This window comes from Marmota flaviventris, chromosome 7, assembly GCF_047511675.1.
Source record: "Marmota flaviventris isolate mMarFla1 chromosome 7, mMarFla1.hap1, whole genome shotgun sequence".
NCBI lineage: Eukaryota > Metazoa > Chordata > Mammalia > Rodentia > Sciuridae > Marmota > Marmota flaviventris.
Genome location: NC_092504.1, coordinates 55835980 through 55980158, shown reverse-complemented (window position 1 = coordinate 55980158; position 144179 = coordinate 55835980). Strand labels below are relative to the sequence as shown.

Below are 144179 nucleotides of genomic sequence, written 5' to 3'. Positions count from 1 at the left end.
ATAAAGAAATTATGATGTATATATACACAATGGAATATTACTCAGCCATAAATAAGAATGACTTTATGACATTCAGTGGTAAATGGATAAAACTGGAGATTATCATACTAAGAGAAATAAGCCAATCTCAAAAAACCAAAGGTAAAATATTCTCTCTGAAATGTGAATGCTAACCTACTACAAGGGGGTGGGAAGGGAAAGAATAGAAGTTCAGTGGAGTAGACAAAAGGGAAAGGAGGGAAGTGAGGGGGCATAGGAGTAGAAAAGACAGTGAAATGAATCTGACATAATTTTCCTATGTATGTGTATGAAAACACCATAGTGAATCTCCCCATCATGTATATCCACAAGACTGGAATCCTAATTATAATAAGATATGCTCCAAACTTATAAATTACAGTAGAAGCCATTTTGATATATTTATATTACTAAAAAAATTTTTTAAGATTCTCACTTCTTACATTTTTACATTAAAATATGACTCTGCTTTCAATTTTCCCCTTTTTGAAGGATGATCCATGATACCTGCCATCTCAAAAAAAGTCTGAGAAATGATCACTATATATTTTTTCCTTAATGAAAAATATGGAAGGCTTTTCAAATAGCCTAGTTAAATGGTTCCTAGACATAATTTCATTGGCCAAATGCATCTAAATAGTCTTTGAAACTTATTAAAAATACATATTCCCCAGGTTCTAGCCCTGATCTACTGAATCAGAAATGAGCAAGTATAGGAGCCAGGTATTTGATGTTTCAACAAGCCCTCAAAGTTGGTCTGTTTTGGGGAACCAAGACTCTGACTTCCTCTGCAAGCAAAATTACAAAGCCCTATTGCAACAATTCTGAAAAGAAAGCCTTATCTATAAATCATATATAATACACCCAATATTTTCCTTCCTTTACTATGTTTATTTTCTTTCTTTCATGCAGAGTTTCTGTTTTAGATGCCATCATCCCAGTTATTAAGTTTAATTTCTTTTTTTCCCCAGGAAGCATGGTGTAAAATTACTTTGGGATCTTATTAAAATTGATGCTAATTAACCTGACCATATTTATTTTCACACTCAGATAATATGAGTAATCCATGAGAGACATTGAACTTTAGACACGAGGGAAGTTAAAATGCCTATGACGCAAATAGAGGCGTTAGAAAAAGATTATTGGACAATTTAAAACTAACTGACTGCTACTTTTTCCTGCTACTGTAGCTGATGTTCCAACATAATGGTTTGTTTTTAATTAGTGGGAAAGGAGATATTTGAAGACATTACAGAAATCTGGGACCACGGCAGCCAGAGTGGAACGAAGATGGCTTAATCTTGCCAATGCAATTGAGATTTTATTCATCTGTAAAATGAGATGTTGTAGTGCAAGATCTTTCAACTTCCTTCTTGCTCAAAACCCCAGCAGTCCATAAATGTTAAGAAATGTAGCAGTAATGAACATGCAAAATTAGCAAAGTTGCCTGCTATCTTCATACCTCGAAGAATCAGGTGGCTTTAATAAAGGAGAGCAGGAAATGTTTCTAGGCCAAATAGGGTGACTAGTTATCAAGGTTTTCTCAGTACTGACAAATTTTCCAGGACAGAGGATTTTTAGAGCTAAATCCTGGACAGTCTGAGTAAATCTAGGATGTCTGGTCATCCTAGGGCCTGAAGTTGAGTTTGTGAAATATAAATGATTTTTTTAACCCTGTAAATATAGTTAACTTTTTGACACTAAGAGGTAAAGCTGGAATTCCTAGATTTTGGACAGGTGGCTGGGACATGACAAGTCACTTCCAAACTTCTGAACTTTCCAACCATCTAAGAGGAAAAGGATCTGGCCTTTTTAATTCAGGTATAAGCTGAATCCAGGGCAATAGAGCACATAAAGAGAAATGTAGATAAACATTTTTATTAGATAGAGAGGAACCTGAGGGTTTTATTGTACATAGAATTAAATTATATATAGTACTTCAAATTTCCCATCAGGAAGCAAATTATTCAAAAAGAATCTAGTGCCTCCCTAAATACATACAAAGACCTGTGATCAAAACACCAACTGACTTCTTTCATGGATTTGCTTAGCAATCATACCTAGTTACCTGACTTTGTAGCCTATATTTCTGACCCTCATATATGACTGACCCATGAACTTAAGTAAGAACAAAGATCCACCCAGAGAACCTCTAAAAATAAATTCTTAAAATTAAGAAATTATTTCAATTTGCCTTAACATTAATATGAAAGGTGACATGAGGTTAAAAATATATATTTGGTGGGAGAGGATTCTGGGAAAATGGTTGATTACACTAGAATAATGTGTCTGATGTAATTATTTTGGAACTCTAGTCTACTGAAGGTCACAATATCCAAGGGAAGGCTTGGATAATAAATTACAATTTATTCTGGTCAATTTCAACTCCTCCTATTCTCCTCCTACCACTATCCTGGAGCAGAGAGCTGTACAGTGTATTTCTGGAGCAGCTTATGCACAGCTTGTGGGAACCAGGGTAGGCAAAGTGCCCTGTCCTCAAAATATCAGGGCTCTGTACTCTGATCACTGATTTCTGCTTCGGGTCTCAGGGGTGCAACTAAGAGACAGTAGCCATTGTTGTTGTATCTCCTCCCCTTGTTTTAAGCCTCTCCCCTTCTGGCTAGAGAGATTCCCAAGGAATATAAAGGACTGATGCATTTTTCCCCATTAATTTTTTCTCTTTTTCATTTTTTGGGAGCCAGACATTAGACTAGAACTGTATTGATAGAGAAAATTAGAATGTTATCATGCATTCCTGGAGAAAATGTAGGTTTAGAAAAGATCTTGAAAAACCTCAAGTTTACACCTCGGGCTGATTCTTAACAGCCTACAGCAATCCAAAACAAAATCAAGCAAAGAACAGGCCACTCTGAACACAGGGAGAATCATTATTAATTAAGATATCCAGATCTTGACCATATAAATTCAAGGCATACAAAGAAATAGAAAAGTATCGTCCACTAAAAGAAAAAAGGTAAACCAAGAAAAGTTGGCCCCAAGAAAGATCTGATGGTAGGTCTATTAGACAAAGATATTTTTTAAACTGTGTTGGAAAATATGGATATATCTCAGTGAGAAAACACTGGTGTAGCAGTTACCAGGCCCTGAACAGATCCCTACTGAGGCACAAAACCAACTTAATGATGCTTAAAGGAAGACATGGATAAAGTCAAGAAAATAATGTATGAACAAAATGGAAATATCAATAAAGAGATAGAAAACTTAAGATACCCAAAGGAAATCTTGGAACTGAAAGTAAAATAACTAAAATGAAAAATTTACACAAGGGATTTAAAGACAGATTTGAGCAGGAAGAAAAAAAATCAATAAAGATGAAAATAGGACAATTGAAATGATCAAGTCTAAGCAGAAATAAGGATGACTAAAGAAAAGTGAACAGAACCTAATGATCCTGTAGAACATCATCAAGCTGACCAACATCTACATTATAGGAGTTCCAAAAGGGGAAGAGAGAAAAGGGAACAGACATAACATGTGAAGAAATAATGGCTGAAAATTCCCAAATCTGATGAAATAATTGAATATAAACATTCAAATAGCTCAACAAATTTCAAGTACAATGAACTTCCAAGAGACTCACACTGAGACACATTATAATCAAAAGAAAAAGAAACAAAGTCTCTTGAGAGCAACAAAAGAGAAGCGACTCATCACATATAAGGAATCCTCAATAAGATTAGCATCATATTTCTCATCAGATATTTTGAAGACTAGAAGGCAGTAGAACAATATATTTTAAGTACTTAAAGAAAAAAACTGTTAACCAAGAATCCTACATGTGATAAAACTGTCTTCCAAAAATGAGGGAGAAATTAAAACATTTTGAAATTAAAACTAAGGTATTTGTTACCACTAGAACTTCCCTGCGAGAAATGTTTAAGGGAGACATTCAGGTTGAAAAAGACATTTGACAGTAACTCAAAGCCACTTGAAGAAATAGAGATCACCATAAAGGTTAAATGCTTGGCTGCTGTAAAAGCTAGTATTATTGTAACTTTAATTACAATACATTTTGTGTTCTACATAATTTAAGAAAGAAAAAAAATCATCTTTTAAAAACAGTCATCAGTTTGTGTTTTTGGACACATAGTTTAAAATATATAATTTTTGTGACATCAGTAAGTAGAAAGGGTAGAAATGAGCTATAAGGAATAGTATTTGTATGCTATTAAATTTAAGGCACTATAAATTCAAGTGTTATAGTTTTTATATGTTAAAAGTAATTCCTGTGATAACCATAAAGAAAGTAGCTATACAATATACACAAAAGGAAATGAGAAGAGAACTAAACGTTTTACTCCAAAATGGCAGTAAACAGAAATTAAGAACAAAAAAGCCATAGTATATGTAGAAAACAAATAGCAAAATTATTAGTAAGTCCTTTAAATATGACTGAATGGATAAAAACATATGATCCAGCCACGTGCTCTCTACCAAACACTCACTTCAGATCCGGTGAGCAAAGTTAAAGGATAAAAAAGAATTTTCCATGCAAACAGTAACCAAAAGACAGCAGAGTGGCTATAGTATTATAAAACAAAATAGATTTCGTATCAAAAATGACTCTTAAATACTTTCTATTTTCTAAGATGAAAAGAATTCTGAGATGGATGGTGGTGATCCCTGCACAATAATACAAAATCTAATCGGACAAACTTTCCTAAGTTCATACATGAATTCAAGACCAGTAAAACTCCACATCATGTACAACTGCAAGAATGGGATCCTAATCAGAAAAAAATCATACTTTATGTATGTATAACATGTCAAAATATTTTGTACTGTCATATATATCTAAAAAGAACAAATTAAAAATAATGCAAAATATATTTAATATAATTGAACTGTAGAGTTAAAAAAGGTAAATATGGCAAATTTTATGTTATGTGTATTTTGTCACAATTAAAATTTTGAAAAAATAAAAATGTTTTTATTCAGAACATTTAAATTATTTGTTTTTATTCAATCTTCTAAGTAAGAAAAAGACTTGTTTTTTTGGAAGTAATAATTATGTTTGCAGAATCAATAAGATAACTATTGATTTATTAAAATCAAGTAAAGAAAAGACCCAAAGAGAGTTGCTTATTCCTAAATCCAGTGGACTCATTTCAGCCCTCATCTTGAGTTGACTTCTCGGCCACATTATTTTTTTGTTTTTGTGATGCTTGGGATTAAACCCAGGGCTTTGCATATGCAAGCCAAACACTCTACCAGCTGAGCTATATCCCCAAACCTCTCAGCCACATTTAACACTATTATTTGTTTGTTTTCTATATGAACATTATTATCAAACTTCTAAATATACAGTGTGATAATGTCTTGTTGGCCATATTGGAGGTTTAGGCAAAAAAAATTTTCAAGAATTCCAATCCCATCTTCACTTAAAATTTTGATATTTTGTTCTTCATGGGTTTTGGGCATTAACTTTGGCTTTTTAAAATATTGCAGTAAGTGCTATTTATTACCGAGTTTTCGGCACTACCTTAAATTTTGTGTCAAAGCAAAAAGACCTGAAAGATTCTCTTCCTTTCATTTTTGTGATACCATAATTTACTGGTTTTTCTTCTCACTTCCTAGATTCTCCTCAGTCTTCTTGGCACCTCTTTCAGTGTTGGTCAACTGAATATCAGTTTTTCCAAGTTCTGTTTTAGGACTTCTCTCCTTTATTTACACATCCCACCTGGGTTATCTCACTTGCTTCTATATTCTATTGGTTTCCAAATTGCTTCCTCTTCACTTTACCCTCCAACCGCACTAGAAGGAGAACTTAACCCTCAGACCCCGACCCTCTACTTTTGTGCATCAGTCAATTCCTGTTCCTGTGATGCAATTTCAGAGAAATACTGCTCACTTCCAATGAAGTATTTTATCTTGCCAAAATTTATTTAAGTCTCTGCACTCACCCAAACCTCTCTCTCTCTCACACTCTCTCTCTCTCTCTCTCTCTCTCTCTCTCTCTCTCTCCTCCCCCCCCCCCACCCTTTACTCTCCAGTTGCAAAATATGCCAAAATCTCTCTCAATTGCACAACTCCTTATGCATTTTCCTGTCTGCATGGAATATTTCCATACTTTCCAGAAAACATCTACTCACCCTTCAGGTCTTAGTCCACATATTTGTCCCAGAGAGACCTTCTCTGACCTCTAGATGACATTAGGATCCCCTGCTATAGAATTCCATACCTTCTTCTCTTTTATATCCATGATTATTTGTATTATAACTATTTTTTCCATTCTTTATTTTCCTCACTAGATCATAAGCTCTATGAGAACAGGTACCAGGTCCATTTTGTTCACTATTCTATATCCAGGCTTACCACAGTGCCTAATATTTACCAGACACACTAAGTAAGTAATTATGTAAAAGAAGGGGCAGTCCATGAAGATCAAATACCATCCAAAGAGAACCTATACAGTCAATGAGCAACTGAACAAGTAAGTGAAAGGCAACAGATGCAGAGATCACAAAGTCCAACCACAGCTAGGAAGTAGCTACTTAGAAAGTCCCACCTTTTCTTAATCCTGGACTCACCTCTTTTGCTAAATAACCAGAACTCCCAACCTGGGGCTGTTCATATAACAGGCAGAGCACAGTCCATTTGCTGGCTTTATTATCCTGGGGCCTCTGAACTTCTTGGCAGACCCTGCAGGGCCATCTGGCCTTTAGCATCCCTCCTGAAACTCATTTCTTCTCTTCTGTTATCAAATTCTCTGCCCATTGATCTTTTCCAGGATGCAAGATTTTACTTGCTGTTTGCTGGCAACTACATCTCACCAAAGACAAGTATGGAATGGCTTTGCACAGCAGTAGGGAAGAAATTCAAGTTTCCCAGATCTCAAAATCCATCATAAAGAGCTTAGAGGGGCTGGGGTTGTAGCTCAGTGGTAGAGTGCTTGCCTAGCATGTGTGAGGCACCAGATTCGATCCTCAGCACCACATATAAATAAGCAAAATAAAGGTCCATTGACAAAAAAAAAATGTTAAAAGAGTTTAGAATCCATCCTCAACATAGGTTCATAGCACTCTCTGAAAAGTTTATGTTGAAAAAATGGAATGTTTTTATATATATATATATATATATAAATAAAACTAGCACATATGGATTTACTGGTCAATAATTTGAAACATGTCCAATTCCGTGAATTTAAAAAATTTGCCATTTAACCTGTCCGTGGAAAACTGGTGGGGAATATATAAAACAAAAGTCAACAGAATCAAGTTGATAAATATATAGCATGGCTCTGAAGGACTTTGTTGAAAACTTAGGAAAAGAAAGAAGCCTTTCCTGTCCTGAGAGAAGGTGGATTCTCACATGAACTGGACATATACTTTAGCACAAAACATCCAGCTTCTTGTAGTCCCCTAAAAGTGTGAAATAATAAACTAAAAACAAAATAGGGAATAGAGAACTTCATTAAACATAGTGTGTGTGTAGTTAATAATCTCTATTAACATATTGGAATTCATCAGAGAGCTTCCCCTGACCACATATCCTTACATGAACTAAGAGCTGAAACTTGCAAAGCTAATAAACCTCACTAGCAATTTAATATTGCCTATAAAAATATACTGCAGCCTTCAATGTTATAACATGCTAAAGATGAATGTAAATCTCTTTGAAAGTATTTTTTCTGTATCATAATAAGCCTGAGCCCTATTTATGATGTGATGCCAAAAACAGACACTGCTTAATGTTTGGAGAGGATCTGTATGTGCCACCCTACACTACACAGGCTCTTGCAATAAATGCAAATTCTTTTCCACTACATTTTTCCTAGAGTCTTTCCCTATATACATCAATACGTAAAGCACAAATGCTTAGATCCAGGCAGAATGAGATATCTTGATAATGCAAAACTTGATACTCCAACTGTCTTCCAAACTGCAAAGGGATAGACACTTACAGAGTGGCCACAGCATCTTATTACTGTGTGTCCCACTCTTGGCTCCCCTTACAATGCCATCTCCTCATCTATTTCTACCTGTCAGAAATTCATGAGGAATATCAATGTACCAAAAGATATGATGAACAGTGCATTTTAGAATTTTTCCCCACAGAGGACAGAGTCACCAGCCCTGAGATTTTTTTTTAACCAGTCTGGCTGATAATTTGGTGCCAATACCAACTGCTGGTTAAATCATCTAATAAGCCAGGATGAAGCTTTTTGTTCTCTTGCTTGTGTGATTTCGTTTTTTTGAACATTTCAAGTTGCCAGCAATCCCAAATGGTGTCTCATTACTTCTCTCTAATTTGTTTCTATTTGAAGATAAAAACAATTGTATTTGGACCAAATTACAATAAGATGCATAAATGACAAACCATTGTAAGACCAACAAGTAGATACCTCCCCATAATGATTTGAAAAGGGCATTTTTTATATCGAGCCACAGAGGAGAAAAATGCATCTCCACATTCTTTTATTACCTATATATATCAGCAGCAGCAATAGCAATGATTTATTGAGTACCCACCAGTATCACAAGAGGAACTCTGAGAATTTAAATTAGTAAAGCTAGACTTAGGCAGTTCATCAATTTAGAACAAGGTCAGAACATTTGCTTACAGAAACAAAAAGTCTTTTCTGTTCCTAACCATTTTATGATTTAAATCTTTTTTTAAAAAAGTAAAACAGAAAAGAGGTTAAAATACAGGACTGTTTCTTTTCCACACATGACTTTTTGACTTACAAAAGGTCAAGCATCGGTGCTCAGGTTTACAGGCAGAAGAGATTATAAAATAAGCGTTGGTATCTGTAAAAAGAAAATAACAATTATCTATTGAATCTCAATAACATTTTTTTAAAAGTGGTGATACTATGATACTTGTGATACTTGAATCCACATAAGAATCTTTCTTCTTGCCCCTCTTTCAGTTTCTACTCTCAGCATTCTGCTTTTAGATTTCCGCACTATTATCACTGATGCAACATAATGTTCAAATACCCATTAACTGATAAAATACTTATAATTGAAAATTTCTTTTTAGGAAATTTGTCTCAGTAAATGTCCCCTTAAGAAAGTCTAGTGGAGGCCAGCCTCAGCAACTTAGCTTACCTCAGCAACTTGGCTCAATGGTAAAGCACCCCTGGGTTCAATCCCAGTACCCCCCCAAATTTAAAATCCATAAAGGTTATCTATTAATCTATTTGGATTTGAAAAAACACAAATAACTATTTTATGTTTGTCAAAAGAAAAATTTTCCTATAAAATTGTAAAAAAAAATTAACTGATTGAAAAATAGAAATCCATTGAAATCTATCAACCATAAGGATTTTGATTCCTTAAGAAAAAAAATGTACTTAAAATGAGTCTTAGAATAGAAATTGTGTATTTCCCAATGCCTATATCTTTTTTTTTTTTTTTTTGGTGCTGGGGATTGAACTCAGGGGCACTCAACCATTGAGCCACATCCCCAGACCTTTTTTTGTATTTTATTTAGAGACAGGGTTTCACTAAGTTGCTTAGCTCCTCCCTGTTGCTGAAGGTGCTTTGAATTCGTGATCCTCCTGCCTCAGCCTCCCAAACTGCTGGGATTACAGGTGTGAGCCACCATGCCTGGCAATTTTTTTATTTTCTATTCCATAAAAGAAATGAAATTTTCAGAATGCCCATAGAATAGAGAAATAATGACCGACTGACTGGGAGCAGGCTGTGACCTACGGGACAATTTGGGACTTAACCAACACAGCCCTCTCCATTCATTCACAGGATTAGTGCCTTAGTATTTTAAAATATTCCTTCAACATGAACAGTCTTCTGTGTGAATTTTCCTGGTGTCCAACATCCATATTGGGCCCCACTTCCTTCTATATATCTCTGGCTATAATCCTCACAGTAACTGTTTTGTCTTAGCAGAGCCATTTAAAATACTCAATTGTTGACCAATAGTTACTAATTATTTCAAGACTGGAGGGGTCACTCTGAAGAGGTTCAATCTTTAGCCCTACCGCTCTGCCTTTAGCCCTAGAATTTTTCCCAGCAAACAACAAACCTTGTCTCTTTCAGGTTTGTTTACAAAGAGCAGAATGCAAAAACAGTTTTGTAAGAACAAAGGTGAAGTCACTAAAATCCCTCAGGTCACAAAGTCCCCCACCCTAACTGATGACCTCTCACCTTAATTTGCATATGTACATTTTATTTCCTAATAAAAAGTTTTATTTAGGTGTAGGCTTAAATAGATTCATAGAGGCCTCTGATAAGTTACATTGTACATATGAAAAGACCATTTTTTTAATATTTATTTTTTAGTTGTAGTTGGACACGATGCCTTTTTTTTTTTAATAACCTTTATTTTATTTTTACGTGGTACCAAGAATCGAACCCAGTGCCTCACATGTGCTGTGCAAATGCTCTACCACTGAGCCACAACTCCAGTCCACAATACCTTTATTTTATTTACTTATTTTTATGTGGTGCAGAGGATTGAACCCAGTGCCTCGCACGTGCTAGACAATCACTCTACCGCGGAGCCACAACCCCAGCACCCCACCCTCCAAAGACCACCCTTAGTTATATTTAATTCAGTGGAATTATTTAAGTTATTTTTATGTATTTCAAGGCAATCCTTATATTACTTAAGTTATTTTTGTGTATTTCAAGGCAATCCTTATATCCCATTATTAAAAATGCTTTTAGAAGTTGTTAGCTAATTCTACAATAATGTAGAATTCCCTTGAATTAATATAGAATTCTCAACACATCAAAAAGGGCAACTTGTCTTTGAAGCAGGAGCAAGGGGGTCTTGAGCCACTGCCTTCCCATTCCTTCTTGAACACACAAATACAGACGCACACACAGCTGAAACCAAGGGACAGAAGTGGGTCCCAACGTAGACCCTATTACCAAAATAGAGGTGTGCACCTTCAACTAAGCTATCCACCATTACTCAAAATGAAGATGAACAGAATAGTTCCCAGGTGCCAGGAACTGCGCTACAAGCTTGATATGAATTATTTTACTGAATACTCAAAACTCTGTAAGCTCTCCATTAGGAATTTTAGGCTTAGAGAAGTTTTAAGAAATTTAGAGAGAAATTCATACATCTATAAGGGATTGGACCTGGAATTCAAGTTCAGGTTGTCTTGTCCCTGAGCCCCATGCTCTTGCTGTCCCAGTCACAGCATTTTTTCCAATTTCATTTAATAAAAATCTCAGAAAATCTTCCATCGTCATTTCAGAGCTCATAGCTTTGTACTCCATTCTTGTCCTTAAGCTTCCATGCCTTTTAGTTCAGATACTAATTTATTTCCTTCAACATAGAAGTTAAATAAGGTAAGATTTCTAGAAACAAATGGATCATCAGAGTAAGGAACCAATAATGAAATCTTTCAGAGGTTATAAAGCAAAAGTTGGAAGAGTAGGAAAAAAAGAACTTAAAGTAGTTATTTATCCTATCAATGGAGCACTGGATATATCACTTGTAGTATTGTCTCAAATATAGTCTGATAGTATCTACAAAATGAATGAATTATATTTAATGAGTGAACATGGAAAAATCTGAAAAACCTTTGAGTGGAGAAATAAAGTTGTAATATATCATGTACTGAATAATATTGTGCATTTAATTTTTAAATCCATAAAATAATGTTATATAATGATGTAGATAAATATACACATGTAGACAAAATGCACAAAAACACTTGTGGGAAGGGGAAACCCCACCTAAGGAATGAATGTTACTTCTGTGGAACTTAGGGAGTTATGGGCTGGGTAGAAGTAAATTAGAAGGCTGATTATATAGGTAATATTATAGTAACTTAAAAATCTGAAGCAAAGTTAGCAAAATGTTAACCTTTGTTCAATGTAGGTGGTGACTACATAGTATTTGTTTTATTAGTCTATGGTTTTGCGAATGTTTGAAATAGTTTCCTTTAACATAATTTTCCAGATGCATTGTTGAAAGAGGAAGAGACAAACAGAGGGACTGTCAGAGGAAAAAGATTCTAAGAAGGCCATGGGAAAGAACTGATAGATGAGTTCCCCATGATAACCACTGTCCACTAAACATTATGAATGTTTGATGTTTGGTGGTTATTCTTAGCAGTCAGGTTAGGGAGGAGAAAGATGTCAAAGTAAGGATCACACAGAGTATCGGAGGAGAAAGGGAGAGGGTGAAAGGATATAGTGTCCTATGGGGGGGTGGGGGTTGCGTGCTTTTTGTAAAGAATTTTGAAACTTGAGTTATAACTGGCTGCAAATGCATAGTGTCATGGCTGGGTTGGGGTGGAGTTAAGACTCAGATATATCCAAGTTGGGGAGAATAAGCAAACCCTCATCCCTGCTATAGCCATAGAATTGGAATTACTTGAGACTTCAGATCCTCCTGGGGAAATAATTAAATCCTGACCCATATTAGGTTTCATATATATATAATTGGAGGAATCCCAAATAAGTAAGGTACAAGGAGAAACAACAGAAAATTTACCAAAAGGAGCAAAGTGTCTGGTATAATAAATTCAGCAAAAGGACCTACGGATTGGAGGCAACAGGGTTAGCAAATGATAGAAGAACCCCAAACCCGCATTCCAGCGGTGTGTTGGGAGTCCTGTGTACGAGAACCAAAAGCTGTCTCACAACTTAGAAGCTTTGGGACAGAAGCCTTCCCACCACTTCCAAAACAAAAACAAATAATTTTTGTTTTATTCAAAAACAAAAATTAGCCAAGATATTAGCAGAGATCCCAAATGAGAAGGCGCTGGTGGTAGCAAAGTCATGGTGTACTAAGCTCAAAAGCAGCTGCAACATCAGAGTTCCAACTAGATTAGTTCCAGCTGGTAGTTCTGGCTGCAGCTAGGAGCAATGCAGCTTAGGTCAAAAGAAAGCTTTCTGTAATCTAAGTCATGCTTTAAGCCTAACCATACCTGCTCTAGAGTCCTTTATTGTTATTGGAACATAGGGCAAGGAGGCATACTTTTTCTCACTTTGCAAAAGCATCACTGGTTGAGGTGCCAGAGGCAAGCACTACACCAAGGCAGCTATTTTTTAGAGTGCCTACACGGATGCAGCAGCAGTGGGGTTCAGTTTGGCAGCACTACCAAGCCTTTCTCTGGGATCAGCAGCTAGACTGCAGAATTCTCATTTTGGCAGCTGTGGCAACTTAGATTAGGAAGCACCAGTGGTGAGCTGTGGCCCAGGTTCTTTGTGGATAAATGAAAAGCAATCTGTTGGGGAAATTCCACAAAGACCATAATGAATAGGGGGGCAGAGCAACTGAAACCTGAGTCCTTTTGTGCTCCCAGGTGGGAAGGGCCAAGATGTGCAAGTCCCGTAACTTATTGCTGTGAAAGATGGCATTTTTATGAAAGACTTTGTTCTTCAGAGGAAAAAAAAAAAAAAAACAGAAGAAAATCAAGCAAGTTTGAATTAGATGATTCTCCCCAATATATTTGAATCATTTCAAGATATAGAATCTAACAGAACTTTCAATTAAGAAAGGGTTGAGGGGGTAGGGATGGGAGAAACTGCAAATAATCAAATATACCCATTTATCCATATGCTACAATGACAATATCTTCATTTGTAAATAATGATAAATGTGTAATACTTAAGCCTGTTGTAAGTGGAGCTTTGTGTAGTAACTAGAGCTTCGTTCTGCAAATTGAAAGTGCCAGAGAGAGGTGACCATATCTCCAAGGCAGGGACTACTGAACATATAAATTCAGGTGAAATGAGGAGGAGCAGAGCAAAAGCAGTTGATGAGAGAATTTGCCTCAAATCTCAAACTGCCACCAACTCACCCTTGAACACTTGCAAGCGGCCACCAGGAAAGAGAAAATACCCATCCTCTTACATGTGCCCTGCACTGAGCCACTCCTACTTACCCAGAACTTTGTCCTTATCAGGAATCATGCTGTCTTCCCTGAGATAACCCCTCTGGCTTAGGCGGTTTCATCAGTTCACATTTGGGAGAGCAGCAGAGGGAAAATGCACGCTGACCTCAGCAGGCCCAGCCCTGCCTCCTGAAGAGGACATGGGGACACGTGGGCTGTCTCTACCTTCCTGAGTCATGCACAGGTGTAAACACACAAGAGTCACAGTGAGGGATCACATGGGGACCAGGAAAGACGCACGCATGCTGCACTGTTGCTGTCAAGGTAACAATTACTTTCGATTCCTGGCAACAAGATCCTTCTGGGCCTGCCCTCAGAGAAACTAAGGGATTAACCAGATTTCTCCCACTGGGGGAGTCATGGCCCTCCAGAGGGCCAGTCAATGTATTAATCCCCCAGGAAGAGGGGTGTTGCTGGCAGCACACAGGCAGAACTCCTCATCAGCATTTGTTTCGTGTGGGGGATACACTCCATAGTCATACTTTACATCTTCTTACTGCTTCCAACAAACACTTCATTCTCACAGAGGAATCTGTATCCACATAGTGACATATGATAACTTGGTGACAGCCTGGCCTTCATGAAAAGTGATCCTAAAGCAAATTGCAGCACTTCCTTTTGGTGACTGAAATCCTATTATAGGACTTGAGAGTTTGATGACACTTGGAGATCATTCTGACTACAAAACTTTGAATGAAATATCATACCTGAGATTTGAAACAGAAAAGAGCATGTCCCTTCTACAGTCATAAGTGTCTTCAAACTATTGTGTATGGGTCCCATGTTTCCCCTGTCTCCAACAAATAGTAGGCTTGAGGTAGGAATGGCTGACCATGGCAAATCTTCAAATGCCTTATCTCCTCCCTAGGAGATGTCCCCGAGTAATGATGATCACAGCTCTCTGCTCACCATTTCCTGCTTTCCTAGCTCCCTGAGATGGCTGCCTATGCCTCAGAGATTCTCAGCCTTGCCATGACTATCAAAGAACAAATATCATGCCACAATTCCACCAAAGTGGCTCTTCATGACCTCAATGTTAAATTATTTATGGATCCTAAAAGCAGAAATGCTTTGGTGTCTTAAGGTGCCAGAGATTTTCATGAAAACATCTCCTTGAGACTTTACTCTCAAAGAATCCCTAGCACCCAAAGATTCATGGGAGCTAGAATGAGTATGAATTAAATGAAGAATGCCTCTGTGTGCCCCTCAAAACACAAACTTTTTAATTTTGATGATCTACAAAGAATATATATATATATATATATATATATATATATATATATATTATATATATATAATATATATTATATATATATATATAATATATATATATATATATATATATTATATATATATATATATATATATTCTAACCAGCTGGAATTGATAATTTCCTTCTCTCAGCCAAATCTATCACCTCCCACAACATCAGAGTAGGGACCTGCTATTGAACTTTGTATTCTTAAAAGCAATACAAAAAACTTCTGGCACATGATGGGCATGCAACTAAAGTCTGGTAAATAAATGAATGAGGCTTCCACAGTGAGCATGTAGCTAATGTCTGGTAATAAATGAATGAGTTAGAATATATGGTATTTGTCTTTGTATCTGGTTTATTTCACTTAACATAATGACCTCCCGTTCCATATGTGTTGCCACATATGGAAGAATTTCATTTTTTTAAGTAATGTTCTATTTTGTATACATGCCACATTTTCTTTACCCATTCAATTTTTGATGGTCACCTTATATATTGTGAGTATTGCTGCAATAAACATGGAAGTATAGATATCTTTTTAGTAAACTGATTTCATTTCCTTTGGATTTATGCCCAGTAGTGGAATAACTAGATTATGCAGTAGTTCTGTTTTTAGTTTTTTAAGGAAACTCTATATTGATTTCTACAAATACCATACTAATTTATATTCCCCCCAATAGGGTATGATGGTTTCCCTTTCTCTCCATCCTTACAAGCATTTGTTTATCTTTAATCTTTTTGGTTATAGCTATTCTAATTTGGGTAATATGATATCTCATTCTGGGTTTGATTTGCATTTCTATGATGATTAATAATGTTGAAAATTTTTTCATATACTTGTTGATCACTAGAAGGTAAGAAGGGTAAAAGGGCAGGGAGGGTAGAGAGAAGTCAGATAACAATGGGTACCAAAATACAGTTAGACAGTAACTTCTCATGTTCTATGGCACAGTAGGGTGAGTATCATTTAAAACAATTTATTATATATTTTATTTAAAGAACTAGAAAAAGGGAGTTTGAAGATTACCAATATAAAGAAATTATGAAGGTTCAAGAAGATGGAAAAACTCATTACCCTGATTTGATTGTTTCACATTATATACAAGTATCAAATTGCCATACTGTACCAGATAAATGTGTCCAATTATTGTGTTTCAATTGAAAATTTAAAAAGGGACTGAGGGCATAGCTCAGTGGTAAAGAAGGTGCTTAGCAGGCATGAAGCCCTGGATTGAATCTCCAAACTAATTAATTTAAAATAAAAATAAATTAAAAGTATATGAATGAATGAATGAACAAATGAATTCTAATAGTACTTTCAAAGATAGTTTGGTGATAGTTTTGAGGTCCCACAATACATTAGTTATCTCCAGAATCAGTTCATGAGATCCTAATACTAATATTTCTATATCCAACTCTTTTCTTGTGCTATTTTTTCTACTTAGAACACATTTTTTTCTTATTGTTTGTAGAATTTCATCAAGATTTTGAAATGAAAACAAGACCTACTGTATCTGAACACACATTTTGCTGAGCCTCATACTTGATTAAAATATATTTGTACTGATTTTACTAAATAACACATTTTCTCATTAAGTATAGTTGCTGGATGGAAATTCTTTTGCCTATTAATGTACAGAAAATTCAATAATCTACTTTTGTTGGAAGACACAAGAGGAGTGCAGAAGGAGGAAACACTGGAGGCGAGTGATCCATAGTAATCCTTGCTTTCAAATGCTAAGGCATCATTAAGCCTATGAAGTGTGGTAAGTAGAAGATAGAAATCAAAATTAAAATATGTAGCCTGAGAAATCCAAAACCTTTTTTCATTAACCAGCTTCATACAGAACTTTTATAATATCCTATATTTTGTTAATATCGATGAACCACTTTACAAAAATAAATGACTGCTGATGCTAAAGGACAAATACATTCCTATGTGCCACAGAAGATATTAAGTATGATACAGAAAATAAAACAAATAAACCTATATGTTAAAGTGCCAAGAATAAAGTAAATTATTCATTGAACTGAAATTTATCAAATATCATCATTTTCCTGATACCATCCTATGCACAGAAGCAAACAGCAAACCCTTTCCTTCTGAGTTTACATTCTATAAAGTTTATGGACTATAGTAAATAAATATATAATTTATCAGGTGATGATAAAAGCAGTAAGCAAACAGAAAATAGGGCAAGGGAAATGCTGGAAGATGAGGCAGGTGGGGGTGCTGTTTTAGACTGGATGGTCAGATGAGGCCTATTTAACGAGAAGACATTCACTTTCTCCCAGCAGAGACTGGAAGGAAGTGATGGAGTGAGCCATGAGAAATCTGGGAGAAAGGAGCCTGGGCTGAGGGGACATCAAGGGAAAGTTCCTGGGACCGAGTGAGCTGGGCATATTACTTATTGCACAGGGGAGGCCGGCCTGGCTGGTGTGAAGGGAGCAAGGAGGAAGTGACCTTGGGATCCTGAAATACCTTATAGAGTATGGTAAGTAAGGTCTTTTGTCTTTTCTCTGATTGAAATAAAAGAGAAAAGGTGAAATTACATTTCTTTTGCTCATCTAAAGAAGGCAGTCCTTAATTTACTTTTGGGATGAAGTGAAGGAAGGAAAGGAATCCATTAACAGGAATCTTAATACCTAGGAAGGAAGAGACTGGTCCTGATGAACAACAGCCTGAAGTCCACTTTAAGTTCATAACATGTGGTTCTTGCAATTTTTATCTAAAAACATTGTTAATAGCAGGCTGACGTTGGTGATTTCCTTCAGTCTAAATGCAGTAACCTCCTATTTTCCCTTCAGGTGAAATAGGAATGCTAGTCTAAATTCAGCCTAATCATGGTGCTAATAATAGCATAAACATGAAGAGTGTCTCTGAGCTAGAGATCCTTAGTTTTTGCTTCTGAATTAAGCTTTGTTCCATACCCTTCAGGTTTAGATTAATCCCTATCTGAGGTGAGCACACTTTAAGGAGAGGCACTGACCCTGTACCAGAACAAGAATTTAGAACAAAGAAATACCAAGCACTAGCAGGGCAATGTGCTGGCATGAAGTAACTTTTTTCTCGTTGCTGTATTTTTAGCAGTGCCTGCTGGCAATTCATTTCCCCATATCCAGGCTACCAGAACAATTTTCCAACAGAATTTTCACACAATTTCACCAACTACTTTGCTTAAATCTCAAAATTTACCCCTTTCTCTGACTTTCAATCCCTCTCTTTCTGTCTCTCTCTCCCTTTCCCTCCCCACTCCCTTCTTCCCTTCCTTCTCTCTATTCCTTTCTTTTTCTTAATAATAATTGTGGTATCCTAAGCCCAAGTCCTTTGGATATAAAGTTCCTCATTGCTTTCATGAAAGGCCTTTGCTGTGTTTATTTTTAATGGTAAATTAGGTACAAAGAACATCTGTTTTGAACACTATGAAGGTTGTTCTACAGAGCTCCAATTCTTGTGAATTCTCTTTCTAGTAAAATATTTTTGTGGTTATTTCTGCAAAACAGATGAAAAAAAAAATTTATTCTTCAAAACAGATGCCAGTGGAGAGCTGTGGAGTAAACCCTGAATCTGGGGCTTTTCCCCTCTCCATGGCTACTACTGCTTGGATCCTTATGTTCCCAGTCCTGCTGAGATTTGGAGTCTTGTATATGGTTCATCTCTATGGAGAAGTAGATAAGGTAACAGAAATTTGAAAATGTGATGATGGTACCTTAAACCCACCAAGTGCTCAGGTATTTAAATCCTACTATATACTGACACCTAACTGGCGTCAAGTCAGTCCTTATAACACCTTCCCTGGATTATCTTAGGAAATTCCATCCATCAAGTATTTATTGAGCATTTTTTTATGTGCAAGATACGATTACAGGTGCTAAAAATACAGTAGTATCCAAAAAAGGGTAAAAAAAATCTCTGCTCTAATGAAGTTTACATTTCAGGGGAGAAAAACATACTTTAAAAAAAAAAGTAAATATACAATTTGTGAAATAGTGGCAAATGCTACAGAGGGGAAAAAAAAGAGCTGGGTAGGGAGAAGAGGATACAGTTTTATTTAAGGAGTAGGGAAAATCCCACTGAAAATGTACATTTGAACAAATATGTGAAAGACCCAAATGTAAAAGACACGCTTCCAGGACGCATTTTGATTTCATTTCCTTTCTTAAACCATATTTTCTGGTGGGGGGCTTTGCAAGTTTAAGGAAGCATATTTTATAGCCCTTTTGATCACATTACACAAAAATAATTATGCTATCTCAAAAGATGACTGTGTTCTAACCATTATCATCTAAAAATATCCTGAAGGAGATAGTAGCCAATGAAATTAGTCGACAGATGAAATTAGGTACATAAAAAATAACAAAGGAGGAGATATGCTTCATAATTTGTAGATTATCTACAATTGCTTCAACTTAAGGGGAAAAAACAATTGCTACTAAAAGAGAACTCAGCAATTTGACCAACTATAAAATTAATTAATGTACAAACATTAATTATCATCATATGTATTAGCAAAAGCAACAGTCAAAAATATAAAGGAAGGTAAAAACCTCATTTATACTATCAGCAAACAAAAAAAGGCAAATATTTAAGAACAAACTTGACAAGCAATAACAAGAATTATAAATAAATTTTTGAAACAACTAAGGAATATGAAAAATAACCTTAAATACATGAAAATGAAAATTTGGTTCATGGGTAGGAAGACTAATATCATGAAGACATCCTTTGTACTTAACTGAAATCTACAAATTCAATGCAATCTCAGTAATTGTAACAACACAATTTTTGTTAGAGAAATAGCAAAGTATAATTTAAATGCATATGAAAAAAGAAGAAAAAAGACTGAAAACTCTAAAAAATGAAATTAATGGTCAGAATAAACCCTATATTTATTTTATTTTGAAACTTCACCAATTAAAACAATATGGTACTAGTCAATGAGTGAAGAACTGATAAATGACAGAATAGAAGATCTAGCAATAGAAAAAATTATATTAAGGAATTTAGAATATTATTAAAGATGACATTGCATATCAATGGGAGAAATGATGAATTATTAAGAAAATAGTTTTGGAACAATTATATTAGCCATCTATAAAAAATGTTTATGTCGATCCTTCGTGCCAAAACACGAGTGTCACGGAAGGCCAGCATCTTCAACTGGCCACTGTGGGCTGCAGAGGACATAGTGGGATGACATCTGTGTATTGTTGACCCTTTTGTTTCTCCCAAGGAGACAAGTGGAAGCCCCCATCAGTGGGGAAAGAAGGGGAGGAACTTGGCCTTGTGCCCACTGTGGCTACAGCCACAGCCAGGCACTGGGGTGCACGGCCCAATTGGAGCTGCTGGGTAGATTTTTAGAATATACAAGTTTTAAACAATAAAAATTAAAACAAAACATAAAGCACTTGAAACAAGAATTTTTTAAGGGACATAGAGTAAGAAGGGCTTTACTAAGTATTACTTAAAACACTGAAACCATGAAAAAATTATGAATTTAGGGCTGGGGTTGTGGCTCAGTGGTAGAGCACTTGCCTTGCATGTGTGAGGCACTGGGTTTGATTCTCAGCACCATATGTAAACAAATAAATAAAGGTCTATCAATAACTAATGAAATATTTTTTTAAATGATGAATTCAAATATATAATAATTAAAAATTTCCACATGGTGAAAAGTAAAATTTTAAAAAGGGATTTTTCAACAAGGATACAAAAGAACATTCATACATTTCTAATGGAAGTATAAACTGGTACCAGCTTTGTTGAAAGCAATTAGACACTATTAAAGTTAAATTTTTTAAAAATATTTATTTATTTTTTTAGTTTTAGGTGGACACAATATATTTATTTTTTTATATTTATATGGTGCTGAAGATTGAACCAGTACCTCATGCATGCTAGGTGAGCACTCTACCACTGAGCCACAACCCCAGCCCAAAGCTAAATTTTAAATGTATATAACTTTGACTCATAAACTCCACTGTAGGAATTTATTCCATATATTTATTGACACCTGAGAAAAGCCATATATAAGGATATTTATGTAGCAGTATTTGAAATATCAAAATATTAGAATAAATGGGAGACATATAATTGAATCATGTGCCAACTTCCAATAGTAAGGCAAATCTATATGTTTTAAAATTGAATGATATGCAAGATAATAGAGTTAAATGAAGAAACAGTGAACTTAGTGTGCTACCATTTGTGTCTGTGTGTATATGTATGTGTGTGTGTGTACAGTTTATATACACACACAAATTCATGCATCTCTGGAAGGGTAGGAAGCTGGCTGGATGATTGCTTCTAAGAAGGGAACTAGGACCAGATAATTTTTAAAAATTTAATTTCAATTATGTTCCTTAATATATTTTGAATTTTATACTATACACATATAGTGTCCATTCAAAACAGTGAAGAAATAACATTTTGGGCTAGGTCTGTAGCTCAATGGTGGCATGCTGACCAAGCATGTACAAGGTCCTGGATTTGATCCCCTGCAGCACAACAAATAAAATAATAACATGGACTTTAATATTAAAATTAATAAATATGTTTATTGAAAATCTCTATTAATGGCCACCAAACTATGGAAATAAAGGAAACATATTTCCTAATTTGCTAGACAGGAACAAGGAAATCTAGATTCTGGTCTTATATTTTCTACTGAATTTTAGAACAAAAACAACTTATTTTTTAAAGGTCAAACCTTTCCATGCTTTATCTAGCTATTGGATTTCTGAAACTGAGAAACTGAAGCAATGGATTATAGCTGTTTGCAAACCTGAATACTGGATAGTCTCTCTTTTTTTTTTTTTTAAATACAGATTGCTGAGTCCTCCTACAGAACTTCTGCCCTCAGCCTCCTACCCTACTTAGCACCAAAGTTCAAAAGGCAGTTTTCTTTGCAGGTTAATCTTGAAGTTCCATCTTCATTCATCTTGACTTTTAAAATTCTTTATTTTTTGCTTGTGGAAGCATTCAGGAGTTGTTTTACATTAAGTCAGAATTCTTTTTTAAATTTTTATTTATTTATTTATTTTGCAGAGATTGAATCCAGGGATGTTACCACTGAGCTATATCCCCAGTCATTTTTATTTTCAGACAGGGTCTTGCAAAGTTGCTGAGGGTCTCACTGAATTGCTGAGACTGACCACAAACTTGTGATCCTCCAGTCTCAGCCTCCTGAGTCATTGGGATTACAGGTATGTACCACCATGCCCAACTCAGGTCAGATTTTTTATTTGCTTTTAATTAGAATGATGAGAAATCCAGACACCTTGCCCACTTTCTAGAAACCAAACTTAAAAATGAGTATCCCTAATTTTGTATTAATCACACCCAATTATTAGAGCTGTTTAAATGTTCCAATTCTCATCTATCTAGGCTCAGGGTTGTTATTTTACTTCTCTATGACCTGGGATTGACCATCAGACTTACTTTGGCAAATAAAATGTGAAAGTGTTATTTGTTATTTCAGGGAGAACACTTTAAGAGCTAATTCATATCTGGGCAAGATGGTGTGGGCCTATAATCCCAGCGATTTGAGAGGCTGAGGCAGGAGGATCACAAATTCAAGGCCAGCCTTGGCAAGTTTGAGACTAGTTTGGCAAGACCCTGTCTCAAATTTTTAAAAAGGCTGGGGATGGAGCTCAGTGGTAGAGGCCCCTGGCTTCAATCCCCAGAACCAAGGCGGGTGGGGAAAAAAAATCAATGTATAAATCACAATCTCCCCCTACCACCTATGGCAATTATAAACACACCTGACAAAGTAAAAAGTTCTTTCACCTTGAGTCTCTAAGTAACTCTGATAAACAGAATTCCCCAATGTGACCCACATTACTATGGCATGTAATTCAGAAATAGATTTTGTAGTTTGTTAATATAACCTATACTGACTGATACAGAGACATCTACTGCATTATATATGAGTAAATTCATCATTCATTAAGTATTTTCTATGCACCATTTAATTCTCTAGACTCTAAAGAAACAAAAGCAAAGGGGGAGATAAACAGAAACATAAAAAACAAAATTTTCTGATTTCTTTAGTCTGAAGCTTTATCTAATGACAGGTTCATAAGGGTTATCTGTGAGAACAAAAATCCTTAAAGGAATTGGTTCCCATTTCTATTCCTTCAGCATCCCCATCTAGATATTTGAAAAAGATTATATCAATTCTAAAAAAATAAAATTAATTTTATTAATTAAGAAATCAAATTAAATGTTTTAACTTTTTGCAGAAGTGTTCAGAAACTAATAGATGTGTGAGTACTTAGAGATGTTAACAATCACTGTTCTAGTTTAAATCAGTTGTAAATTTTCAAAGCAGGAATAAAAAAGTTAAATATTTTTCAATCCACATTTTTTTGGGTTTAAGTCACTATGTGAAATAAATAATGAAGATGCTGAGAAAAATTGATTTCAATAAGAAAAATCTTTTCAGTGTCCGTAGTCTCTAAAAGTCCCAATCAAGCCCTGGATTTGGGAGATATACGGTAGAAATGCAATCAGCTGTGAATAACAGAAAAACCCATAAACAGTAACTTAACAAGAGTTAATTTCCTCATGTGGCAAGAAACCCAGAAATAGGTGGATCAAAGCCAATGCAGCTTGTCAGGAGTGTTATCAAGGAAATGATTTTTTAACCTGTTTTGTCATTTTTAAAAAATATACATTTATTTTAGTTGTAGATGAACACACTATTTTTATTTTTTTGTGTGGGCTGAGAATCAAACCCAGTGCCTCACACGTGCTATGCAAGTGCTTTACAACTGAGCCATAACCCCAGCCCTGTTCTGTCATTTTTTAAAAATATTTTTTAGATATTGATGAACCTTTATTTTATTCATTTATTTATATGTGGTACTGAGGATCAAACCCAGTGCCTCACACATGCTAGACAAGCGCTCTGCCACTGAGCCACAACCCCAGCCCCTGTTCTGTCATATTTATTTTATTTTATTTTTTTTTAAAGGTCTCACTGAATTGCTTAGCAAAGCCTTGCTTTTTTTTTTTTTTTTTTTGAGTTTTTTAATATTTATTTTTTAGTTTTCGGCGGACACAACATCTTTGTTTGTATGTGGTGCTGAGGATCGAACCCGGGCCGCCCGCATGCCAGGCAAGCGCGCTACCGCTTGAGCCACATCCCCAGCCCCTGTTCTGTCATATTTAACATGTAGTTTTTTTGTTTGTTTGTTTTTGTCCCCAGGGTCACACAATTAATAAGGTACCTTTGCACACTGCATTCATGGTCCATATAGAAAAGCAATAAGGTAAAAATCTGATTCTTGTGAGGTTTTTGTTGTTGTTGTTGTTGCTCTTGTTTGGAAAGGCTTTTCTCTCTGATATTTCCCCTTTTATTAACCAGAACTGGTCACATGACTACTTTTATTTGTAATGACATTTGGGGAGGTGAAAATTTAACTATCAACATGCCTGCCCTAACAGAAATAATGGTTCTTTTTAGTAAGAAAAAAGAGAGTATTGGTATTTGTGAAGGCCACTGCTGGGTCAGCCAAAGGCATTATCAGAATAGAAAAGTAATTGAAATCACAGGAATGAATATAGTCATGGACAGCATATGTTAAATACAAAAAGCAATAGCAAAGGATGAAACTGCAAAGAATGATAACATTTAAGAGAGGTAAATAGCACCAAATATACAGATTTATTTTCTACTGTGTGGTTTTTAGTCTAAGTTTATTATTCAAAAGCACCTTTTATTTTCAAGTAAGTAAAAGGGATATTCAAAAATATATATTCCTCTTGTTAGTAACTCAACCTATATGTCCAAACATAACACAGCTGATGCACTCACAAATCAAAACAGTTTGGCTAGACTTGAGGATGACCACACTAAAATTAGGTTCATATTTTCAAAAATTCATGATATAGCTTTAAAAAGAAATATATGAACAAATAATTCAAAGTTAAGTGATAATGGCTATGGCAGATATGTGAACAAATATTTTGCTGTAATAATGAAGAGAGCAACTAACAACCTGTGGACATAGGGAAAAACTTCATCTAGGAAAGAATTTTGAAATATCTCTTAAAATGAAGCAGGAAAATGATTGGAAAGGAGGTAGAGAGTTGAGGCTCACATCATTAGTGATTTTATGTATATGGTGGGACTGAATCTCAAAGTATTTATTTCTGCATTCTTTTTTTAAAATTTGTATATTCTATGTATAGATTTCTTTCCCTCTTCTGTTATCTTTCCCTACCTCCAAAAGCAGGAGCACACACACAAAAATAAATAAATAAATAAGAATGGATGGATGTTTTCAGCTTTGGTTATTTCCAAAGAGTGAAAAAGCCTGGACCCGAGATAAAGGACAAGAAGAATGGAAAACACACAGGCTAGGCTTAAGGACTGGGGACCCCTGCAAACTGGGAAGGGGAAGAAGATCTAAGAGTAGAAATGAAAGGGCTCAGTGGTGAGTTTTTCTCAAGTGTGGATGGATACCACACTGAGGCTTTGCTTGTGGACATTAGTCATCCAGTAAAACTGGACACCCTTATAAAGTATCCCTTGAAGAGAGGAGGAAACTCAGTGTGCAGCTTTTGGACTTCCTGTGTGGAGGTGAACATTTGAGGAAAAACAAAACAAAACAAAAAAACAAACCCTGCCCCTCTGAACAATGTGGAACTGATAGAACCTTGAGAATATCTGTCCTTTGGAAATAAAGCAGAGACACCACAACTTTCATATGTCATGCCAAGGGATTTGAACTTATTCTCTAGTCCCAAACTTTATATCAGTCCTTCCCATTTCATGATGTCTTGCATGAAAAGCACCATTAAAAATGGCTGTTCTGGGACTGGGGTTGTGGCTCATCGGTAGAGGGCTCCCCTTGCCTGTGCGAGACCCTAGGTTTGATCCTCAGCACCACATAAAAATAAGTAAGTAAAATAAATGTATTGTGTCCATTACAACTAAAAAAAAATAAATATTTTTTAAAAATGGTTGTTCTGACAAAACTAAGTTATGGTAATGGAAATTAGAAGGGTGGTTATCCTTGGGAGTAGGTAATGCCCAGGAAGACACACCAAAAACCTCTATGGTACTGAAACTATTCTGTATTTTAATCTGGATAGTGATTAGAAAGATGTATATGTGTGTTTAGATGTTTTAGATTTATAGAATTTATATAAATTGTACCTCAATTAAAAAAAAATTTAGTTGTAGATTGACACAATATCTGTATTTTATTTTTATTGGGTGCTAGGTATCGAACCCAGGACCTCACACATGTGAGGCAAGTGCTCTACCACTGAGCTACAACCCCAGCCCTGTACCTCAATTCTTTCAACCTAGCCTTGGATTTCCTTCTATTCAACCACAACCTATTTGGGCCTACATTATCCACATTCCTCTCTTTCTCCCCGACAGATATACACAGATTCAACAAAATTCCAATGCCAGATAGCACAAATGCGAAGTCACAAGGAAAACAGAAACACAAATATTTTTAGCTGGTGGGGAGATCAAAGAAAAGTAAATAATGAACTGTGGCTTCATCAAATATTTACAGAACAGTAAAAGGCAGAACAAAATATATAATAAACAAGATATATGTTAAGATTATATTTGTTTTAGAGCAATGTATTTTCAAATCACAATTGTTTGTAAGGCTCTTATTTAAATCTAACGTTTTCTTAAGAGATTATACTATAATTCTGTGCTATCATGTAGTAAATTGTAGTTTTAGAAAACTATCATCTGCTTTCAAAAAGGGTTTTGAAATTTTAAAAAATACTCTTTACTTTTGATACTTGGTATTTTGATTGTCCTACAGTCCAGTGATCTATGTGGTAAAGCAGCTGCCAAATACTATGACAACACCAAGAATATAGGTTTGTTTTTCTTTTCACTCTTAATTTTCTTTTCTCTGCATGTGTAAGGGACTTCTCCATTTGGGGGAAGAAATAGAAAATTGCTTCCCTTAGTTTTAGGTCTCCTCTTTTTTCAGTCAAAAATACCACTTTCCTCACTAACCTCATTCCTACTCCCTTACCTCTAAACAGAAGTAATTTTGGTGGAAGGGTAAAAAGCAAAGCCAAGTCAGAGGCCAAGGGTGGCCAAAGTCAATGACCTCTTGGGCATTCCCATTAAGCCTCCTCTTGCCAGAAGCGGCAATTTGAGGAGTATGGGATTAGCAGAGTAATTGCAAAACAAACTGATGCAAGGAGAGCCAATTAGGAAGGTGCTGCATCAAATTCACCCAGAGCACCATTTCCTCCATAAGCAGTAGTCTCTTCTGTAAGAACTCAGTAAATTTTGAGCTTATAGCAATATGAAACCAAGAAACAACCAGGTATTAAAGAGAAGAAAGAACTTGATAGTACTAATAGCAATTATTCCCAACTTCATTAATTTGTCTCTTGGGGAAAAAAGATGATAAAGAAAATACAGAAATTATTTCATCCCTGCTAAAATATTTCTATCTGGAATGATTTCACTTGTTTATGAATTTAAAATTCCTTATTTTTTAAACGTTCACCACCTCACCATTTTTTAAAGACCTTAGACCTTTGAATCCTTTAGAATGAGACAGCTGTGCTATCATGGAAAGGGAAATCATCCACATCCAGAATATCTAATTGGAAAGCCATGGCTTTCACTTCACTAGATATAAAATGGAATGGGGGTGGGGGGGTCGGGGGAGGTAATACTGGCTTCTCAAGACTGTTGTAAGGAGTTAAGAAGTTTTGCAATCTTTAATTACCTATATTGATGTAAAGTATGAGAAAGGCATTATCACCAAATGGAAAAGATCATAGATATACAGAGAGATCCTGGCTCAAATCTAAGCAGTGCTTTGACCATATTAAATCCTTTCAACCTCATTTACCCCATCTGAATTGTTGCAAGGATTAAATATTAACATCTTTTAAGGCCTAGTCACTTAAAAGATATCCAGTAAATGACAACTATTATTTTGAAAGTTTTTTCCTTTCTCATTCATCATTTTTCATTCACTTATTCAAAGCGTATTGAGTACCAAGCACTGTATTAGAGTATAATGATGAATAAAACATATATAACTCCTATGTTCATGCACTTATCACTTGGTAGGGGACACAAAAAAATTAAACAGACAATTAGAGCATATTTTCATATGTATTTTAACAGAGAAAGTATATGGCACTGTGGGAACCTAGGGGAGAGACTCAAGGTGGTCACAGAGGTTTCTTGGAGAAAGTGACATTGAGCTGAAAACTGAGAGAGGAATAAGATATGGCAAATGAAAAAAAAAAAATGGAGTAAGGGAAAGGGAAATTCTCCAGACAAAGGTAAGTGCAAAGATCAGAATCAAGAGACGTCATTTCTATCAAAGATTACTTCAAAATATCTACCAACATGTACCCTTTGTTCTATGAATAGATCATATTCTCATATAGATCTTTCTTTTCTTTGACCATTAATATGTTTTTCAGGCTTTCATTTGATAAATATTAATTGAAGAAACTAACCTCTCATCTTTAGCCAACATCTTTTGCCAAAATTCTACTATTACCAAGTATAAATTTCATTCACCAATCACCATTATCTAATACATGTTCCTGATTATGTTGTTTAATAAATCATAGCATACATTCTTATTCCAGTCAAGTGCTGCTACAAGCATAGCATTGGATTGGATGATAATGGATCAATACCACTGTCTACTCTAATGACATAAAACATTTAAGTGTTACTTAAATGATTAGACAATAGATGAAATAGAAATTTAAACAAGGGATCATGATAAAGATCTTATATATGCCACTGTACATTAGGAGTATTTTTTTCACATTGTTCAGCGAGGTCTATGGATATACAGATACTCTTGATAAATTTCATTTGTTGAGTCATTCAACAAATATTTGAGGGTCTACTATTATATACAAGGTGCAGAGACAAAACCAAGGTCCTGCCTATACACCTCATGTATTTTTGTTAGCAAAGGAGGTAATATGCAGAAAATACAAGTTAATACTTTGTATGTGTATCATATTAAATCTTCAAAACAAATCCATAGATAGGATTTATCATTTTCATTCTCCAGAATAGACATACGAATGTTAACTTGTAACTTGTCCAAGAGAGCTAGCAAGTGACGCAGCCAAAATTTAACCTAGGACAGTTAGACTGTAAAGCCCATGTTCAATGTGAGCCATTCCACACCACTGCTGAAACTCTCCATGTCCACAAACCACACAGATTATTGGAAGCATCCCTGATATGTGGTTGGTCCTAAAACTGTGTGCCCAGGATTTAGCCAAATGGTTCTCACATTCTTTGCTTCCAAGCTAGGTTCTGGCTTATTTCTTACTCCTTTTAATTGTGATTTTTGTTTCCATTTCAAAATATATCCACAAGTTCTATTTTATCCAATTCTCTCCTCTATACTTAAAATCTTCAACAAATGCACCATTCATTTTATCTAATTCACCAAAAATGTGTTGATTAGTAGCATTATACTCCCCTTCAAAGACATGGCTCTAATGGTTTATGCAGTAACTCAGGGATATTGGAAGGACTACTGTATTTGGAATTGTTCTTATGAACAATAGCTTTACCGCTAAGCAGTTAGAGCATGCCCTTTTCTATATTATCTCATTTCATCTTTTCAGTAATATTCAAGTTATTTAAAAAATCATCACTGTTTTACAGATAAAGAACTAAGGTTCAGAGACTGAATTACTTGCTCAAGGTCAGGATATAGTAAATACAGGTCTTCTGGTAGGCTTTCTACTAACCATACTGCCTTTCTAAAACTCTGGGAATCACAGACACGTGGATTTCAAAAGACCACCTAGGATTTTTTTTTTTTATCCTTCTCTGTGAAGACATCAGTTCTATAGAATTCTTTCTAGTGATCCAGTCTCTTGTTAAAAACCTTGTCAGATACAAATGTGACCTCCAAACTTCAGGTTTCTTACTTATAAGAGAAAAATACTACTATTTACCTCCTAGGGTTATTGTGAAGACTAAATATTAAAGGATGTAAACGTCCGTTGTCAATAATAAAAGACTTTACAAATATTCCCTGAACTTTTTTTTACAAGCAAGGTAGTCTGTAAAACAAAATTGGTCTTTGAATTTAAGTCATTCTAAGTAGATACTCTGTTACATATCACTGATGTCATAGTCACAAATTCAAATAGAGCAATATATCCATAACCTCTCCTAGTAGGCAAAATTATTTTACATTACTACTACACATAAAACTCAGTTTACAATGAAAGTTTTTCTCAAACTCCTTGGGAGAAGAAGGAAAATTATCAATTTTGGACTGCTATGAAAAAGTAAATTTTATCTTAAATACAATTATGTAAAATAATTATATGACTTAGACTAGGACTGGCTTTAAATGGGTTTTCAAATATAATCTTATTAAAATTTCTGCACATGTTAAAAATACCAGGCACAATCAATTATCATAGAAAATTTCATAGTAATATTTATTGAGCACTTAGCATTTAACTCATTTAATAAAATTCTTCAGTTATAGAAAAATGATTTAACACAAAGCAAAATTAGTGTAGGAAGCTAATAAAATAATAATATAGGTAAAAAGAAACTCCATTTCATGGCACATAAAACCTAAAAAGAGAGATTTTTGGTACATTACTATACCAAATAACAAAATATTTTAGAACTTTGTATAAACTACAAATAAAATTTTTAAATTTTATTATTTGTAAAATGCCCACATATATGCTCATTTAAAACTGATCCATTTATGTATGTCCTTTATCTAAGTAAATGGACAATTAAATTTTTCAATTTATCTTCTAATTCTTTATCTTTTAAATTCATTGAACTTAATACATTAATCTTAAGATCTGTTATTTCCAAGATGGTTTCTGTGTTCTTCTTTGGCATTCACATTGTTACCGTTTTTCCTAAGGGTTTTATTATAAAAAGCCATAAAAATGTATGAGTTTCTGTATGTATGCACAGTATTTGCTTCTTTCTCTAAATTAATATTTCTTTTGATAATGGATGAAAATCAAATTAGCACAAAAGGTTCATTGCCTATTCACCCCCTCTGAAGGCAGAAAGGTAGAAACACATCATTTCTTTTGTGTTATGTATGCCCACTCCACTAAATGAAAACACTTACTATTTTACTTACAGTCAATGTCCTTCAAATTGTCTGTGGTGATGTTTTTTCAGCAATGGCTTCTGGAAAATCAAAGAAATCCACTTTTCCACCTTCTAAGCTTCTTATATTTTCTGAAAGATGCAGGCTCAAGAGTTGCCAAATGAGATGGGTAAAGGCAGCCAAATAGGGCTTCCTAGCCAATCTAAAAATAGCAGGTGGTAGTGGCCAGATATACCATCTTTCCCTTGCTCTTTTTTTCCCCCTAAGAATTAGGTACACCTCTTGTTCAAAATTAATATAATACAAAAAGAATTATATTCCCTTTGCCCTAAGATCTAAAAAGGTGGTCAGAAAAATTTTCATTAGACTACAGAAGATGTGAAAGTCCAGACATAGTTATTTCTGCATTTCTTATAGGAAGATTACCATGCCCAATTTCCATTAGTTCTGAAAAAAGAACTGACCATAACACGAAAATCAAGTTGACTTTGCCTTTCATTTATCTTTCCTGGAGCTCTTTGAATAATAATTATTAACGTGTACATGTCATAATTTACAAAGTCCTTTTACAGATCTTATGCTATTTGTTCCTTATAACAAACCTGTGCCTTGGAAAGGTGCTGGCATTACAATTTGAAAAATGAGGAAACTGAGGTTCACTAAAGTTAAAAGCTTATCCAAGGCCCAGGTAAATAGAGGCAGATCTTCAAATTCCACCTTTCTCTTTCTCTCTCCCTTCTTCCCTACCCTGTCTCATAATTATATCACTAAAGATTCCAACATAAACAGGCATTTAAGGTTCTAACATTTAAAAGTTCTGCAATTGGATGGCAACCTATAAAGCCCTTAATATGCAAAAAATTGTGATTTTGCCAAAGCACAAATTTTGTAAGGGTAAGGTGAGGAAGCAAGTAATTTACAGAGTATGCTTAGCACAGCTTCTGCATATAAAAAACGCTATCAGCTAATCTTATATTAGGTAACTTTAAAAATAATGAAAATGTCCTTAAGCAGTCATAATTCAGAATAAAAGCTAAATGCTTCAGCTAGTGATCAAAGAACAAAAAGTAAGTAAAAATCAGATGTGATGGTGACACATGCCTGTAATCCCAGCTACTCAGGATGCTAAAGCAGGAGGCTGAGGCAAAGGGATGATAAGTTCAAGGCCAGTCTGGGAAACTTATCAGGACCCTGTCTCAAAATAAAATTTTAAAAAGAGCTAAGGACATAATGCAGTGGTAAAGTACCCCTAGTTTTAAACCCTAGCACCACAATAAATAAATAAGCTAGAAAATAAAGGTTATGGGTTTAAAAAAAAAAAGAAGTGAAGGGCTGGCGTTGTGGCTCAGTGGCAGAGCGCTTGCCTAGCATGTGTGAGGCACTGGGTTCGATCCTCAGCACCACATAAAAATAAATAAATAAAATAAAGGCATTGTGTCTAATCTACAACTAATAATAATAATAATAATAAAGTGGAATGTCAAATTCAAGAATGACTCAGGCCTATGCCATGATTAAGTCATGATACTCTACATGGAAACAAGCCATCAAAAACTGTGAGCTAAATAGAATAAAAAATTATTGATTTTTTAAAAAAAACTAAATGACAGTGGAATGCATTACAATTCTTATTACACATATACAGCACAATTTTTCATATCTCTGGTTGTATATAAAGTATATTGACACCAATTTGTGTCTTCATACATGTACTTTGGATAATGATGTCTATTGCATTCCACCATTCTTGCTAATCCCCTGCCCCATCTCCTTCCCTCCACCCCTCTGCCCTATCTAGAATTTATCTATTCCTCCCATGCTACCCTTCCCTACCCCACTATGAGTCAGCCTCCTTATATCAGAGAAAACATTGGCATTTGTTTTTTGGGGATTGAATAACTTCACTTAGCATTATCTTCTCCAATGCTATCCATTTACCTGCAAATGCCATGATTTTGTTCTCTTTGATTGCTGAGTAAAATTCCATTGTGTATATATGCCACATTTTTTTATCCATTCATCCACTGAAGGGCATCTAGGTTGGCTCCACAATTTAGCTATTGTAAATTGTGCTGCTATAAACATTGATGTGGCTGTGTCCTGTAGTATGCTGTTTTTAAGTCTTTGGGTATAGACCAAGGAGAGGGATAGCTGGGTCAAATGGTGGCTCCATTCCCAGATTTCCAAGGAGTCTCCATACTGCTTTCCATATTGGCTGAACCAATTTGCAGTCCCACCAGCAATGTATGAGTGTACCTTTTTCCCCACATCCTCGCCAACACTTATTGTTGTTTGTCTTCATAATAGCTGCCATTCTGACTGGAGTGAGATGATATCTCAGAGTAGTTTTGATTTGCATTTCTCTAATTGCTAGAGATGATGAACATTTTTTCATATATTTGTTAATTGATTGTATATCCTCTTCTGAGAAGTGTCTGTTCAGATCCTTGGCCCATTTGTTGATTGGGTTTGGGCTATTTTTTTTAATTTTATTTTTTTTGGTGCTTAGCTTTTTGAGTTCTTTATATACCCTAGAGATTAGTGCTCTATCTGATGTGTGAGGGGTAAAAATTTGCTCCCAGGATGTAGGCTTTCTGTTCACCTCACAGATTATTTCTATGAGTGGGCTGGGGCTATAGCTCAGTGGTAGAGCGCTCACCTCACACATGTGAGACCTGAGTTTGATCCTCAGCACCACATAAAAATAAATAAAGATATTGTGTCCGTCTACAACTAAAAACATATTGAAAAAAAAAAAAACTATGAGCTAGGGCTCATCTAATAGACACATGCTAACATTCACAAATATATTTTATAGCAAAAATATTACAATAAATTTTCTTAGATTAGTGGTCCTTTGCAAATGCAAAAGTTCTACAAATCTGGTCATGATGACATATGTTTGTAGGTCCATTTCTTGAAAGGCTTCAGGAGGACCACCTGAGCCCAGGAGTTCGAGACCAGCCTAAGACAAGTAGTAAAAGACCCTAATGTTAAATGAAAGAAAGAAAGAGACAGAAAGAAAGAAGAAAAAAGTCATACAAAATGTAAAAAATATGAATTTCCTAATCATAGTAATTAAATAACAAAAATTTATTTAAAGAGATTCATTTTTCAAGATTATTATTCATTAGGTGAAAAATTAAGTAAGGAGTTGCTACCAACACTTAAGTTTTATTTCAAGGATAGTAGCAAAGAAACACAACTTGGAAAAAAAATAGTAATGTGTAAGTGGTTTTCTTTCAGTGGTAGGAATGCCGATTTCCTTCTCATATTTTCTGTATTTGTTAAACTTTATGAAATGAAAAATTATAGAGTCAAATGCATTTGAGTAACTTAGATATAAGAAGTTTTCACAGTAAACTAAAGGGGAAAAACAGGACATAGAATTGAATCTATAGCATAATTTCAACTTGGTAAAATGGAAAAATGTTTCTTTGTAAACGTAAATACATAAATCTGGAAGGCAATAGTTGGCTAGAATAATATTCTGTCTGCATTATGGAATCCAGGGAGCCATTTTCATATTTGAAAATTTTTGCAATCTCCAGATTGTTTTAAAGGGGCATATTGTATTTTTTTAAACCAAAAAATACTTACTTTTATTGTTATTGCCAACTGGAGATTAAATGGAAGAAAGAAGATGATCTCAAATTACAAATCAATGGAAAATGTTAATATACCCATATTCTAATATATTAAACTTCCAGTTTATGTCTATTGAGTTAGATACAGATATCTCTCATTTAGTGTAAAAGTTAAGCTTCAATAAATTTTGCTGATAATCAAATCTCAATATAAAAATCATTTTATTTCATTTCTAATACAGAATTCAGGATTTTGGTTTCTGAGGATAAAGATTTCTAAATACACAGAAAATAGGCATATATATTTTGGTAGTATGTATGCACAACAAAATGCAAGGAAATAGTGGAATTTCTAGAAGACGGTACTTTTTTCTTTGTGATTTTCCAAATTATTTAATGTTCCATATTAAATATTTCTTTAGGACCCATTAATTTAGGAATGCCTCCCTTCTCTTCTTTACCTTTGTTTCTTTATAATAAGATAAAAACTGGAAGACACCAAGAAACAGCAATCTAAGGTCTCACTCACTTTCTTCTTAGCCCTTATCGAAGTATTACCCAGGTATTACCTGCACTATTCCACCAAAGACTATATTCTTTAATGGGTTTTTTTTTTTTTCAAAAACAGAGTAATAAATTTCTAAGCAAATATAATTTCAAGATAATTTATAGATACGGAGTGTTCTTTTTGTTGCTAGCTATCTTCTAGAAAGAGACACAAAGATCTTTATGTACCTTGCTAAAAAATAGATAAAAATCATAGCCTATTAAACCCATGTGCTTTCCAAGATAAGGAAGATTTCTTAGCATTGGAATTATGTAGTATTAAATTCTGAGTTTTTCACAACAAATATTCATAATTTTTATAATCTGAAAACAATAAAATATTTTTATATTTAAAAATTAGAAATTTTACATTCACATAGGAAAAATTATAATTTTCTGAAACATTAATAAAACTACAAAAAAGTTATATTCAGCACCATTTGAAGCATAAAAGCACAGAAAATGAAAATAAAGGAAAATGTTAAAAAAGCAATCTAATCTTCTTTATGTAGCTTTAAATATCCTTCTGAGGAAGTATAATTACTAACAACAGTTTTTCTTTTATCAGTCCCTGCTATGCCATAGGAGCTCAATAATTGCCAAATGAATGAATTTAATATTAAATGAACTGCCTAATGTTTAATTTTTATACCAAAGACATTCTTCCAAGATACTCAACCACAATATTCTCACTCCCCGAGGGTAACCACAACAGTTGAATGAACCTCTCTACATGTATGTTTTATTTATTGACTGATTTTTATATGTTCTGCTTAGTTGTACACGACAGCAGAATGGATTTAAATTTATTGTACACAAATGGAGTGCAACATTTCTATTCTCTGGTTGTGCACAGTGTACAGACGCACCATTCGTGCAATCATACATGTACCTAAGGTAATGATGTCCATCTCATTCCACCATCTTTCCTACCCACATAACTCCTCCCGACCCTCCCCTTTGCCCAATCCAAAGATCCTCCATTCTTCCCATGCTCCCCACCCCCATCATAGATCAGCATCCACGTGAAAAAGAAAGGGAGGGAGGGATTGAGGAAGAAAAATGACATCATACTATAGCAATTTCCACATTAAAATAGATCGGGATACTTTACTACACTTCTATCTTATTAACTCTTAAATAACCGTGAAAACTTACAAATCATCCAGATACCTGTATTATCTAAGATATTAAATGAAGAGAAATAATGGTACTAATAATAATGGCTAGCACTATTTTATTTTTCTCTTTCCACATTTTTATTGGTGCATTATAGTTGTACATAATGATGGGATTTGTTGTTACATATTCACACATGCACACAATATAACAATATAATATGGCCAATATCACTCCCCAGCACTTCCCCCTTCCCCCCGGTCTCTGTTCTCTACTGATCTCCCTCCAATTTTCATGAGATCCCTGCCTCCCACACCTTTGTTTTTCGTTTTTCTCTCTAGCTTCCACAGATGAGGAAAAACAGAAGACCTTGACTTTCTGAGTTTGGCTTATTTCCTTTAACATAAAGCTCTCTAGTTCCATCCATTTTCCTGCAAATGACATAATTTCATTTTTCCTTATGGCTGAATAAAACTCCATTGTGTATATAACACATTTTCTTTATCCATTCATCCATCAATGGACACCGAGGTTGGTTCCATAGTTTGGCTATTGTGAATTGTGCTGCTATAAACATAGCTATGCATATATCACTATAGTATGATGGCTTTAAAAAATTCTTTGGGATAAATACCAAGGAGTAGTATAACTGGGTCATATGATGGTTCCATGCCTAGTCTTTGGAGGAACCTCCATACTAATTTCCATAGTGATTGTACTAATTTGCAATCCCATCAACAGTATAAAACTGTTCCTCTTTTTTTCTTCATTGTCTCCAGCATTTATTATCATTTGTATTGCTAGTGCCTGCCATTTTGACTGGTGTTAAATGAAATCTCAGTGTGGTTTTGATTGCACTTCTCTAATTGCTAATAATATTGAATATTTTTTCATGTATTTGTTGGTCATTTGTATTTCTTTTTTTGACAAGTGTCTGTTTAATTCATTTGCCGATTTATTAATTGGGTTTTTTGGTTTTTCAGTCTTAAGTATTTTGAATTTTCTATATATCTAGATATTAATCCTGTTAGAAGAATAGCTACCAAAGATTTTCTCCCATTCTGTAGGTTCTCTCTTCACATTTCCTTTGCTGTGTAAAAGCTCTTTAATATGATGACATCACATTTATTAACTCTTGGCATTATTTCCTGAGCTTTAAGTGTCACATTGAGAAAGTTGTTGCCTGTTAAACAGGTTTTTTTTTAATATTTATTTTTTAGTTTTAGATGGACACAATATCTTTATTTCATTTTTATGTGGTGTTAAGGATCAAACCCAGGGCCTCACGCATGCCAGGCGAGCGTCCTACCACTTGAGCCACATACCCAGCCCTATTGAGCTCCATTATTTACAGGTAGGTACTTATTTATGGCTCTCTTACAGATAAAAAAAAATTAGAAGACATTACTTGCCTAAGGTTAAGACAGTAAGTAACAAGGTCAAGATTTGTAGTCACCATTTTGTCTTGGTAGCCTACATTCAAAATTACTACTGCCTTGGGCTAGGGATATAGCTCAGTTGGTAGAATGCTTTCCTTGTATGTACAAGGCCCTGGGTTCAATCCCCAGTACCATTAAAAAAAAAAAAAAAAATTACTGGGCTGGGGATGTGGCTCAAGTGGTAGCGTGCTCACCTGGCATGCGTGCGGCCCAGGTTCCATCCTCAGTACCACATACAAACAAAGATGTTGTGTCAGCCGAGAACTAAAAAATAAATATTAAAAAAAAAAAATTACTGCTGCCTCTGTGATGTTAAAAGTATTACAGATAAATTTTTATTTAACAATGACTGCTGGTATATACCAACTGTAAACATAATAGAACATAATTAAAATTAAAAAGAAAACTCTCCCAGAAGCTAGGCAGGGCATGGTGGTGCCCATCCTAAATCCCAGTGACTTGGGAGGCTGAGGTAGAAGTTTAAGGCCAGCCTCAGCAATTTAGGGAGACTATGTATAAAAAATAAAAAAGGGCTGGGGATTTAAAAAGGATCAGGATGTAGCTAATTTGAGCACCCCAGTGTTTAATCTCCAGTACCAAAACAAAAAACAAAACGCTCCCAGAATTGTCTATACTTCAAAGTGGCTTCAAAGTAAGCATATAGAGAGGTTATATATTCAATTTAAGAGTCTGCCATAGTAAAAAACATTTGAATTAGTAAAACAAATATGAATTTCCTTCACATATACTGAACCAGAAAACAGATCTAAGTGCCTTATTATACCTTTTTTAGAACCTAAAGCAGTTTTTTTTTTCAACTTTGACACATATCTTATCCATTTATTTGTCACTAAGTGATTTATGACCATTTTTTAAAAATCTAACGCCTCCCCCCCCACTCTTTAAAAATATATGACATAGGACTGGGGATGTGGCTCAAGCGGTAGCACGTTCACCTGGCATGCGTGAGGCACTGGGTTCGATCCTCAACACCATATAAAAATAAAATAAACATATTGTGTCCACCGAAAACTAAAATTTAATAAATAAATAAGTAAAAAAAAATATGACATAGACTCTAAATTCAGATCCAATAGTGTTTTGACTAATGATATAATGTTTGAAATACACATATAGTAAATGAAAGTAACTATTCTAAAGAGGACAATATTCAACTGGCAGTTTAATGTCCGTCTAGTAAAAGTCAACTACCATACTTTACAAGTTTATTTCATTTATGTCATGGTTTGAAGTTTCTGTTCCCTCCAAATCTCATGCTGAAACTTAATCCTCATGTGACAGTGTTGGGAGGTGGGGTGTAATGAGAGGTATTGTATCTTGAAGACTCGACCCTCACAAATGGATTAGTGCTGCTACAAAAAAGTGCTTAATGGACTGGGTTTGTTCTTTTCCCCTTTTTCCGCCATGTGAAAAAAGTGTTCTTCCTTTATGGAGGACAGAGTTCAAGGGACCATCTCAGAAGCAGATATTGGCTCTTTCCAAACACCAAACCTTCCAAGACCTGAATTTTAGACTTCAAAACCTCCAGAACAGTGAAAAAAAAAAATGCCTGTTCTCTATAAATTACACAGTCTGTAGTATTCTGTTAAAGTAGTATAAAATGGGCTAAGACAATTTAGTAGTCCATATCAACCATCAACAAAATAACTTATGCCCATATTGACTATTCTGTTCCAAAACTGTTAATTTGATAAGTACTGCATGACATATCAAGTATTACAGATCCAAGATCATAAATTATAATACTAGATAACTTTCAAATTTATCTTTTTTTTTTTTTTTTTTTTTGGTACCAAGGATTGAACCCAGGGGTGCTTAACCACTAAGCTACATATGCAGTCTTTTTTATTTTTTATTTTGAGACAGGGACTGAGGTTGGCCTCAAATGTTAGAACCCCTGCCTCAGCCTCCTGATAGGTAACTGGGATCACATTTATTTTTTTAACACAAATTGATTCCTCACCACCAACGTTTTGAAGTAACACCAGGGAATTACTGTTCAGGTTATTTCAGAAGATATTCTTGGGTCCATGAAAAATCAAATTTTTTCCTTCCTCTGTTACTGACTTTCTAGACAGCAGCTTTAAGTAAGTCTTTTTTCCTAAAATATAATTATCTATCCTAGTTTCATAGAATAACAGAAATAACAAGATTCTTTTCATACATGATTATTAAGCAAATGGTGAAGTCTTATAAGACAGTTCTTAATATTCAGTCTTCAGTGAGTGACCATTAGAACATTAAATTTCCTGGCAACCTGCTAAGCATAATTACCTAATCTAGAACTATTCCACAAAACCCCTACAATTAATATTATTCAATCTAATACCTAGAGAAGCAGCTGAGAGTTTTGTAGTAGACTATCTTTTTGTCTGCCCATGTTTAATCTAAAAGCTCAAGTTAGAACATATATACACATTAAATCATACTCAATGAAGTATTTATTAATCAGTAAGGCTTTTAGTCTGGCAACACAAAGTCCTCTCATCAGCTCCTATCTTTTGCCAACCAGTCATCATCAAAATAATGATGCTTAGATTATTGCCAGAGCACAGTAAAGAATCAAGTATATAATGACCTCATGTGGCAAATGACTATAACTACTGATTTTTTTCTCTGCTAAAGAATAATTTTTTACTGTATATAGATGTATATATATATACACACACACACACATTTACACACACACACACGTAGAGTACAAGTGATATAATGTGTATATAATGTGGAATAATTAAATCAAGCTAATTAACATATATCAAATACTAGCTTTTGTGATGAGAATGTTTGAAATTTACTCTTAATAATTTTGAAACATAACAACACATTAACTATAGTCACTGTTTTGTACAACAGATCTCAAAAAACTTAACCATTCCCTTCAAAACAAAACTTTGTACCCTTTGGCCAACATTTCCCCATTCCTCCTACCCCTTAGCCTCTGGTAACCACCATTCTACTTCTGTTTGTTTTATATTCCACATATAAGTGAGATCATGTATTATTTGTCTTTCTGTGATTGGGTTATACCACTTAGTATAATGTCCTCCAGGTTCAACCACATTATCACAAATGACAGGATCATTTTTTTCCTTGGAACCAGGGATTGAACTCAGGGTGCTTAACCACTGAGCCACCTCCCCAGCCCTTTTTGAGACAGGGTCTCACTAAGTTGTTTAGAACTTTGCTAAGTTGCTGAGGCTGGCTTTGAAGCTTCGATACTCCTGCCTCAGCCCCAGTCATGGGGTATGCACCACTACCCCCAGTGATTTCCTTCTTTTTTAAAGGTGAAATAGTATTCCAGTGTGTGTGTGTGTATTCTTTAACCATTCAAACCATTCATCTTGGCTGTAAATAATGCTGCAAACATGACAATGCAGACATCTCTTCAATTATGCTGATTTCAAATCCTTTGGCTATATACCCAGAAGTGGAATTGCTGGAATATATTGTCTATTTTTAGTTAGTTTTTTGTTTGTTTGTTTGTTTTTTTAGGAAACTCATTATTTTCCATGGCTATACCAATTTACCTTCCCACTACCAGGGTACAGGGGTTCCCTTTTCTCCACATCCTTATCAACTCTGATAATAGCCATTCTAACAGATGTGAGTTATCTCCTTGTGGTTTTAAGTTGCATTTCTCTAATGATTAGTGACATTAAGTATTTTTTTTCTGTTGGCCACTTGTAAGCCTTCTTTAGAAAAAGATCTGTCAGGACTGGGATTGTGGCTTATGGTAGAACACTTGCCTCATATGTGTGAGGCACTGGGTTCAATTCTCAGCACCACATATAAATAAATGAATAAAATAAAGGCCCATCAACAACTAGAAAACATATTTAAAAAAATTTTTTTTTAAAAGAGGGCTGGGTTGTGGCTCAGTGGAAGAGGGCTTACCTAGCATGTGTGAGGCACTGGGTTTGATTTTCAGCACCACATAAATAAAAAAAATAAAGGTCCATTGATAACTAAAAAATATTTTTAAAAAAGAAAAAATACAATCAACAATAAATGTTGGCAAGGAAGTGGGGAAAAAGGTACACTCATACATTGCTGGTGGTACTGAAAATTGGTAAAACCATTATGGAAAGCAGTATGAAGAGTCCTCATAAAATTTGGAATGGAACCACCATTTGACCAATTATCCCACTTCTTGATTTATACCAAAAGGACTTAAACAGCATACTACAATGACGCAGCCACATCAGTGTTCAATTCACAATAGCTAAACTGCGGAACCAAGCTAGGTGTCCTTCAACAGATCAATGGATAAAGAAAATGTGGTATATATACACAATGGAATACTACTCAGCCTAAAAGAATAAAATTATGGCATTTGCTGATAAATGGATGGAATTGGACAATATTATGCTAAACGAAATAAGCCAATCCCAAAGAACGAAAGGCTGAACATTTTCTCTGATATGTGGATGCTAATTCACAATAAGGGAGCAGGAACTAGGGAAGAATAGAGGTACTTTGGATTAGATAGAGGGGAGAGATATGGAAATAGGAAGGATAGTAGAATGAATCTGACTTTATTACCCTATGTGCATATATGATTATATGACCAGTGTAATTTTATATCATGTACAACTATAAGAATGAAAAGTTATACTCCATTTATGTATGATGTGTCAAAATGCATTCTGTCATATATAACTAATTTGAACAAATTAAAAAAAAAAAAGATCTGTCTGTTCAGGTCCTTTGTTGATTTTTTTTTAATTGGGTTTTTTTGTTATTGATTTGAGTTCCTTATGTATTTTGGATATTAACCCCTTCCTTATTAGATGTATGGACTGCAAATATTTCTCTCAGGTTATCTCTTCACTCTTCACTCAGTTGTTTCCTTTGCTGTACAGCTTTTCAGCTTGAGGTAATCATGTGTGTATTTTTACTTTTGTTGCCTAAGCCTTTAGGATCAAATTCAAAAACTCATTACCAGGATCAATGTTACAGAGCTTCTTGTTGTCTTCTAGTAGTTTTATAGTTTCAAGTCTTACATTTAAATTTTTTGACTTGTTTTTTTAAATATACGGTATCAGATAAAGGTCCGCTTTCTTTCTTCTGAATGTGGATATCCAGTTTTTCCAATTGAGTCAACAATTTTCCAAAACAAAGCACCAGGCCCAGACTGATTCATTCATGAAATCTACTAAGCATTTAAGGGAAAATGATACTAATTCTCTGCAATTTCTTTTAAAAGACAGGAATGGAAGGAATACTAATTTATTCAGTGAAGCCAGTATTTTCCTAACATCAAAATCAAAGACTTTACAAGAAAACTAGATCAATGTCTCTCATGAACACAGAGGCAAAAATCTTCCAAGTATATGTAAACTGATTCCAACAATGTATGAAGAGTCACACACTATGATCAACTGGGATTAGCCCAGGTATACAAGGCTGATTCAACATTTGAAAATCTATGAGAAGCTGGGCTGGAGTTGTGGTTCAGTGGTAGAGCTCTTGCCTGGCATGTGTGAGGCCCTGGGTTCAATTCTCAGCAATATATATATATATATATATATATATATATATATATATATATATATAATAAAGCTATTTTTTTAAATGCAAGGATTTAACAAAAATACTCAGCAAAATAGAAATAGATGGGAATCTTCCTCAACTTAATGGAGAACATCTACAAAGTACCTGCAAACATTATATTAAGGGTAACAAACTCAAAGTAGTCCTATTAAGATAAAAAACAATACAAGAATGTATCCCCTCACCACTGTACTTTTCAATATCATACTGAAGTCCTAGCTGATGTAATGCAACAAGAAAAAGAAATAAAAGGTATACAGATTGGAAAGAATTAAATAAAAATAAAAATATATCTGCTCACAGATGATGAGAGCATCTAAGTGGAAAAGCCAAAAGAAACAACAAAAAGTTCCTAAAACAAACAAGTGATATAGTAAAAGACTGCAGGATACAAGATTAATACACCAAAAGTCAACTGCTTGCCTACAGATCAACAACGAACAAGTGGAACACTATACTTCAGCACCTTAAAAATAAAACAAAATACTTAGGTATGAATCTAACAATGTATATACAAGATCTATACCAAGGAAAACTACAAAATTCTTATGAAAAATGCCAAAGAACTAAATACATGGAGATATTCCATGTTTGTGAACAGGACAAATCAATACTGTAAAGATGGCAGTACTGGGCTGGGGTTGTGGCTCAGAAGTAGAGTGCTCGCCTGGCATGCGTGAGGCATTGGGGCTTGATCCTCAGCATCACATAAAAAATAAAGATTAAAAAAAAAAAAAAGATGGCAGTACTTCCCAACCTGATGTATGCATTCAACAAAATTCTAATCAATAATCCCAGCAACTTGTTTTGCAGATAATGATAAACTGATTTCAAAATTTATGCAGAAAAGCAAAAATCTCAGAATAGGCAAGTCAACACTGAGACAAAGTTGGAAAACTGACACTAAGGCACTTCAAGACTTACTGTACAGCTACAATAAACAACAGTGTGGTATTGGCAAAAGATTAAATAAATAAACCAATGGAATAGAAAGATAAGCCCCGAAAGAGATCCATATAAAATAAGGTTAATTGATCTCCAACAAAAGAGCAAAAACAATACAATGGAACAATCTTCTCAACAAATGGTGCCCAGATCAGACATCCACAAACAAAAAGAAAAAAGAAAACAAAACCTAGACATAGAAATTATAACATTTTAAAAATTAACTCAAAGAATTAAATGTAAAATTAAAATCTATAAAATTCCTAGAAGATAATTCAATGACCTTAGGTATTAGGTAGAACAGTAACTTTTTACTTAAAACACCAAAAGCACTATCTATGAAAGAAATAACTCGTAAAGAGGACCTTATTAAGAACCTCTGTTCTGTGAAAGAACATCAAGAACATTAGAAAAATGGGAAGACAAATCACAGAACAGGTAAAAAAATGCTTCCAAAAAAATCTGATAAAGGAATGTTATCTAATACCTATACTTTTAAAAGTCAACAATCAGAAAATGAATCCAATTAATAAATGGGCAAATAGACCTAAATAGACACCTCACCAAAAAAGACATACAATTGGCAAGAAAGAACGTGAAAAGATGCTCAACATCTTAAGACAAGATAATGTCCAGACCCATAAAAATGGCCAAAATCCAGGTTGGAATAAAGGTCAGTAGACTTGCCTAGTGTCCATGAGGCTTCAATCTCCAACACTGAAAAAGAAAGGAAGGAAGGAAGCAGAGGAAGGGGGGAGGGAAGGAGGGAGAGAGAAAAGAGAGAGAAGGAAAAGAAGAAAAAAAAAAAACACAAAACCCACTGATGAGGGCAAAAGCTGAAAAGAATGTGGAGGAGCAGGTACTCAAATTCATTGCTAGTGAAAACTCAAGACAGGATAACCAGTTTGGAAGATGGTTTGGCAGTTTCTTATAAAACAATAAACTAAAAATATCTTTACCATGCAATCAAGCAATTGGGCTCCTTGATATTTACCTAAAGGAACTGAAAACTGATGCCCACACAAAAATCCACAAATTGGTGTTTATAGCAACATTATCCCAAACTGCCAAAATTTGGAAACAAAGATGTCCTTCAGTAGGTAAGTGGATAATTTGATATATCCAGACAACGGAAGATTACTCAGCCCTAAAAAGAAATGAGCTATCAAGATATGAAAAGACAGAAAAACTAAATATATATTACTAAATGAATGAAGCCAACCTGAAAAGGCTACATATCATATGATTCCAACTTCTAGAAAAGGTAAAACTATGGAAACAGTAAAAAGATTAGTGTTTAGCAGGGTTGGGAGGAGCGAACAGATAAGAGTTTTTTTAGGGCAGTGAAGAAATGGTAGATACATGTTTATCAAACCCATAGAATATATTTGACCAAAATGAACCCTAGGGCTGGGGTTGTAGCTCAGTGGCAGAGTGCTTGCCTAGCATGTTTGAGGCACTAGGTTCGATCCTCAGCACCACGTAAAAATAAACAAATAAAATAAAGGCATTCTGTCCATCTACAACTACCAATTAAAAAATATTAACCCTAATATAAACACTGGACTTTGGATGAAAATGATGTATCAAAGTAGGTGCATCAGTTATAACAAATATACCAACTCTGGTAGATGCTGATAGTGGGGGCGAACTGTAAAGGGTAAAGAGATTATCTGAGAACTCTCATTTTCTGCTCAATTTTGCTGTGAACCTAAAACTGTTCTTTTAAAATTTTATTTTTTAATGTTTACTGATTTTTTTAATTTTTTTATTGGTTGCTCAAAACATTACAATGCTCTTGACATATCATATTTCATACATTTGATTCAAGTGGGTTATGAACTCCCATTTACCACGTGTACAGATTTTTTTAAAAAGGGAAAATCCAAACTAGGTCTGTAGTTTATAGTGCACCAAAATTAATTTGTCTTTTTAATATACAATGGTTAAATAAAGTGTTATCATTGGAGGAAGCTCAATGATTGGTACACAAAAACTATATTTCTGCAACTTTTGTGACTCTAAAATTCTTCCAAAGAAATTTTTAAAAGAGAGAAAATTTTGTTATGTGTAGATTATTATTTACTAAGATTTGTCAACTTCTTTTTCTTTTTGGTGCTGAGGATTGTACCCAGGGCTTCGCACATGCTAAGCATGTGGTCTCCCACTGAGCTACACCCTCATCCCCAAAATTTATAAACCCTTTAATGTTTTAATTTAGCTAGCAATTTTCTGGAGGTAATAAAATTTATATCTCCATTTTTAAAAACATTTGGAACTCTGTTCTTTAAAATATGACACCTAAAATATCTAGGTGGCTCAGGATATAATATTCTAAGCTTCAGGCATAGCAGAAGAGAAAATTCTGGATGACGAAAACAAGTCTTATACGTTACCTTCATGGAAGAGAAAGTTATTAAAATACATAGACTGAGGATGTGGCTCAGTAGAGCACTTGCCTAGCACACGTGAGACATTGGGTTCTATCCTCAGCACCACATAAAAAAAATGAAAAAAAAAATTATTGTGTCCATCTACAACTAAAAATTTATTTTTCTAAAAAATTAATACATATACTCCAATGGAAGATAAGATTTGATTCAAGAAGTAATTCAGACCACTAAGCTCAATTCCTTTTTTTTTTTTTTAAGGGATATCATCTTTATTTAGGCTTAATTCTTAGAACCTATCACACTAGTACAACTGTTTATTCATGACAAAGAAATACATTTTTATTAGCATCTTTTCAATTCCACAAATTAAAAATCATTAAACATTTTTAAAGGTCAGCGAAGAATACTGAATTATAAGCTTCATAATAAAATCAATGTAATTTATAGACCACTTTCAACTTTTTAAATTCATAATTTTTTATTCAAAAGTAGAATGTAAATTCTAAAAAAAAAAGATGTAATCATTTTAATAAGTTTAACTTCAGCAGTCTGTGAAATTCAAACTTACTTATTGACACATAAGTCAATAGACAAATTCATTTATACCAAACAACCAAAAGCTCACACATATCATGATACAATTTAAGTATTTATGGTTATTACTGATTTGAAATCAAGTCCCCTAATCAAACATCAGTGCATCAGGATTGGTTAATCCACTGAATTATCACCTTTCAACAAGAAACCAAAAGCAAAAAGTGACATAAAAAGAAAACTACAATTTTAAAATAAGTAACTCTTCCTCTCATTTCAAAAAAAAGTACAATTTTTCTAAAGTATAAAATAGAAAGGTTAATTACATGGGAAAAAACCTGCATACTTTAACTTAAATATCTAGGGGGGAAAAAAAAAACCTCTTTATTTATATACAGACTTAAGATGAATACATGCAAAGTTTTACAACTACTCACATAAGTAGTTTAGAGAGAAGTGTGCCTTATTAAGGAAGTTTTGTTAATTTTATTCCTTAGTTCAATTAAAAAATGATAATTATTTCATGATATATTACATATAAAGCAAAATCATTTTTGTGATTTCTCTGAAAGGTACAAAAAACTTAGGTCAAAATTCTACAAACCAAAGCAAACTGTGGAGCAAAAAGCAATAATAATGTTTTCAAAGTAGAAATACATGATTTATTTAAAACTGGAACTAGCATGCTGCCTAATTAATTCAGAAAGTAGGGAAAGAAGAATGAGGCAAGAAATAAGAGGTGAGGTTAAACAGACAAAATTGCTAAGATACTCCACTTTGGCTTCAGTTTCTAGTTTGAATACTCACCAAGCAGACAGACAAAAACTAATCATTTCCACTGCAGGAACAATAAAGAAAATAGAAAAACTTATCATTCACTATGTTCTACTAATATTTCCTACAAAAATGAAAAGAGGAGTGTACTCTAGTGGTAGGGTACTTGCCTAGTGTGAATATGGCCCTAGGTTCAATCCCTAGCACCACACACACATAGACACAACAAAAGATATAAAAATGAAAAGAAATTTAAGAAAAACTACACTTCCACCTAATTATTAAGGAAAAACATAGTTTAAGTAAATCTCTTAACTGTAATAAGAATTTTCATTTCTAAAACAATAGTCTGAGAAGGGAAAAGCAGGTAGCTATTTTAAACTCCTGGTAAACTGAATCTTTATACTCAGGTAATAACTTTTCAGCTATCTTTTAAAGATACAAAAATTTTCTCCTCAATCATCTAAAATCCCATGTAAAAATAAAAATGGATCACAGATGCAGAAACAAAGGTAAAAGGTGAAATGATTTATAAAATAGGTTATGTCATTACCAAACTGGGAATCAGGTCTAACTTGCTTCCCTGTAAATGTATTATAGATACATTGATAAATATCAAGTGATTAAATACTAAACTTAGTTTTATCTTTAACATAAATTAGGATGGAAAGAGAGGCACCTGATCAAAAACATTCCAAATAAAACTTCAGGAGCTAGATATACAACTCTGTAGAGCACTTGCCTAATATGCATGAAATCCTTAGTTTGACCCCTAGCACCTCTAGAAATAAAACAAAATAAACAAACAAAAATTAAAACAAAACAAAACTCACTTCAGAATCCTTATTCAAGGAATTCTGAAATTCTATTTTTCAACTTTTAATAGGTACAATAATTTAATTTACACATGATTTACTCTGTAACATTAATGCTTCCAGTTAAGAAACTGGTCAACCCTGAGGTGAAAAACACTATAGGAAAATGTTAACCGGTGGAAGATGACAGAGGGACAAGACAGGAGGAGGCTAGGTCTTTTATAATATAGTTGAACCACTATTCAGATTTTGGAACCATCTACCTCCAGACTTCCTGTTATAAGAGATAATTAAACATCTTTGATTTTTGAACTATTGAAGAAAGGAAGGGAGGAAGGGAGAGAAAGTTTTACATAGGATTCATAAAACACACAAAAACACTTTTTCTTGAAGAAAAAAAAAGGTTAAAAACTTGAGTCTTATGAATATTGAGCTATGAAGACACATAAAGCTGAAGTATTTGGAAACAATGGGCTATCTCGAGTCTTCGGCAAGATCACAAACTACTCAAAAATTCTTTGACCTGAGGGAAGAAAAAAAATATTAACATAATTTTTTAACTAATTTGAAATATCTAATATTTGTCTTCATTAAAGTGTATGTAAAAGCTGAAGACCCCAAATATATTAGTAACTTTATGACAATACCATACCATTTATTTCCCAAAGAAATATTATTAAATACTTCTGTAGTAAAAGATCAATGACCTAAAAGGTCATTCTAGGAACTACTTAATTTATATCTAAGATTGATGCAGTTCTAAACAGCCATAACACTAGTTTTATCCCTTTATTCAAATACCAAAGAACAGCAATGTGTGTAGCTTTAATAATAATCACAATAGTTTAAACAAGCTTTGAAAATCAGGGAGTAGATACGTAATATTTCTTAAGCACAAATTTCTGTCATACTATGCAATGTTAGTGTACTGAGAAAGTTATATAAGTTCTGAGTTGAACCTAGCTAATTGAACAACACCACAATGCAGGACTCTCAATCTCTACGTATTCTAGACTACACAAAAATTCTCCTGAAAAGACAGAGGTTATTGCCTTGTAAACATACCTAAAAAAAGAAAGACAACTGTTAATAATATTAATAAAAATAAAGATAAATAATAATATAAAATGATTCTAGTCAAAACAAAGAGTTAGATAAAATTAACAAGTAGATTTACAGACTCACTAATATTGATGTTTAGCTGTTAGTACAATGACAATTTTAATATTATCAGAAATGAATTTTATCCTATATTTTTGACATTACTAATAGTAAGAAAAAGTCACTTAAATTTTACAGATACGTTTTACATCATATGATGGGGAAAACATATAACAACTATATACTCCCTTAAAAATATCAAATCCCTATTTATAATAAACAGCTGACATTCTGTGACAAGAGAAAGAAAAAAGTCAAAGATGCTCCCAAAACTAAACAACAAAAAAATTGTGGTTCCTCTTTAGACCTCAGATCACCAAGATTATTCATGTGGGTATAGGAACATTTCCTATATAATTACCCCTACTATTGGCTCAAATGTTTATTGACAATTCTCTCCCCATTCCTTTATCAATATGGCACCACTCACTTAATACGATCAATTTCCAATTATCAGAGAAAAAAATAATTTTGAATAAGATAATAATAATAATTATTATTGTTATTATCTTAGGCAATGTCAGTTCACCCTTAACATGGTTCCATCAAAACTCAAAATAATCTCTTAATCTCAAAACTTCAGCTAAAAATGAAGTCCATATGCTTCCACTGTGAATATCCTCCATATTGAATTTAGTTGAAAAAAGTTTAATTTTATAAGCAGTTTATTATTAATTCACCTAAATATTGGTGGTGTGAATAAAGGGGAACAAAAGGGAAAGAAGCAGGGAAGGAGGTGAGAAAGAACATATCACTGCAATTATCCCTGTCTTACAGAGAAAGAAAAAGACAAACAAGATTCTTCAGGCTACAAAACTAGAATTTAGTCAGGATTTAAATCTAAATACTCTACAGCCCTCTAAAGCTGTCTCTTAAGGCAACTTTATATAAGCTTCCTGTTCAAAAAGTTTCTGAAGTTTTTACTACTGTTTTAAGTAAGGCAAACAAATATTAGTTTATAGTTTTTGTCTAAATCTACCTTTTCAACCAGACTTTCATGTTTGTCCTTAAAGTCTTCATTAACATCCAGTGTTAAGATAGGCACCTCTTGTAGATAATCAAAATTTGTTCTGTTTAAAAGGAGAGAGGTGAACAAAGTTAGAAAAGGAATGAAAGAGAAAATTTTTAAATGCATTTTTTTTGGTAGTGCCAAACCAGGGCTTTGCACATTGTAAGCAAGTGCTCTACCATTGAGCTATATCTGCAGCCCTTTATCAATGAAAAATCAAAATACTATCAACATTTTACACTAAAATTATCAACCAGTAGCCTCTTTCTTCTCATATAGACTTACTGTAGGTAAAGAAAGAATTAAGATGTAAGAACATATAGGCACTGTGACATATGATTCTCAAACAAAAAATAGGATAAATTAGAAATTTTTTCATCTTAAGCTGGGTGTAGTGGCACATGCCAGTAATCCCAGTGGCTCAGGAGGCGGAGGCAGGAGGATCACAAGTTCAAAGCCAACCTCAGCAACTTAGCAAAGACCTAAGCAACTTAGTGAGACCCTGTCTCAACATTTAAAAAGGGCTGTGGATGTGGCTTAATGGGTAAGCATCCTTGCTACCAGAAAAAAAAAAAAAAAAAAGAAAGAAATTTTTGTATTTTAAAGATGAGGAGGACTGGGGATGTAGCTTAGAGGTAGAGCACTTGCATAGCATATGTAACATCCTTGGTTTGATCCTTAGAACTGCCAAAAAAAAAAAAAAAGGAAAAGTCTTACAGAAGTCTTTCTGAAACTCAAAGACTATCTAAGGTTATGTATCAATAAGTGAGACTGGACTTGAGTCAAAAGCTGAGTAAGGACAAAGTCTATGTATTTAACTTAACAACTATGCTTTATTACCTCTTAAGTCATGTTTCATGAAACAAACTTGAAAAATATTACATTAGTCCTCCCATTCGATTAAGGACACATTCCAAGTCTTCCACTAAATTCCTAAAAATACAGATATACAAATCCTACATACTATGTTTTTTTCTTATACTCGCATATACAAATTTAATGATTTTTCTCTCTTTAAAATACCTTTATTTTATTTATTTATTTTTATATGATGTGAGGACCCAGCACCTCACACATGCTACCACTGACCTATAACCACAGCCCCTGCTTTTTCTATCTTAAAAGTGGATTTTTTCAAAACCCTCTTTCCTTATTAAATTGAAAATTTTCATTTTTCCACTTAAAGGAAGCTCTTAATGGCTTTTCTTTGGCATATCTCAAATTCAAGTATCATTCATAACTCATGGAGTCTAGGGCCATTAGTAAGTAAAACAAGGGTAACTTGATCACAAGTACCATGATACTATGACAGTTGATTTAATAACAGAGATGGCAATTAAATGACTATCAGGCAGGTCATAAGGGATGACTCAGGTCTGTGCTGTACCAGATGAGATAGGACAGGGCAAGACAGCACAAGATTTCATAACACTACTCAGGATGGTAAACAATATTTTAATTTTTGATACTGAGTTTCACTATGTTGCTCAGATTGGTGTCAAACTTCTGGGCTTAAACAATTCTCCTGCCTCAGCCTCTGAGTAGCTGGAACTTACTTGCACACCTGGCTTGGTGAGCAATTTTAAACTTCTGAATTGTTTATTTCTGAAATTTCCCATTTAATATGCTAGGTAACTGAAACTATAGAAAGCAAAATATCAGATAAGGGGGGGACTGCTTGCTGCATCTTAAAAATTATTTCTAAAAGAGAGTACCTACGTAAGGCACAAAGAGATAAATTCTTAATCAATTGAATGAAATGCAATTTTGTAACTAGGTGACACTAGTTATAAAAACCTCAAAGAGGGCTGGGGATATAGCTCAGTTGGTAGAATGCTTGCCTTTATAGCTCAGTTGGTAGAGTGCTTGCCTCGAATGTACAAGGCTCTGGGTTCAATCCCTAGCACCACAAAAAGGAAAAGGAAAAAGAAAAAAAAAATCTTCAAGGAAATGAGATCTCATTACAATCAAGAGAATCAAAATCCTTGGGGCCAGGGATGTGGCTCAAGCGGTAGTGCGCTCGCCTGGCATGCGTGTGGCCTGGGTTCGATCCTCAGCACCACATACAAACAAAGATGTTGTGTCCGCCAAAAACTAAAAAATAAATAAATATTTAAAAAAAAAAAAGATTAAAAAAAAAAAAGAGAATCAAAATCCAAACTAATTCTAGAAGATATCAGTAAACAAATGATTAAAAATGAAAAACTTTACAAGTTGCTATTCACATCTTCCAAATTTTAGATTAAAATTTGATTTAGGTATTTATTCAAAATGAATAATAAATAAGAATAAGGAAGTCTTACTTCAGTGTTCTATGCAGGAGCCAACTTTCATGTTTATAATGAAGCTTCTCTAAATATTCAAGAGGAATGTCTTGCTCTTCAGTTCTTCCTCGTAAATATATCCTACTTAAGCATTTCTAAAAGCAAGCAATAAGAAAAAAAGACAAGGAAATTATTTTTTCTGTTGCCATCAAAATTTTCTTTTCTGTGCCTCTTAAGTTATGCTAGCCAAATTCTCTTTTCTTCTAGAAAGTTGAAGTAGTTCATTTTTCCTTCCATATGGCTTTTCAGCCATTTGATAGCACTATACTAAATAGTACTTTCAAAAATAAGTCAAAATAACTCTTTAGTTTTCACTCTCCACATATGAAATATACTAACCAATGTAAGTTTGGTAAAAAGAGGGAGAAAAATTCATTAAACATCTACTTAAAATTTTTATAGGACAGCTAAAAGGTACGGCAATCTTTCAATCCTACATTTTTGTTAATCAAACTTGAACATCTATGTTCAGTTAATATAAAATCACTAAAGGCAGTGGTTCTTAACGTGACGATAACTCTAGATCACCACAACTGAAAAGAACATGGGATGTTTTGTGCCTGTTCTATATCTGCATTATTGAATAAAGTAGCTACTACCCACTTATGGCTTTTAAGCACTTGAAACATGGCTAGTGTAGTGATAAAAAAACTGAATTTTAAAATTTTATTTAATTTTAATAGCCATAATTTAAATAGTCACATTATAAGTATGGCTCTAGATCATTTTCCCCTGAAAACATACATACATACAAAAATTCACATAATTTGTGGGGATTCATAAATCCTCAGAAATTTATCATGTATCCAAAGACATAAGAACCCCCAAACTCCCTAGCCCAGTGGTAAATCATCTGTGCAGCATGCAGAAGGTTCTGGGTTTGATCCCTAGCACCATAAAAAGGAAGGACGGAAGAAATGAAAGAAGGAACAGATGGATGGACAGACAGAGGGGGGAGGGGAAACCTTCAACCTAAATAACATGCATAAGCCTAGAGCAGCATATAAACTGTCTTTCAAAGTCTATTATAAATTCTCTTTTTCAATAATTAAACATTTAGTCAAACTATATCATAAACAATACTGATGAGAGGCTGGAGTTGTGGCTCTGTGGTAGAGTGTGCGCCTTGCATGTATGAGGCACTGGGTTTGATCCTCAGCACCACATAAAAATAAATAAAGGTATTGTGTCCATCTACAACTAAAAAATATTTTTAAAAAATACTGATGAGATAAAACAGTAGTTTTGTGTTAGTCTTTAAGAAACTGTTTCCAGCAGAATAAAATCATTAGTATTCTTTATGCTCTTTTTTAACATTCGTATTCAAAAAGATTCTTCTCAAAAATAAAAGTGAATTTCAATATTATTATAACTGCTGAATCCTGGCTTATTTGACATTTAAAAAAAAGGAACAAAATAATCTACTGTAATCAGAAACCTAGATCTTTTGACTTACCCAAGAAGTAGAAATTTAAAAAACAGAGAAACAATGAGAATGCAAGTGTCAAACCCAGAAAGCTTCCAGTTAAATGTAAGATCCTATTATTTAGGTTGATTTCATGAAAAGCATCTACTTGATCTTCCTGGATTTATTATATATTATGATGTAAACAGAACAGCTATTGCAGTTATAATTTATCATAAAAGGCATATTTTCAAGGGAGCTCCCTTAACTAAGTCTCTTCTCAACTTAATGGTCACTATCTACTCATTCAAGTTACAATTATAAAAGATTTTCCTTGAAATGAACCTCCAACTTTGCCATCCATTCAGCAAATATTTACTTATCTCCTACTGCATACCCAGACCCTATCCTAGGCATTGGAAATTGTACGGTAATTAAAATATCCTAAGTCCTACCTCATATGCAGCCTATATTGAAGAAGTTGCTTGAGTAAAATGGGATGAGAAAGTCTGCAAGTTAGGAAGAAATAAAGATGAAAAATAAAAGAGAACTGAGCGGGTTCTAAAAGTGCTACTTGACAAGTCTTGCTTCTACTCTGCCAAGAAAACAGAACAATTCTATCAATAAAGTTGTAAGTTTGGAGATGAAGACATGGAGGGCTGGAGTTGAATTAAATTGCCTTCAACACACACCACTGAAAAGATTTCTAAATACTACTTTAAATTTTCAATGGAGCAAGTGAATTTTTATTGGTTCTCACCTCTGGAGTAGCTCGAAGATAAATGATTCCATCCAATTCAAGGCTTTGGCCAAACTGGTTATTCATCCAGTCATGCCAGTCTTGATATATTGCCCACTCTGTTTCATTCATGCAGTCAGATTCATACAAATTAGATGCAAAAATATACCTGAAAGAGAGGATTCATCATTTTTTTAAAAACCCACAAAGAAATAGAAAATAAATCTATTAAATGAATATGAAATATTCTCCTAAATCCTGTGGCAGATAGTGCCTCAGATAACAGAAAACAAACAAACAAAAAACCATGAGTTTCTTCAACTATGGGCTACATGTTCTTGGTCAGCAGTTCTCCCAATGTCATGTGAGGACCACTGGAAGTCTCAAAGATTCTTCAAGAAGTTCTATGAGAGGCCAGGTTACTTCACATACTACTACATCTCAACCAAAAGAAGATATAACATACTGAATACAGAAGCACAAATGAAGATCCAAATTTTTCTATTAAGTTAGACAAAAACATGCAAAAGTGTAAAGCACTGCTATTTTTTTCACTACTTTTTGTTTAGAAAAATATGTTAAATTAAAAATGTTACCTATGTTAATATGAAATTGGTTTATTGCTAATTTTAAATGAGTAAATAATTTTAAAATATTTCTCAATCTAAATTTATAACAAGATATACACATCAGTAAGATACAAAGCACTTTGGATACAGGATAATCATTAAGGATAGAAAGGGGTCCTGAAACCAAAAAGTTTTGGAAACTATTCTGAATTAATTTGGAGATTCAAAGAATCTGACATAAGCAGGAAAATTCTAAAGCTCCCTTGGAAATTTTTATCTCACTGGTTCAGGTGAGACACAAGGATATAGAACCAGATTTAACCAGAACAGATGAGAATTTTAAAACTTCTCTACAAATCTGGATTAAATAGCTACTATTCCCTATCATTTCCACAGAAGCCAGAAATTATAAATGCTAAAACTTCTCAGCGATATTAATACCAGAATGCTGAGGAGATTAAATGTCATTATGTATCTCAATTCCTCAACTCAGCCTCTATTATTACTTTAATTCACAGGAAACAGGAGGGAAAAAAAAATGTCCAACTCTAAGCCAAGTTTCCAGATAACCAAGTATAAACCATTTATATATACCTGTCACTGTACACAGATCGTTCAAAAAACAATACAGGTTTCTCTGCATCTTTGAGCTTGCCATTGAGAAAGGCAAGCTGAGCTCGTATCCGACTGAGACAGGCATATGATTGAAAGGTAAAAGACCATCGTTCAGGCTTCTCATACATCATCTGAAGAACATTCCCACCACTTTTCTGAGACGTTGTCAGTTCCTATTTTGAATTTGCAAAAGAAAAAAAAAAGCAATGTTATGAGCTATCTGAACTTTTTAAGGCTCCAAAAAAAGCTATACAAATAAATGCATGATGATTAATAAAACCAAGTTAAGTCCCCTTCCTTATACTTTTTCCCCAGTATTTTAAGTTATCTGAAGCCTAAAAGATCTTCAAATCTTCTTCACAAGAGGTCATAAACTTACAAGCTATGAAAGAAATTATTTGGCTAAAGTAGGACTTTAAAAAATTTTGAATTAATTGTCAATATTTAAAAGCTAAATGAAATTATCTGGATTTATATTTTCTTTTTAAAATGGAAAGCCAAGAAATATTATCTTTTTATTTCCTCTTGGAAAAATAAACTGGGACACATACTCGCCAGTTTATCAGTCCCCACTATTCCCAGATGATTTTCAAACAGACCTAATTCATAGATGCCCCTCAATTCAGATAGGATTACATTCTGATAAACCAATTATAAGTTCAAAATATTGTAAACTGAAAATGTATTGAATAAACCTAACATACCAAACATAAGATTGATTCCAAGTTCAAGAGACAATCTTATTATAAATTATCTTCCCAAGTATATTAATACAATTTTCAACCTCTCCTCTGCAACATTACTAAAGAATTCAATATACTTTCAATATTAACAGGGCAATAACTTTCAACTAGAAGCACCTCACATATTTGTACCCTTGTTCAGAGATATGATTGGACAAACAGGGATTTTTTTCTTTTTTAAAAAATTCACTTATTTTTGTTGTTGTTTTGAAATGTGGTTTTGCCATATTGCCCAGGCTGACCTCAAACTCTAGGACTCAATGAAACTTCTCTCTCAAGTGTCCCATGACAAATTAGACTGACACCACCTAAAGTGACTGACCAATTTTAACAACTGACATCCTCCTAATGTAATGGTAAACAGAAATACACATCATCACTTAGGAATCATGCCCCCCCCCAAAAAAATTAGAACTAAATCCAATCAAGTCTATGGAGGTCTACCTACAGATTTATAGAAAATACAGAGAACTAAGAAACATGGTAAATTTTATCACAGTGATATATTCAGCCAAAACCAGAAGGAGGCAAACTGCATAGAACAAATGACTCAATTTCTTACAACAAATAAATTGCAAAGGAAAAAATAAAAAGAGGCAACTAAGATATTAAAATTGAAAAGACATATCAACCAAATGCAATGTGAAGCTTGTTTGGCTTCTGATTTCAAAATTATAAAAAAAAAATTATGAGACAATGGGGCAACACCCCCAACACAGATTGTTTATGATGATGTGGAACTGAAGTTCTCTGAAGAGTAGCACCTAGATTAAAAATTCTGCAGACTGCTTGACCTTGGCTGAGGATATCATGATTGTGAAGAGATGGACTGTTGGGGGTCAAGAGTCAAAATTATCTTAGTCCCTTTAATAGCCATTCACTTTCAACCTTTGTATCCAACCTAACATCCTCATGACTATTAAGTAAAACTCTCACAATTTAACTAGCGGTATAACTCAGTGGGAGAATGCTCACGTAGCATGCACAAGGCCCTGGGTTTGATTCCCAAAAACTTCAAAAGAAAAAGAAAAAAAACTATCAGAATATAACCATAAGCTTAGTATACCTCTAAGCATCCACCAAACCTAAAACCAGAATGCTAAAAATCTGAAATCTACAGAAAAGATTTCCCAACTTCTCCCCACCAGGGCTTTGTTGAACAAAATATACAGTCTCTGGGACAATAGAAAATCAAATTTAAGACCCACAGGTCTTGAGGAAAAAGTAGCGATACAAGCCCGTGGCACAGAAAACCCACACAGCTCAGTGGTACAGCACTTGCCTAGCACATGTGAGGCACTGGGTTCGATCCTTAGCACCACATAAAAACAAATAAAACAAAGGTAAAATTCTTTAAAAGAAAAAAAAACATTCAATGCAATAAGAGAAGAAAATTTCCCAAATCTTCTGAATAAAAATGGACATACAGGTACTGGTGACATTTAGAACTCCAAAGAGATAAATATGACCATATAAATAGATGATGAGCAGAAATTTGAAACTTTTTGAGCTAGAGTAAGTCAACAATGAACAGGAAGATGAAAACAATTCATCTGATGATAAAGAACACTACACATCTTATATTAGCTGGTTTGTTTGCTCAGGGCTTTTTTTGGTTCTGGAAACTGAACACATGGGGGGTGCTCTACCACTGAGCTACACCTCCAACCTCTTTCTTGAAATTTTATTTTGGGACAGGGTCTTGCTAAACTGCCAAGGATAGTTTCAAACTTTTCATCCTCTTGGCTCACCAAGGATTACAAGTATACTGCATCCAGCATCACATTAGCTCTATTTTTAAAATGTATCGTTTATTAGTTCTTTTATTGTAACTATGCATGTATATTTTCTTTTACAATGTTATTTTTGTTTTAAAAATCTGAGTTCCCCATCTCTTTATATCCATTAAAATAGGTACTTTTTTTCATTTCTAAATAAGTGTTTATATTTTTTAAAAGACCACAGCATAAGGGGCCAAGGTGATAGCTCAGTGGTAGCTACAGCGCTTGCCTCGCACACTTGAGGCTCTGGGTTCAATCCTCAGCACCACATAAAAATAAACAATAATAATATTAAAGATTTTTTTAAAAGACCACAATATAAGACATTATGCTAAATGAAAAAGCTGTCATATTCTTAAGTTATACCCAGTAGAATGCCATTTACCAGGGGCTGGGAAGAGCAGGCAAAGGGAGTGGTTACTAGACATAGTTTTAGTTGTGAAAGATGCAAAAGATTTGTTTTATAGCACTGTAAATGTACTTATTATCAAAGCAGTACACCTAAAAAGGCATTTAAGATGGTAAAACTTTATGTTTTAATAAAAATAAAAATTAATAACAAAATCATATACCTTTTATTTGAATTTCCCAATAAATATAATCTCTCTTGCCCAAAGTAATTCAAAGTCTACTATATTAAAAGAACTTAGAGGATCAATCCTGACTCATTAGTTATAAAAATTATAATCAGCTAGTTCTAAAAATACAAATGCATAAATTAAAACTGAAGCAAAACTTTGTAATAGAATTTTATAGGTATAACACTTACATAGCAATTTAGCTACTTTAAAAAAATCTGTAATTTTTGGCCCCATTAAGTCCACTTTTAGAATTTTATTTTAAAGAAATAATCTAGAATATAGATTTAACTGAAAAGTTGTCTATCACAGTGCTAGGTAAATAGGAGGCTATCACTGCATTATTATTAGGTATTTATATTATATTAAGTATATAATGGTATATACATACAATAAATTAAGCTGCCTTTCATTTACAGAAAAATTTTAATGACATTTTAAATTGTTAAGTCATAATGATTATTATAGCTGAGAAAAACAGTACAAAATTGTATACTGTTGTATCAAATAGGATCTGCACTTATCTCTGGGTAATAAGGTTATAGGTAAGTTTCATTTCCTTCTTCTTTTTTTTGGAGGGGGGGGTGCTTGGGATTGAACTCATGGGCTCTTGACCACTGAGCCACATCCCTAGCTCTATTTTGTATTTTTTCATTTAGATACAGGGTCTCACTGAGTTGTTTAGTGCCTCGCCATTGCTGAGGCTCGCTTTGAACTCGCGATCCTCCTGTGTAAGCCTGTAATCCCCAAGCCCATGAGATTACAGGTGAGGACTACCGCTCCCAGCTTCATTTCCCTCTTTGGATAATCTGACATTTTCTTAACTGTGAAGTGGTATTATTTTATAAAATAAAAAACTGTATTTACCGTTACCCAAACTGGATTTAGTAATTTATTATCACAACTATATAAATGAAACATACAGAATGATGGGATTATAGTGGTTTTTATTCTGTTCTCTCTGATTCATATCCACTATTACTTCATGAGAGAATATTTCACTATTTTATAGGAAATATAGATTATTGGTAAGTGAGAAAAAAATATCAAGGGTTTGAAAAAAGAAAAAGATAAGTTGTTTCAAAGACAAATATATACCTCCTTTCTCACAGTTACTAATTTCTCACTGGTTTCTTAGTATTAATAACTTTTAGATAAAAGTAAAATAGCACTGGTAATACATATGCTAATTATCTTGACAGCCATTCTATAACATATATACATTTCAAAACATCATGTTGTACACTATAAATGTTTCATTGGTCAACTTAAATTTAAAAAAATAAATTTAAGTAACATAATGCTTCACAATTAATAGCAATAATCCCCCACCCCACCCTCGCCAAAAAAACAATTCAGTTCAGGAATACTGCCAGAGCCTAACACTGCTTGCCCTTCCACCCAATAAGATTGACTCCTAAAATGTGGCCAGGTATAGGTGGGCCCTGAGAGATCTGGGAGCAGCTTGACACTGACAGCTCTGGGAATGTCTATCTGTACCAGCACTGGGAACTTGACCCCAAAACAGCAAATAAATCTCATCACCTAGAGCTAAGTACCAAAAACATAATAGTGGTGACATGAAATCAGCATGAAGCTGAATCATGCCAATGTTGTAAAGGCCTATGACGTTCCTGAGGAATTGAATTTTCTGATTAATGATATGCCTTTTCTAGCAATGGAATACTGTTTTGGAGGTCTTCAGAAGCTACTCAACAAACCAGAAAACTGAAGTAGACTTAAAGAAAGCCAGATGATTTCTTTACTGAGTGATAGAAGGTCTGGGATTTGATATTTGCACAAAAACTAAAATTATACCTCAGTTTTAAAACCTAAATATGTAGTTCTTCTGTATGTTGATGGAAAGATAATGAATAAAATAATTAATCTGGGATATGCCAAAGGCACTGATAAAAGAAGTCTTGCTACAACTTTTGTGGGAATACTAGAGATCTTTGAGAATAAGCCTTATACAGCCATTGTTAATTACTGGAGCTTTAGGACCTTGGTATTTGAATGTATTACCAGACATAAGCCTTTTTTGCATCATCTGCAGCCATTTATCTGCCATAAGAAGGTTAGGGATCCAAAGTGTATATGTGATGCTATAGATGATAGGTCTAATCTCATTTTTAATTTTACTGCTCATTCAACAATATCCCCTTCTTACAGAATAGTGAACCTGTACCTTTGAATACCAACTGTCATAAATCATATTGTATGCTATGTGTACCTATATTTAAGATGTACATTTAATAAAATCAAAGAGAAGATGCCTGTTAATTTATAATGTATTTGAAAGCTTATGCTTTTTAAAAATCTTTCATGTCTTGTCACACAAGTTTATAAAGGTCTGCATTCCCTCATCTGAATTTGTAATTTCAAAATTGAAGAAGTTCTGAAAACAAAATTTTCATAAGCTTGATGACAAAATTCATTTGCTTATAAATCTAATATGAACTGACAGTGACATCTATTTAACCCATTTGGTGTGAATAGGCATTTATATTACTACAAAAGTACTAACATGTTTGATTATGCAAGGAGGGCTGCTGTCCCGCCCCATAATCATACATGATTGATTGAAGGTTAATGTAGAATGGTATATACATTGAGAGTTAAAAATTTGAGGGTTTCAGTGGCGCACGGTGGAATATGCCTGTAATCCCAGCAGCTCTGGAAGCTGAGGCAGGAGGATTGATTGTAAGTTCAAGCCAGCCTCAGCAACTTATCAAGGTCCCAAGCAACTCAGTGTGACCCTGTCTGTAAATGAAATATAAAAAACAGGGCTGGGGATGTGGCTCAGTGGTTAAGCATCCCTGGTTCAATCCCCAATGGCAAAAAATACACACACACACACACACACACGTGCGCGCGCGCGGGGATTATTGTAGTATGGTATGTACACTGATTTACCATTCTGAATTCTAAAAATTTCTTTTTTTTAGTTGTAGATGAACACAATACCTTTATTTTTATGTGGTACTGAGGATGGAACCCAGTGCCTCACACGCGAAAGTCTTGCGCTCTACCACTGAGCCACAATCCCAGCCCTTGTAAATTTCTTATTCTGAAACATCTGGCCCCAGGATTTCAGACAAAGGAATATGATCTCTATCTTCTGTTGAATAATTTAGAAGATATTCTTTTAAAAATGTAAAATTCTAGATAGTGTTTTTGTTTGTTTGTTTTGTTTTTTGGTTTTGTTTGTTTGTTTTGGTACTGAAGATTGAACCCAGGTGTTTTAACACTGAGTCATATCCTCAGTTCTTTTTTTTTTATTTTGAGATAGGGTCTCACTAAGTTGCTTGGGGCCTTGCTGAGGTGGGCTTTGAACTTCCAATCCTCCTCATCAGTCTCTTAAATTACTGGGATGACAGGTGTGCACCACTACACTGAGCTTCTAAATAGTTTTTAACTTTGTATATTAAATGATTTATAAATGTAAAAAATTCAGCTCAGTGAAAAAGAACAGAAAGGATAGATCTCCTTAAGTCTATCTACAAAAAAAAAAAAAAAATCTAATAGGAGGCAATTAAATCAAATCAGCAAATATATTATTATTTGGAAATAAGCCTTTAATACAAAATTTGATAAATCATCTAGGTGATAAGTTTTAAAGATCATTTTTATCACATGAGAGAAGGAGACTATGTAATCATTTAAACTATTTCACCCTTTCATTGTATCAAAATTAGTGATGGTGGAATGTGATAATCATTATTATTCAAAGTACAGGTATGAAGACACAAATTGGTATGAATACACTGTGTATACAACCAGAGATATGAAAAATTGTGCTCTATATGTGTAATAAGAATTATAATGCATTCTGCTGTCATATATAAATAAAAAATAAATTTTTAAAAAAATTAGTGGTAGCCTATTAACAGTACAGCAACATTTCAGCCACTAGGTGGCAGGTTTAAAAAAAAAACAGCTTTAAAAAAAACCCCAAACAAGCTAAATAAGCATGTGCATATTTAAATATCAGGGAAAGACAACATTTACTAATAGCCACTCTTCCAGTTCTACAACTTCCAAGCAGTATAATCAAATGGATAACATCCAAAGTAGGGCTGGGCTGGCCAGGACTGGAATGAAAACAGTCCATTTCCCATTGTTGACAATACTCTAAGAAAGCTAAGATTTATACAGTTGGTGAGTCACATAACTCCAAGGAATAGATCAGGGATGGGTTTGGGGAAGTACTGATCTAAGATGAAGAAAACCCCACTTCTTGAGTATAGTGGAGGGCCAGGGAAAAAAAAAAAAAAAAGAAGGATGCCACTCTGCTACCCATTCCCTGACATTCTACAATCTACCCCAAAATACTATTCCCACATTGTTTGAATCTCTGCCTGGAAGTACAGAAGACTAATAATATAACAGCCTTCAATAGACACACACAAAATTAAAGCTACCGTCCAAGAATATGCATCAAATTTCAACAAAGATAATCAAACTCGATGCAGTGGCACATGCCTATAATCCCAGCAACTCAGGAGAATGAGGCAGGATTATAAATTCAAAGTCAGCTTCAGAAACTCAGCAAAACCCTCAAATAAAAAAATAAAAAGGGCTGGGGATGCAGAGGGATAGAGAGCCCCTGGACTCCATCTCTAGTACTCCCCCCAGCCCCATGATAACAGGATCATATGTATACTAGTTACTTTAAAAATGCCAGCTTGGCATTCTGACTCCAGTACATGGAAAGAAAATGTCCTAGCCCATAAACATAAGTGCCAGATTCATGAAGACACATAGTTTTAAAATGATGACAGATACATCAATGTGTCATAGTCTAATGATGTCAGTCACTAAATCTAACCAATCTCTCTGAACTGATTCCAAGTTCAAGAGACAATCTTCTTATTATAAATTATCTTCCCAAGTATATTAATACAATTTTCAACCTCTTCTTTGCAACATTACTAAAGGGTGCGATATACTCTCAATATTAACAGGGCAATAACTTTCAACTAGAAGCACCTCACATATTTGTACCCTTGTTTACAGATATGATTGGACAAACAGGATTTCTAAAATAGTAATTAATGTTCTATTTTTTTGACCTGGATGATGATTACAAAGATGTTAGCTTTTTGAAGTGTTCTTTAGACTATACATAGGCTTCATATACTTTTATTGTTACATGTCAATTAAAAATGGTTAAAGAAACAAATATATTCACCCACTTTAAAGTTCTTTTTAAGACTAACCCTACCTTTCCTCAAAGACAGGAGACACCAATTTCTTTAGAAAATAGGGTCCATCTGGGGAGGAAGTCCCTTTAAATTTAGTCCTAGACATTATAAAGATGGGTATACCTAATTGGCCCCAGACCTAAAGTAACTATGCTTAGCAAATAGAAGGTAATGTTAGTAAAATATTTTTTACTAATTTAAAATCATATATATTCAAAGTCTACAGAGTATCCTGCTAGTAATTCCTATTTGTGTATGTGATTTATATTTTAAATATTCAGTTATTCACAGAAATCCTACCAACAGTTAAACTTTTTAAAATATTTTTTTCACTCTTCTGTCCTGCCCTTTTTAAAGTAAGTTTCTAGCATACATTTCCATTTTTGAAGATTTCTTCTTTCAATTTCAATTCCCAATTCTCCAAAAGTAAAAATATTAGCAATCACTCGCTCCTATACACACAACCAAAAATTCTTCTACTAAAAAAAGGAAATGTAACTGTTATTTGCTTCCTTTCTCATTTGCAAGGCAATGAAAATGATACTTGTGCCCTATAATAGAAGTCTTAAGAATGATAGTAATGATAAAAAGAAATCTGAAATAAACTATTTTCTCTATAACAAAGGTCTTGAAAGGTAAACTAAAATTTTAAAATTTTTTTTGTTTGCTTGTTTTTAATCAAAATATAAAACCCCTTGAACAGGGAGTGAAGGTACATGCCTATAATCCCAGCAGCTCGCCCATAATCCCAGAGACTGAAATAGGAGAATAGCAAGTTCAAAACCAACCTCAGCAACTAGAAGCATTAAACAACTCAGTAAAATCCTGTCTCTAAATAAAATACAAAAATAGGGATGGGGATGTAGCTCTGTGGTCAAGTGCCCCTGAGTTCAGTACTCCCTCGCTCCAAAAACAAAGCCGTTGGAGAAATTTAAATTGAAATTCAATTTTTTAAGGCTTCATTAATTTTTAAACTCTTAAAACACTTAACTTTATTTAGATGCAATAGTAAATCTTAAAAGCATAGGTCAACAAATCTTTATGTATATATTTATATAAATATTCATGTAGCACCACCACAATGAAGATATAGACTTGAAATTTTTATTGGAAAAGAAAAAGATGTTGGTCCTTTAATCCAAAAGATTTTTATTTTATTCACTTAAAATTCTATTTTCATACCTCAAATTCATCTTGAGTACTATGAACATTGCACCATCTGGCAACAGGTTCAGGAACCACTTCCCAATCCTCACAGACTTGTTTAAGGATATTCACAAATGTTGACTTCCCTGCAGCTGTTATGAAAGGAAAGGTAAAATTAAGTAAGAAAACTTGTCAGAAAAAAAAAATAAAGATAAATAATCATCAGCTTTTATAGGATTTATAACAGGCAACAAATGCAATTTCTTAAACTTTCTTTTTTTAAAAAACAGAAATTGAAAGGTCCCCTATCCAATTGTGCGGAGCACACTTGTTACTGTTTTTAGCTTAGCAAAGCCAGAGAACAGAGGAAATAAGAATCTAGTGAAGTTTTAGGCAAGATGTTATATCTGGGAGAAAAAAAGTCCAACTCCAAGACATATTTTCCTTAGCCAAGCAATTCTGGGAAACAGTAAGGCTAGTCTCCCACTTAAAACTAGTTGTGTGAATTTGGGTAAGTCCCTGAACCTCTCTGAGCCTGTTTCCTCAAGAAAGATAATAGAACTTTCTTCATGGAAACTGTTGTAATAACAAATAAACTCTCACTATATTAATATTCATTCCAGGCTCAGATTTTTAGAACCTTCCTGTCTACCAGCTCCACTCTCTCAAGTCTACAAAGAAGCTCAGTTTTTTCCTATCTAAAACTAATTAAGGAACACACAAGTAACCATAATATCAATATGAAGATACATCCAATGACTAGGGTTTTAGAATAAAGAATAATATGATTATTACTAACACTAATAAGCACAATGACTAGTAAATATTATAAAACCTTTCTGCAAAATACTTCCTAAAAGAAGTAATTGTCATGGTTCTGTGTTTTCTACCAAACCTTAAAAAAATAAATAAAAAATATGTACTTTAGTTTTCTCTGACCACTCATTAGTTTCTGAGATATGGGGTTGGCAGGGGACATAGGGACAGCTCATGTATAATCAGGGTATACAATGTTTACTATGTTAAAGTTACCTAGGAATATATTATATTTAATAGTAGGGACAGTCTTGATGTAGAACCTCACAGGGTACAGTGTAGAGCTACATACCTAATGACCACTATACCCTTTCTTTTTTTTTTTTTTTGGGGGGGGGTGGGGTACTGGGGATTGAACTCAGTGGGTATTTGACCACTGAACTACATCCCCAGCCCTATTTTGTATTTTATTTAGAGACAGGGTCTCACTAAATTGCTTAGTGCCTTGCTTTTTGCTGAGGCTGGCTTTGAACTCTAGATCCTGCTGTTTCAGCCTCCAGGACTGCTGGGATCATAGGCATGCGCCACCATGCCCAGCTCCACCACACCCTTTCTATGTGGTTATATTAGACATTGCTGATCGGCATAATGTTCTCTCTCTCTCTCTCTACACATACAAACCCATATATAACTTTAACATCTTTGCAAGCAAAGCTTCTTCTTCCTCATAAACAGGTTCTAAGGCAGGCAAGGATGAACTTACCTTTGACTTGCAGAACTATATTCACAACCTCTGACATTATGCAGGGCAACAGAAAAGAACGAAAGGAATGAGGATGTAGCTCAGTGGCAGAGCACTTGCGTGGCATGCACAAGGCCCTAGGTTGAATTCCCAGTATCACCATAAATAAATAAATAAATAAATGGGAATATATATATGTATATATATATATATTCCCATTTATTTATATATATATATATAAACTTTAAAGGATCACACAAAGCAAAGGGAGGGAGTTAAATAAAAAATTGACACAGAGAGAACAGTGAGACAAATAAAATACAAAAGTCATGTTATCTCCAGAAGAGAAGAAAAACTTTCTAAGGATAAACAGAGTGACTATTACCTCTAGTCATGAGAAAAGCACGGTGATCAAGTTAGGGACTGTAAGGCATCTAGAAGAATGGTTTTAAATGATCACTGAACATTCACTGAACAAAGGAAAAGAGCACCAAGGCATCAGCTCAGAGTCTAAATGCACTGAAGGCTAGCACTTTCTACTTCCTTTATATAATTTTTTTTAGTTGTAGGTGGACACAACATTTTTATTTTTATGTGGTGCTGAGGATTGAACCCAGTGCCTCATATGTGCTAGGCGAGCATTCTACCATTGAGCCACAACACCAGCCCTCAGCTTCCCTCTGATACTGCCTACAAGCAGAATCATGCAGTCTATTTTTTAAATTTAAATGTAATAATAGCTACATTTAGTTCACACAGAGTAACAATACTTAGTCCTAGTTTAGTTCCTTAAATTTTGAGGGGGAAGTGGGAACTGGAAAATAAGTTAATCAATAAGTAAGTATTCTACCAAGGACAAAGGCAAAAGAGAACAAGAACCATAGATATTCACATTAATACTTCTATAAAAATCCCAGGAACTAACTGAATTCTTAATGTCAAACAAGCATTAAGATGATAAAAGTCATTCTGAACAAAGTATTAAGAAGCAGATAAGCCTTCCATAAATCTTTTTTTTTTTTTTTTTTTGGTACCACAGATTGAACCCAGAGGGCTTTAACTAGTGAGCCACATCATCAACCCTTTTTACTTTTGAGACAGGGTCTCACTAAATTGCTTAAGGCCTTGCTAAATTACCAAGGCTGGCTTTGAACTCACAATCCTCCTGCCTCAGCCTCCTGAACTGCTGGTCATAAGTGTGTACCACCATGTCTGGCCAAGGGCTCCATAAATCTAACATTAGGGAGTATTTTAGTAACATAGAACATGAGATAATGAGCTACTTTAATACAAAACTAAAATAACCAGGTAAAATTTACATTGTAGGGCTGGGGTATAGTTCTCTGTTAGTAAAGCATTTGCATAGTATGCAAACCTTGAATCTGATTCTCAGCACTGAAAAATAAAAATAAAAAGTTCAAATTCTAGAAACAGAATCATAAAGAAAAATAGTATTTTTTTTCAGTACTGAGGATCAAACCTGGTCCTTTATTTTTATTTATTTGTTTGTTTGTTTGTTTGTTTTTGGAGGCACGGTTTTGCTAAGTTGCTGTGGCTGGCTGGCCTCAAACTTGAGATTCTCCTGCCTCAACCTCCCAGGTCATTAGGATTACAAGAATGTGCCATAGCATCCAGCCACAAATTTATACAGTGATAGCTTGTTTGAATCTGTCAAATAAGGTGGATGGGAACATGAACAACAGTGCAAAAGCAGTAATAAACATCAACTGACAAAGCCTAGTGTAAAGGAGACAGTAAATGGTGAGGAACACACTCCATCTAAACACAAATTGTTGTTACATAGAAACATAAGCCCAGTGTTAGGAGATCTTTAGATTTTTCATAAGCCAAGAACCTAGATGTTTATGGGGAATCTCAAATTTTTAAAATTCTAGTAACTAACACCCCACCTCCACCCAAATCACAGCAGGAAAATATGGTACAAATGCAGGCCATCAGTTTGCAGATCCTTTCAGTATAGAGAAGTCAGGAATTTTAAGCAGGTTATAACATGATTCCATCTGTATATAGAATGAATGCTCTGTAAGTAATTAAAGAGAAATTGGAGATGGAGTAACACGCTAGGAAATTATTTCAGGTGCTGAGAAGATTACAGATGCTTGCAGGGAAAGTAGATTTCTAGATATGATATGTTACCTAACTGGATTTAAGAAGAGAAAAGAAGATTAATACATTGTGATATTGATCTGAGGTGTTGTCTGTTCAAATACATTTTTATGATGGCATTGTTAACTACTTTTTCCTGTCTTTGCAGATGATCTTTCTTCACAAAGAGGACTCATACCAGTAAACATGCATCATACCAGCAAACATGCATCATCATAGAACTTACACTGCTTAGATGAAATAAGAGTCTCTCCCACTGGTGCCCTAAACCTGCAGCAATAAAATAAGATCTTCTTGAGGGTGTATTCAGTTTTCTTCTGAATGGGTGAAGCATCTACTAGCCTTGCTTTTTTATAGGAACAGTGCTTTGAATGTGTTAAGAAAAACTATACTGTATGCATGGATGACCAGTACCCAACCTACAACCAAAAAAATTCTATCAAAACAGGAAGTGTCAGGAGTAGGTTTCCTGTAGTAGGAAATTCATGTTCACCTTGCACAATGATATGCATGATGTGGTTTGCCCCCAACAGAGTTAAGAACAAAAACCTGTCCAGGGCAATGGCAGATACCTATAATCTCAGCAACTTGGGAAGCTGAGGCAAGAGGATCACAACTTAGAGCCAGCCACCCACACCCAGTGCAACCTAGGAAGAGTCTGTAGAGGGCTTCTGGGTTCAATTCCTGGTATGGCAAACACACACACACACACACACACACACAACCACCAAAAACCAGAAACTGAAACATTAGTGGTCTTTGAATCTCGTTAGTGGTCTTTGAATTGTAACTCCAGTTACTATTTGGATGTTAGGTAGAATTGAGGAACTCCATGCTATTTAGAACATTAAAAGCCTCTTTCCTTGAACTTGAAGGTGTATAGCAGTTTCATCAATAATTGCTAAAACCTAGAAACAAACCAAACATCCACAAGTGGGGAATACATAAATCATGGTATATCCTTGCAATAATACAATATTCGGCAATAAAAAGGAACTACAGAAAAAACACGAATGAATCTCAAAAGCGTTATGCTAAAAGAAACAAGACACGAAAGGCTAGACACTCTGATTCTATTTATATGACATTCTGGAAATGGCATAACTCGCAGGAATTAAAAAAAAAAAAAAAAAAATCAGGTCAGCAATTGCCAGAAAGAGAGGAAGGGAGAGGATGTTGGCTACAAAGGAGCACAAAGGAACTGTGGGGGGCAATGGAAATGTTTTTTATATTGATGTGAAAAGGCATTATGTTTGAGACCTCATAGAACAGTACACCTTAAAAGGGTGAATGTAACTTAACCTAAATCACACCTCAAGAAATCCGCTGTATCCGACCCACCACCAAAAGAAACCCTTCCCTCTTCGAGTGCCCAAAAAAGACCCGTGCAGCGGTCCAAAGCGCGCCCCACAAAGCCCGCCCGCCCGGCGCTCAGCCGGACCAGCGTCCGCCAGCCTCGGGAGCAGGAGGGTAGCGGGGGAGGGCTGGGAAAGATGCTTTGGGCGGGAAAGGAAGCCGGGGCCGCGTCCTCACCTCCAGACTAGATGGAGGCAAAGCCCTCACCTAATAGCAGCTAAAGGCAGCGAAGGGGACCTTCAGACGCCACCGTGATTCCCCCTGCTTTGAGCCCAACATTCACCAGGGGTTCTTACCGATGTTCCCTTCGATGGAGATTTTCTTGATGGGGGTACCCTCGGAGCTAGTGGAGGGAGATGGGCAGTTTCTCTTGGGCGGGGTGGCCATTCTTGGTCTTTGGCTGCCCCAAATGCTTCGGGCAAGGAGGAGAGCACAGATGCGCGCACGAACCGGAACTCGCCCAGACCTGACCCAGTTAGGTTTCCCCCGCCGGCGGGTCCCTAAGTTTGACTTTCGCGCGCAGAGGCAGCTGCCGACGGGGGCGGGCCAGTAGGGTGGCTCCGCCCCCAAGCCCTCTACCGTCCCCTCGGCCCTCTCCCACCTCCGGTGCGGTCCACTGCGTACGTCACGACGGGTCACGCGGTGCCGCGTGTGCGGCGTCGTGCGGGAGCGATTCCAAAACCTGGGGGGAGGGGAGAAGGGGTCCGGGGACATCGGGCCAAGGAGGGCTAAGAGCGGGCCTGTAGTTGGAGAATTCACGTGCTTCTCCGAGTGGCTTCTGGGAATAAACCGAAGCGTCAGGACAAAATTAGACTTGAAATTTTGAACTCGTTAGGGGAGAAAAATCTGTGGTGTAAAGTCAAATGTTTACCCTCTGTTATCCTGTAAGACCCATCAGCAAAGGCTTTTAGGAAATGCATTGCCCTTACTAGGCAGTTTTTTATAAGCGCTTTTCTTTTTTCCCCCACAACTTGAATGTTTATTGTATACTTATATACAATATATACCTATAGGCATATATACATGGGTTATTATAGAAACACATTGGTTAAGTCTAAGCTCTTTTCGAGTTAACTAGTGATCCAGTGCTAGATCCTGTTATTATCCCCATTTGCCATTGAGGAAGCAGGCACCCAGAAACTGTTTCGTGTCCTGAAATGGGCACATGGAACTGGGATTAGAATATGGGTAGTCAGACACCATTCTCAGAAAGCCTTTCCTGAGATTCCATACCCCTCTCCATCTGAATTGGATGCCCTCAGTGCTGTGTAGGGAACCGCAAGACTAGGTAGGTTTCTTTTAAGCATGACAATGGCATAATTAACTTTTGACTCCATCATCTGGCAGTTAAAACACGTATGTTGATTTTAGGATGTCTATTTGTGTGCCATGTACTCTGCGGAAGCTAATCTAGCTGGGGACAACTAGAGTTGTTCATTTTTAGGATGGGTTATACCAGGTTATTACGCTTCCTGGAAGTAATCAAATTCAAATCGTCTACAGAAATCAAAAGGTTAGTTTTAACCTTGCAGCTATGGTCAGACCCAAAATGCATCTGAAAGCAGAGCCAGAAGAAGGGGAGAGTGGATGGTAACTCCATTCTCAAAACTAAAGAGCAGAAATTAAAACAAGTCCATGGAGGAACTCTGGAAAACAGCAAAAATTCTCCTTTGTAACTCCCTTATGTAATTTTTTAAAAGGCTGTTTCCTTTTAATATTTTTATTTTATTTTTATGTGGTGCCAAGGATTGAACCCAGTGCCTCACGCATGCTGGGCGAGCACTCTACCTCTGAGCCACAACTCCAGCCTCACTTCCCTGTATAATCTTGCTCTGCCTTTATTTTATTTTCATTTATCTTTTCACAGTGGTTAGCTACTAGAGCCTTGAAGCTGAAAAGTAGCTGTCATCAAAGTATGGCAATGAAGTTGGGGAAAAGGTAATGGGGAAGCTACCAAGTGTCATATTCCACACCCAAACTTCGGGGGGAACATACGAAATAATGAGTATTCACAGCTACTGAGAAAGTAAGGCAAGGTGAGCTTCCAAAATCTTCAATAGGAGAAAACAACTTAAGTTCCATATGGATCAGATGGAGGGATGAGGAGTAGAAGTCTCCAAGTGTGGTTTCCACACAAACGCAGTATGGTGCAGTATTTGAGTTTAAGCACTGGAAAAAAAAAATTAAAAAACTGTTTTCACATTCTAGCTTTGCTAGTTTCCGACAGTGAGAATTTGAGTTCCTGTAAGTTTAAAAGTATACTTCAAAAATATAAACGAAGTAAATGGAAGAAATAGGGAATCTCTCTTAGCAATGAGTTCAGCATAATTTCCCATTTTCTTGAATATCTTATGGATAGCCAAGAAGAGACCTGAGAAAAGCACTTTTCAAGACAACTTCTTGATATTGGTTCATAATACCTTATGTGAAACCCTTGCAGCCAGATGTTTTGGAATTCAAAATTTTTAGAAAAGACATTCAAAATTTCCAAGTTCAAAATTTTACAAAAGAAATAGTGCATATTTTGTATATAAATAACTACCCCCACCCCACTATAGGGGTGTTAAGTCAAAAGCACTAATAATTATTTGCAGTGATACATAGTTTTCACAGTGATATATAGTTTTAAGAAGGAAGAAGACTGTTAACTTTGTGATAGATGCACTCTGAGTAAATGGTTTTTGTTTTCCTAATTCAAGAAAATACTTTCCATTTTCAGAGTTTTGGAGATTTTGGAACTTCAAAGAGTTGAAATAGGACACTGAGCATGAAGCCACTTAGGAATGTACTACCATTGTATCCCTGAACTTGCCAGAAATTTTACTACTACTTCAATTTGGGAATTTGTTTCTCCTATGGGAATTTTAGTGTAACTAAAAGAGAGAAAACCTGTGTGCCTGTAGTCCCAGCTACTCATGATATAAGCAGGAGGATCACTTAAGCTCAGTCTGGTTAACAGTAAGACCTTGTCAGGAAGGAAGAAAGGAAGAAGGGAGGGAGGAAGGGAAGGAAAGACAGGAGGCAGGATTTAACTGACGACTTAGAAAATGAGAGCAAAGGCAGAAAAAATAAAAGGTCCTGAATACTGATCTTAAGTAGTAGCTATAAAACCCATGGAATTGCCCATACCATCCCAACTACTTCTATAAAAGAATGTTTATCAACTAAGCTTCATTATAAATTTCACTTGTAATCTTCTCAATTGCCTAGAAACAGAGATACAGAAGCCATCTTTAAAAAAAGGAGCAGGGAAGTCAGGGTTTTCTAAATAATCTGACATGTGAAAGTATAATAGCATTTAAGAATATAGGAGCCACCAGATATATATAGTTTTATGGAAAAGAAGCTATTTGATGCATGCTTATAAAGATGAATGAGGTCATCAGGAAAATGTGACCCTGAACTGATGCTGTTTAAAAACAAAAGCATGTACAATCTTTTGGTAAATTTCTATTAAACACAGGTACTTAAGCCTTAAAGGAATAATTATGTAGAAACTTACATTGCCAAAAGCATTATTCCTCACAATGTTATATGGGGAATTAATAACTTGCATTTAGTACAGTGGAGGTCAGTTAACATAATTATCAAAATGTAGTTAATTTTTACTGTATATATGTTTATTTCTTTATACACAGTAGATGCTTTATAAATACTTTATTGCAGAATATTAAGATGGGTTTTAAAAAATTTTTTTAGTTATAGCTGGACACAATACCTTTATTTTATTTATTTATTTTTATGTGGTGCTGAGGATCAAACCCAGGGCCTCGCCCATGCTAGGCAAGTGCTCTACCACTGAGCCACAACCCCAGCCCTAATAAGGTATTTTTAAAGCATGCACAGTCCCCATCAGCACTGACTAGCATTTTGACTCCTTGTCTTCTTCACAAATACCACTAGTGATTTTAAAAAATTGTGGCTGCTACCTCAACTTGAAGATCCAAGCACAAATGCCTCTAACATAAATACCTCTCTATAATAATATGCAAATTTCTCTAAAACACACATTTCCTTTTGAAATTTGGGTATCAGAGTAAATGATTCTCTGATATTTCTTAATTATCTAAAATGAAGACAAAATATTAGATAATATTTTAGATTAATGGAAAAATCCACAAGTCATTATTTGCAAATTGTTCTCACTGTAATTGTTATCAATTAAAGAAAAAAAACAAACATTAGTTTCAAGTTCAGGCATATAAGGGTTTTTGAACCCTAGACCAATAGTAAAATAGCATCAATAAATTTTACAATTTCTGTGCTCTAGTTTTCTAGGATATAAAACATTTGAGATTTACTAACTCCTAGGGTTGTGAACATTACAGAAAATAATACCTAATAAATTTGAAATGTTAAACATCCTCCATGTATATTCAATTTCCCTTGGAATGTGTTCAGTGTAGGAATACCTATAGTAAAAATAAACACCAATGCAAAGTCAGGTCATGGCCAAACATAGTAACTATTTATTAATTTTCTTATAAACATTCAGTTTCTTCCTTTTAAAAAAACCTAGAATTTAAATACTTCCCCCATCCCATCACATATAAGTCTGTATACATTATTTACATCTTTCAAATAAAACATTACAGATTTTCTGACATTCATTATCCCCTATTAAAGTAAAAATGATGAAATAACTAAACTCTGATCAATAACAACTACAATTTGTATAATCTTGGCACAGTTTACAATATGGCGTCCATGCTGCATTTCGTATTTTAGATTATTTTTCCCCTTCCAGCTACTTTAAGCAACTATTTATATCCATGAAAGTAAGATTTTTGTCTTTATACATTCTCTTAAATACTTGCACAATGTGAACACTGCCCTTATACTTCCATTACTTGGCAGTGGCAATATTTCTCTCCCTTTGTCTTCAGAAATGGTATCTATTCGAACTACATGTTCTCATATTTACTGTATTCACTCTCCACCTAGATTTCATGACACTGTTCTTAGTGATAATTTTAAGTAATAAATGTATAGGAAAAATTCAAATAGAACAAAAGTATTCCCTAAAATATTACTTCCTCACCACCCTGGTTATGCATGTACAAAAATAACAAATACAATTTAGTGGCTATAAAAAACTATTTTCCCTAAAAATAGTCATTTCTGCAGAACAATTTAAGGAGAAAAGTGTTCCTAAATGAAAATACACAAATCTGTTTTACAATCTGCACAATTAAGTATTTCAGAAAAAAATAAAAATAAAAACAAAAACCTGTAAGAAACATCCACCTGTAAAATTTAATAATAATAAAAATTAAATATTTTGTTTGATTTTATACAACTAATATCCTTTTCAGTGACATAATTTAAAGAAAGCTGTCAACTAAAACAAATAGAAACCTATATTCTGACAGTAAGCACTAAAGAATCACTAACAATGAAGACCTACAAAATCAACCTAACTGCTTTGTTTTCTTGTTATGTGTGTATGTATGTTTCAAACAGAAGATGGAGAATAGGAAAACATACAGCTAGAAAAGGCCAGTGATTTCACTATCTGTTTTTGAGAATTATAGTCCAGAGTTTTCTATTATATAACACTATTTGCAAATAGACTTGCATTATGCTTATAAAATTGAGTACCCCTATTTAAATCTATTTTTTCTCTTTTGTCTAAATAAAGTTCAGCTATAAGTAGCAGACATGGAATGCACTGTTATGTTTTCAAAATAAATTTGCTTTTATTAACTTATTAGGAAAGTTTTAAAATTCAAATAATCTGCAGTCAGAATTTTGTTACATGTTCTAATTATACTTGTTCATTAAATCTTGAGATAGCTTTACCTCTAGCCATGTATCATCTCATACACAATTAAGCTGATAGCTGAACAACAGTGATTCCTATGGTAAATCTTAACATCATGATAAAACTCTTTGTCATTTTAATTATTTTAGAAATGGTCCTTAAAGTGTAGATCTGTGTTTCTAAGAATTGGCATATTCTTAAATATTCTAGGTAAGTTTCAAAATATGATTGTATGCAGTCACATTTAAAATTACAAATATATTTTTGGCCCCCATCTTTTCAAAACAAGTCAAACTTTAAGGTTAAAAATGATATGTGAAATAGTTATAAAATTCTAAATATATTATTTCTGACAGACTTAAAATCTAACATAATTAATACATAAAACGTTCCAATTTCTTTGCACACAACCTCTAGTCTTTAAAGTCAGACTGTTAACTTAAATGAAAACGTTTGAAAAACAAAAAGAATGGAGGTAAAGAGTCTGTTTCCTTAAACTACTGCTATTTTAAACACTGGATTCATTTTTCCATACTATCCATTTGATCAAAACTATCCTATAATAGTCAAGATGGAATTCAAAAGTTTTCAGGAAAAGAAATAAAAAATAAAAAGTAAGTTCTAAAGGAAGCTCTGGGATTTTTTAAAAAAAATAGTCTTATATTTAATTATAAAGTAATTCAACTAAATTTAGAAAATTAAATCTATACATCCAAATGATACTGTCCACTTCAAAATAGTAACATCAGGAAAATAATTCCTTTATTCAATGATGCAGTTAATGGTTAAAACATTGTCTTCTGCAGATTCAGATCCTATGACACATTCTTTTGAATTTCCCTGTTGGCTTAGTTCTCATAGAACAGCCAAGTTGTTAGACTTGGTTTGGTGATTAGGACAGATAAATATTAAGCTGCCAAAAAAGATGATGAAATTGATTTTCTTGCATAGTTACAAGCCAGTTCTCCTGGCATCTCTAAAGGAATTCCAAAAACATTACACTTTCATAGCATAGCTGGAATAAGTAGCGCTCCCAAGGGAACTACTCTGAAGATCAACTCTCACTGGATGTTAAGGTATGACAATCATTTTAAAAGAAAGTTCTACACCATAATATTGTATGGCACATATTCTACTATTTCAGTGGTTATCAAAACCTCTCTCGGAGAGGGTGTAGACAAAGCTGTAAAAGAAATCTGTCATTTTTCTATTTTCCTACAAGCAAGGAAAATACCAATACATAAAATGGAGTCTGGACATTACATATGTAAAATAACACATCATCTCTATTTCCTGATAAAGAGATTGCAGTGCTTTATCCATCCTGATAGTGGAGGAAATAATTCAGTCTGAAATATATTACACATATCTTCAGTTATTTAAGACATTTTATGCTGACCATTTAGAATTTACAAATGACTAACACAGGGAAGGTAGAAAGAGACAGAAATCTAAATCTTTCATTTTAAGGTATACTGACATCCAAAGTCACCAGCTAACTAATACATGCTTACTATTTTAGTATAGTTCAATACCATGGTTTTTATGGAAAATGGAATAATGAAAGCCAGTAGCACCATCTAATGCTAACTAAAAACTGTTTATTCTTTTTGTTATCATGTGTCCACCACCACTACTCCATCATTTAAAATAATTCCTAAGATGTGCTTCATATCAACATTTTAACCAAAACATCATGAGTGACAACAATACTATGTTAACTTACTACTTTACGTTTTATAGGATGCTTTTATCAAAGGATGAGAAAAACAACTTCTTTGTAGCTCTGTATAAACAGCAAGGGGAAATAATTGTCTTGGCTATTTTTAATTAAATAAAGAAATCTGAAAAGAATATAATAGACTTGTAAGCAAGTCTGCTTCAAAAATCAAGCTTTGATCCTTATTTTATAAAGGGTGTCTAACTCTCATAGGAATCAACCAAGTCAAAGTAACTTTTTAATAGAATCAGTTCTTTCTCACTGGCTTTGGTGTTTTCCTTACTTGTAACCATCTAACACCATGTACAATGCCAGGCTTCTCTCTAGGAGAACTTTATACTTCATTATCATATATACACACATACATATCTCCTTTTTTCCCAATAACTTGTTAAGTGAACACTCAGACACAGGTACCTGAGATTCTGGCACAGTGAAAACAAACTTCTATCTACATACTGTGGAAAGGTAAATCCTACTATCAAATATTAGAGTAATATTTTTCCATTTTTACAGTGTACAACTATGTAAGGTTTAAAAGATCTAGAACAACTTTCTATTATTCTCTCCACACATGACTATTGCAACCCATTTGTTATAGGATGATAAAAAGTCAAATGCAATATGGAAAAGTTTTGAGTAACTGTGTCTTTCATTTCCTACAGTTAGATCTCAAAACTCACGACACCCAATTTTATTTCTGAATCAACCCATAGTGATTGATTTGTCTATTTGTACACTGAAATATTTGTTTTAAGTAAGTCAGCTAGCTCTCAGTGCAGTTTATTAATAAGCATCACCAATAAATGTCCAATATATTTACCCCTGCCAAGATCTTCCATTACTTCTACTGTTGGTACTTGGTGAATAACTGCTAGAAATGAAATGGAGAAAAAGGCAGTTCCCTTGTGATCCTAATTTTAAGGGCATTAAATTGTATCACTGTTCTTCTTGTTAATAACACAAATAAATTTATTTCATTTTAGATTTTTGTCCACAAAGCCTTTGTAATCTACACAATTCCAGAGCAGCATTTCTATTCTCTTCTATTTTAGGAAAAAGGTATGTTTCTACCAAGAGAAGGGTATATAGTTCTAATTGAAGGAAGCAGATTTACCAAAATATGTCAAATTAAAACAAAGTCTGAAAGGGTATTTCTCAATCTCAAGAACAAATCTGAAGTGAAGCAAATTAATATTTATTCTAAAAACTATGTTTTAAAACTTACTGGTGGTAATAATTCACTAGAAAGTCATGGCAAATAAAATTTAAAAATAACTATTGAATGATGAGCATTTTTGTTATTTGATATCACTGTAAAGAAATGATTTTTTTCACAGTGGAAAAACCAGAAGTCAGAATGCTTCAATCTGGGCCCTATAATAAGCAAAGGTACTATATCATTTTAAAATGATAGGCAAATACTAGCTCCATTCACTGAATGGAAATGCTACAAAGTGATTAATTTCCCTAAAGTCCTTAAATTCAATGTTTAATGTCTGTACCTAAAATTAATAATTTATTTTTAACTTCTCATGGAAGCTGATTCCTAAAAAAAAAAAAAAAATCTCTAAGACTCTGTTTAAAAATAATTGATTAAAATCTTCACACCGTTCTATTCAAAGATTTTTAAAACAGGACTTTCTAGAACTTGACTCCCCACTTGATTCCATCCCTAACTCCTCACAGAAATTAACCCCCTTCCCAACCAAACACACTCTTTAATCCCCTCCTCTTTGAAACAGAAGGGGATTCTGTAGACTTATGGCTCATTTGGCAATTGCTAAGAAACCTCACAGTTTAGCATCACCTCTGAAGATGGCAATCCTAATATAACCTGAAGTTTTACACCTACAGTGCAGTTAACATGTAGAAAGAAGTCAAAATGCAATAGGTATTACATTTCAAAATCCTCAAGTTTCAATATCACAGATATCAAGAGATGGAAAATATCTGCTCATAGAACTTTAAGCATTTGTTGAACAGAAATATATTACCATCAATATCAAAAATAATTAAGAAATACTAATTTTTATGTTCTACATGCACACTTTTACAAATTATGTTTCTTCAATGTAGTAAAAGCTGGAGATCACCAACTTAGGTCAACTATGGCTTTTATCATAGATTATTTTACAACTTGCACCAGTAAGTGCCCTGGGTAGTAATCCTAATATTATTTTGAGCCCTGCTCAGTCCTATGTCTGTGCTTTGCACCTCAGAAGTGGGCCTGCCAAGGCACTTTAAAAACATGTCTTTTGGGGACTTCAAAATGGGCCACAATTTACACAACACAGAACCCAACCATTAGCAGTTCAGTCAGTAAGCATTTTCTTCTAGCACACAATATTATTAAAAACTCTTCAAGTAACCAAAACCAGGTTAAAAATAATACTGTATGCTGATAAGACAAAATTCACCCCTTTTCAAATGTAGAGAATGGTTCTTGGTTTTCTCTAGCAGTAGAATATGGTTTCATATATTCGTAATAAAGAAAAGGGAACCCAAACAAGCCCCCCAAACCTAAGATAAAAACAATCCAGAAAAAAACAAAATATAACAAAACCCAAATACACTCCACACAGCTTCAATTGAAGAACAATCTGCACAGTTCTGCATCTTTTTTATCTGTCCTTCGAAGTGAGTTTTTCAATCAGTTCTTGGAGTGGTGCAAGTTCTCTTCTATCAATAAGGTTGAACTCCTATGCAGAAAGAAAGAAAGAACAGCAAAAACATATTATTTGCATCCCATTCCAAAGCAGATTATCATGAAATATAGATTTGATTTTTTTCCCTATTCATTATCTGTGTCTTAGACCTGATGTTATGGTTTTTTTAATATTTTATTTTTTATTTGTTCTAATTATACATGACAGTAGAATGCATTTTGATACATCATACATAAATGTACTGACTTCTCATTTGTCTGGTTGTACATGATGTAGAGTTATACATATCATGTAATCATATATGCACATTGGGCAATAATGTATAATTCATTCTATCATTCTGACTCCCATAGCCCCTCTACTCCCTTCACTCCCCTCTGTCTAGTCCAAAATATTTCTATTCTCCGCCCACCTTATTGTGAATTAGCATCCACATATCAGAGAAAACATTTCAGCCTTTGGTTCTTTGCAACTGGCTAATTTCACTTAGCATAATGTGTTCCAATTCCATCCATTTACCAGCAAATGCTCTTCTTTGAGTAATATTCCATTGTGTATATATCCCAGTTTCTTTATCCATTCATCTGTTGAAGAGGCCTGATGTTATGTTTTGTTTTGTTTTTTAAATATTTTTTTAGTTGTTGATGGACCTTTTATTTGCTTTTTTATATGTGGTGCTGGGAATCGAACGCAGTGCCTCACACATACGAGGCAAGTGCTCCACCGCTGAGCTACAACTCTAGTCCCTGATGTTCTTTTTACATTAATAATATTTTTATCAATACTATTAGTAGGCCTGATGTTATGTTTTTACATCAATAATATTAGGATAAATTACCCTATCTCATGATATTATTGTGGGGAGCTAAATAAATGTAATAAAGGATGTTAACCATTTTATGTAATATCTGGCATAAAGTGACATTCCTTCCTATTGAAAGGAATAACCTGGGCACCATTTAAACTATACAGTCAAAAAAATTTAGCATATTAGGAAAACTTGAATCTGTAGGCTATCAAAAAATGTTATGTGAGGGGCTGGGGATATAGCTCAGTTGCTTGCCTCCCATGCACAATGCCCTGGGTTCAATCACCAGCACCACCAAAAAAAATTAAAAAATAAATTAAAATTAAATGGTATGTGAATAACATAAGGTGGTATACACAATGATAGATTAAAATCCTGCAAAGGACAAATGAGAAGACCTGAATTTAATCAGTGCTACTGCTGTGGGATTTTTTTGTTTTGGTTTTTTTTTCCCCCTTAAAAGTGCTGGGGATTGAATCCAGGGCTTCCTAAATCTACCACTGAGTTATACTCCTAGCTCCTAATTTGTGCTTTTCTCCTCTAGGCTGGGGATGTTGCTCAGTGGTATAGCACATGCTCAAGCATGTACATGATATAGTTCCACCCTTGTCATTCTGAAAGTCACTCGTATACAGATTTCCCCTGAACTACAAATAGGCTAATAAATAAAAGCTGTCTATACTCTAAATCTTTTTCCAGGGTAGGGCAATTCATTAGCATCCATCAAATGCAAAACACTACAGTTAGAACTTTGGAGAAGTTCTAACTTTCATTTGGGGCATTCAATATCAGAATCATCCGTGAGATTTTTGAGATTTAGGAACACAAATGGATACACACTACACAATTCAAATTCTTAAATAAAAATGTTCTATCCTGCTATCTTGACAAATGTACCTTCACAATAACCAGGATAGCAAATTCAGACTTCTTAGGATTTTACACTAGAAATCATGAGCAGAGTCATCCTCGGTTCCCTGGTCCTCGACAAACCTCTATACCTATACCCAGCTCCAACCTGCACTACAAGGTGCCTCACTCATGAGAATGAACACCTTGGCTGGCACATATGTCTAATGTTCACATACCCTTACAAACACTGTCATCTGGCAATGCATTTGGGACCATATGGGCAGGGAATTCTAGAGTCTCAGGTACCCAAGAACATACCAAAGGGATATAGGTAGGTATGTTCTTGGCTTTGTGGATTTCCCATTTTGTGGGGTAAGCCCAGCTGGGGAAAGCTCAAAACAATATTCTCTAAATTGTGGGGCCCAAAGACAGACATTCCCCTTGTACTGTGTAACTAATAAGAAACTCAGAGTGTCCTAAGATGTTAAGCAAGATCAGATGCAGAAATGTAATATACTGAACCCGTACTATTTGCTAGAATTTAGGAAACTGTACTTTAAGATTACAGAGTAAAGTAAAACTAAACCTTCTGGAGAGAGAAGCATTCTCCTAAACCACAACTTTAGCAATCATGTTCTGTGTAAACCAAAAATATAGATTTAGAATTGTATTTTCTTTTGGGTCCACAGATGGGATACCATGACAAGAGTTTTGGGAAACTACAACCTTTTAATGTGTTTTTACAGGTGAAATTGAAATATAAAATGGAGTCTTCAGTGTGAGGAGTATATATAGAGGAAAATGGACACATTTTTCTTTAAGAGAAATGGGACGTAGAAAGGGCATTTATAAACATGCCACAGATATATAAAAACATCGTAAATTCAAACATTGGGGGCTGGGGTGTGAGGTGTGGCTCAGTGGTACAGCACTTGCTGAGAAAGCACAAGGCCCTGAGTTCGTTCAATCACCATCACTGTTCAAAAAAAAGAACCAAAAACTCCCACAAAACTTGGGTTTCTTTTGACCACCACCCTCCTTCTCTCAACCTCTGTAAAAATAAATAATAAAGCTGGTTAGCTCTTCCATTTCGAACTCTTTTTCACTTTTGCTTGTTATTGATCTAATTAGAGAATTAGGTAAGGATATTCTTAGTGGGGCACAGTGACACACACCTATAATCCTAGCAACTTGGGAGGAGAAGGATCACAAGTTTTAGGACAGACTCAGCAACTCTGCAAGACCCTCAGCATCTTAGCAAGACACTGTCTCAAAATAAAAAATAAAAAGGGCTTTGGATATAGCACACAAACCAAAAACAAAAATTTTTTTCAATGCTTTTAGACTTAAATTCTAAGTCTAGTTCTTTGAGGACTAAACAAAAAGGGGGTTCAACTAGCAGGTCAGATCAAAGACACTCTCTGTGGCATATTGTTCCCTCATACATGGCAGTCCTTAACTTAAAAATTATTAGAATATGGCCATAAAAGAAGGGGAGTAAGGAAGAATATTATATTCAATTTATTTCCAGGACAGAGTCCACTAATAAAGATCCACAAAAGTGGAGGGTTAAGGGAATCAAAGGAGTGCCAATATACTCAAAAGACCAAATTCATCTATAAATTCTGCCCAACCAGTCAAGTTTCTTATTCAGCTCCTCCATATGGCATGGCAATTGAATGTAATATCCAATGTAATATTCATTTTGGAATTACTTGCCATGAACTTGGATACTAATGAAATTCAGAAACAAAAGGCCAGCCTTATTGTCATGAAAAATATAAAGATGCAGATTAGTGAGATAGGGAAAATTCTATTCTGACAGTGTGTATGCAGTATTTATCACAGAACTCTGAAAATAAGTGATTACACTAAGCAGTAAAGGCCTCCTAATCCAACTCACCTGGACAAAAAAAATAAAGTGCTTGAAAGATGTATTAAGATGTGCTTCCTCTTGCAGCTGGATCACAGGATCAAAATGTTGGTGATAAATATGAGCATAAACCCTAAAAAGACGTTTAAGTATAGTCTTTGCCACAGACATAAAATTCTTTGGGAATGGAACACCTAGTAAAGGTGAGAGAACAAAGTAAATGGCAACATAAATGACCAAAACAAGGGTAAAAAGAATTAGCATTTATGAATTAATACTTTACATATCCATTATATTTTTCAGAAGTTCTCATCATATCATAAATAAAAATTAATTCCATAGCATCTATGGAAAAAGAACGAATCTTCATTATAGCCCGTTACGCCTCTAATATACCACCACTTCATCAAAACAAAGCAAACTCCTAAGATGGTAGTCAGATTTTTTATTTTCTTAACATCAAGCCTCAATACATTTTGTGCTGAAAACAAGTAATGTATTTGCCAAATTCAGTTCTATTTAAAGTGCTTACATTTTATACTTTTTTCTATAGAAATTACTTCATTAATACTCCAAATCCATAATTGGTTCTGAAATTAACTAAACTCTGTTTAATTAGGCTTCTTGTTTTGTGAGTTAAAAAGTACTTTACAGCATTAAACAGATACAAAACAAGAAAAATACAAAATCCCTGGAAAGGAAAGGGAACCATTCCTTTTATACTATTGGTAGAAATGTAAATTGGTACAGCCATTATGGAAAACAGAAGATTCCTAAAGAAATTAAAAATAAAATTATCATATGCTTCAGTAATCCCACTTTTGAATACACACCTAAAGGAAATAAAATCACTGTATTATAAAGATATCTGCACCCTATGTTCACTGCAGCATTATTCATAAAAGCCAAGCTATGGAAACAACCTAAATGTCTGTCAATGGATGAATGGATAAAGCAACTGTGAGATACACATACCCAAGAACATTATTCAGCCTAAACAAAGGAGGAGATTCTGCCTCTTATATCCACAACATGGATACATTTACATTTACATATGCTAAATGTAAACCACACAAAAAGAAAAATATTTCATGACCTCACATATATTTGGAGTAGGGTAGGGAGGTAAAATAAAAATAAAAAGTGGTAAAATGTTAAAAACTAAAAATGTAGACTAAGGAATTCTTTATTCCATTCTTGGTAGGATTTTTGCAATTTTCCTAAATATCTAAAATTAGATAAAGTGTTCAAAATATGGGAGGTAAGAGATAAGATGGAGGCAATCATTCAAAATCATCGTGACAATATGTAAATAATGCAGCCTTAAAAAATCATTTTATTGTAAAAGCTCCAAAATGATTCAAATATTCAAAAAATGTTTACAACACTCTGGAACAGTAACTACTTACATGGTAATCTTGTCTACCACACTCTTATTCCAAAAACTGAAAACAAAATGTAGTCTAAAAGTTGTTCTAACAATATTAGAAGAGCGAACTCTTAACTTTTCAGAGAAACAGCTCTAAAACATTTGAAAAGGTAAATATATATGAGCTATCTAGATGTGAACTATTTCCATTTAAAAAGTCTGCCCTTTAAGACAAATATAAAAAAGCAAAAGTCACTCAAATTGATAATAAGCCAACCCCTCAAAACTTATTTTCTTCTCATACAGCTTGATTTCAATATCTGTTAAGATTTTGTACATCATAAAGTGAAACTCCCTCTTTGCCACAAATACAATGTTAAACTGGACAGAAACATAAACTCTTCTCCCAAATAAACATAACTACTATAGATATTATTAGCTCCATTTTCTTTTTTTCCTATAATTTAAATCAGATTTTGTTACTATCCTCAATTACTCATCTTCTCATCATTGAAAATTACAGGAAGGCTTATATTACCTCAATGTTCATAACAACCATGGTGTGAAAAGGGTGTTCTTAAATGCACAAGATTAGAACTATTTTGGTAGACATAAAACTAATGTGGTTCCTAGAATATGATTAAGACTTTATCTAGCATTTTCTACTGAAAGGATATTTGATCTTCATAATTATCAAGAAAATAACACATACCACAATCCCCCAAAGCCCTCACTGATTATAAGTAAGTTCAATCATATTTTAATCTGGAGTGCCACTAAAATTTAGCAAATAAAATGAACCGATACACATAACCTCTTTCAACTAATATGTGTTTGAAGACACTAAGTTAAAGGGTGAAGAAAATCAATTTACATAGGATATCTTCCTTATGTTATGGCTGGGTTAACAAACTTTTGTGCCTCCTCTTGGGAACTGAATAACAGCCCTATAGAACTGTCCAACTGGATAGTGTAGGAAGAGTCAGGACAATACCAAAAACATAAAATTAGATAAATTATGATGGCTCACAATTACATAAAATAATTATACCAATTTTTGATGGAAATAATGTCTCATCATCCAACTGGTCCTGGACCCAAGTCATCAGGTAATCAATATACTTTGGTGCAGAGCATTTGATAGGTTTCTTTATATTTGTTCCATCTGCCCAATGATACTCGTATCTGCAATGGAAAGATAAAAACACATACATAAAGCACATATTTTCATATTTTTATATCTGTGTATATTATTAATTTATGCATAAGCATATATTAAGCAGTGTTTCTCCAAATAAAGTGCATTTTCAATTGCCTGTGGACTATTCTGTATTTATCACAGTTCAAACTAAGCAGAGCACATAAAACTCACTCTTTGTTTACACACTTTTTGAAACATGTATGAATTTTCTTACACAGGTTTCCTTCACACAAAGTAGAATTCTACATTACAGTAGAAAAACTGTATCATATTAATTTCAAGTAATGAAACAGAAGAAGCCATCAAAAGCCTACCAACTAAGAAAAGCTCAGGACTAGATGGGTTCTCAGCAAGTTCTACAAGACCTTGAAAGAAGAATTAACACCAAATTATTCCATAAAACAGGAAAGGAGGGAACCCTTCCAAACTCTTCCTGTGAGGCTAGTATCACCCAGATACCAAATCTAGACAAAGACACATCACAGAAAGAAAATTTCAGACCAATATCCCTAATGAACATAGATGTCAATATTCTCAATTAAATTCTGGCAAATCGCATACAAAAATATATTAAAAAGATAGTGCACCATGATCAAGTGGGGTTCATGCCAGGGATGCAAGGTTGGTTCAACATACAGAAATCAATAAACGTAATACATCAATCAATAGACTTAAAGACAAGAATAATATGATTATCTCAATAGATGCAGAAAAAGCATTTGACAAAATACAGCACCCCTTCATGTTCAAAACACTAGAAAAACTAGGGAAGTAGGAACATACTTCAACATTGTAAAAGCTATATCTATGCTAAGCCCAAGGCCAACATCATTTTAAATGGAGAAAAACTGAAAGCATTGCCACTAAAAACTGGAACAAGACAGGGACGCCCCCTTTCACCACTTCTATTCAACATAGTCCTGGAAACTCTAGCCAGAGCAATCAGACAGATGAAAGAAATTAAAGGGATACAATAGGAAAAGAACTCAATCTATCACCATTTGCTGATGATATGATTCTATATTTAGAAAATCCAAAAAATTCCACCAGAAAATGTCTAGAACTAACAAATGAATTCTGCTAGTAGCAGGATATAAAATCAATACCCATAAATCAAATGCATTTCTATACATAAATGATAAATCCACTGCAAGAAAAATTAGGAAATTAGCCTTAAAAAAAAAACAAAAAAAAAAAAAACACTTGGGAACCAGCCTAACAAAGGAGGTGAAAGACCTCTACAATGAAAGCTATAGAATACTAAAGTAAGAATTCAGGAAGATCTTAGAGATGGAAAGATCTCCCATGCTCTTGGATAAGCAGAATTAATATTGTCAAAATGGTCATTTGGTAGAATCATTTAATGTAATTCCTATTAAAATCCCAATGACATTCTTCACAGAACTAGAACAAGCAATCATGAAATTCATTTGGAAAATTAAGAGACCCAGAGCTGGGCATGGTGGCACACGCCTGTAATCCCAGTGGCTCAAGAGGCTGAGACAGGAGAATCGCGAGTTCAAAGCCAGACTCAGCAAAATCAAGGTGCTTAGCAACTCAGTGAGACCCTGTCTCCAAATAAAATACAAAATAGGGCTGGTATGTGGCTCAGTGGTTGAGTGCCCCTGAGTTCAATCCCTGGTACAAAAAAAAAAAAAAAAATTAAGAGACTCAGAATAGCCAAAGCAATCCTTAGCAAGAAGAGTAAAACAGTCTTAGATCTTAAACTATACTACAGAGTAATAGTAACAAAAACAGTATGATATTGCACCGAAATAGACATGTAGCATAATGGTACAAAATAGAAAACAGAGACAAACCCACATAAATATGGTTATCTCATACTAGACAAAGGCACCAAAAACATACATTGGAGAACAGATAGCCTATTCAACAAATGGTGTTGGGAAAACTAGAAATCCATAGGTAGCAAAATGAAATTAAATCTCTCTCTCACTCTGCACAAAAATCAATTCAAAGTGGATCAAACTGGTGCAACCACTCTGGAAAGCAGTATGGAGATTCCTCAGAAAATTTGAAATGGAACCACCATTTAACCCAGCTGTCCCACTCCTTGATTGACTTAAAATCAGCATACCGCAGTGACACAGCCACATCAATGTTTATAGCAGCTCAATTCACAACAGCTAAACCATGGAACCAACCTAGATGCCCCTCAACAGGTAAAGGTATAAAGAAAATATGGTACATATACACAATGGAATATTAGCCTTAAATAAGAATGAAATTATAGTATTTGCAGGTAAATGGAAATAGTGAATATCATGCTAAGTGAAATAAGCCAATCTCTAAAAAACCAATTGGCCAAATATTTTATCTGTCCAGTGGGTGCTGATCCATAGTTGGGAGGTGGCATAGGGAAGAATGAAGGAACTTTGGATTGTGCAGAGGGGAGTAAGAGGAGTGGGTAGGGGAGGAGTTGTGGGGATGGGAAAGACAGTGGAATAAGACAGACATTATTACCCTATATACATGATATGATTACACTACTGGTGTGACTGCATCACATACAGCAAGAGGAATGAGAAGTTGTGTTCCATTTGTATACAATGTGTCAAAATGCATTCTACTGTCATGTATAAATAATTAGAAAAAATAAATAAATTTCTACTGTTTTAAAAAAACTGTATCATAACTCAGTGTTATGATGATCATCTTTGAATTTTATGGTTTTCTTCCTTAGAAAACATTTCTCCTGTGCAGTATAATTCTTTTTAACTTGACACTTTAAATTTTGGGTTAAAGATAAACACAGAACTCCAAAGTAAGATTAAGAATAAAGAAAATGACTTGATATCTGAGTACATTTGGCTGAAAAGTTAAATATGGCTTTAAAGAAAACTGGCAACTCAAAGAAAGACGTTCACAGGTTTTGGGTATTATCAGAAACTTATATTCCGATTTAACAATTAATGTGCACCTATTATGTGAAAAGACACAAAATTAAGAATAAGAGTCACTAAAAAGATTCTTTTCCTACTTCCAAGGAAAACAGTTTACTAGAAAGACAGACCTGCAAATGAACAAGTAAAAACAATATGGTATGAACCCTAACACTGTGCATGTGTGTGTGTGTGTGTGTGTGTGTGTGTTTCTTTTACAGACACACACACACACACACACACAACCTGAATTTTAAGATAAGAAATAATCATACAGTCAACACTACAAATATAAATCTTTCTAAACTGAACTGGTATTTAGATTTTTAGCTTCCAAAAGTTACCTCTGTTGCTTCAATCTTCAAAACAACACTGTGCTTTCTAACCTTGTTCCCAGAGTTTGGACTGACTGATACATCAGAGAGTCTAGCAAAAAAGAAAAAGAAAAAAGGCAGAATACTACAGAGTATTTTAAATGATAAAAATTATGTTGAGATGGAATAAATAAATAAATAATGGAATTTCATTTTTTTAATACCTTTTTTATTTTTTTAGGTGTAGATGGACACAACACAATACTTTAGAATACTTTCTATCTAATCACAACTACTTGCTACTGAACAATAATCCAAAACAAGATGTGTCTGAATACACACTTTTTGGGAGGATCTACTGCCAACAATTAGACGACAAGAAGACTGTCAAGGGCTGGGATTGTGGCTCAGTGGTAGAGCACTTGCCTAGCATGTGTGAGGCATGGGTTTGATCCTCAATACCACACATAAATAAATAAATAAGCAAACAAGCAAATAAATAGAACAAAGGTTTAAAAAAAAAAAAAAATGACTATCAAGTCCATTTGGAAGGTCTCCAAGGAAAGAGTTCCCAACAGTTCTTGGGACCTTGTTGCAATGATTAATCACTTTCACAGTTAAGGGAATCTTGCTATTATAAAATTAAAGTGCTTAGTATGATTTAAGCTTATTTCTTCTTCTTTGATCCTCTTGGGAGACAGATGATAAATGGTAGAACTTTAAGCCATCCTTATCCTTCACTTAGAGAAGGGGACTTCATCCATGTTTTCTCCTTTAAGATAGCATAACATCTTTATTGTTCCTTTACAACATGTTTTTCTTTTTTATCTTTTTAAAAGTTTTCAGGTATTTTGTGTTCACTTTTAAATATAAAAATCAAAAGAACACATAGTTAATCAAAAAATCATACTAAAAATTTTAAATTTAAAAAAATAATTAAAACTTTCAATATCATAAGGCTTTCTGAAAAATAAGACAACTCTATGTTGCTCACACCTATCATTTACAACTATGATTCCTTGATCTTCTCTTTTTCTTTTGTTATGTTTATATTTAAGATGACTTCCTTTATTTTGTAGCTATCTTACCCCATCTATTATTTTTATTCCATCTTTGACAATCTTCTTTTAAATTTTTGTTATGACTATACAAACCTGTAAACTATACCATTTCTTTTTAAATAATAATAATAAACAGAAACTGAGAACCAAGTCCTATGAGGCACTGTTTAATACTACTTTGGAAGAGGCCAGTGCCAAGTACAGATTGAGCATACCTAATCCAAAATCTGTAAAGCTACAAAATTAGAAATCTTTTGAGTGCAGATAAGATGCCAAAAGAGAAAAGTTCCACACTTGACCTCATGATAAGCTGCAGTTAAAATGTAGATGTGCTAAAAATATTGCCTAAAATTACCTTCAGGTTATGTATATAAGGAGTACGTAAAACATAAATAAATTCCATGTCTAAACTTGAGTTCTATCCCTGAAATATTTCTATGTGTATGCAAATATTCCAAAATCAAAAGCAATCCCAAAGTCCTCTGGTTTCAAGTGTTTCAGGTAAGGGATACTTAACCTATATTAACAACTGCCTCTTCTTAGTACAGTCTTGCCTCTGCCAATAAAGAACCTTGACAACAACTAGGTCTTTTTAGCATTATCACTAGCGAAAAGTCCAGTCTCCAAAAAAGAAGGAAAAAGAAAGAGAAAGGAAGAGAGAGAGGGAGGCAGACAGGCTTGAAGGAAGGCAGGCAGTAACACACACACACACACAAGCAGAAACAAACACAGCTCTCAAAGGAACATTGTGTTTTCAATGCATAGCTAACTACATAACAACACAATTCAAAATATCTGTTTTCACAAGTAAAACTTAAAACATCCTAAGTAAACACCAATAATATTAACCAGAATTAAGATGTACTAAAAGGGATTTCATTTTTTTAATACCTTTTTTATTTTTTTAGGTGTAGATGGACACAACACAATACTTTATTTAATGCTGAGGATCAAATCCAGGCCCCACCCATGCTAGGCAAGCACTCTACTGCAGAGCCACAATCCCAGCCCCAAGGGATTTCATTTTTAAACGACCTTTTTCCTTTAAGAAAACTTCCCAAAATAACAAGTAACAGAAATTCATTTTGTCTTTGATGAAACTAGGAAACACCTGTATCTCTGAACCACAGTATTTAAAAACAAAGAACTACATAATTCACATAAATTCAAATGTGGTGAAGGAAGACCAAGAGAGACACCTGCAACTACAAAGTCCACAGACCACAATTCTCCAAAGTCAACAGTCCTGAGGGTTGAAAACCACAGAACAAAACTCTATAGGAAGAGGTCTATAGGAAGCAGGGGACTGAAAGGCACTGAATTTTTTTTTTTTTTTAAGAGAGAGGGAGAGAGGGAGAGAGAGAGAGAATTTTAATATTTTTTTTTTAGTTATCGGTGGATACAACATCTTTGTTTTTTGTATGTGGTGCTGAGGATGGAACCCTAGGCCGAACGCATGCCAGACGAGCACGCTACCGCTTGAGCCACATCCCCAGCCCCAAGGCATTGAATTTTTAATAACTGCAGCTACTTATCTCTGTGGGCTAGAAAGAAGTAAAAGTTCAGCTTTGTGCCCTTTCCAGTGTCGTCTTCCTTTCTCTTTACTAAGAATTTAGCTTATATTTAACCTCCTTATATGTTAGCACAATTCCTTTCCTGAGCTCTTATATCTCTGTTCTGAGCTCTTTAGTCATCTGACTATATTCTTTACATTCATGACAATGTATGGGGCAATATTCTTGTGATGAATATTGTGGTATGAAGTAAAACATATAATATATGAAGGGCCTTACATATAGGTATCACTAAATAGTAGCTGCCATTGTTATTATTAGCACTGTTTCATTCTCTAGCACCACATTAAAATAAATAAATAAACAAACAAACAAACAAAATAAAGGTATTGGGTCCATCTACAACTAAAAATATTTTTAAAAAAGAACAAGGCTAAGCTGGGAGCTGTGGTATACTCCTATAATTCCAGTAGCCCTGGAGGATGAGGCAAGAGGATTACAAGTTCAAAGCAAATCACAGCAACTTAGTGAGGCCCTAAAAAACTCAGCAAGACCCTGAATAAAGTCTTCTTCTTCTTCTTTTTTAATTTAAGCAGCAAGTCCCTAAATAAAAATAAAAAATGGCTCAGTGGTTAAGCACTCTTAGGTTCAATCTCCAGGACCAAAAAAACACAAAACAAAAAAACAAAAAACAACAACAAAAGGCTAAGAAGTTATGTTGGCAATCATGAAAACTGCAAATTTAAAAAAGGCATATATGGCCTAGGGGTCTAACTCAATGGTAGAACACTTGCCTTACCTATGTGAGGCCCTGGACTCAATTCCCAGCACAAGAAGTAAAAAAAGATGAATAATATAAGAAGTACCATTTGATATGAATCTTGAAGATGGATAAGACTGTTTGAAATAGACGATGATAGGAGGAAACTGGAAAAGAAAAACACCCAAGAGAAAACAGAATAAGCAAGTTTACAAAAAGCATGAATAATGTAGAGAACAGCAACGTGTTTCCAGTAATCTGATTTGGATAGACTGAAGAAGATACATAAGCAAACAGAGGAAAGGCAGGATGGAATACAATACAGGGAGGATCATAAAGCTCAAGCTATGGAATCTGGCTTGATAAAACAGTCATTAGCAAACTACTGAAGGAGTTGCTAAGTAGAGAAAATATATAATCAGAAGCTTTGTTCTTATCTAAAAACTATAAATAAAATGAGAACTAATCATTAACCATGTCTTACTTTGGTCCAGCTGACATCACCGGACAACTCTCCTCTGTACAGAAGTCTGTGATGGTTCCGTAAAGCATGTTGATCTGATTGAAGAAATCCACAGCTGAAAAGCATATAGCAATTATAAGTAAAATATAATGGTTACAATTAAATTTTTATTTTATTTAAGCATAATCTTAACTTTTCTGTGGTCTTTTCCCCACAAAGAACAACTAACACAAAGCACACCCAGAAGCTCCAATATCTGGCTATGTTGAAATCAGGAGCTTGTGTTCATCAAGTGATTCCATTTAATAGAGCAAAAGTGCCAACAGAGTGGGGAAAATTCTTTGCAACACATACAAACAACAAAAATCTTTTATCTAGAATACACAAAGAACTCCTATAGATGAGTAAAATAAAGAAAACAGGGCTGGGGGTGTGACTTTAGTGACAGAGCATTTGTCTGGCATGTGTGAGGCTTTGGGTTCAATCCCAAGCACAGAAAATAAGGAAGGTAAGAAGAGAGGAGGAAGGAGAGGGAAGGGAGGGAGGGAGGGAGGATGGACACACTAGAAAATGTGAAACAGCCTAAACTGTCACTTCACAAAAGAAATTTCTTGTAAGTCAAATACCCTATGAAAATATGTTGGCAAAAAACATGAAAACTGCAAATTTAAATGATAGTGGAATGTTATTCAACAGATTCTCAAAATGTTAAAATGTATTTTAAAAAGCAAAGAACCAAGACCATTCACACATTCCTAAAGAATCAGAAGGTGTATATCAAGACTTATAAAACACAATGAATAGTGTGACCTTATTAAAATGAGGAAACAGAATAGAAAAATCAGAAACAAATGCAAGCACAGATGAAACACTTGATTTACAACAAAGCCATCAAGGTAGAACAGTAGGCAAAGACAATTTTTCATAAATATTTGAGTCAATTATTTATTGCTATGGAAAAAAATTTAAATTAAAACTTCATTCTTCATTCACAACATACCCAAAAAGTAGTTCGAAGTGGACTATATTTTTCAATGTGAAAGGTGAGACAATGAAATTTAAAAGAGTAAAAAGAGGGGGCTGGGGCTATAGCTCAGTGGTAGAGTACTTGCCTACCACGTGTGAGGTGCCAGGTTTGATCCTTAGCACCACATAAAAATAAATAAAATAAAGACATACTGTCCATCTACAACTACAAAAAAAAAAAAAAAGAGGATGAAAACATATGTCCATGATCTTTAGTGTGTACTTTTTTTATCTTTTGCAGTACGGGCAACTGAAGCCAGGTGTGTTCTTCTGCTAAGCTACATCCTCAGCCTTTTTTATTTATTAGGGTCTTTGCTAAGTTGCTGAAGCTGACCTTAAACTTTCAACTGTCCCACCTCAGCACCATAGTTGCTGGGCCTAGATGTATACAACCACACCCAGCTATGACATGGATATATGGAAGAGCAACAAGCTAATCACAAAGGAATAGTTTTTATATTCATAGTTTTCATAATTTAAGCAGACTGAATCCTAGGTTTTTCACATTTTTGATGCTACTGATAATTTTTATATTCAACTCAGATACTTTATTAAATTCACCTGTTAGTAAGAATAACCATGGTATAGTATTAACAATCATGTTTTTTTTTAATTTTCAACATATATATCCACAATGGCTATAAATGAAAAAAGTCTTTCTTCCTTTTCAGTCATTACTATTACTATTTTACTATTTTATTCTTTTTCCTGGCTGAGTCTGTTAAGTGGCTATGTTGGATAGCCTTGACCCTTTTCTAACCTGAGGAAAAATTTCAACATTTCATTATTATGATGTTATTTGCAACTCTTTTTGCACAGATAGGCTTTATCAAAAGTAAATTCTCAGCAGGGCACAGTGGTACGTGCCTGTAATCCCAGCTACTCTGGAGGCAGAGGAAAGAGGATAAAAATGTTAAGGCCAGCCCCCACAACTCAGTGAGACCCTGTTCAAACTAAAAATTTTTTAACAAGGGTTAGGAAACTGGATGGGGCTATAGCTCAGTGGTAAAGTGCTTGCCTCGCATGTGTGAGGCACTGAGTTCGATCCTCAGCAACACATAAAAATAAATAAAGATATTGTGTGTCCACCTACAATGAAAAAATAGGGTTGGAAATGTAGCTTAGCAATTACCTTTCTTGTACTAGGCTAGAGCACTTGTCTGGCATGGGAGAGAACCTGGGTTCAATTCCCAGGACCAACAAAAAGAAAAGGTAAGCTTTCATCCATTACTTCCTTGATACATTTTTTTTAATTATACACACATATAAATATGTCACAATGAATACCACTATTATGTATAATTATAATGTACCAATTTAAATTATTTTTTAAAAGATAAATAATAAATTGATTCTGGATTTTATGAAATACTTTTTAGACAAATATTGACAGGATCATGTTTTCTTCCTCCTTGATTTTAGTTAATGTGATAAATTACAATGACTGGTTTTCAAATGTTAAACCAAACTCTGTAATTCTACATAAACTTAACTTTGTCACAATGTTATACTTATTAAATATTATTACACTGAATTTGCTAATATTTCATTAGAATTTTTACAATTAAGGTTGTTCCCTAAATTAAATGACCTAGTTTCCTTTCTTTTACTGTCCTGGTAAAAGCTTATAAAATTAACATTGTTTCCATTCTCTATGAGAGCCAAAGGCTTGTTATTATTTCCTTAAATGTTTGATGGAAATCTCTACTTTGAGAAGGCTTTCAATTAGATTACCATTTTAAAAAAATACAAAATTATTCAGATTTTTAATCCTACTATTAACTTTAAGTTGAATTTTTACAGAAATATTTCCATTTCAATTAAATTATTTATACTTATGGCCCCTTATTCACAATATTCTTTTATAAATTTTAGGCTATGAAAGATCTTTAGTGATAGCCAATTTCAGTAATGAAAAAGTGACTATTTGTTGCTCTCAATTTTCTTGATGATAAGTCTTACCAAGAATTATAAATTTCATTAAACTTTAAAAAAATTTCTTTAGTTGTTGGACACGATACCTTTATTTTATTTTTTTATTTTTATGTGGTGCTGAGGATCAAACCCAGGGCCTCGCATGAGCTAGGTGAACGCTCTACCACTGAGCCACAACCCGAGCCCCTCATTAGACTTTTGGAAGACTCAATACACGTTTTTTTGCTTTGTTCATTTTCTTCATTGTATGGTTTCTATTTTATTAATTTCTTATCTTTACTAATAATTTACTACCTTTGAATTTAATTTGCTGTTGTTTTTCTAACTTCTGATGCTTAATTCATTAAATTTAAATGTTTTCTTTTCCTAATATGTGTATGTAAGGCTCTAAATTTCTCTCTCTCATAACTTTAGCTATTATCCATAAGGTTCCATCTAAAATATATTTATAGTTGGTGCACGCCTATAATCCTAACAGCTAAGGAGGCTGAGGAAAGAGATTAGAAATTCAAAACCAGCCTCAGTAAGGCCCTAAGCAACTTAGCAAGATCCTGACTCAAAATAAAAAATTTTTTAAAAAGGGTTGATAATGGTGGCTCAGTGGTAAAACACAGCTCTAAGTTCACTTCCTAGTACCAAAAAGAAGAAATAGCTAAATAAATTAATAAAACATATCTATTATTATATTTCAATACAAAAATTTTCTAATTCTTCATTGATATTTACTCTTTCCAAACATACAGATTTGCCAGTTTTTTGTTATTAGTTTCCAGTGAAATTCAACTGTGATCAAAGAAATGTACTGATTTTTCAAAATGTACATGAATTATGATCTTAGGTTTAGATCATGTATCCTTCAGGTCAAGTTTGCTAATCTTGTTGCTCAAATTTTTCTAATTCCTTACTGATTTTTTTCTTGTACTTTTTTTTTGCAGGGGAAGGGTGCTGTGATTAAACACAGGGGCACTTTACCATTGAGCTATAGCCCCAGCCCTTTTTGTTTTGAGACAGGGTCTTGCTAAGTTGCTGAAGGTCTTGCTATGTTGTCAAGGCTGACCTTGAATTTGTACGATCCTCCAGTCACTGGAATTACAGGAATTGCCCCACTGCACCCAGCTTCTACATTTTCTACATTTCCATTGGTTACTGAAAGAGGAATGCTAAAATTTCTCATTATGAGTATGGATTTGTCCACTCCTCCTTTTAATTCAGTCAACTGATTTTTAATATTTTTTTAATTTTTTTTAGTTGTAAATGGACACAATACATTTATTTAATTTGTTTATTTTTATGTGGTGCTGAGGATCAAACCAGTGCATCACATGTGTTAAGTGAGTGCTCCACCACTGAGCCACAACCCCAGCCCCTGAGGTGTTATTAGAGACATATAATTTCAAATTTTATATATTCTTTGTAAAGTGAATCATTTACTATTTTTAAATTTCCCTCTTTTGCTGTTTTTTGTTTTAAAGTCTACTTTATCTGAAATAATTGTCAGCCATCTTTGTATTAATGTTTCAACCATTTCGTATATGTATAAAACATGCCTCTTGAAAGCAGCAAATTTGTTCTGATTTATAACCTCCTTGACATTATTACCGCCCTTTTTACTTTTTTCCATGTGGGGGATCATACCCAAGGCCTCGTATATGTATGCTAGGCAAACACTCTACCACTGTCTTTTTTTTTAGCATTAGGTGGACACAGTATCTTTATTTTTATGTGGTGCTGAGGATGGAACCCAGGGCTTCATGCATGCTAGGCGAGCATTCTACCACTGAGCCACAACACCAGCCCATACCACTGTCTTTTTATTGGAGTTTTCTCTTTATATTTAATATAATTACTAATATTTCAATTTCGAACTACTGTCTTAATATCTGCTATTTTTTTTACTTATGATTATTTTCTCTCCTATGCTCTTTATAGAATTTTTTCCCTCTATTAGCTGTGTTAATTATCCATTCATTTACTATTATTTTAATCCTACCCCTACAGCAGAGTATGATCATTGGCCAAATCTAGCATTCTGATTTTGTAAATAATTTTATTGGAATACTGTCACACCCATTCGGTTACATATGTGTATGATAACTTTTTCCCTACAGCATCAGAGCTGAATAGTTGCAAGAGAGTTCCTAGGCAGGCTAAAATATTAACTATCTGAATTTTTACAGAAAGATTGTTAACCCTGGCCCTAGAGCTTAGAGCAAGCATTCTTGGTTTGACAAAAACTCAAAAAAAAAAGTTAAAATTTCTACCTCTTGCCAAACAATGTACAGCCCTACAAGTCCTAAAAAATATGCTGGCCTCTAAGAATACAGTGAGGAATAAAACTGACTCAATCCCTTGTCCTATTGAGTTTACAGTGTATAGTAAAGAGATATCACTTGAGTTTTTCATAAAGGAGTATAAATTATGGAAGCAAACAGCTTCCCCTCAGTGTGTCCCTTCTTTGATAAGAAGCAATCAGTAAAGACTTGCTGCAAATTAACTCAAAGAAAGCATAAAGAATGTTCCAATAACCTACATCTTCTCCAGCCAGACTTCAATAATCTATTGCCTGTACTCCTAGGATAATATATCTTTTCAAATATCTCAGGCAGAAAAGAAGCATTTACTCATATGTTTAATGACAAACACTGAACATGGTGACTTAACTCAGCCTCTGTTTCCTCTTATTTATATAATTCTAAGATCCTTGTCATATTATTAATTATACATGAACAGCATCATGCTTTTTAAACCCAGACTTTCTAGAGCAGCCAAAGGAAAAGGTGACCTTAAAAAAAAAAAAATCAAACTTAAGGCTGGGGTTGTGGCTCAGTGGTAAAGCACTTAACTCACACATGTGAAATACTGGGTTCGATCCTCAGTACCACATAAAAAAGAAATCAAACTTAAATATTGAAGAAAGTAGAGCAGGACTATTATACTAAAATTAACCCTAAGAGTTTTTTTTTCCCCTGCTCTATTCCTCCATACGCCAAGATCTACTAAGTAATAGTAAATTATTACTCTGTAATAATAATTTTTAAATTGTCCTCCACGTGAATAGAGAAGAATTCATGGCTTTTGAAATAAGACAGACAGGTTTGAGTCCAACTCCTATACTTACAGTTGAGTTACTTAATCTTCCTGAACCTCAATTACTTACCTTCAAAATTGGATGAATCATAGAATACTAAAAAATAGTGTTAGTTTCCTCCCAAACCAAGATTTGGCCTCAGAATTCTGTGACACATAATTTATTTATAATTTATGCATCCTGCTTTTCCCAGAACACTGAACCTTCTTCCTATCTTCTTTAAAAATTTTCACTCCCTTTTCTTTCTACTAGCAGAATTTTCAAATCAGGCTCTGGTTTCTGGTTCTTAGACTAGCCATTAAATTTGTAAAAATTTCCCATCTGTTACCATTTATCTTCATTTGACAAATGTACTGAAGTCAAAAGGCCATTAAGATGTCAATCTTATCAACAATTCCCTTTACTGTGCACTCAAAATGTTTACTTAATCATTTAATGTCAATGAGGGGAAATACCTCTTCAGTCTCAAACCCTGGTAACCCCATCAAGCGTAATTTCAGAGGATTAGTATTAATAAGGAAAATGTTAGAGTCCAATATTTCAATCAAATACTGTATTTACAAAACAGAATTGTGCTCTAAGCAGATGTTCTAATGTATTAGTCCAAAGTAATTTTTGTCAAGCTAGAACAGAAGTGTGGAATACCTGTGAAATTTTAAAAGTTTGAATCAAAGTTCTAGACATTTCAATACTATAGATAATTGTGACAACTGAGACAAAGAGACAATACAGACAGAAAATGATTATTTGCTTTTATCCTTAAAAGTGGGAATCTTTTATATAGAAGTTCTACGTACCCATCCTTGCATTTTAAAAATTAGTAAGTGAACTCTCAAATAAATGGTACAAAGGCCCCAATGTACAAAAAAAGAATGTACACATATATTGGAAATTTATTCTGAATATCATTTGTGATCACATTATAATAATATAGTTTTTATCCAAATGTTGTTGCAATAAGGTTTTAAGACATGCCAATAAAATACCTCTGTTTCCTATATGTTATTAATTAATGGCAGCATAATATATAAATAACATGACATTTTAAATTATATTAAGATACCATTAATTATTATAAGAAAAATAATGTTTTACTTTTCCTTAATTAAAACCTGGACATTGGCTGGGGGAGTGGCTCAGGGTACTACACTAGTACTGAGTTTAATACCCCAGCACCAACCCCCCCCCAAAAAAAGTAAATAAATAAAATAAATAAGGCCTAAACATTCAGTGTATGCTTTTAACTAAATCTCATTTTATTTTTACTCAATTCACATAAATTTTCTTCAATTATAAAAACTATTTCACTAATGCTGAAAAACTCTGGACCTTTTAATCCCCAATTCTCTCTGGTTTAATTCCCAAGAGTATATTTACTTTTTATTTACATGTTTTTTTCTTCCTAGAACTTAAGAATATCTTATACTAATTTCACAATATCACTACTGGACTATAATCAAAATAAGTACAGGCCACATGCCTATAATTCCAACAACTCCAGAGGCTGAGGTGAAAAAATTGCAAATTCAACGCTAGTCTCAGCAACTTAGCAATTCTGTCTCAAAATAAAAAATAAAAAAGGTGCCTGGCATAGTTGCACACACCTGTAATCTCAGTGGCTCAGGAGGCTGCAGCAGGAAGATCATAAGTTTGAGGATATCCTCAGTAACTTAGCAAGGCCCTAAGTGACTTAGCAAGACCTTGTCTCAAAATAAAAAATAAAAAGGGCTGGGATGTAGCTCAGTAGTTAAGCATCCCTGGGTTTAATCCCTGATACCAAAAATCAATAAATAATTTTTAAAAGACTGGGGGTAAATGGGGCTGGGGTTGTTGCTCAGTGGTGTGAAGCCCTAGGTTCAGATCTTAGTACCACATATAAATAAATAAAATAAAGGTACATTTACAACTAAAATAAACATATCTTAAAAAAAGGGAGGGGGCTGGGGGTAGAGCAACCTGGGTTAATCCCCAATAACACACACATACCAAAAAAAGGTGGGGGAGGAAAAAAAATAAGTAGAACTTAGTCAAGACAACAGTATGCTACTGAGGGAAGAAATTTACCATAATGATTAAAGTATAGGCTATGAAATTCTAGAGATACATATTTTAACTCTACCATTTAACAGATTGCTAACTAGATCTTAGAATAGATAGTATTCAATATTCACCTGCAGTGAGGCTTAAAACCTAATTCAGAGTCTACTGAGAAATAGAGAGGCTACTTACTGTTAACTGCAACCCATTCATTTAGATCTTCCCCCTCAGGAAGCATGACAGCCATTCTGAGGTTGCCACTGCCAAGTGTGGCTTCTGCATGCTTTAAGAGCTCATACTGGTGAGACCCCTCTGGGATGTTCTTCTTTGGTTTAAAAGTTTTGGAAGAGCGACTACCACTATGAAAAGAAAAAAAGACACTTCAATATTCAAGGCAAGACCTTCAATACAGTCTACTACCCTATATTACTGGACAAAAATAATAGAGGTTGCCGGGCACAGTGGCGCACATCTATAATCCCAGCAACTTGGGAGGCTGAGATAGGAGGATCGAAAGTTCAAACTAGCCTCAGCAAAAGCAAGGAGCTAAGCAACTCAGTGAGACCCTGTCTCTAAATAAAATATAATACAGGGCTGGGGATATGGCTCAGTGGTTGAGTGCCCCTGAGTTCAATCCCTGGTACCAAAAAGAAAGTGATCTTAAACATCCACATCCACAAATGAACAGCAAATATACCCTTATCTTCCCTCCCCACTCAGCATTAGACCTAAACTTATATCAGCCACATTAAATAATGGCAATAAAATTGCTGCAAATAATATGTTCTCTACTTAAAATAGCAACAAATTTTCTCTACATTCCCTAATCTAACTCCCAAGGAGGAAAAGACCTTTTAACTATAACTCAGCTACTCACAATAAATTAGTGACTCAGGATTACAGACTGCAATCTATAAAAACAGAAAAAGTACTTCCATGATAATCTGTACTTGTTTTATTCCTTTTTCATCTCCAATTCTTTCATTCTAATACAAATTTGTTTCCTTCTTATAAGAAGCATAAATATGCAATTTTATATCAATAAAACACAAAAATTCTAGAGCAAGGAAAAAAGCTAAATATTTTTCTACCCAATTATAGAAAGCATCAGCCACCATCTTAATGCAGAACTCTGGCTAAAGGGTTGAGTAACTAAATATTAGTATGGCTTGTTTGCTCAAATTTATGAATGTGTATCTAGACACACACATAGTGCATGTATGTATACATATACATAGAATCGGCGCATCATATCCATGGTTTCTGCATCTGTGAATTTAACCAAACAATTGAAAATACTTGAGGGGCTGGGGTTGTGGCTCAGTGGTAGAGCGCCCGCCTCCCACGTGTGAGACCCTGGGTTCGAGCCTCAGCACCACATAAAAATAAATAAGTGAAATAAAGGTATTAAAAGAAAGAAAAAAGAAAATACTTGAGAAAAATTCCATCTGTACTGAACATGTAAAGACGCATTTTTTGCCATTATTATCTAAACAATACAGCATAACAGTTATTTACACAACACTTACATTGTATCAGATATTATAAATACTCTAAAAGTATATTAGGCTGGGGTTGTGGCTCAGTGGTAGAGTGCTTGCCTGGTAGAGTGCATGTGTGAGGCACTGGGTTCACTCCTCAGCACCACACACACAAAATAAATAAAAACTAATGTTATTTTTTTAAAAAGTATATATGTGGATGTAGACAGGTTATATGCAAATATTACACCATTTTAATAAAAGAAACTTAACCATCTGCAATTTTGTTATCTGAGAGGGATCCTGGGCCCAATCCCTAATGGATACCAAGGGATATATAAATATAATTAAGCCTTCCATGCTTGAGGCTTATTTCATCTTCCTCCTCGTTCTCTCCTTTCATCAAATCTAGTATGAAAAACACTAAATTTAGTTAGTTAATTTATGTAAACAAATGTACTTCACCAGTCCATTTTATAAAAGATACCTTACTAATTTATGTGTGATCAATTACAAAAAATATCTTTCCTATGACTAATGTGATATAAACCTTAACTGTACTCCCTTTAATTAACTCACCACTTGGATGGCTTGGATCCAGCAACTAAAGATGTGACAAGCAACTCTGAAAAGGGTTATTATAAATAGTACCCAAGAACCTCAAAGACATCAGCTATGCCAGTACTCAGGCAGGTCAGAGGCTCATCTGCCCCCCAAACCCTCTACTAATCAAATTTCTCTGTCCTCAAGTTTTAGGTTTCAGAATGCTTTTTTTGATCAATGCCTCTCTCTTGGGAGTAAATCTTTTACCAAATAGTAAAGATCTTATATTTTGGTAGAAAGAAAGGAAGAAAATAATCTGAGACTGATTTTATGAAGCCCAGCATTGACACATATAAGGCTATATTATCTCTGGCAAATTACCTATCTTTAACAGTGAAAGCCTAATAAAAATAACAAAACATCGCCAATACCTATATAATAGAAAAGTAGCAAAAGTGAAAAAATAACATGTAAAAAGCTTTTTTAAAATATTTTTCTTTTTAAATTGTAGTTGGTCACAATACCTTTATTTTATTTATTTATTTTTATGTGGTACTGAGGATCGAACCCAATGCCTCTCATGTGCTAGGCAAGCGCTCTACCACTGAGCCACAAATCCAGCCCCATGAAAAGCTTTTAAAACTGTAAAATACTATGCAACTGTTAGTATTTTCATTACCTTCCCTTTTCTGAAATCAAAATAACTCAAAAAAAGAAAGAAAAGAAATAATAAGGCAATATACAAAGCTAGATTCAGCACCCAATCCCACCCCTATCCACTAAGAATAGATGGGGAAAAATATAACCATAATATGAAAACAAATAGCTTTTCATATATCAAGTTCAAAGCAGATTTTTTTTTTAAATTCTGTTTTGTGTATATGTGTGTGTATTCTTCCTTACACTCACTTGCATCATGATTCAAGTGACCTCAGAATAAGCTCAGGGCTATATTGGAAATCAAGGAAATAAAGGTCTATTTCTTCATTTTGCTATTTTCTTCCTCTGTTACATATGAAACCAAAAATTATCACCTGCTCTTCAATTTTTGTTTTGTTTTGTTTTTTAAAAGTCTGGAAAATGACTTTGTACATAATAGTATAATTTAGAGATGTTTTATAAAATGTTTTTAGTTCCTTGCAGACTCCTAATTCTTTCTTTTCTGTTCCTGTTTCTACATACATTCATACCTCCAAAATAAGTCCTCTACCTAATTCCCTCCCATCTAGAGGGAAAATCTGACTTTTATGATTAATTCAGGCAGAATATCCTAACTTCAATACTTTTTAAAAGATATTCTTTTTAAAAACTATTATTAGACATTTTACTCAATTCTTATCTGCAGCTTCTCCTACCAGAATCTACCCTGCACTGGAAGGGGTGATCAATATTGCTCCTCATTCCCACCTCTAAAGACCAATGATAAAAGCCCTTAAGTTCAAAAGCACAAACAGCAAAGTATGGACACAAAAGTCTATCAATAAATGCAAGTTCTTATAGTAACAATGTATGGCAAAACGCATATATCTCACATAGCATTTTAAGATATATAAATGCAAACCTTCAAATAGATTTTCAAAAAAGTTGCCCTTTCACTCCACTCTCAGAAGAAATCACAGTTTTCAGTATCCTGTGTATCTTTGTAGAGTCCATGCCTATTCAAGCATAAGAATGTTCATTTGCTATTACACTATTGTAGCCATACTGTAGTATATATACTAAACAGTGTTTTTTACTTAATATATCTAGAAGATTGTTGTATTCTAAGGTATAAGTAAATCTACCATATTCCTTCTAAATTCCTTCAGATTTTATACTATTTCTTACATGGATATATCATGGTTTAATTAGTCCTCTAATAATAAACATCTATGTTGTTTCTAGTCATTTGCTACTGCAAACAATTCTGCAGATGCAGGGTAAATTCCTAGACTTGGGGTGCTAAAGGGCATGTACACTTTTAAACTTTGTATCATGCTTATTCTTCCCCCAAGTAAATTACACCCTTTTAAAATTCCAATAACAAGTCCTAGAGCAGCTTATTTAGGGAGACAGGAATTAGATTGCTAATTTCTCTTTTCAGCCCCCAACACAGAATCAAAAGAATTTAGAACTTTCTGAATGAAATTTGAATAATGCAATCACTATATATAAGGAGTGTCAGGTTAATAGTTTATGGAATTATCCTGAAGCAATCACTTTCTAAATAAACATGCTATATACTCAGGTTTGTTTTCCCTGATCCACTTACGCCCATTTGAAGGCAAAAAAATTTGGGGGATTAAGACAGGGTGGTTTTATCTAGTAAAGATCTCGGTCCTGCCAGGCGCAATAGTGCACACCTGTAATCCCAGCAGTTTAGAGGCTAAAGCAGGATTGCAAGTTCGAAGCCTGCATAAGCAACCTTGTGAGAACCTGTCTCAAATTAAAAAAAAAAAAGGATGCCGTTGTGGCCCAGTGGTTAAACACTCCTGGTCCAATCACTGGTATCAAAAAAAAAAAAAAAGAATTCAGTCCTAGTAACAGTTTTGAACACATTTCTCTTATGGTCTTCCAATATGATTTACCTTTTCAAATTTCAACATTATTTATTTCCCCTTTGAGATTCTAAAGATATATTAAGGGGCTGGTGTTGTGGTTTAGTGTTTATCACGTGTGAGGCACTGGGTTCGATCCGCAGCACCACATAAAATAAATAAATAAATAAAGGTATTGCGTCCAACTACAACTAAAAAATAAATATTAAAAAAAAAAGACAAGCCACAGATAGCAGAAAAATCTCTATAAACCACATATAGTATATGATAAAAGACTTGTATTCAAAATATACAAAAAGCTCTTAAAATTCAAGAACAAGAAAAACAACCTATGGAGCCAACCTAGGTGTCCTTCAACAGATGAATCAATAAAGAAAATGTGGTGCTGGGCGCAGTGGCACACATCTGTAATCCCAGCAGCTGGGAAGGCTGAGACAGGAGGATTGCAAGTTCAAAGCCAGCCTCAGCAATTGTGAGGTGCTAAGCAACTCAGTGAGACCCTATCTCTAAATAATTAAATACAAAATAGGTCTGAGAATGTGGCTCAGTGGTCAAGTGTCCCAGGGTTCAATCCCTGCTCCAAAAATACGAAAAGAAAATGTGGTATATATACACAATAGAGTATTAGTTAGCCATAAAGAAAAATGACTTTATGACTTTTGCCATTAAATAGATGGATCTGGAGACTATCATGCTAAGTGAAATAACACAATCTCAAAAAACTAAAGGTCAAGGGGCTGGGATTGTGGCTCAGCGGTAGACGGCTCGCTTAGCATGTGAGGCCCTGAATTCGATCCTCAGCACCACATAAAAATAAATAAATAAAATAAAGGTATTGTATCCAACTACAACTAAAATACAAATATTAAAAAAAACTAAAGGTAAAATGTTTTTTCTGATATGTGGAAGCTAATCCACTATAAGGCAAAAAGGGGCAAGAAAAAAAAAGTGGTTGTTCAGTGGAATAGACAAAAGGGAATGAAGAGAGGGAAGGGAGAAAGAAGATAGTACAATGAATCTGACATAACTTTCCTATGTATGTATATGAATACACCACAAAGAATCTCATCTTGTGAATATCCACAGAAATTAATTTAAAAAAAAATCTTACCAGTAAATGGCAGAAAGAACAACAGAGTAAAGGAAAGGGAGCAAGGAGTGGGAGAAGGGAAGAGAGAGATACTGGAGACTGAATTAGAACAAGATATATTCCATACTTTTATAATTATGTTAAAATATACTATTGTCATGTATAATTAAAAAGAACCAATATAAAAAAAAAAAGAAAAAGAAAACAACTCAATGAAAAAATGGGCAAAAAAGATAAACTCCCTCAAAGATATACAGATGGTAAATAAGAACATGAAAAAATGCTCACCCCATCATTTGTCATCGGGAATTACAAATTAAAACAATGACATATTACAACACACTTATTAAAATGGCTATAATCCAAAACTGACTATACCAATGCTGACAAGTGTTAGGTGCAGGGCAGGCTGAACGAATGAGGCTAACCCACGCACTCAAACCCCTCTCTGTCTGGTCCTTTATAACCTGTTTGTGTCAAGTCTGAACACTCAACCACACTCAAGGCTGAATACTCGACTCCCACCTGTCTGGTGCAACGGAAACCCACATCTAGCCCCTGCCTGTCCTGTCTGCCTGAAGGCAGAAGATGACACTACTTTATGATCCAATCACTGTACACCAACAAGGCAGCTTGCAGACCCAGAGACCCCATTAAATTTGGACTATAAAAAACTCCCTCCTGCAGATGTTTATTCATCACTTTAAGTGGAGAACAGAGTTAACTATAATAATGGAGAGGAGCCAAGCACAGAGTCACACTTCTGTAATTCCAGTCATTTAGGAGACTAAGAGGATCACAAGTTTAAGGGCAGCCTGGGAAACTCAGCAAGATCTTGTCTTAAAATAAAAATAAAAAAGCTGGGGATGTACCTCAGTGGTAAGAGGCTTGCCTGGCATGCACAAAGCCCTGTGTTCAATCTTGAATAAGGCCAAAAAAAAAGAAAAAGAAAGAAAGAAAGAAATGACATGAAACTGATGTGAGCTATTCTCTTTAAGGACCTAGGAGTTGAGTAAGTAAGTGCCATCCCAATTCCTTGCTCATCTAAATGATCACTGTAGCTGGTCACAGTGGTGCAAGCCTATAATCCCAGCTACCAGAGAGACTAAGGGAAGAAGACCACAAGTTCTAAGTCAGTCTCTGAAACTTAGTGAGAGACTGTCTCAAAATAAAAAAAATTAAAAGCTGGGGATATAACTCAGAAGTAGAAAGCCCTGGGTTCAATCTGAAGTACCAAAATAATAAAATAAAATAAAAAATCATCATTAAAACAGCTCTGTTGCCAGTAGCAAAAAGAAAAAAATAAAAAAAACTAGCAACAAGTGCAAGCAGCAGGAGCTAGGACTACTTGTTCCTCCTCCATAAAAGCTAAACTACTAATTTAGTTAATGGAATGTTTAGAACTTTGTGAAGTAGAAATGTACGCTTATATTATACAAAGACCCAAAAGGAATGCCCCTTGGTTTTATTTTTAAGTTAAAAGTACTTTCTGAGGTGACTGAAATATTCTAGACCTTAAAACATGTGTGGGTTACACAAGTGTATATGTTTGTTTCAACCAATCAAACTAAATATTTAAGACTTGAGCATTTCATTATATGTAGATCATATCTGAATACAATAAAATTAAAAATAACTTACAGCAGTAAACTCCTTAAACCTACTGAGACACACCTCTAAGCTACATAATATGGAAGTCCCACAATGCTCAAACATTTATACAATAATTTTTTTCATTACTAACCTCTTGGTCTCAAATTCTTAGTGTATTTGAGCCTTTAATAATATGAAAGACAGTATGGACTTTCTCTTTAGAGACATAAAAAACAATATTTTGCATACAGGAATTCAGGCAGGTGCTGAAACCTAATTCATAAATGTAGCCAAAGAAGATCTTCCCTCTCTAAAGCTATCATGAAAACATTAATTTTCTCCCTAAATATTCTGAGCTCCACATTTATTTTCTAATCCTATAGACGTATGTTTCAGATAAAATCATACTCTTAAATTCAGGACAAATAAGTTCAGATATTTTTGCTTTTATTTTAATATTTTTTTTAGTTGTTGATGGACATTCATTCATTCATTCATTCATTCATTTATTTATTGTGCTGAGATTCAAACCCAGTACCTCAAACACTAGGCAAGCGCTCTGCCACTGAGCCACAACCCCAGCCCTCAGATTTTTTTATTCAATGAAAACACTCACAGTAGGTTATATTCTATAGTTTATTCTTTTTTTTTAAATTTTCTATTAATTTTTCTATTAAACAGTGACAGCAGAAAGTTTTGATCATATTCATTAAATAATCTGTACTATCTTCATTTATAATAAATTCACTGGATTAATATTTTTTTAAAAACAAAGAAATAATGCTGATGCCAATAAAAATAGATACTATCCCAGAATATATTTTTTTAATATTTATTTTTTAGTTGTACACAATACCTTAATTTTGTTTATTTTTATGTGGTGCCACATGTTAGGTGAGCGCTCGACGACTGAACCACAACCCCAGCCCCCCAGAAGATATTCTTATTTCTTTTATTAAATGGCAGTTACATAAAAAATATTGGCAATGTGAATATAAAAGTTGAAATCATTTTCTTCTACAATATTATGCTAAAGTGAAATAAGCCAGTCCCAAAGAACCAAAGGCTGAGAATGTTTTCTCTGATACTCCATGCTAATTCACAATGGGGGATGGGGTTTTGGACTAGACAGAGCAAAGTAAAGTGGGGGGAGGGGGCATGGGGATAGGAATGATAGCAGAATGAATGGGACATTATTACCCTAACATGCATACATGATTACATGACCTATATAACTCTACATCATGTACAACCAGATAATGAGAAGTTATACTCCATATATGTATGATGTGTCAAAATGCATTCTACTGTCATGTGTGATTAATTAGAATTTAAACATTTTTAAAAAATCATTTTTTCTTACAAATCCAATTCAAAAGCAGCTGATTAGATTTCAAATGCAACTGACTTTTTTTTTTTAAGAGTTAAAAAAAATAGGGGTCATTCCTGATTTGGCATTAAAGTTTAACCAATTAATAAAGGTCAAAGACATTAAAGATTTAAATTTGCTATACAGCAAATCTTCTGAAGTATAATCAGATCAGTATAAAAAACATCATTGAATATTGATAAGTAATAATTAAGTTCTAAAATTTACCAATGCTTTATACAACTATTAAAATATTCTAATCAAGAGCTTTAAGAAATTCAGGAACAAAATTCTTATTATAGGACTAATTTAAAATTATCCATTCTTCTGACAGATTAAGTATATCAATCTAACTTAAACATATGATAAAATGGAAAATACCAAGTAGTCTGTGATTTCAACAGTTAGTTTTGCATGAAAGGGACTAAACTATCTTCTGAACAAAAGAAAGATACACTAAAGAGAAATGCTATAATCTGAAAAAGGACAGAAGGGAGTAAAAAGGGGACAGGGAGAAATTCCATAAGAGGTAACTAGAAATTAAACCATAGTACTGAGACATTTCATATCTATTAAACCACAGTACTGAGACATTTCATATCTAAAAGGGCATGTGGAATATCAAAATAGTCTGTTAAGAAACAAAATAGTCAGGGAGAGATCTGATAACCAAGAACAAATTAAGAGAAAAATAGATAACATACATGTAGCAATAAATATCTACTACTGCAGTTAAACTTCAGACAAAATACTATAGTTCAATTTAGTTAACCAAATTCCAAATGCAAAGCTCAGATACTTTTAAAGGTTCGTTAACATTTTAATGGCCTAATACTTTTTTTGAGAGAGAGAGAGAGAGAGAGAGAGAGAATTTTTTTAATATTTATTTTTTAGTTTTCCATGGACACAACATCTTTATTTTATGTGGTGCTGAGGATCGAACCCAGCGCCCTGTGCACGCCAGGCGAGCGCATTACGGCTTGAGCCACGTCCCCAACCTTAGGCCTAATACTTTTTATTGTTAATCTGGAAATAAAACAAAAGGGAAATTATTCACCTACCTAAAATCAGACTTTTAACTGACATTTAACTGATAACAATGATGACAAACAGATCTTTAATCCTCTAGGCTATCTAATATTGCCATGTTAAACACTGACAAACTGTGAAGATGCATAAAAGATATTCCGTTTTCTTGTAAAAAATTCTTGAACTGTGGAAATGTTAGTTGAAAACAAAGGTTTTTAGACTTACTCTTAACACACAGCAGACAAATTCAAAGCAAAGACAATTCAAAAAACAAAGTAGGTCAACACAACGACATAATTTCTTTGCATTTAGACATGACACAGTTGTGAATGCTTAACAGAACATGGTAATAAAATAAAAATAGATTAGTACTTATAAGAAAATTTTTTAGAACAATGGCTAAAAAGTTAAAGATGGTGGGCTGAAATATATATTAGCCTCTCACTCCTTACTAAAAGTAGCCAATAAAGTGAATTTTTAAAAAACCATAATCTGGGGCTGGGGTTGTGGCTCAGCAGTGGAGTACACGCCTAGCACGTGCAAGGCGCTGGGTTCAATCCTCAGCACCACATAAAAATAAATAAATAAAATAAAGGTATTGTGTCCAACCACAACTAAAAAAGAAAAATTTAAAAAGAAATCATAATCTGCCTGGTACAGTAGTGCACACCTGTAATCCCAGGAATTTGGGAGGCTGAGGCAGAAGGATTGCAAATTCAAAGCCAGCCTCAGTAACTTAAAAAAATGGGGGGGGGGGGGGAGACACAAAGGATGACACTACACACGATGACGACTACAACAGCTAATAGGGGCAATTACCAAGAATACAAGTATCAATAAATGTTGGCAAGGATGTGGAGAAAAGGGTACATTCATACATTCTGGAGAGACTGCAAATTGGTGTAACCTCCCTGGAAAGCAGTATCTACATTCCTCAGAAAACTTGGAATGGAACCACCATTTTACCCAGTTATCCCACTCCTCTGTATGTACCCAAACGAGTTAAAATGAGCATACTACAATAATGCGGCCACATCAATGTTTATAACATCTTAATTCACAATAGCTAACCTATGGAACCAACCAAGATGCCCTTCAACAGATGAATGGATGAAGAAAAAAAATATAGTTCGTGTCATAATGGAATATTACTCAGCCATATAGAAGAATGAAATTATGGATTTGCCACTAAATGTATGAATCTGGAGACTATCATGCTAAGTGAAATAAGTCAATCCCAAAAGACCAAAGGTCAAATATTCTTCCTGATGTAAGTGGATGCTAACCCACAACAAGGAGGAAGGAAGGGGAAGAATAGAAATTCCGTGGAGAAGACAAAGGGGAATGAAGGGAAGGGAGGGAACATAGAAATAAAAAAAAAAAAAACAGTGGAATGAATCTGATATAACTTTACTATGTATGTTTATGAATACACCACAGTGAATCTCCCCATCATGTACATTCACAAAGCTAGAAAACAAATTAGAATAGGATATATTCAATGTTTGTATAAACATATCAAAATAGGTTCTACTGTCATATATGACTAAAAAGAAAAAAATTTAAAAAGAAAAAAGGAATAGGGATGTAGCTCAGTGTTGTTAAGCATCCCTGGGTTCAATCCTCAGTACACTAAAAAAAAAAAAAATTTCCCCTAAAAATAAAGAATAAAAGAGGAGACAATAATAAAGTTTTGGAAATTATAAAGATGAATAATTGCATAATGTATCTAAGAAAACCTAATTCTAATGCTAAAGTTAGAAACAACTTAATTTATATCATAACTCCCATAAAATGTTCAGGAATTAGTAGTACCTATAGATGTAGAATACTCCAGAAATGAGAGTCAAGATGAAATAAGACTTTCAACAGCCTGTTTAAGATGCAGTAAAAACTAGGTGTGGTGGTACATGCCTGTAATTCCAGCTACATAGGAGGCTGAAGCAGGAGAATCACAAGTTTGGGGCCATTTTAGGAAACTTAGCAAGACTCTATCTCACATGTAGCTCAGTGATAAAGCATTTGCATATGCAAAGGTCCTGAATTCAAACTCCAGTACTGCCCACCTCCCCAGAAAAAGCAGCAGAAGCAGTTACATCCCCAGACACACTTGATACCCACACAAAAGGGTTCTATACTAACCTTACCCTAAGAAAAGACTAGAAACTCAAGATTTATTCTGTGGAGAGGTCAAACATAGTGTCTCTGGCTTGGGAGACACAGGTAAACTTGCAGGCAAGGCACACACATCACACATAATACTGAAAAGCGAGTTTGAATAATCAATGTTGAGACCCCTGTCTTTTCCCCGCAATCAGGACCCCAAAAACTTTGCAGCCAGGATAACAACCTCCAAACAAAGAGCAGAAAAGCTTTTTCTGGCAAATGTAACCATACCAGATGTAAAATTAAAATCCTGGAAAGAAATACCAGGAGTTCCGCAAGGAAACAGCCTAGCCATATTGCCCTTCAGCAAAGCTGACACTGACATGCCTATGCCTTCCATACACTTCAATGCAGAGATCCAATTGGTTTTTTAGTTATCCTGCTTATAAATAAAAGCAGAAAGCAAAAAGATTGCCAGACACCTGAAGGAAGCGTCTACATGAGATCACACCAAAATTGACAGAACAAAGCAACTGGAGGACAAACTATACAGAGTTAAAAATCTCAAAAAAAAAAAAAACAAACAAAACAATGATATCCTTAGCTGGCGTTATGGCTCAGCGGTAGAGCGCTCGTCTGGCACGTGCAGAACCCTGGGTTCGATCCTCAGCACCACATAAAAATAAATAAATGAAATAAAGGCATTGTGTCCAACTACAACTAAAAAATAAATATTAAATAATAATAATATCCTCAGCAATAAAAATTTTTTGCTTCAAGAAATAATATGATATTATATGAAAAAGAGAATTTAAATAAGACTCTCAAAATTTTTAAAAGGTAGCAGAAATAAAATAAAAGGAATAGGAAATAAAACTGAAGTAGTCTACCAGAATACTGGTGGTCAAAAAGATAGAAAAGAAAATGAAGGACCAATCCAAGAGATCCAATCAATAAATAGGTTATAGGCAATTCACAAAGATATAACAGAGAAAACAGAAAATATTTTTGAATCAAAGAAACAAATCAGGAATTTTCCAAGAACTAAAAATATCCTATAGCCTCAAGGAGAACCCACCAAACACAGTGGATGAAAATAGATCCATACCAGAAAACGCCACTATGAAATTTTAAGAAATGAATGTAAAGATCTTAAAATTAAATTTTTAAAAAGTTTCATACAGTATCAGGAACCAGAAAGGCATTTAGAATTCTCAACAAAAAAGAGAACTTGAACTTCAGACAAAAGAAAACTAAATTGTATGGGAAAATTAGTTCCAATCTAGAATTCTAATGGCCTTTGCTGATACCAATCAAGTATGGACACAGAATAAACTTATAAATATATAAAGGTTCAAAACATTTTTTGATCTGCCACACTAAAAGGAGTAAATCAAAGAAGAAGATAAGAAATCTAACTCAAGAACTATGCAAGGAGAATTCTAGGATGAAGGTAAAGGGAAATTTCAAAACTAACAGCAATGCAACAGGACTAGAAAATATCAACCAATATAGACCAGAAAAAACCAGAAAGCTCCACAGAAATATGTTCCAGAAAATAAAGTGAGCTCAGTGTGGTGGCACACAGTGTAATCCCGGCGCAGCTTAGACGCTAAGGCAGAAGGACTGCAATTTCAAAACCAGTCTCAGCAATTTAGCAAGGCCTTAAGCAACTCAAGTGAGGCCCTGTCTCTAAATAAAAAATAAATGGGGCTGGGTATGTTGGTCATTGGTTAAGTGGTCCTGGGATCAATCCCTGGTACAAAAAAAAAAAAAACAGATAAAGTAAAACAATCTCAATGTATTTGAAGGTTAACTGGGGCAAGTTTTGGGGAATGACTACATAAAAAAATAAACAAAACTATTCCAAAAATAACATAAAGTTGTTCTGAAAAGGAAAAACAAAATTACAACATAGTACTTAGCTCAACTATCCACAGTGTTTATTTAGTACTAAGTATATTGAGAAGGTAGTAGGATGGGACATATTATGAACGTGAGATTTGGTAGTAAGGATGAGGTAAATTATACTTTTCTTTCACAAAATTCAATAGTTAATGCCCCAAAATGAGGAAATCAAGAAATAAAAATATAAACATGTTGTTTTTAACATATGAAATTAAATATCAAAACAATCAAGTAAAAGGATTCAAAGAGGCTGAATCTAGGAAATAGAAAAAGAGAAGGTTGCTTTTATCAAAAGCCTTACAGAACTATTTGATTCTAAATTAAACCATGTAATGTGCAATTCTGACAAAATAAAAATGATTTTTAAAATTTGAAAATTTAATTTTAAAAAAAATTGAATGCTTAATCAAAAGATGGTACAAGGCATGGTGGCACACACCTATACTCCCAGCTATTCAGTAGGCTGAAGCAAGAGAATCAAAAGTTCAAGGCCAGCCTGGGCAACTTAGAGAAAACCTGTCTCAAAATAAAAATAAAAAGGGCTGGATGTATCACCCTGAGTTTAATCCCAGTACGGGAGGGGGGGGGGGGATTCCATGCATTGTTATTATTTAACTCAAGCATTATTTATTTCATATGAATCCCCCCACCTTCTCAAAAAAGGTTGATTTTTGCAGTTTGGTAACCTGGATTAGAACTGATCTGTCTGGTAGAAGTTATGTGACTTTAGGTAAGCTATTTAGTTGTTCTAATTGCCAAGAAATATCATTTACCACGCAGATGGTTCTGGAAATTAAATGGTATGTAGAGATATACAGAACACCAAAGGTACACTGACAGTTCTCAATAACTAATATCAGGTAAATATATTTGTACCATATCTTTCGGTAACTAGCAACTTGTTCCACAGACAAGCTAAGTTATAGTTAAGTAGTTTACATTTTAAATAAGCAACTGCAAAATAATAGAAAATATCTAAAAAAAAATCACAAGACCCCAGAGCTTCAAATGATTGACCTAAAAACAAAAAGGTTGGAATACAATCTTTTGAAACTCCAAAAATGACTAAAACAATTTATCCAGAAGTTTGACCATATTCTTACCAATTCCACGAGTCACCATATATCTTATCAAACACCTAAATATCAGAAAGACTATAGGTTGCCAAATTTTAACTCTTATTTTATGAATAAGAAAAACAAGGACAAAAAGTACAATGACTTTGCAATAAAATCTATACTAAAACTACCTAAATTCTAAGCTCTGTTTTTTGAAGCCTGACTTATAAGAGCCTACCCAGAATCCAGACATGTGAACAACTGCAAATCATCAGAATACTTGAGCTGGGCATGGTGACTCACACCTGTAATTCCAGCAACCCATGAGGCCAAGTCAGGAGGATCACAAGTTCGATCACAATTTAGGGAGATCCCGTCTCAAAATAAAAAATAAAAAGCATTCAGTAATAGAGCACTCAAGGGTTTAACCCCCAGTACTGCAAAAAATAAATAAATAAACTTTTTTTTTTTTTTAAATGCTGTAAAGGAACAGGGGCTGGAGGTGTAGCTCAGTGAAAGTGTGCTTATATACTCAAGGTCCTGGGTTCAATATATATATATATATATATACACACACACACACACACACACACATATATATATATATATGCCTTTAAATTTTAAAGGCATATATATATATATATATATATATATATATATATTTTTTTTTTTTTTTTTTAATTTTAAAGGCACAAGTTCATGAGGCTAGCAGGGGTTTGCATATATTTACTGAGTATTCTAGGTTGCCCTAACATAAACTTATGCTTATAATAGTTCCATTTATAAATGCTCAAAAACAATGAACATACCATACATGCATACTCTTCACAAGCAAAAGCAATTGAATATCACAGTTTACTCATACTTTAGGAGTGACTGGGAAAAAATTTTCCACCTTAAAATAATCCAGAGGGGCTGGGGTTGTGGCTCAGCAGTAGAGCGCTCGCATCCCACATGCGAGACCCTGGGTTTGATCCTCAGCACCACAAACAAAAATAAACAAGTGAAATAAAGGTGTTGTGTCCAACTACAACTAAAAAAATAAATATTTTTAAAAATAGTAATAATCCAGAAAGAAAAAACGTGGCATAGCTTTCTAATCAGGTCCTATGAGAAAAGCAATAAATACAAGACAATAAGTGAAAAACAGCTTTAACTCCTATACCAAGGCGGGGTATAGCTCAGTGATAGGTTGCCTAGCATGTGTGAGGCCCTGGGTTCAATCTGACCCACCCAATCCCCTCACTACCCACCCCCCACCCCCACACACACACTAGAATACAGAGGGGAAAAAAAAGACAAACAGAATCTATACATAATTATTATAGCTACAAATGTCATCTGCCTCCCAAACATGTTTATTATTTGCATTAAATTATCAGTTTATTTCCTGAATTAAATATCAGAAAGATAATAAGAAATCCAATATAACTGATTCATGATGAGGTTTGGAGGCAGAGCACTGGAGGATCAGAGGAACACTAGATAGGGCAAAGGGGTGGGAGGGGAAGGGAGAGGGCATGGGGGTAGGAAAGACAGTGGAATGAGATGGACATCATAATCTTAAGTACATGAATGAACACACAAATGGTGTAACCCTACTTTGTGTACAACCAGAGACACAAAAAATTGTGTTCTATATGTGTAATATGAATTGTAATACATTCTGCTATCATATGTAACAAATTAGAATAAATAAAATTCTTTAAAAAAAGAAATCCAATATAAGGCTGCAGGGGAAATAGCTCAGTGGTGAATCACATGCATAGTATGCTCAAGGGCCTAGGTTCAATCCCCAGCATCCTGCCCCCCACGCCCCCTGCAAAAAAAAAAAAAAAAATACAATTTGAATCAAATATCTCACTTTGTAAAAAAAAGTCTGCTTTACTAACTTATATTACTTGCCAATCTTAGAAAAAAAAAAAAAAAGAGAAACATTTTCCGAGTAAGTTATTTTAAACTTCTTTTTTTAACTGTAAAACACATTTATAGACAAAGGATTTTCAAATTATATTCTACCCTCTACCTGTCACATGACTTCATTTTTAAATAAAATTGTTAATTTCATTTATTAAAGAGCTTCATTCCAAATGTTAGCATATATTTTTCTCCTTTTAAAATAGAAGAAGGGGCTGGGAATGCAGTTCAGTGATAGAGTGATTAGCATGCATAAAAGGGAGAGGGAAGAAACCAAGGAAGGAGTAATGACAAAGGCTGCAATTTCCCTTACTATGCCATTAGAAATATAGGCGAACAAGCTGGGAATGGTGGCACATGCCTATAATCCCAATGATCAATCAGGGAGGCTGAGGCAGGAGGATCATAAGTATAAGGCCAGTCTCAGTAACTCAGCAAACACCTCAGCAACCTAGGGAGACCCTGTCTCAAAATAAAAAATAAAAAGGGCTGGGGGTATAACTCAGTGGGAGAGCACCCTGTATTCCATCCCTGGTACGGGTGGCAGGGGTGGGGTGGGGAATATCCTTGGAAAAGTTTGTATTAAATTGTCCAGGGCTCAGGATGTAGCTCAGTGGTAGGGCACTTGCCTTGTATGTGCAAGATCCAGGGTTTAATCATTAGCATCACAAAAAAGAAAAAGAAAAAAAAAGTCCAATGGGCTGGGGCTGGGGCTCAATGATAGAGCACCTGCCTTGCACATGTGAGGCACTGGGTTCAATCCTCAGCACCACAAAAAAATAAATAAAGATATTGTGTCCATCTACAACTAAAAAAATATTACAAAAAAAAAAAATCCAAGAAGATTTATGATTGCTTTCTTAGTGGTAGGGATGCAGGGAAATGAGCACTACTTCACTAGTATCGGGAACACAATTTATGGGGTAGAGAGTAATCATACACCTGACACATGCTAATTCTTAAAAGGTCTCTATGCCAGGCATGACACTATCTCAAAATGAAAAATAAAAATGGCTATGGATATAGCTAAGTGGTAAAGTACCCTGTTATCATCAGGGTGTCTAGTTGGGATCCCAAGTCCTTGGTGCCCCAAAGAATTGGGCAAGGCACACACAAGTAACAGGCAAAGTACAGATTTATTGAAGGTAAAAGTAGAAATAGCACTCCGGAAGGTAGAGTGGAGTGGGCTGAGCAAGAGATGAGGGGTTCAAGGCTCTGATGTCTGGAAATAAGTCTTATATAAATGTCGAAATAAGTCTTATATAAATGTCTTATATGTTGAGCTGTGAAGCAGTTTCTTCCTTATACTGATCTGATTAAAGACCTTACCCCATTTGCCCCCATTGGTTACCTTAGGATACCTGATTAGATTATTTGCAATTTTCTCCTATTGGTTACTTTAGAAAACCTAATTAGAATGTCCAATTTACCCGTTGGTCATTTTAAAATACTGAAGCAGTAGGCAAGAGTTGTCATGGTGATAAGTTCTCAGTGGGGGAGCCATCATGGTAATGGGACTTATCCTAAACAGGAACATGACTATATGACTGTCTCCCCTGTCCTGTCCTCCAGTGGCATCCTTCTTATACCCTGCCTCCACTATCCTGGTATCCCTGAACTCTACCTAACACACTCCTGTACTCCAACCCTAGTACATACTATAGGAAATAAGGAAGGAAACAAAAGTCTCTATAAGGTCTCTATAAAACTGTGTAATAGGAGCTAGAATTGTGGCTCAGTGGCAGAGCACTTGCCTAGAATGTGTGTGAGGCACTGGGTTGGATCCTCAGCACCACATAAAAATAAATAAAGGTATTTAAAAAATGTGTGATAATGGCCCAATAAACAGATGTTCCAAATCTTTCTGTGCACAGTAGCCACCTTTTTATATTTTCCCTAAAATCTTTATGAGGGAAAATTAATCAGAACAACAACAAATCAGTCACACCCCCACCTTGTGCCATGAAAAAAATGAAATTATTGATATGTTTAAAAAACTGTTTTTTTGATGCTATATAATTTATACTAGCCACTATGCTACAAGGTAACAATTAAAAACAAACAGTATTAAGGGTTGGGGAGGTAGCTTAGTGGTACAGCATCTGCCTAGAATGTGTGAGGCCCTAGGTCCATCCCCAGCACAACAACAACAACAAAAAAAATTTTAAGTAAAAAACAAATAGTTTTTGCAACTTCAAGGGAACCACATAACAGGGATCACAGTTACCTTTTCAAAAAAGGATATAATAAGGACTATGAAGAGCATGGAAATGGTATCTAACAAACTGAAGGGGACACAGGCCAGGAAAAGAGTTGGATCCTAAACTAAAAAAATGGGTATGAGGAGAAAAGCAGTCTAGCTAGAATAACAGGAATAGCATTTACAAAGGCAGGCTGTCTTTGGAGAAATTCAAATTGAAAAAAAAAAATGCAAATGAAATAGCTGAGTACAGTTAAAGAGGTAAGTCATTGTACAAAGGCACAGATGAGGCTGGAGTGAGTGGTAAGCAAACAATATGGAGATCCTCTGCCTGGAGTTTGGCCAAACACTTCCAGCCCATTCCAGTCTCTACCTGAAAAGCCCAAATGAACTGAAGGAAGGGGGTGGGTCAAAGGATTCAGCCACCTCCTATCCTTATTTAAGGGAAAAAAAAAAAAAAAAAAATCTCAGTGCTAGAGATAAGCAGCAGTGGCAGCAGCACCAAGAACAAGCAAAATAGGCCCATGAATCCACCCAATAAAAACTGTCTCTACCTAAAAATACAGAAGCACAAATCTGCAAAATTGCTCCTGTTTTGAATAAATTAATATACTATACACATTTTTATGACTATTATCAATATTGGCTGCAACTACTGAACACATACATCTAATTCAGAAGTTTGTAGATTTGTGTGAAACATCAAGGATCTTTAACCACCAAAGGTGAGCTTGAAACTAGTGAATTAAAACAACTATTCAAAACAGTTTGTTCAGGGATTAAGGCTATAGCTCAGTAGCAGAGCTACTTGGTTGGATACTTAGCACTGCATAAAAATAAACAAATAAAACAAAGGCATGCTGTCCACCTACAACTACAAAAAAATTTTTAAAAATTAAAAAAAGTTCATCCACATAACATGTTGGTCTTCATTTTAAGATTCTCAAAGGCAGAGATCACATCTTACTTATTTCTGAAGCCCACTTTCTCCCCACCCCCACCTCCACTAGTACCTGGCCCTTGACTTTACACATAGGAGGTGTCAAAAAATGTTTCATGCATTATGCAATAATGCTAAGTGTTCATAAGATAGCTAAACAAAATCTGAAGTGTGAAAAAGTTCAGAAGTAGGCTTGGGAATTTCACAAGCAAGGATGATGACAGTGTTTACACAGGACTCTTTGTTTTATTAAATGCTTTCATTTAATAAAACATTATTGTCATTCAATGCACACATTGACCTAACAGAGTAAGCATTCCTTTCGCCAGTATACAGAGGAAACTGAAGCTAAGGAATTATGTCATATGCCCAAGGTCCCATGTCAGAGACAAACCAACGACTCTAAAACCCAGGTCTCACTCATAGATAGGTCACTCTTCTATGACAATCTTCAGTTAATTAAAAAGTACATAAATAAGCTGGGCACAGTGGCATATGTGTGTTACCCAGGGACTCAGGAACCTGAGGCAGGAGAATCCAAGTTCAAGGCCAGCTTTACCAACTTAGCAAGGCCCATATCAAAATAAAAAATAAAAAAAGGGCTGGGAGGTTAGGTTGTGACTCAGTGGTTGAGTGCTTGCCTAGCATGCGTGAGGCACTGGATTTGATCCCCGGCACCACATAAACATAAAAACAAAATAAAAATAAAGGTATTGTGTCCATCTACAACTAAAAACAAAAAAAATTTTAAAAAGGAGAGGGGGTGGACTGGGGATGGAGCTCAATGGTTAAGTGCCCCTGAGTTCAATCCCCAAAATTAATATTAAATCAAAAAAGTAAATAAATAGGGCTTGGATTGTGGCTCAGTGGTAGAGCGCTAGCTCAGCACGGGCGGGACCCGGGTTCAATTCTCAGCACCACATAAAAATGAAGGCATTGTGTTGTGTCCATCTACAAAAAAGATATTATCTCTCTTTCTCTCTTTAAAAAAAAAAAAAAAAGTAAATAAATAAATTTGCCAAGAAATATCCTCACATGCTATAAAATAAAATGGTGAAAAAAACTCTCACAAAACAGTCCAGAAGGTGAAATTATAATTACAAGTATGCAAAGGCAATAGGGGACCTATACTGGCCCACTAAGGGGCCTCAAAAGACTCCTGTCAAGGACAAAGGTAAGTTTATATTGAATCCCAAAGATTTGCCAAGGATGGTGGCTCAGTGACTAGGGACACGGAGGCAGGAGGATCACAAGTTCAAAGCCAACCTCGGCAACTTAGGGAAGCCCTACGCAACTTAATGAACCCTGCCTTAAATAAAAAAAATAAAAAAGGATGGAGGATGTGGCTCAGTGGTTAAGCACCCTTAAGTTCAGTTTCCAGTACCAAAAAAGAAAAAAAAAAAAAAAGAATTTCAATTCCAAGGATTTTTCTTCTTTATTTTGAGTAAAAGCTAGAGAACTTAGATAACACAATGAGTTGTATACAATAGGTTTGTATATGAATGTATCCAACAAGCAAACATAAAGGATGTCTAGACTTTGACTATAATTGTGTATGAAATTACAAAATAGTCAATAAATTCTGAAAAGCAGGAAACATTAAGGCTACATACCCTGAGCATATATCAACACAATTAGAAATTAGCAATAATAGTTAACAAAAAAACATTTTTAAAGAATTTCTACAGGGGGCTGGGGTTGTAGCTCAGTGATAGAGTGCTTGACTGGCATGTGAGGCACTGGATTCGATTCTCAGCAACGCCTATAAATAAATAAAAATAAAGTTCCATCAACAACTAAAAGAAGTATATTTGAAAAAAAAAAAAAGAAGAATTTCTACATAGGGGACTGGGGCTATAGCTTAGTGGCAGAGCATTTGCCTAGCACGTGTAAGGCACTGGGTTCGATCCTCAGTACTGCATAAAAATAAACAAGTAAAACAAAGGTATTATGTCCATAGATAACTACAAAAAAAAAGTTTTTAAATAATTTCTACATAAATGTTAATGAATCATTTAAATCAATATACAGGTACCCACCATTTACTGCTGAGTAATTGGAAGATCTTTCAAATCACCTAAGATCACATTAAAACACATTCTAATCCAGGGTTGGGGGCCTAAAATCTTACATTTCTAACATACTTGTAGGTGGTGCTGAAACTCCACATTTTAAGGGTCTAAAGCACACTTCTCAAGGATTATAGTTATATAGAAATGTTGATACCCTTAGTCTGGGGGTGCCTTCTGTCATCAGGGGGCCAAGAACAGTTTTCTGCCACATAAAATGAAAGTACTTTTTTTTCCTAAATATCAAATGACATAAAAAAAGGTAAAGATGGGCTGGGGATGTGGCTCAAGCGGTAGCGCGCTCGCCTGGCATGCGTGCGTCCTGGGTTTGATCCTCAGCACCACATACAACCAAAGATGTTGTGTCCGCCGAAAACTAAAAAAATAAATACTAAAATTCTCTCTCTCTCTCTCTCTTTTTAAAAAAAAAAAAAAGGTAAAGATATCTCTAATTATAGTTATCACTAGACAATTTAGTTTCAACACCTTATAATTATGTTCCCACTTGAGAGAAAGCTAAAAATTGACAGAACTCAATTAAGACACATTTTGGTTCCAAATGTCTAGCCATTTAGAAATATATATTTTGGTAAAGACTGGTTTTAACTACAATTAGAAATTTTTTTTAAATTTCATTCTTGATGGTTTACCATTTTTTAAATAAACTGAAAAGGTTAGCTAGGCACAGTGGCACACACCTTTAATTCCAGCTACTTGGGAGACTTGAGGCAAGAGGATCACTTGAGCCCAGGAGATCAGGGTCAACCAAGGCAACAAAGCAAGACTCAGGCTCAAAAATACATGTGTGTACGTTGTGTGTGTGCGCACACGCGCACACAATAAGGTTGAAAGGACTGATTAAAGGGCTGAAAAATCTTGACTGATAAAACCCAAAAAGGGAGTCCATAACAATAAGTTAGTGATACAAGCAGCAAGCCTCCTCATATTTATTAACTCAAAATTTCCATTTCTAAGAGTTTAAAATAAGAGCCAACTGAATATTTGGTAGGGTGAGGGGAAGTGATGGTAGAAATGGAACCACATGTATATGAGTGAAAACCAGGGGAATTTTTTAACAAAGAACGATTTCAATAGTTAAATCTAATGTCACAGGGCTCCAGCAAACACAAATGGGTTCTTTAAAGAGCAAGAGGGTCATATAGTGCCCTATCAGTCTGGAACTTGAGCTGCAACAGAGGTGCCAGAAAAATTGCCTTAAAATACATTTTCCCCTACTATTTCTATTTATTCTTCATGTTATACCATTACTTAGTTCAACAAAGGAACACATACAAAAAAAAAAATACTCCTAATACTCGATACTATAATAGTACAACTACTGAACTATTCTCATCAAATTTTAATTTGAGAGCAACAAAAGGACTTAGGCAGAAAGATAAAACAAGAGTAGTAATAAAAGAACATTTAACCTTTCCATTACAAATAATAGCAATAAGGCTACTTGGCTGTGACATAATTAGGAATAGTACCCACATAATGTTTGCTTCCCTTTCAAGTCTTGCTTTTAAGTTCTAACCTCAGAAAATCAGAGTACCCTTGGTATGCACCATACTAAGCCTACAGAAATTGGCTATAATTTAAGTAATCAGAAATGGTGACTGTTTAAAAAAGGTTGTCATTAATCATCACACTGTTTAAATTTGGTATCACTATTGTATATATCTACAATTTATTGAACTTAGGCCTTTTATATTCAGTATCTCTAATGCTTCCAAAATTTCTAGAGTATTGGCCCCAAACACAAGATTATAGTAAGAAAAAAAAAAAAAAAAAAACTGACCTCTGTCACACAAGTACATACATAACTAAGTCTCAAACTGCTTTCATCCTAAAATTGCTGTAGCAGGGGCCCACTCATGCCCCAAGGAAAGGAGCTGGGGCAGTAATAGTGTTTGGACAACAGCTGGAGGTAAGGTTATAAGGAGTATGGCCAGGCAAGGTCAAGAGTGTGTGTGTGTGTGTGTGTGTATAGAGAGTGTGCAAGCAATAGCATATGCACGTGCATAAGTATCACATTTCCCAAATAATAAAGGAGGAAGTAAAAAAACATGGAAATGGCAAAGGTTAGAATGAACCCTATGCTATTGGTTTGAAATAGGTAAGAGTGGTTTGAACTCATTTAATAGATACTGATAAAGATTTTTAAAATGTGGAAATAAATGCATGTGGGTATGTATTCTCTAGCAGTATCCAATAAGAAGGTGTAGGAATAGCAACATATCTATAGTAATGAGCATATCTATCACCTAGATTTTGGCTTCTAAATACTATTCTCCACTGAACAGGTTCTTAAACGTCATATCCTGGAATAAGGCAGAGAAAGTATCAGTTAAACATGGAATATCTTGTGCCAGAAAGTAAGAATGTACCCTTAGAAAAAGGGAAACAAGGTGGGCACAGTAGGGCATGCCTGTAATCCTAGCTACTCAGGAGGCTAAGGCAGGAAGATTCCAAGTTTGAGGTCAGCCTCAGTAACTTAGTGAGATACTGTCTTAAAATAAAAATTAGAGGGGAAGGGGATGGGGTTATAGCTCCGTGGTAGAGTGCTTGCCTAGCATATGTAAGGCACTGAGTTCAATTCTCAGCACCACATATAAATAAATACAATAAAGGTCTATGAACAACTAAAAAATTTTTTAAAAAATTAAAGTGGAATTTTAAAAAGGGTACGAGCAGGGGGACTGGAGATGTAGCTCAGGAATAAAGTTTGATTACTAATACTGAAAAAAGGGAAAGAAAAGGAAGGAAACAAGTCAAAAGGACACAGACTCAGTATGAATAGGGTTTCTACTACCCAGAACTTTAACAATTTTGAGCATCATAATAACATAAAAGGTAGTTAGAGTCTAATTCATTGAATAAGAGGAATTATGTGTCCACATTTTCTTAGTCAGTTTGGGCTGGGTAATTTCCAAAATCCAAAACTTATTGCTCACAGTTCTGGAGGCGGAGCAATACAAGATTAAGGTATCAGCAGATTTAGTGTCTGGTAAGTGCCCATTTCTTAAATGTGGTAATTTCTATGTGTACTCAAGTGTCAGAAGGGCAAAGGGGTTAACAAGCTCCCAGACCTCTTTTATAAGGGCACTAATCACCTCCAAAGGCCCTACCTTCTAATTTTATACACACATTGGTGATTAAATGTTAATGAATCAGACGCAGCTATCCAACTCCTCAGCTTATACCCAAAGGACTTAAAACCAGCATACTACATGGACACAGCCATATCAATGTATTTGGGGCAGGAACATCATGGAAGCACAATTCACAATAGCTAAATTGTGGAACCAACCCAGATGCCCTTCAGTAGATGAATGGATAGGGAAACTTTGGTATATATATTCACAATGGAACATTACTCAGCCTTAAAAGAGAATAAAATCATGGCATTTGCAGGTAAATGAAGAGAGTTGGAGAATATAATGCTAAGTGAAGTAAGCCAATCCCCCAAAACCAAAGGCCAAATGTTTTCTTTGATATGAGGATGTTGACTCATAATGGTGATGGAGGGGGAGCATGGGAGGAATGGAGAAACTTTAGGTAGGGCAAAGGGGAGGGAGGGTAAGGGAGTAGGAATGATGGTGGAATGAGTTAGACATCATTACCCTAAGTACATATAAGAAGACACAAATGGTGTTAAAATACTTTGTGTATAATCAGTGACTTGAAAAATTGTGCTCAATATGTGTAATATGAAATGAGCTGCATTCTGCCATCGTGTATAACAAATTAGAATAAATAATTTTAAAAGGGAAAAAAGAATTAAGAAATGAATGGTAAAAAAAATTTTAATGAATCAATTTTAGAAGAACAAAACATTAAGATCATAAAACAAACTGATATTGTAAATAAATTAATGGGAAGAAGAATAAGTTCTTCCTTACAATAAAAGTACTTACTAAATAAATTCAGAAGCAACTACAAAATTAGTGATCATCATAGTAATAATTTCAAATGAGAAGTCTCACTGGAAATAAAAACCAGTGGTGAAAATGAAATAAGGATTATTACATATAGTATCAAAATATCTCATAAAATATTAATTACAAAGAGAAAAAAAAAAGCTAAAATAACTTTAAAGGGCAGAATCCTGACACCTTATCAAACTGTCAAAGTTAACATCAATAATAGTGGACAAGTAGGCACTTTGTGTACCTGATAAGATGAAATAAGAAAAATATGCATCACTTCCATGATATTCCTGCCCCAAATACCTAAATGCACAAGGAAACATCAGACAAACTCAAATTGAGCTGACAATCTACAAAACAACTGACAGTATTCCTCAAAGCAGTAAAGGTCATTAAAGTCAAGGAAAGACTGAGGAAATATTTCAGCTGAAGAATACTACAGGACTAAGGCTGTAGCTCAGTGGTAGGGCACCAGCCTAGTATGTGTAAGGACCTTCATTTCACTCCCAGAACTGAAAGGGATGGAGAGGAATTTGCAACGGACATGTAACTGAGTAAAAAAAAGGATTCAAATTGGATCCTTTTGTTGAGGATAACATTGTTAGTACAACAGATGGGGTCTCTGAAAAAGGAATATATGGAAATTCTTTGTGTTATTCTCTACTGAATTTGGAAAACTTTCAAAGTAAAATTTTAATCATTTCTGCAATAAACAGATTTTATATCTACACTTTATATTTAATTATATGTACTGTAAAGAAATAGTCTTAGGTGAGTGCTATAGTCTGAACATGGGTAGTGTCCCTCAAACGTACACATGCTAAAGGACTGATCCTCTCAGTGGCACTATTGGGAGGCAGTAGGACCTTTGGAAAAGGGGCAATTGGGAAGTCCTTACATCACTGGGGGTGTGCCTTTAAAAGGGATTTATTGGACCCCACCTGCTCCTTTCTTCTCTGTGCTTCCTGTCCTGAGATGTGAATTTTTGCTCATGCATGTGTGCCCCACCACTGCCACCTGCTGCCCTCACCAAACTGAGCCTATGCAGGTGCCATGCCTTCGAACCTCCAAAACTGTAAACTAATAAACTTCTTCTCTTTATAAGTAAGTTTCCTCAGGTATTTCCTTATAGTAAGACAAAGCTAATGCATTTAGTAAACACAAAAATGGAAATGTGAGACAAAAAGGAGTTTTTAAAAGCTCTCTACAAGATTTGATTTGGCATTAAGTTAACTGGTTCCATTATTTTATATTTTTCAAGAAGTAACATATAAGCCAGGTGGTATACACCTACAATCTCAGCTACTAGGGAGGCTGGGGCAGGAAAATCAAGTTCAAAGCCAGCCTAAGCAACTTAGCAAGGCCATAAGTAAACTAGCAAGATCCTGTCTCAAAAATTAAAATGGGCTATGAACGTAGCTCAGTTGTAGAACACCGCTGGGTTCAATCGCCAGTACCAAAAAAAATAAAAAAGAAATAACATATACCCATTTTGCCTCACTACCTCCTAATCAAATATACAACTGAAGAGCAATACTACATGTGCTTTTATAAATTGGAAAATATAAAATACAAAAATTCTGCAACTGCTGAGTACACTGGCATATGCCTGTAATCCCAGTGGCTCAGGAGGCTGAGGCAGGAGGATCGTGAGTTCAAAATCATCGTCAGCAAAAAGTGAGTTGCTAAGCAATTCACTGAGACCCTGTCTCTAAATAAAATACAAAATAGGGCTAGAGGTGTGGCTCAGTGGTCAAGTGTCCCTAAGCTCAATCCCCGGTACCCACCCTCACCCCAAAAAAACCCTGCTACTGCAGTTAGGAGAAAAAGTCAATAATGGTAGTAGTAATTACATGTTGATTTTATACTCAGGAATATCAAACAGAAACAATTTTATGTTAGATGAGAAAAGTAAATCAGGTATCTGCAATTCCCCAAACTACCATCTGAAAAGGTGACTATACTTACTTATACTACCCCCTCCCAAAAAAACATATTAAATAATTTTGTCAGATAAGAAAACAGAAGGATAACACTTGGTCAAGACACTCAAAATGATGTTGTCAAAGTATATGTACTGCTATAAGAAATTTACAAGTGAAAAACATGTTCTAGATATAGTAGAGATGCATTTGTATATTTGTGACAAATTATCCATGTGTATAATGTGACAAAAGATTAAGAAAAGTTATATCCTAAAATATGAACTACAGTTACTCTGAAGGTGAGATTATGAATTATTTGTATTTTCTTCTTTTCTATCAGTATTTTGTGATTTCTTCAACAGACAGTTTACTTTTTTACATTAAAAATAGAAGGTAAGGGCTGGGTTGAGACTCAATGATAGAGTGCTTTCTCAGCATACATAAGGCCCAAGTTCAGTCCCCATCACTAAAAACATTAAAAAAAAAAAAAGGAATAAAGGAAACATTTTTAAAATAATTTTAAAGTATTACTTAAGTTTCTACTTTCTCTTCTACTACTGAATTGGTGAATCTCAGAAAAAAGATCCAGTAGTGACAATGACACCTGGTAGCACTGAAACATAGAATGCTCTTAAAAACAAGGCCTAGGAGAGGTGAAGGGAAAAGGGCCTATTTGCATTATCATAAGGCAATTTCTCCGTACCAGTTTTCCCCATTTATAAAATGGGATTCCTACTAGTTATTGAACTGAGTTCATTATTTATGTAAAGCACTTAGTGCCTGGCATTCAGCAAGGTATTATTTTATTATTTATTATCAACTTATTTTACAAGTGAGGACCCTAAAGCACTAAAATCAGTTAAATCATTCAAAAAGATATTGCTTTGGTTTTTGCTGTTGTTGTTTGCAGGTGGGGCTGGAGGAGAAAGAAAAGGGAGTAGAGGGAAGAAAGGGAAACAGACAGACACATATAAACTAGGCTGAAATCCTAAGTTGCTAGTGTGATAAAAGACAAATGGAAGTGCTCAATAAATATTTCCTTCCTTCCTTCCTTCCCCAACACATTTGCATTTCTTCCTGTACAGAAATAGGCCTGGTTTAGGGGTGAGGCTGCCGCTCAGTGGTAGCGTACTTGCCTGGCATGTGTGAGGCACTGGGTTCAATTCTCAGCACCACATGTAAATAAATTAAATAAAGGTCTATCAACAACTAAAATATATATATTTAAAAATTTCTTTAAAAAGAAAAAAAGAAGAAATAGACCTGGTTTACATTTATTCTCACCCCTAGATCACCTTTTTTAAAACTTCCACTTAAAAGTATTAATTTTAACTATATTCTGACCAAGTAGTATTCACTAAGAAAGCACACCTTGGTCTCTTCCATGTCAATCGTTTTTGTGGAATCCCATCATTCAGAAAAGGCAATGCCAGAAACAAAGAGAATACTTAATATACTTTCTGAATGATTGCTAAAAAATTACTTTTATCTTAAATTTCCCTATATTGTATATGCATAACATGTCAAGAGAGGAAAACTTTTTTAAGAGACTGGGTTCCAAATCAATGATTAGGTTAGCAATCTTAAATTGATCATTTTGTCTCTTTAGAAAAAAAGGTAAATAGGCTATGCTACTGGTAGACCACATCTAACTTCAAAATTCTACAGCTTCTTGTACAAACTGGAAAATGGACAATTCACAGGCAATTTCATGCCTCAACTATGTTTTCTTTGACGGAAACGTCCCATTTCCCCTTGCTCTCTTAGAGAACTTATTCACCTTCCACTAAATACCACCCATTTCTTCCATAAAACCTTTCTACAACCTAAACAGAACAAAATTGCTCCCAACACTTTGGGCCCCCTGATTATATTACACCAATATAGGTGATGACTTTGATATCTACTGTCTCTGTAGTCCCCACATCTTGCACAATGTCTGGCTTGCAGCAAATGCTGAGGATGTGTTTAAAGATTTAAATATACAAAGTTAAGTTAAATTCCTGTGATGTTTTTGTATCCACCATCTGGGATTTTAGCTTAATTTGAAGATATACAGAGGCCAATGTGCAGCAAAACCAAAGCTTTGCAGTGCACACACACATACGCAATGCAAACTTATCTTGAGCATTTGTACAAAAGCTACACAAAGGTATTAGTCTTGCAGATATCTGGGCACCCTTGAGAATTATTATCTTAAGCTACCGTAACTCCCTACCTTAAAACCTCTTCACCCTGCTAAACTCTATTTCGTAATCTTTATAATCTTCTTCCAACTATAATTACTAATGGTCACTTACCAGAATACAAGCTCCACTAAAACAGGAATTTTTGTCTGTCTTGTCACAATATCCAGTGTTGGCATCAGTACCTGACACAGTAAAAGCTTTTTTTTTTTTAAATCAATAATTCTCTTATCTTACAGCCTTCAAGAGTCATGACTCATCTCCTCTATAACCCTATCTCTCACTGACCTATTTCCTCTGCTCTAGCCACTTACTGTAGCCTTCCCAATAAGCTTCTAAGAACTGAAGAAAATTTTTTTTAATATTTATTTTTTAGTTGTAGTTGGACACAATACCTTTATTTCACTTATTTATTTTTATGTGGTGCTGAGGATCAAACCCATGTTCTCACACGTGGGAAGCAAGTGCTCTATGGCTGAGCCCCAACCCCAGCCCCCCTGAAGGAAAAATTTTGTACTTAACTCCTAAACTCAACTTTCTTTGCTATCTGTTGGTACAGAAATAATGTTCAGGAAACTATACCAAATAATAAACAAACAAACAAAACTTTGTTCTTTCACTTCCAATGAATTCACTTTGGATTTAAAACTACTGGTAGACAAAAGCAAAACTAAGAATAACATATTATGTTGTTTTATTTTTTATTGTCAAGCACATGCGCTAAATACATTGAAATTACATTAACTGCTACATGTGACCTGCCTAAAAATTTGTACCCCAAATAGTGCAAACCCTCTATGGTGTTATATATATATCAGTTATAGCAAGATTTTTTTCTTTTTTTTTTTTTTAAAGACAGAGAGAGAATTTTTAATATCTATTTTTTAGTTTTCGGCGGACACAACATCTTTGTTTGTATGTGGTGCTGAGGATCGAACCCGGGCCGCACACATGCCAGGCGAGCGCGCCACCGCTTGAGCCACATCCCCAGCCCACAAGATTTTCTTAAGTAGCTAATATCTTTCAGGAGAAATTAACGAACCCAACACGTTTCTGAATCTATTCAATACCAAGTCATGTATATAAGTACAACATTATTGTATTTATATTCAGAAAATAGCACCACAACCTTCTCCATTCCCCAGTTTCAGCCAAATATGGCTCTTGCCTGCTTGGACAAATTTAGTTTATGAGTTCCCATAGGCAGCATACATGAACATTATCTACATTGCTATTTTGAATTCAGTTTTTAATTTTTTGAGAATAGAATATAGGCAATGTAAAATTACATTCAAGATGAGAATCTTCAAGCTGAGATGTCTGGATATACTGATTAGAATTAAAATACAAAACAAAGAATTAAAGTCATCCAGTACTCCGATCTAGCACTACCTCAATCTGACAAAATCAGAATCAACTTCTAGGATGAACCTCAGATCACAAGTTCAAATGTATCAGGCAGAATAACGCAAAACAGGCCCCTTGTGCCTACTGGAAATAAGAGTAAGTCTGCTGGGCACTTAGCCTTCTATGGTAGCTCATTTTTGCTTAAACACCCTAAAACAGAATTAATTTTCTAAATGTAATCATATGAAAATAAGGGTGAATTAAGTACTTAGGATTCAGATACCAATGTAATGACTAAAAATTATGAGAGGTGAGGAAAAAAGAGTAACCTGAACAGAAAATATTCTTTAAAAGCTATTTTTGCCACAGCAGTAAAGGAGCGTATATGGTGGGTTTACAACTTCCAAGTTTTTTATTAGTTTTCTAAACACGTGGGTGAATCACAATAGTCTTCAAAGGATTTATTCTTCAGGGTATAACCCTCGATTTTCGAGGACCTGCCTCCATAACCATATCTGACCATCCCATCTTTCTGCTTCTCCCTCCCCACCCCCGATCCCCCATCCTCGCCCAAAACTCGTCTGGAATAAAAGATAAGTGATACAATGACCAGCACTAATGTAACGCTAAAACTGGCATTAACAAATGATGTGCAAAACAACACACTATTGGACCTAATCAACCCAGGGCACTCTCGAGGCCCTATTTGGTGGTTGCCTAAACGACAAAACCTGTACTAGTCAGGGAAGGAGGAGAGGTGCCTCAGGGAAACAAGGGGCTATTCCAGATGGCCTTCCCCACGTCCCCAAGCCGTCAGCCAGCAGGCTTGTTTCGGTGTTACCACCACAGGACTTGTCATCCCGACTTCCCACCCCTAAGATCTAAGAGAAAAGTTAAAAGGGTCCTGGTGAAGGGGAAAAGAACGATCCATCTTCTATGCTTGAGACCCAGAAAAGAGCCGTGGGCAGCAGAAACCGGGAGAGGCAACCCAGCATGCGTGGGACACCGGTCATGCGGGAAAGTAGGAGGCATCTAGGAAGAGCGTGCAAAGCAACCGAGGAATAACAGCGAAGGCAGAGATTGGGATGACAGGGAAATCCGGACGCAGACACTGGGGAAAGAGGCTCCTTAGGGCAAGAGGGCCCGGCACGCCGGAGGCGGCGGAGTGGCGGCAGTCAGGCAGTCCCCGGAGCCCGGCTCGGCGGGAACGCCCGGGCCGGGCCGGGCCGGCGCTGGGCCAGGCCGACCCAACTCGGCTTGGCCGAGCGCGGGTGGCGGCTGGGGGCCCGCGGCCCAGGTCGCGCCGGAACAAAGCGGGCGCACAGGGCCTGGCTACTTACAACAAGAAGCTCATGTTGGCCGCGGCGTGAGCTTCGGGCTCGGCGGTCGCGAGGCCTCGCGGCGGTGGCGGCCTTAAAAAAGGGAAAAAAGAAGAAAAGAAAGAAAGGCGAGAGGAAGACGAGGAGAGAAAGAGAAGGGGAGTGCCGGCAGTTCGGCGGCCGCAACTTGCTCAGCTTTGCTAGTTCCTATGGCAGGCAGAGGGGGCGGAAGTGGGAAGCGCACGGCTTGAATCACTTAATGGGAGGGGAAGAAAAGGGAGGCGGGGAAAGGGCCGCCAGCCGGCTCCTCGGAGAACCGCGGCGGAGCAGCTGCCCAAGTCCTCCCCAGCCCCCCGCCGCCCCCACCCCGCGAGCTCTCGCGAGAGCGGCGGCGCCCACCTCCCCGCGGGAGCTGCCGCCCGCGGTCGCTCACCTTCTGGTCACCTTTACAACCCAGGCCGCTTGCGGCCGCTGGGTTCTCCTGTCAGCTGGGTTAAGGGTCCGGGCACAATGCTCGGAGCCTCTCAGCTGCCCCTCAGCAGTCAGGGAGGAAGTGGGCTTCAACTCCAGGATGTCAGGGTCCTGTAGTGAGTGATGAGATACCACCAGAGATTTTTTTTCCAAAGTGAGTGCCCAACAAAAGACAAAAAGTAATGGAATTGCTTTTTCTGCTGGTGTTTAAAAATAGGAGGAAGTTTCGCCAGGTTGGAATGGTTTGGGTGTGGTCCTGCCAAAATAGAAGAAAGTGACTAAGTGGATTTTCAAGGTATCTGTTTTGTTTTGTTTTGTTTTTTTCTTTAGATATTGATGGACCTTTATTTTATTCATTTATTTATATGCAGTGCTGAGAATTGAACCCAGAGCCTCACACTTGCTAGGCAAGTGCTCTACTACTGAGCTACAACCCAGCCCAGGTATCTGTTATTTTTATAGGCACATTTTAAAACCCTGAACTAGGAGGAAATTAGGGTAACTCACTGACCAGGCAAGCTAGGCTGTCATGAGCAGCTGGGGAAACTGAGTTAGCCAAGGAGAGCTGAGGTCAGTCCATCTTTAACTCCAGCCTGGTAGCCTAGTCATCAGTGGCCACACTGATTAATTTATGGAGCCCATTGTGATACACAAAACGTCCTAGAAGGTAGAAATGATTCAGTCGTACTTATAGAGGGACTTTCGTTCTCACATAGTTAAGGGGCCCAGAACAAGGGTTTATATTCTATTGGTATGATAAAGTTATGTTATTTTATTAAACAAAAAAATGTTGGAATCTACTTCTATTTCTGGAACAGCCTGCTATTCACTGGGATAATTCGAGAAGATTTATAGTCTCAAAATAAAACAGGAGGTCGAGCACGGTGGCACACACCTGTAATCCCAGCAGCTTTTAAATAAAATACAAAATAAATTCGGGGATGTGGCTCAGTGGTCAAGTGCCCCTGAGTTCAAACCCTGGTACACCCCCACCTTCTCAAAAAATAGATGAAGCAAACGTCTGTTTCATAAATATTTCTTTTCCCAGAATAGAATCTAAATCCCATCAAGCCTCTAGATCCCATTTACCAATTTACAGGAAATACAGGGGACAAAAGAATGTAGTAAAGAACGTATTGCAATTATGCCTCTCGCATGCAATCAGCGAAATCTAAACTGTAGGGATATTATACAGAACCTAATTCCTTCAACAAATAAATTGCAAAAAGAAAAATGGAGCTGAAAGAATAACTGTGTTATTCAGCTTTCCATTACTTTGACAATAACTGATAATCAACTAAAAAAGAAGTAAGGATTATTTTGACTCAGGATTTCAGAGGTTTCAGTCCAAGGTCACTTGGCTGGAATGCCTTTGGGTCTGTGGCAAATAGTACATCATAGGAAGCATGTGATAGAGCACGATGCTTACCTCATGGCAGCCAGAAATCAAAGAGAGAGACAGGAAGAAACTGGAGTCCTATCATACCCTTCAAGAGCATGATCCTGAAGACCTAACTCCCTCCCATTGGGCCTCCTGAAGGTTCCACCACCTCCCAGTAGCACCAAGCTGAGGGCCAAGCCTTTAACACGTGGGCCTTTGGGAGATATTCCAGATCCAAACTATAGCAGAAACTTAGAGATCAAAAGAAATGTAAGGAAAAAAAAATCAGCAAATTGATACATGTAGACTCATTTGCATCCTGATTCAAATAAGCAATGTGAAAAACAACATTAACAAATGTTTGTCATTTATGAGATGTTTGAAATGTGGACACTGACTGGATATTTTTGTGGTAATGATGCTGTAGTTATGATTTTTGAGTCCTTGTCTTTTAGAAATATGTACTGAAATATTTACTGATGAAGTAAAATGGCAAGAATTTACTACAGAATAATATGAAATGGGAAAATGAGAGTATAGATGAAATAAGATGGGTTGATAACTGTTGAAGGCAAATAATCAGTAATTGGCATCATTATGTGATGTTGTATACTTTTGTTTAGTTTTTAAATTTTCAAAAAGAAAAACAATAGGCCCTTTTCTGGGGGAAAAAAAAAGTTTGTTAATGATTGGAAATTTAAAATGTGTTGAAAATGAAGAAAAATTTTTATACACTAGACTTTCTTTGCTCTCATGTTACTCAGCTTTTTTTCTGTTTATAGGTAAAGATAGTCATTCACCCATAGAACTAAAAGCAGCCAGGCCTGGTGGCGCACACCTGAGGCAGGAGGATTGCAAGTTTGAGGCCTCTGCAACTCAGCAAAACCCTGTCTCAAAAAATATATTTAAAAGTGGGCAGGGGCTTGCTGATAGTAGGCCCGCCCTGGCCCCTGGGGACTCAACCCCCAGTTCTTTGTTATGCATGTCAATGTGGCCAGCTCACAAGGCCATGACGCAGGCTTGCGGTTCCCTGTTTATCTGCCTCGCACATATGTGTCTCGGGAACATCTTGACCTGTTCGAGCCTCCTGATAGGGGATGGTGACGTGACGGTAACCCAAGGACGCAATTATTACTCTTCCCTCCTCACTTTTGAGTAATTTCCCGCAGCTGTTAAAAAGATATATAAGGGGAACAAATCTGGCAATAAAGCGCGCGCGCACATGCCCCCTCCTGGATGAAGAACCTTGGTGTCCTGTGTATTTTTAACCCCGACGTCCCTCGCCGGACTTGGCTCCGTTAGCCGGACGCGGCAGGGGCTGGATGCGGTTGCGCAGCGTGAGATCCCAGCAGCTGGGAAGGCTGAGGCAGGAGGAGGTTCAAAGCCAGCTTCAGTAAAAGTAAGGTGCTAAGCAACTCAGTGAAACTCTTCTCTAAATAAAATACAAAAGCGGGCTGGAGAAGTGGCTCAGTATTTGAGTGCCCCTAAGTTCAATCCCCAGTACCTCCCTTCCCTGCAAAAACATGGGCAGGGTGGAGTCTAGGGATGTAGCTCAGAGGCAGAGTACCCATGGATAACCAAATAAATAAATAAATAAACAAAAAGTAAATACTATTAATGTCAGAGGGAAGAAATTCTCATTCCAATCCTGCAAATAAATCCACCTCAGAAGTTCTTGAGAAGCTGTTCTCTTCTGATTTGGAAATGTGATCTGACCCTGGTAGAACAGACACCTGACAACAATACTAGAAAAGTTATACCTGGGTAGCAAATCCTGGGTAACCTGATGAAATGCATTATACTGTACAGGAATGTTTTGATTGCATAATTTAGATTGATGTGGTAATTATTTCATCTGAGTTCATTACATAAGACTGTTTTTTTCCAGCTACCATTTATGGACTATTTCTATGGGCCAATAACCTTTAGAACTTGTATATTTTGTCTCAATTTTTTATTTCTTATATTATCCTATGAGGTTGATATTAGGTGTTGTTTTGCCTGTTTTATAGATAAGGAAAGTGGTGCTGAGAGATTATATAACTTGTTCAAGATCAATAAAGTTACTAATAAGTACAATCTGAATTTAGTGAACACCATTTCCCTTCTGTCTCCCTATTATATATTATAATGAATATATTCGAAATGATTTTTGGAATGCTACCCAATCTCACTTCATATAAATAAGAAATTCAACCTGATCCCTATCAATGCTGTTTAGATTTAATTCTATATCTTGTGTCATCAAAGACAAACCAATGTCAATTAAAAATGCTTCTCAAACTGGGCAAAGTGGTACATACCTGTAATCCTAGCTACTAGGGAGAATGAAGCAGGAGAATCACAAGTTTGAGGCCAACCTGGGCAACTTAAGCAAGACTCTGTCTCAAAATAAAATTTTAAAAAGGGCTGGGAATGTAGCTCTGTGCAGGGATTCTTGGGTTCAATTCTTAGGACAGGAGAAGGGGAGTATACTTCTCAAGGATGGATTGATCGGAAAATAATGAAATCACAAAAGTTTGGTTCATGAAACTTGGTCTATCAGTGCATTACTTTGTCACTAAAACCCATAAACCATCAAAACAAAAAACTTCTTAAAGTAATTCTTTGTTTAAAATGGAAGAAAGAATCTTCCATTGACCTCAAAGCTAACGGAATACCCTCTCCATTCTAGCTATTTGTTCTTTGAAGATGGGTTTTGTGCAATAGAATGGCTAGATTTTAGGGAATGATAAAGACACAAACCATTTGTTTATCCACTCAATGTGCATTTGTTGAGTGTTTACTAGTGAAAAAAAATGGGGACTTGGATGTGGGAGGCATAGTCCTTGTCTCATAAATCCTATGTATATCATTGGGAAATACAGATAATCAAATAAATAAAAGCAAAATTCGAAATTGTCTAAGTATCATTGAGGAAAAGGTCCATGTTGTATTTTAGTATATATTATAGGGACTTCACCTATTTTGGGGATAAGAATAGCATAGACATTGATTTTTTTTTTTTTTTTTTGGTGGGGGGAGCCACACTTTAAGAACTTTTTAGAAAGTTCTACTTTCTGTATAATTGTGAGGATCTTAGTCCATAGGGCAAAAATTATAAAAGGCTTCTTGCATGGACCTTGCACTTATTCACTAAATATTGAATTACATTTTTTGATCTTTCAAGTTTTATATTGCCCACAATGAATTGTTTTCTCTGCTAATTTAAAACCACATAGCAACTTGTATAGTGGCTAGTAAGTTGCATGGGAGAAGGAAGGAGGGTCCTTTTTGAGCCTATTCAAAGCTGCTTTTCTCAAATTGATAGGACATTGCCAAGGTCAGAAAGTCTAAAATTAACTCTACCAGCTGTGTTTTGGTTTGCTTCATATAGTTCATGGGCTCAGGGGGCTCAATCTGCTGGGCTTGCTTGCTGCTTCAAACCTCTGCTCTTAAAAAGTTTGTTTGCTTGGAGTGCATGTTGTGCACAAGACATGGTAACTAAGCAGCTTGAAAGTATATGGAAACTAAACAAATAAGTCTGTCCTTGAATCTCATAAAAGTCTAGCAACAATGTAGGGGGATGAAGGAGTCACTGCTGAGTTTGTCAGATGAGCAGCTTAACTTTTAACCTTGCTGAAGTTTCCCAGAGAGCAGGCTGCTGATGTGCTGTCAAAGATCAAGAGATGATGATGATGTCGTTTTAGGGAGCCTTTTTTTTTTTTTTTTTGAGTCCACCCATCTCCACAAGGTCCTTTAACTTGAAGGATCATATATAGACATAAAGAGTATCCCAACTGGGTGCAACTTAAAAATATCCTAGGAATCAGCAGCTGTTATTTTCACCCACACAGATTCTCAGTTGGCTTAATTAAATATTTCTTAAGAGCTGTAGCCCTTTTAAGTTTTACCCCAGGTACTTATGCTGCATCCCCTACTCCATTGCCTTCCTCAGAAACAAAAGGCAGAGTGGAGGAATGAAAAAGATCAGTAAAAAACACTGCAGTGTTGGCATCAATGTAAATAATGAAATGTGGAAGTCAGATCTCTGTGCATGGTTTTGAATTCCTGCTTATAAGACTGCTGGAATTCAAGGTCCCCTAGCCATCTCTAGTCATGGCCATTTGTTCTCTCTTGCCTGTAGCCATTACCACACCCACTTCTTGGCATCTCTTTCTTGTTTTCCATAGTTGTCATAGTCATAACCATAGCAACCTGAGCAGGCCACAATCCTCTTATAGCTGGAGACACAAGATACTGCTTTATACATCATAATTACCCTGTCCTGCACCAACAAGAATCTGGTCCCAGATAGTCAAACCATTTATTTTGCCTCAGGAGAAATAGTCTAACCCTACCTAAATATCACTATCCTTGATAAGGCATCAAAGCAACCAGGAAGCACCCACAGGGCAAAAAACTAAGTACTTAGTACCACCTTGAAATTTAACCAACTTCCAAATCCCTTATTTATAGACTGAACTCTGGTTTCACATGAATCATTTTATTTGAATACAGAATAAAATACAAATGAAAACTGTAATAGAAAGGAAGATTTCTTATCCAAAATTGAACTTTTTTAAAGGAAGGGATCTTGTAGTGCATCCCTCTCTCTCTCTCTCTCTCTCTCTCTCTCTCTCTCTCTCACACACACACACACACACACACACACACACACACACAATACTGGGGATGGAACCCAGAGGCACTTAACCATTGAACCACATCCCCAGCCTTTTTTTGTATTTTATTTTGAGACAAGAGTCTCACTGAGTTGCTTAGGACCTTGCTTTGAACTCACGATCCACTTGCTTCAGCCTCACAAACCACAGGGATTACAAGCATGTACTACCATGCCTGGCTCTTGTAGTAAACTTCTTTTAAGAGAAATGTCTGACACCTTCCCAGAGATTCAGTCAGTTCATCAGTCAGTAACGTTTAATAAACACCTACCACAAATCAGTTTCCATGTTAAGAGTGAGAATTCAAAAGAAATACACATCATAACCTCAAGGAATTCATTTCTAGCAGCAGAAACTGGAATAGAAATCTTACAGAAAAAATAATCCCTCTTATAATAGGATTATATGCAAAGGGCTACAGGACACTAACTAGTGAAAAGAGGTTACTTTGAGAAAGATAAGGATCAAGGAGAGTTTTACCAAAAAAGCTGTCATAAGAGGTTAGTAGATCTTCGCCAAGTAAAGAAGGGGTGATGGAAAGTAAAGGCAGAGAGAAGGCACTGCAGAAAGAATGCAACAATGTAAAGCTCAGGGGCATAAAAATACATATATAAACCAAGAGTAGTAGTACATTCCTGTAACCACATACCCAGGAGGCTGAAGCAGGAGAATCATAAGTTCAAGGCCAGCCTCAGCATATTAGTGATACTGACCCAAATCAAAACATAAAAAGGTTGGGGAAAAAAATTGATGGTCAATTGCCCCTAGGTTCAATCCCCAGTACCCACCCACCCCACAAAACAAGTACAGTAAAAAAAAAAAAAAAAAATGTTGACTGCCAGAATCACATACACCTTCATTCATTCAACAAATATTTCTAAGTACTAACTATATACCAATTACTTGGGTAAACACTGGGGATATTTAATAGACTACAAAACATCTCTAGCCCTAAGAAGTTTACATTCTAGTAGGGAAAAGATTTTCTGAATTTAAGTCAGTGTATAAACTCACTAGTTGTATTTACATTTTAATTATCAGTAATTATGGCATGAAAATGCCAAGCCTTATTAAAGAAATGTTTTTAAATATGAAGCTGAGTACAGTGGTGCACACCTATAATATCAGTTACACTTGAGGTTGAAGCAGGAGGATCACAAGTTCAAGGCCTGAGCAACTTAGTGAGATCCTGTCTCAAAAAAAAAAAAAAAAAAAGGATAGAGGGTATAGCTCAGTGGTAGAGCATTTACCTACTTGTCTAGTGGTGTAGGGGGGAATACATACACACACACACACGTGTGTAAATATTAGAAACAAAGTGGAGGAAGTAGAGATAAAAGACCTTCTAACCATCATGTAGATGATAATTTCAATGTTCATTTGAACTTGCTTTTGCTGAAAACAAAAAATCACAAATCCTATGGGAAGTACTCTAAATACAGCTAAAATACAACCTTTAGCTGTGAACTCAAGACTGCATGGAAATTAGCAGGTCTAAAATTAAAGCAGGTATATGTGTATTTGTATGTGGGGGTAAAGTAAAGATGGACCCATAACTCTGTTTCTAAGAAAAAAGCCTTCCCCTTCTCCCTTGCCTCCTGCCTCCCTCTGGCAACCTCCAGGGACCTGGTATCATCTATCAGAGTCACTGTCACAGGGCTGTCATGCTTGTAATTTCCATAAATCTTCCCTGGATCATCAACATCTCTCACAGGACCACAACATGGCTCAAAAGACCAGTTCCTCCCAGGAGACCTTATGTGGTTACTCTGGATAGGACTGAAAGCAGCTCTTTGTTTGCTGTGATATCCTAGGGTCAATTGTGGCTGCCTGTCCTGCCAGGGCTCATGGAGAGCTTACATAATCATGGAAGCACATGAAAAGCTAAGCCAATTCTGGAAAGAGACCACAGAATCTTCAGGAAATGAAAGGAACTAATATTTATTTTCTGCTGTGTATATAATTTTCTGCCAGTAATCTTGCAAGACTCTTTATGCCTCATTTAATTTTCACCACAACCTTGTGACACAGATATTATTGTCCCAGTTCTATGGATGAGGAAATTTAATTACATCTAATACGAGACCTATAGTAAATAGTAGATCTGGGTCTATCTAATTAATGTAGAATCAAACTATCTCAGAGTATTTTATTATTGAAGAATTTGGAGTTTTTTATTTTTTATTCTAATTTGTTATATATGACAGCAGAATGTATTACAATTCATATTACACACATAGAGCACGATTTTTAGGATAATGATGTCCATCTCATTCCATCATCTTTTCTACCCCATGCCCCCTCCCATTCCCTCCTACCCCTTTGCCCTATTTAGAGTTCCTTTAATCCTCCCATGTTCCCCCTTCCAACCCCACTATGAATCAGCCTCCTTATGTCAGAGAAAACATTTGGCATTTGGTTTTTGTGGGTTTGGCTAACTTCACTTAGCATTATATTTTCCAACTCCATCCATTTACCAGCAAATGCCATGATTTTATTCTCTTTTATTGCTAAGTAATATTTCATTGTGTATATATACCA

At 35.0% G+C, this 144179-nt stretch overlaps 2 protein-coding genes and 1 long non-coding RNA gene across 3 annotated transcripts; 1 reads left to right on the top strand and 2 right to left on the bottom strand.

Moving 5' to 3' along the window:
* Positions 1–47087: 47087 nt before the first annotated feature.
* Dck (deoxycytidine kinase) lies at positions 47088–71737 on the bottom strand. The gene is made up of 7 exons (XM_027950869.2): positions 71513–71737; positions 66272–66387; positions 56760–56953; positions 55618–55765; positions 53432–53547; positions 51099–51189; positions 47088–49481 (listed from the first exon to the last, which is right to left on the bottom strand). The coding sequence occupies exons 1-7, from the start codon at positions 71601–71603 to the stop codon at positions 49455–49457; spliced, it is 783 nt and encodes a 260-aa protein (XP_027806670.1). The 5' UTR covers positions 71604–71737; the 3' UTR covers positions 47088–49454.
* Positions 71738–75662: 3925 nt separating this feature from the next.
* Positions 75663–135458, bottom strand: Mob1b (MOB kinase activator 1B). Its single transcript, XM_027950903.2, has 6 exons — positions 135144–135458; positions 102766–102932; positions 94509–94602; positions 87323–87456; positions 84933–85096; positions 75663–81402 (listed from the first exon to the last, which is right to left on the bottom strand). Exons 1-6 carry the CDS (start codon positions 135155–135157, stop codon positions 81325–81327), a joined length of 651 nt encoding a protein of 216 aa, XP_027806704.1. The 5' UTR covers positions 135158–135458; the 3' UTR covers positions 75663–81324.
* Positions 135459–135568: 110 nt separating this feature from the next.
* LOC139706504 (uncharacterized) lies at positions 135569–138219 on the top strand. The gene is made up of 2 exons (XR_011708126.1): positions 135569–135888; positions 137757–138219. It is a non-coding gene; the product is annotated as an uncharacterized lncRNA (long non-coding RNA).
* Positions 138220–144179: the final 5960 nt, after the last annotated feature.

What these genes read in the sequence shown, in the direction of transcription:
- Dck (XM_027950869.2), bottom strand. Translation starts at nt 71,603, where the DNA reads ATGGCCACCCCGCCCAAGAGAAACTGCCCATCTCCCTCCACTAGCTCC. An exon ending in GTACTCAAGATGAATTTGAG is followed by an intron (nt 56,954 to 66,271) that starts GTATGAAAATAG and finishes AATTCAAAATAG; the next exon opens with GAACTGACAACGTCTCAGAA. An exon ending in ATCTTCGAGCTACTCCAGAG is followed by an intron (nt 53,548 to 55,617) that starts GTGAGAACCAAT and finishes GCTTGCTTTTAG; the next exon opens with AAATGCTTAAGTAGGATATA.
- Mob1b (XM_027950903.2), bottom strand. An exon ending in ATTATTTCCATCAAAAATTG is followed by an intron (nt 85,097 to 87,322) that starts GTATAATTATTT and finishes CACCTTTACTAG; the next exon opens with GTGTTCCATTCCCAAAGAAT. An exon ending in ACTTTATTTTTTTTGTCCAG is followed by an intron (nt 81,403 to 84,932) that starts GTGAGTTGGATT and finishes CTTTCTGCATAG; the next exon opens with GAGTTCAACCTTATTGATAG.